This window comes from Oncorhynchus gorbuscha, linkage group LG09, assembly GCF_021184085.1.
Source record: "Oncorhynchus gorbuscha isolate QuinsamMale2020 ecotype Even-year linkage group LG09, OgorEven_v1.0, whole genome shotgun sequence".
Taxonomy (NCBI): Eukaryota; Metazoa; Chordata; class Actinopteri; order Salmoniformes; family Salmonidae; genus Oncorhynchus; species Oncorhynchus gorbuscha.
In genome coordinates this window covers 58575322-58692094 of record NC_060181.1, presented here as the reverse complement: position 1 = coordinate 58692094, position 116773 = coordinate 58575322, and the positions used below count along the sequence as shown (strand labels likewise).

Sequence of the window (116773 nt, the reverse complement as noted above, 5' to 3'; positions counted from 1 at the left end):
TTTCAACAGAACAATGACCCAACACACCTCCAGGCTGTGTACGGGCTATTTGACCAATAAGGAGAGTGATGGAGTGCTGCATCAGATGACCTGGCCTCCACAGTCACCTGACTTCAACACAATTGAGATGGTGTGGGATGAGTTGGACCGCAGAGTGAAGGAAAAGCACCCAACAAGTGCTCAGCTCATCTGGGAACTCATTCAAGACTGTTGGAAAAGCCTTCCAGTTGAAGCTGGTTGAGAGAATGCCAAGAGTGTGCAAAGCTGTCATCAGGTCAAAAGGTGGCTACTTTGAAGAATCTCAAATATAAAACATATTTTGATTTGTTTAACACTTTTTTGGTTACTACATGATTCCATATGTGTTATTTCATAGTGTTGATGTCTTCACTATTATTCTACAATGTAGAAAATAGTAAAAATAAAGAAAAACCATTGAATGAGTCGGTGTGTCCAAACTTTTGACTGGTACTGCACGTCCTGATGATTTAGATATATGAAGAATATTTAGCTATGCAAGGCATTCACAAATGCAGTATTACTTTCCACAATGTTGACTGGTAGTGAATGTTTGTATTGTCTACCTAAAAGACAATGAACAATAAAATACACAATGTAACATGTAATGCATCATGTTAGCCACAAGATGTCAGTGGTGCAGATACTGTATAGGCCTACAGGTCCTGGGTAACAGGGGGGGGGGCTCAGAACCCCCCAATGAGCACCCCTAAATGCAACAACGTCCATCTTTAGGGGGGTCTCTAATTTAATCATTCTCCAATTTGTTTAAAAGGCAATGTTGCACTGATACAGTGGTAAATATGAAAATTAAACCTTATTTCAAATTAAACGAACACCCCCAGCTCTATGTCATGGTTTAAACCAGTGACGGTTGGTTCAGGTTATTTCAATTGCATTCATCTCTCTGCCCCGCCTGTCTGCCTCTCTCTCTGTCTTGAGTTTTCTCTAGCAAACTTGCAACATTGTATCAATTGGGTGGGTGGGGGGAGTGGTTGGGGGGGGGGGTCTTGCCATAGATCCGGCATTAACAAAATTACACTGATTGGCCCAAGGTGGGAGCTATAGTAATTAAATGAAATGTGTTAGTCACATGCAATATGTAAATTGGCCCGTGGGGTGGGGCTCTGCATGGGGGTGACATGTTTACTGTTGTTGCCTTGTTTCAACTGGTCCCTCACAGTTTCCAGCTCAGGACAGACACAGCTACATTTTCGTCCCCTATTTCAGCCCCCTTTCAGGTGTCCCGAATTTTCTTTGTGCAAAAAAATGATCCATTTGTCAGCAAGAAGCATTCATTAATTCAGGCTACAAGACTGTAGTTCTAATGACAATCACTGAATGTCATTACAAGTTTCGGTGTTTTGTAACAGATGTCTCTTTCCATTCATCTAATGGCTGATGTACTGCTTGGATGCCGGAATTCTTTTGGAGTAGACAAATGTATGCAGGTAGCATACTTGTTGAAGTGATTTTGCTAGACAATCAGATGAAAACATCATGACTGGTTGTGTTCATACCACATTAAAAGGTAATACATGTTTACCATTCAAATACACGTCTTAACTATTAGGCCCATAAAATGATGTGATATGAACTCCCGTGGAAAAAAAAATGTGACCACTGAATGTCACAGTATAATTCGCACTTGGGCCCGTCCCTGAATGGGGCCTTTTGCCTAACTGTTTTAAGCCCGTGACTTCCAGGCCTACCTATATTAACTTGTAATTAGCCACAAAATCCAAGAATTTTGCCATTCTATGAAAAATTGGTAATTTATGTTGGAAATGTTTTGGGTACGTCACGTTTGGTCCATGCATAAGCTACTGTGGATTTAGAAGGATGAAAGCATCTTGGTCCAACGTTTCTATAATTTATTGCAATGAAGCACATTACAGCAGATACAGAAGCTTCCACATACACTAATACACAATCTGTAAAAAATAATGGAAGGTCCGAAAAAGACGTAAAAATTACAACATTGTTTTTCCCCCTTATTAATGTAGCCTAGTAAAAAGTACATTATATCAACATTTAAAACGTTTATTACCACACCTATAATGAATTTCCATCTTATTTTGCGTAAGATAAAATGGCTGCGTCCTCATAGTCTAACATCTGGATATTTTGTACTGACACTGTGATTGAACATGATGGGCAAAGAGTAGCCTACTACATACAATGAGTTCCGAAATAATTAGGCTACATATCCTCAGATCTCGCTCCTACCAGTAAAAGTATGCTACACAACGACATAGCCATCATAGACTCGCAATAGTTATTTTTTGTTATCTAACACAATGTATGAGATCACTTGTTTATAGTATAGACCTACGATATGCGTTTTCAAACACAACCAACGAGTATGTCTACACTTAGAAATATTACAAATGAATTCAATAGTTTACATTAATTTCACAGTATCACTAAAGGGTTAAATATTATGTACATTATTTTCATAATTACAATAGACAATTGCTGTTGGTGAAAAATCTTCAAATTAAATAAATAGCCTATTGTATTAAGGCCTATCAGATAGCAAACTAATACTGTTAAATGGAAGAATCTCGCCTAAATTTGCCTAGTATGCCTATGCACTACGACGCAACATCTTTAAATCGTTCGTCAATGTTGGCCCAAGACAGGGTGTGCATTGCAACGGATAGGCCTGTCCGTTGGATATTATCAGTTGGATATGGGCTGGAGATAGATGGATCTAAAAAATAACACATGGGTCATGCGTTTTTTTCCCCAGATGTATGGATGTTTAACTGTGTGGATAGAAACTATAGTAACCAATGTCCTTAGCGCAATTTTTCTCACACTCTCTTGGCGCCAACATCTCAGATTTCAACTGGGTTTCCGAAACCGGTGTGGCAGACGGTGAAATTCTTCTCCGTTTGGCTTGCTCAAAAATACCAGAATCACTTGAATCAATCGACTTGATTGAAGACGGCGTCTCTATCCAGCTGGATTCGGATAAGTCTTTTGGTTTTGCCTCATCAGACCCTCCGATGGGTGACCTTTCTGTTGGGATGGTGTCGGCGTCATCAACCAGGTAGTTAGAGGTGCCTGATCTGCCGCCAACAGAATTTGTGGGCCAGCAAGATAGAACAGGACTAGATTTACTGCAGTACTGGGGTGGTGTGCGTGTTCCCCAGCCGGATGGGTCGGCATAGTAACCGAGAGGTCTGCTTGAGCATCCTGCAGTGGGCAGGGGAAGGGCCTTTACTCCAGCGGCTGCATATGACAGCAGGGTGGCCGCGTTACCCGCAAAATCAGCAGCCGCGGCGGCATCGTATGCCGAGGCGGCAAAGTCCAGTCGGTTATTGGCAGGGGTGACAAACCATCGCTGCGGGGATGCAACTGTGGGTTCTTCGGTTTGTTGCGGGGATAGCAAGCTGTTACTAAGTGGGACGCTGCGGTCCGTGCCAGGACCAGTCCCTACGCCAGGGTGAAAGCGAGATTTGGCATAACTGCTGACAAATTGGTCCTGAAAGAACCAGCCATGGCATATCTCGCACCAGGCATGATCTGAGAGCGAGGCGAGTCACCCGGTGATGGCGTTAACCGGTCAATGTCGCAACCTGTGTAGACACTGAAAAGATGAGAGAGAAACATACAAACAAACTATGAATCATGAGAAATATCCATCACTGCCAATGTGCAAGAATGGAAGAAACTTTCACAAATGCTAATTTGATACAAATGCAGAAGGAACTAGGCCTAGGACTACCTACATTTTTTTAGGGACATCGTCAAATAATTATTATCATCTAACCAGTGGCCTGATAAAAAGTCACCATAATGTGGTTATTATAGTGGACTGAGGCCTACTGCAAATTATAATTAGGCATATGCTTATTAATGTGTCCCCATTAAAATTAAACGGAAACTTGAACCTTGATCGTAATCGATGGTGATCACATTTTAAGATTATTGATATTGAAGAGCCAACGTGGACACAACATAGACTATATACCGATCCTCGCCCCCAAATGAACGTAAGAACCAAGAATTTGATAGGCCTATATCTTATATGATACGGCTGTATATATGGCTTCTCATGAATAGCCTATTTTGTTCATTTGCAATAGCCTAACGAAAAGCCTAACAATCTCACAATATAACGAAAAACTTGCTGTATTAGAAATGTTGGTTAAAAGTTTTCCCGCGATTGAAATTTCTTTAGATTAAAATGTAGCATTGAGCAAAAAAATAATGAGGCATGATTAGGCCACACCTAATTTACATGAAAAGGATCTCTATCATTTGAATTGCCTCAAATGGGCTCTCCAATTAATGTACCTGTATCATTTAATTTGATTTCTAATCGGAGAGAGGCAGAACCAAGCAAAACAAACGGGATTAAAACACAAACAATAAAAGCACAAATAGTCATTGACAAATAGTCTTACGTGTCATAATTGTCCCGAAATCCTTTAGCAAATGGATTGTGGTCGATTTTTAGCTGCGTAATCTGCACAGAAAAATATTAGGCAGATTTGAACGAATAACAGGTGCTTGTTGTTTTCTACCGTTCCAAATCCTAATATACCGAAGGAAATGTGCTTCTGGATATAGGCAACAATACTATAATACTTAACGAATGGAATTATCGTCAATAACATTTTTCGAAATGATTTTCTTACGTCTGTATTCTGGTATGCTGTGACTGCGATGAACTGAGTTTCTGGGAAAGTGAACGTCTGTACTCTTCCAGGTTGGCTGGAGTCCTCGGTTCCGTCTTCGTTGACTTCCACTACATGGAGCCTGGGTTGGTACTTGTGAAGGGATTGTAGAACCACCATCTGGGGGTACAAGGAAGATATTCCATAAAAGACCTTCGTTTTGAGGAAAAATAACACCTTTTATAAAAATTGTTATTTAGACTTTAGATTATGATAAATTATTGAGGGGGAACATAAAAAGCGAACGATTATGTAACTGCAGGTGTGAGCACAACAAACTCTCCTTACTCAATAGTTGAGGGTCTTTGAACGTTTCTGGTCATACTATTTAACGTTTTGTTTTATAGCCTGTATCTAAAATTAAAATTTCGTAGCTGACCTGTCCGGTGTTGTTTGAACCTCCTTTATTGTTCGTTAACTTCAGCTTTCCAAATGAGATTTCTTGGCGCATCCAGTGCGCCCCGGTGTTTGGAGAGTCAGGGTGCATATACACCCTGTTTCCTGTGGAAAATAAAGGCATTAAATACATTGAAATGCACTGCTATTAGAAAACATCATACAAATATTGATTTTCAATGATATTAATTAGATCATATATTTGTGTGGGTTGTATTAGTTCAATGTTGCGTGTTAGCTTGCCATTGCAGAATCAAGGACTACGTTTATCTTAATTATCAACCATTATCTTCACTGTACACTTCACCGAGATGTAGGCTACAGGAACGTACCTGTCACATTTGTATCCGCTTTGCCACATGGTACCCACTTGCCACCTTGGAATCGCCAGTGATTTGGATCAGCAAGAATAACATCCACAAATATATTGTAGTGCGCCGTCGGGTCGAGACCGGAAATGTTGAAACTCAAAAAGGGGAACATCCGTCTGTAATAATACAAAGAATAATCATATAAATGTTGTGCGCTGATGTGATATCAGGCGAGGTGTCATGCGTAACAGACCAGCACTTTTGTTGATCTATCACATTGTGAAATCATTTGTGAAACAATCTAATAAAATATATAGTCAGTCAAACATGTTCAATTATATTGAGAATATAGACAATATTTTGAACGAATTACAATTGCAATTACCTTCCATACCCCCCCCCCACACACCATTTTTTTTTTTTTAATTTGTAAAAAATTATGCGATATTATCACAATATTTGCCTCCGGAGTTGTGGTGAAAAGGATGTAACTGGAGGGGATTACCTACCGTCCTTGTTTAGTGATTATCATCTCTGTTTGATGTCTGTGAAACTTCAGCCACAGGGCCCTGTTGCACAGATATACCTGCGCTTTCCCAGGCACCAGCCCAGTTTGCGCGGAGGAAAACTGGTAGAATGCCGCTCCTTGATAAGTGTGTCCATACTGTTGCGCGTATGGGTAACCCGCGGTTGGGTAGCCTTGCGGGGAGCTGCTGGTCAGAAGACTGTTGTACGCTCCATTAGTGATGACTGGATGGTGGGCCATATAACGACTCGGACTCCCAATAGAAAAAGCCGGGTGAGCTGGTCCATGTTGACTCGGATAGGGGAACATAGCACTTGGAGTTGCTGCGACTGACTGTGGTTGGTTAGATTGAGAAAGGATATACCTTTCTCCTGAAGATCCATCGAAATTATGACGAATTTCAGAGACTCCGTGGAGATCAGGAGAGAGTTTGCCTCTCTGGACGTCCCCTGATGCGTCCTTGGAGTCGGAAAAATTGTCTGCCTCTGACTGATTCGTCATCCCCATGGAATTTTTTTTCAGAGGTGAACTTCTCTCCAGGTTGTCACTAGCAGATATAATAGTATGGTCCTGCGAGCTCAGATCCATCGGAGTATGGGTAGCCACTGCCCACATTCAGACATTTCTTGGATAGTACACTAACTGGCAAGATGCGATTCTCGAGCTGCATAGCTCTCAATGACAAACCGCTATTAAGGCAAACTATATGTAAGCTTTTGTCCACGCCTAATAACTCTCATCTAGCAAACGAAACAACGCCTTCCTATGGTTTGAGGCACTTTGAGTAAGAGAGCAAATAAGCCAATTGACACCATCCTGCAATCTGGAAGGATTTGCTTTTCAGTACGCTTCCTTGCTAATGAAACAACTATTGCTATTGGTTAGCTCAAGACAGTCATTTAATAAAACAGCTCTTAATTGGGATAATCATCATGGCTTTTGTGCATAAACCCCATTTGCGTGTAGAAACAATCAATCAGCATCATGTCCTAATTTGATCTAATTAGAACTTTATGTGATGTGTATCACATATTTCATATCTTTGTGGTGCATTTCCACATGCTCATGTTGGTTGTAGAAACTAATATCAATACAAATAGTCCTGCCCGGAAACATACAATTATGTTTTCCCCCTGTAGATTTTGACATTATTAAGGAAAACGTGCGTTATTTACCTATTCATGTGGTAAGAGTGGTAAAGTATGTTTACCGGAGAAACAAAACTATATTATTAACACAGTAAAAATGACAGGCAATGACAGGCAGTGCACTTCATGCTTTCAAATGTTTGTGATATAGCGTGAAATCATGCCGTTCATCTGAAGATGTGTTTATGAGTCCCAAGGCAGGTAAATATTTTATTACCCCTGGTCTAAAGTTTTGAATCAGAGCACTCCACGCGAGTGCCCTGACAAATAAAACAACATAATCAAAATCAGCAAGAATGAAAAAACAAAATCACCAATTAAATAACATTCTAAAAATAATTTTAAAAATTCGATGGACTTGAGACAAAGGAAGTTATTTCACCCAATTTGTATTTCACAATTCTAACAAAAGTGTTTAAATCTTAAGAATTCGTGCGATTTTGTTTAATGATAGGATAAGAGATCACTGTAATTATTAAACGAATGGACTCTTTTGAGTTGTATTGTTTGATTAGCAGTTCTAGAACTAATTCATTATGCACAGGGGGGGGGACTGATATTCCTCTCAAGTATATAGACTAACTATAGAGGGAACTAATTCTGCAGAAAAAGGTCGATCTCATCTTGTCATCTTGACTATTTTTCAGTATTAGAGCTTCATTGATGTGTGGCAGTGTGACAGGGTCATTGGACAAAATCCAACATGAATGTTGTAGTCCAGAATGAGCCAAGTCGATGCGGTGTGTTGCTTTACAAGGTTGGCAAAACTCCACATTTGACTTAAGTCTACTTATCGATTGAAATACGTGAGTTGAATCCAAATATGCATACATGGACATTTTGTTTTGATAAATATCACAAGGCCAGGCCCAAATTCTATAAACATTTCGCAAAAATCAAATCAACTATTATTTATCACATACACGTATTTAGCAGATGTTATTGCGGGTGTAGCGAAATAATTGTGTTCCAATGTTTTCTTGAAGTGCATAAATTGCATTGTGTGTTTATGCTCCATATCAACACAATGTAGCTGTCGATGATATTACTTTTTTTTGTTCTTCCGAAAAATAGCATGTTCCTCAACATGTGGGCATTGCAAAGCTCATTGGTAGAGGTCATGATAAGACAACATATCGTTGTTCTAACATCAAAGCCCGCTGTTTGGCTGCCATTGTCCTCCTCCCCAACCCCCAACAGCTTGATATAGAGAACTCAACTCAGTAAACCATGTGCAGTGTTCACAGATGTGTGTGACTGAGGGATCGGCACAGCTGATTACATTATTGTATGCCCTTACCATACACTTCTGGTAGACCCTTGCAAGTTCTAGCAAGTTCAGAAAATGCATTTATCAAGAAAGGTGTGAAAACACAATGCGAACAATCAGAAGAAGTGCTGTGTAGCTGCATGGTTAAATACCATTTTTACAGGTCAAGACAATTGACTAGTGAACGTGTGGAGGATAAGCTGCTAATAACTGAAATAGCCAGCATAGCCTGTCGGCAGAAATCAGTCAGGTTTGAACAGGAGTAAAATATACGGAGTACTTTTGATGTATAAAAAGTTCCTGTGTTTTCTTGAGTCATCAACATTATATTTCACGAGGGAAAACAGCCAGGCATGAAATGATGTATCAAGTATCAGCACACTGAACATCACTTTGAATAAATGTTGCATTCTGTTTCAATACAGTTGCATGAAGTCTGTGTTAGAACCTTAAACAAGCCAAATTGAATGGTGCAACCCCCCCATCTATGGTAGTGGGGTATCCAGAGGGGTGAAAGGCTTTGCATTCTAATGAAGAGCCATGCGTCTGAGGCTAACAAGATAGGTCATTACAGCAGGGCAATAGGCTCCAGTCATCTATTCCTGTAAAACGTACAAGCATGGGCTTGCCTGTGCCTCCAACCAGGAGCTGGTGCAGGCCTTCCCATCCTCATTACAGCATTATGGTTCACTTCCATCACTGATCTTTAATAAGCAAACTGGGCTTGCTTTTCTTTTCTCTCGAACCAACCAATGGTTGAATCATCCATGCAGCAGCACCATAGTTTGTTTTCTCCCCACGCTCTATTCCCATTTGTTTGTTATTAGCCCCAGTACTTTGTTCTGATTAGCCCAGCTAGTGGCCATAACCACAGAGGGAGCAGGCTGATTATCCACGTCATGGCCAGTCAGTCCCTCAGGAGGTCATTGTGCAGGTTAAGGAGGGACCTCAGGCTTGGCACACACCCTCCTCTGACCAGACAATATGAAGACAATATGAAAGAATGAAAGTTGAATCTGTTATAGCCATAAGCATTATTTAAATGCATGGTAGATGTGGGAGATATAATGAACAATACTGCCTGCTAATTTCTTCAGTTCAACCCATTTGATATCTCTTTTCTAAAATATATTTTGTAAGAAACTTTACTGGATGTCTATGGACAGCTCGTTCAACTAAAGTTAATGTCCCCAAAACGTCCTGTTACACAGCAAATTGGCCAGTGTAACATTTCTAGAGTTGATACACAAGTTAAATTCATTCTGCAAGAGTGATGGTGTTAAATATCCAGAGTTCATGTCTTACACTGTGGTGAGTAAAACAATCCCATCAAAACCACACCCATCATTATCATATTTCACAGCATGCTCTGCATGTAGATTTTTTGGGATTGTTTTTAATATCTGTATTTTTGCACATACATTGATTGATTCCTCTTATGCTACACAAATATAAATAACGTAATTGTTTTCTAGGCCTCCCGAGTGGCGCAGTGGTGTGCCACTAGAGATCCTGGTTCGAGTCCAGGCTCTGTCCCATTGTGCTCTAGCGACTCCTGTGGCGGGCAGTGCACACTGACATGGTCACCAGGTGTACGGTGTTTCCTCCAACACATTGGTGCAGCTGGCTTCCGAGTAAAGTGGGCATTGTGTCAAGAAGCAGTGCAGTTCGGCTGGGTTGTTTCAGAGGACGCATGGCTCTCAAACTTCGCCTCCCCCGAGTCCGTATGGGACTGCGATGGGACAAGGCTGTAACTACCAGTTGGATACCACTAATTGGGGAGAAAGACGTGTGTGTGTGTGTGTATATATAATTATTTTCTAAACTAACCCAATCATTTAGTTAGATTTATAGCACCAGTTACTAAAATGGTTGTTCTGGTTTGAAAGGTTTATATGGTCTTTTTATCAAGTTTCCCAACCCTGACAGTCATTCTGAATGCAGGTTGCAGGGGAATAAAAATTTCAACTGTTGGATATCCTAACTCTGTTCTGGATTCCAATAGGAATTACACATCACTTTGTAAGCCAGAATATTGTGACTTGCAGGCTTGATGTGGCCTGCAAACCAGGAGTTTCCTAAAACCAATGTGTTAGGGTAAACTAGGCCATCAAAGTAACACCTTATGATATATGTAATGTGTTGTCATAAAGTAAAATGTTTATGATAACATTCGCCTTAGATACTAATTTGGTGAAAACCACATGCCTTTAATAGGAAAGAATTCAACAACCATATCTCCGTCAATAACAAATACAGTCATGGGTGGTAACTCTACAATTTACTTTAACAGAAAAGGCATCATGTGAAATTTAGCTTTACACCAAACAGTGTTAAAACAACACCCGAAATGACTTACAGTCACAGTATTTTTGTTTAACACTAATATGAGTTAACTCTAGGTCAGCCGTGGTGTTAAATATAAATAACACTGGCAAGTGTAATGCAGTTTTAATTTTGACACTATGGAGATGTGTATATATAACCATAATATATATATATATATATGCCATTTAGCAGACGCTTTTATCCAAAGCGACTTACAGTCATGTGTGCATACATTCTATATAATCAGAGTACTTTTTACAATCTGTAGAGGGGACCATATGTTATCTGAGAAAGTGTTAAAATTAAGTCTTTAAGTGTTGATTTAACACTGCAAAATGTACTGTGTACCATCAATGAAAGCATAAACGTGAGTTACAGTAAGGGGAGCTGTCCACCGCATCAACAAATCAGCCTATGGTTGCTAGCCAGGTCTCTTTATAAGGTATTAAGGTATCTCCTTTTAACAATTATTGTAAATATTAAAATACATAATAAGACATATGAATAATCTTTGAATATTTTAACTCTGAATTTTCAGTCATGAACAGTATCATCCTTTTCCTTGATGTCCCAAAGAACTATGTTTGCCACCTGGGTCTAATCTAATCAATGTGGATGACAAGGAGAGAAAAAGCCTGAAAGTGAGCACCAGCTCAGGGACTTTACCTAATGCCCGGCACTGTCACATCAATGATGTGATCACAGCACACAAAATGACAACAAAATTATAGCCAGCAAGGATATGGGGACAGAGTGTGCTGCCCCAGTCAGATGCAATTCCTTTTTGTGACTATGAAATGGCATCCTTCTTGTCGGATGGGTAAACATTTCCCCTGTCAGGCCAGTAATAAGGAATGAAGCACACTGAGCTGAACTAAGAGGATAGAGCCAAGGTTATTTGTGATTCATGACAGGTAGTGGCTTATATTACAGTGGCACTAAAAATTTCATGGGAATGCATTTAAGATGCCCTTTAAGTTATTTATATGTTGTTTGCCAGACATCACATTGGAATTTTCATCAATAAATCAAGTTAGTAAGTATTTCTCTTTTTCTCTGCCGTTTGAATAAAAAAGAGAGGAAACAAATAAATTCCCCCTAAACTTAATTAGTCCAACAAATTTCTCTTTAGCCTTTGTTTGTTTGACGCTAACATACATGTTGGCCCCTGTGGTATCCTGCAACCACAGATCTCCCACTGTCAGAAGGAATCAGGGTGCACTTTGGGTAAAAGACAGCTGGTGGTCTGCTAAGGGGCCAGGTGGACAGTTGTGGCTTTTAAAGCCTTATTAGCCATCCTCCCGGCCATGTCATCCCAAGAAGTGCACTCCTATAGCCCTCATTATTGATGTCCTTTTGGGTCCTCAAGTCAGAGATCCCGCCGATTCTTGACCACAACCCTTTACTTAGCTGTCAGTGAGTTACATAAAAGGGCAGATGACATAAGGTGTCTCTTCGAACCCTCTTGACTCCAAACTAAAATGAAACTCTGGTCGCCAAGCTGTAATAACAAGCCTACAAACCCTTGCACTTGGAATCTTGAAACTAATAAGAGACCTAACCTTTTCAGTGCATTGTCAACGATAAAGTTAGTATGAGATCATCATATTAAACTTTCTTATGCACACTGAGTGTACAAAAGATTAGGAACACCTTCATAATAACGGTGTGTGGGTAAAATCACTGGGGAACCAAGCCAGGGGAAAATGCTGTATTACAATTTGTTGTGATAATTGCATTGTTTGCTCTATAACCTGTTAGCTCGTATGCTTTGCCATGGTGATACAGTTGAAGTCGGAAGTTTACATACACTTAGGTTGGAGTCACGAAAACTCGTTTTTCAACCACTACACAAATTTCTTGTTAACAAACTATAGTTTTGGCAAGTCGGTTAGGACATCTACTTTGTGCATGACACAAGTCATTTTACAACAATTGTTTACAGACAGATTATTTCACTTATAATTCACTGTATCACAATACCAATGGGTCAGAAGTTGACATACACTAAGTTGACTGTGCCTTTAAACAGCTTGGAAAATTCCAGAAAATTATGTCATGGCTTTAGAAGCTTCTGATAGGCTAATTGACATCATTTGAGTCGTTTGGAGGTGTACCTGTGGATGTATTTCAAGGCCTACCTTCAAACTCAGTGCCTCTTTGCTTGACATCATGGGAAAATCAAAATAAATCAGCCAAGACCTCAGAAAAAGAATTGTAGACCTCCACAAGTCTGGTTTATCCTTGGGAGCAATTTCCAAATGCCTGAAGGTACCACGTTCATCTGTACAAACAATAGTATGCAAGTATAAACACCATGGGACCACACAGCCGAAATACCGCTCAGGAAGGAGACGCGTTCTGTCTCCTAGAGATGAACGTACTTTGGTGCGAAAAGTGCAAATCAATCCCAGAACAACAGCAAAGGACCTTGTGAAGATGCTGGAGGAAACAGGTACAAATGTATCTATATCCACAGTAAAACGAGTCCTATATCGACATAACCCAAAAGGCCACTCAGCAAGGTAGAAGCCACTGCTCCAAAACCGCCATAAAAAAGCCAGACTACGGTTTGCAACTGCACATGGGGACAAAGACCGTACTTTTTGGAGAAATGCCATCTGGTCTGATGAAACAAAAATGGAACTGTTTGACCATAATGACCATCATTATGTTTGGAGGAAAACGTGGGAGGTGTCACATCGGAGGACGCTGGAGAGACGAAGCAGGTACGGGGAGTAAAACATTAATATAGAACGGACATGGAACGAGACAGTAACAGCGTCAGCAAACAGGTAACACAGACAAAAAAACAATTAATGCATCAACAGGGAACAGAGCAGAGAACTGACAAACACAGAGGAGGAAATAAACAGATGAGTGAGTGAGTTCAGGTGAGGGAAGACAGGTGTGCGTAATTAATGACAGGAGTGCATGATGCAGGGCAAGCCTGGTGCCCTCAAGCGCCAGGGGGAGGGAAGAGCAGTAGCAGACGTGACAGTACCCCCCCCTCTTGGGGCGCCACTCGGCGTCCCACCTGGGCGAACCGGCCAAGACATGGGCGCTGGGCTATGTCACCATACCAACCTGAATGCCAGTACTCCTCGAGTGTGGACTGATGCATTCTGTCACATGGGATGACGCTGGAGAGACGAAACAGGTACAGGGAGTAAAACATTTAATATAGAACGGACATGGAACGAGACAGTAACAGTGTCAGTAAACGGGTAACACAAACAATTAATGCATCAGCAGGGAACAGAGCAGAGAACTGACAAATACAGGGGAGGAAATAAACAGATGAGTGAGTGAATCCAGGTGAGTCCAATATCGCTGATGAGCGTGATGAGGGAAGGCAGGTGTTCGTAATTGATGACAGGAGTGCGTGATGCAGGGCAGCCTGACACCCTCAAGCGCCAGGGGAGGGAAGAGCGGGAGCAGACGTGACATGAGGCTTGCAAGCCTTAGCATGGGGGTGGCAGCATCATGTTGTGGGGGTGCTTTGCTGCAGGAGGGACTGGTGCACTTCACAAAATAGATAGAATCACGCGGAAGGAAAAGTATGTGGATATATTTAAGCAACATCTCAAGACATCAGTCAGGAAGTTAAAGCTTGGTTGCAAATGGGTCTTCCAAATGAACAATGACTCCAAGCATACTTCCAAAGTTGTGGCAAAATGCCTTAAGGACAACAAAGTCAAGGTATTGGAGTGGCCATCACAAAGCCCTGACCTTAATCCCATAGACAATTTGTGGGCAGAACTGAAAAAGCGTGTGCGAGCAAGGAGGCCCACAAACCTCATCATTTAAATGCAATGCTACCAAATACTAATTGAGTGTATGTAAACTTCTGACCAACTGGAAATCTGATGAAAGAAATAAAAGCTGAAATAAAGCATTCTCTCTACTATTATTCTGACATTTCACATTCTTAAAATAAAGTGATGATCCTAACTGACCTAAGACAGGGAATGTTTACTATAATTAAACGTCAGGAATTGTGAAAAACTGAGTTTAAATGTATTTGGCTAATGTGTATGTAAACTTCCAACTTCAACTGTACTGTATATAAGCCTAAGGCCAAGACAATAAGAAGACACAGTAGCAGAATAACTTCAACCACACCTTTGTTTCATCACAAAACCGGAGAGCAACCTCTGTCCGCTGAAGTCCACAAAGCATATCGCAATGTAACGAACAGTTACATGACCTACAGCATAGTCAAGCAAGTTAATGTTTTAACATTTCAACTACTACTGTAGACAACTATTGATTTAGAACCACAGAGAGTAACCACATGTTGCAAAGAAAACAGGAGCTGCCTCCACAAAATCACCTAAGCTTGTTCTAATACAGTGACAACTAAAATATACCAAAAACAAGCTAAATAAATAAGGTAAATATGTGGCTGTCCATGGTTCTGATATCTGTGTGTGTGTGTGTGTGTGTGTGTGTGTGTGTGTGTGTGTGTGTGTGTGTGTGTGTGTGTGTGTGTGTGTGTGTGTGTGTGTGTGTGTGTGTGTGTGTGTGTGTGTGTGTGTGTGTGTGTGTGTGTGTGTGTGTGTGTGTGTGTGTGTGTGTGTGTGCTGATTTTGTTGTCCTAGTCTGCCTGGCTAAAATGCTTGCTAGCCTAACTTCCTTTCATGGGCAACGATGAGCCAGCTAGTTAACATTAGCCTTCTACATCTAGCTACATATTGAACTTCCATCCTCTCAGTCCAGGGGCACAATGTAGGAATTTACAGCTTGATCAGAATCGCCATTATAATCATAGGCCAGTACAGAGAATTAAGTAAAACCACAAGTACAAATCCCTATCTCTATTCATGGCTAATTTAGGAAAGGGACCATTTTAGCTAAATAGCTATCGTCTAGCTATCCACAACAACACAAAGAGATGCAACAATTCGATTTTTTTCTGTGAAGCCCTATCCAAACTGGCTTTCCTTGGCACTTTTTTTTGGTGCGCCAGCACCATTCACACTTGAGCTCACTCAGTTTAGCTCAATGCTGATTGGCTATTATTTTATACTACGCTGATTGCTTGCTGGCCTCCCTTGCGTTCAATGCTACGGGCAGCAACAATGTCATACTCTTTTTGACCAGACAGCATCAGATAGATGGGTTACGCATACAGACACAGAGGGGCGCTGTTGCACTCGCTCGGATGCTTTGTCCGGTAGGATACATTCAGCCTCTTGCGAATTGAAGGACAATTATGAAACAGAGAGACGAAATATCAATGACTTTATTTGTGGCTTCCCTTGTCATTGAATACACTGGTTGCGTCCCATTTTGCCCTCAAAACAGCCTCAATTTGTTGGGGCAAGGAGTCAAAAGCGTTCCAAAGGGACGCTGGCCCATGTTGACTCCAATGCTTCCCATAGTTGTGTCAAGTTGGCGGGATGTCCTTTAGGTAGTGGACCATTCTTGATACACAGGAAACTGTTGAGTGTGAAAAAACCCAGTAGCGTTTCAGTTTTTGACACACTCAAAACGGTGCGCCTAGCACCTACTACCATACCCCATACCATACCCCGTTCAAATACCCCATACCATACCCCGTTCATATACCCCATACCATACCCCGTTCAAATACCCCACACCATACCCCGTTCAAATACCCCATACCATACCCCGTTCAAATACCCCATTCATTTAAATATTTTGTCTTGCCCATTCACCCTCTGAATGGCACACATACACAATCCATGTCTTAATAGTCTCAAGGCTTAAAAATCCTTCTTTAACTTGTCTCCTCCCCTTCATCTACACTGATTGAAGTTAATTTAACATGTGGCATCAATAAGGGATCATAGCTTTCAACCAGATTGACCTGGTCAGTCTATGCCAATGAAAGAGTGGGTGTTCCTAATGTTTTTTACACTCAGTGTGTGTGGCACTGAGTGTCCGGATTTCACCATGTTTGAACTCAAGCTCTTGGACTTGAGCACCAATATACAGCTATGTGAATTCCTGACACATGTGAACTCACCAAAATCAGCAAGTTGTACAATTTCTTTTCTTTTTACTTTTTTTTTTACATATGACAATACCAAAGAGGATTATAGGATTCTCTACATCAGCTTGGCCAAGCTAAATCACTGATGTGTATTAGAAAGGGTTATTGGGTCTAGGAGGATATAGTGCCAGAAATCCCAAAGTGTAGAAAATGGCTAATGTTCCAACTAAAACTTATTTTATCACCTGCTACTGACCTGTTATCAACTGTTCAGTTTGTTGCTAGTCTCTTTAAAAATGTACCTGACTGTGTGACCCTGTGAGTGCAGCTGGGGTTTGTGACCATTTTGTTATTTCTGCTGCCATGCACTGTCAGACGTCTACAAGTGAAGAACATCGGCCACTGTCCCTAGTAAGCCCATGGCATAAAAAATTCAGGCCAACTCTAATTTAAAGCCCTTTCTGATGAAAAGCACACCGAAATGAAACTGACTTATGCCAAATGAATATCACTGAATCGCTGTGATTGTAGGGTTGATGTTTGTAACGTTGAAATTATTTATAAAACATCAATTCCATTTCAACAGTACCGATGCCATGAAGTGTGGACATTTTTCCTTCAGCTTCCTCAGAGAGTTTTTATACACTGGGCCTAAATCTAATGATGTAAAAAAAACTCCAGTATTCGCAGCATTGCCCTTTTAATAGATCATACCAAGCATGTCGGTAGAAGCTGCTACAATCCCAATATCTGCAAAGAGACACAAGTTAATGCACATTATAATAACATTTGCTTTGAGATAGTGAAACTATTCGAAGTATATTCATTTTTCTTATTTTTTATGGAATGTTAAGAAAATGTTCACCGGAAAACCACATATTTATATATTTTGCGACAAAAACAACAACCTGCAAATCATATTCATGGAAAATGTGTGGACATTGTGTAACACCAAGATATGAAATTGAGGGGCGGTTTCCTGGACAAAGGTTAAACCTAGTCCTAGACTAAAAAGCACTTTCAATGGAGATTCTCAAATGACCTTGCTATTTAGTACGGGCACAGAGTTTTAATCTGTGCCCGGGAATCTACTCCTAAATGTACAATAACAATTCCCCTCTGCACAGAAAACACAAATATTCTCAGGCAAGGTGCAGAAAATAGGAGCAAACAGCCGATTGTCGTGTTACAAGACTAATCTTAATTAAAGTAGCAAGCAACAACAGCAGGCCAACACGCGGCTCATTGGGAATGCAGTGTGAAAAGAGAGGCCCACAGATTATCGCTCTAACTCATGTTTCGTTTATCCTAGAGCAATACAGCCCGGCTCCCTCTCTGTCAAAGGAATAGTGACTGTTAAAACCTGGAACCCAACCCGAAAAGGCAAGGCCAGAAATAACAGAGCTACACAGTCACCGCACAAAATGGCTGAGTGAACGCTCGAGAGTGAAAGCATTGGAGACATCTTCAATATGTTTAGCACGGCTTCGCAGCAGCGTCATACCACCGGTTTGATGTCCATTCATATTTCAGGAAGAGCCCCATCTCGAAGTGGTAACTTCAATGAGGTGTTCATGCAACAGCTGGACATGATATGCTAAACCTTTGCATTCATTTCAAACTTCAGGAAGAATACCTACGCCAGCACTAGAGGCCCACACACAATATGTTTGATAATAGTAATAAAAAAATATATTAAAAAATTGAAGCAACAAAAGCAGACAAACCGTGTCCTTGCCATTCAACTATGAGAGGTGGCCCTCAACCAATTTCTGTGTGCTGTACGGTGTACCTGACTCTTTCCTCCTCCCCATGGCAAAGTGAAATGGAATTGCCTCTCACATTCAAAGACAGCTCTGTGAAGGTGATAATAGAACTACTCCCTGCTGTCTGCAGGCAGGAAATAGGAAAACGGCATATGGGGCCAGGAACCAAGTAGAAAGGAGAGGCGCCCAGGCAAGGGAGGAAACCATAAGAAAGGTTAATGATCATTTCTGAATTGTACAGGGAGAAACTACGCTCCAAGTTGAGAGGGGAAAGAAATGTGACATGACTGTCAGACTGACGTGCGTCTCTTCCATATGACAAACAAACACAGGTGAAAAACAGTAATATCTTCATGCCACTTTTTTTTTTTAAACAAGCGAAGGCAGTAACGTAGGCTGCTGCAGCAAGAGGTCGAATTGAATTGACATTGAATTAACTAGATGACCTGAAATGGAGTATTGGATTTCTCACAAGTAAAAATCAGTGTTTAAGTTATATGTTACAAATGAACCCGTATATATTGCATAGAGTAAATTACACAGAATTAGACTGTCACATTGCCTCTCATGTGGACATGAGATACACAAGGGTAAAAGGTGAGGAATAGAAGCATACCTGGTAGATATACACTCTGGCAGGGCTCCGTCATCACCATGGCACCACCTGCATGCTCCGACAAGAACCTCTGCTAGGTGTTAATATGGTCTCCAGACAGCCTGCAGTTACAACCAGGGTGGCTTTGATAGCCAGTCACCAGCACCATCTCAGGCCTGCAGCACAAGTAGGACTTACGAGTAGCTGTGCCAATCCGTAAATGACCGGACACCTGCACCAAAATGGGTATAAATTGGGCAGATTGGTCTGATGAGAAATTGAGGGTGTGAAAAAAATAAAACAAAGGACATTTAGAGATGTCGCTTACAACATGCCTGAGTGAAAACATGCAAGTGGATTGCGGAAGGTGTGCTTACATTAAACGGGGTGTACTTTAGCAGTGGAAGAACTTGCTTTCAATTTTTCACCCTGTTACCACACCTAGGCCGAGACAGTTTGTAGCCTTTCAGCACCCGAGACTGGATACCCACCCTTTAAGTATCAATTAAATCAGCAGTGGGACTAAGGATTCCATCATGAAGCAATTTGCACTTTGCTGCTCTGCTGCTGAGCCTTTGTTCACATTCATTTTAATGTTTTTTTTTCTCTTTCTAGATAAAAGGTATTCAAAGAAGTAGATGACAACTGTTGAAGGGAACAGAATGAACAATTATTGTAACTGAAATAGATTGTGCTAATCCTCATCACATGTGCTTTCCATCTTTCTATCAAACATGATAATTACGATGCAATAAAAACAAAGAGACACAAACACAAATGTACACAGCTATTATGCCTGTTCACAATTATACGCCGATGTATCATATTCTATAATTATGCACTGCAGTAACATAGTATAAACCAGCCTTTATCTTGAACTCTTTGGTTGATTACTACCCTACACTACTCACTCTGTTTAGCACATAGCCTCACATGTGAATCCTTAATGAGATGGGTGGGGCTAAGGCTTAAGACGGTGTGAACGATGCTTAACCGGTGTGGACAAAGAAGAGCTCTCCAGTAGGTTTACCAGATGATTCAAGGGCCATTTTCTCAAAAGTGAGGTTACAAGTTTATCAACTTCCAGAGCAGAATGACTTCCCCGTTGTTCTTCAACTGCAGTGTATGAAAGTCGATTTTCTAGCTCCGAGTCTCTACTTTTATCCAATGTAAAAATTGAAAAAACCATTTCAAATGTTGCTACATAAGACCGAATCGAGCCGGTCGGTCACATATGAGTTTCAGCTACGAGTATACTTCACAGGGACATCTCCCGAATCTGACATAGAGATCATTGTACCCTGACAAGATAACACTTAAACACAGAGGTGACATGACAGTGTCTTCAGAGCCAGAGGGATCGATACTTAGCTTAGCTCAGTGGGCATCTGAGCAGTTATACTTCCATGTTTATCCGCTTCAATATCAAGTACAACCAGATTCAGTAGCACTACATATTTTCGAATGAAGTCGTAATAATTTGCGAGGTTCCTTAACCTTCAAACTATAGAATGCCTGGAAGAGGTTCCAGTCAGACGTTCTAAAGGTCTGTTCAAATGGTGACCTTTCGGTTTACTGCAAGTGAGGTGATGTGACTTGCATGGCAGGAAGGATGACTTAAAAAATGAGTAAGACAGCCAGAGCTATAGAAAACAAAAAAAACATAATCTTCACAGCTGCACATTTGTGAGAAATTGAACGATGTCACTGAACAGCATTAGATATCCCAACGGATGAACAACTACCTCTCACTGTATTTTCTCTGTCGATACTGTCACTGTATTTTCTCTGTCGATACTGTCACTGTATTTTCTCTGTCGATACTGTCACTGTATTTTCTCTGTCGATACTGTCACTGTATTTTCTCTGTCGATACTGTCACTGTATTTTCTCTGTCGATACTGTCACTGTATTTTCTCTGTCGATACTGTCACTGTATTTTCTCTGTCGATACTGTCACTGTATTCTCTCTGTCGATACTGTCACTGTACTCTCTCTGTCGATACTGTCACTGTGCATCTATCATTTCCTCCCCATCTAAATCTATATCCTTAAATAAAAAATCTAATATCTCCTTCAAATATTCAACAGTCGCCCCCCCCCCCCCCCGAGAGGTAGGGAGTGTGGTTTAATAATGCAACTACACAGGGATCTCCCAGTGCAGGTCTCTACAGACATGACAGAGTAGCTCTGGTTTGTGTTGTGGAGCTGTAGTGTTCCTGAACAAGATCCTCACACACAGAGACATTGAGATAGTCCCATAGATGAAGGAGTAGTATCACACAACTTGAAGTTACTCCAAATCCCAAACAGTTCTATGCTACATATATTTAGATCAATCTATCGGCCATCTGTCGATCTAAATCGTGGTTCGACTGCCAATTCTAAATGTATTGTGCAAAACAGTAGCTAACACATTTGCTTGAAGAATACTGGCCTGTAAGACACCCACATATTGTTATGTCTTATGTAATTCTATGGGTTGTGTTCAATGCAAAAACCACAGGGACACGAAATGAAGGAAGAAGAAGAGGAAAAACATCTTACTTGTCTCGATGCAACGGCAGAACAGGGTCCCTAACTTGCAGATTAGGGCACTGGGAGCACTTTGCAGGTCTCGTCACAGGTATGACGGGGGAGATTTGCCTCGCTATCCCCAGATAGAGAAAGGTGTGAAGAAAATACGCAGCCAATTTGTCTTGTGCTGAATCAAAATGGAGAAAAACATAACCTGCATATATTCTGGACCGTCATATACTGTCAGACACAGATTCCAACTACTACCAAACATACAATTAAGCAGGAAAGAGATTTTTAAAAATTTATTATATATATATATATAAAATCCATGAAGTTCAATCTAATCACACAGACAAAGAGAGAGAGATAGAGTGATCCATGGGGAATTGGTGTGACTAACAGCAGGCAGGAGCATTACATATGGGGTGCCATTTTCACAGCTTCCACAAAGAGAACACAAAAAGTGCTACCTCTCACTATCCAACCCTGTTAAAACAATAAACAGGTTTTACCATGGTAACAAAGACTCCAGGTGAATTAACTAAGCCCATTTGCTTTTTACCACAAACAAATAGTGAAGAGAGAGATGGATATTCAACAGGGATACAATAATGTCTGTGTAGAAGAGCAAAGAGACTGGGCATTAATGAAGCCATCATCCTCCCACTAATGCAATGAGGTGTCAGTCAGGCAACTAGCCTGCCAGAATGGCTTTCAGTTTTACCCAAGCCAGATGGTTTGTTAACACTGAATAAATAACTGGATTTATGTGTGGACCTCTATAGCAGGGATCATGTACATATATACAGGAAAACATGATGGTCATCAGAAGGAGAATAAAGCTATGATCTACTAACCTGGATAGCGCGTGTTACTGAGGAAAGGTTCCTGCCGCTCATGAAGTTGACCAACATGTTCACAGTCTCTAAAGCTGTTATGTTGACAAAGTGTTAAGACGGGAACCTTTGTCAACATAACTGTACACAGCTCACACCTAAAAGTGTTATCCGCCAAGTCCTCCTCCACTTCAATTTGTTAACATCATTAGATAGATCACTCCACCTTTTCCTATGGTGTGAACTGGTATCAATTATTTAGCTGTCTTTCAATTAGGATGTATTGTTCAAATACCTGCTAATGAATCGTGAAACCCAGCCTTGTGGTGTGATTGTGGCGGTTCCACTAGAACGATTCACCACATTTACAACGGTATGCAAGCACCTTTTTCAATTACACTCCATCTTTAGTGGTTCTCATTCATTAGGCCAGTAGTTGGTGTGATGGTGTCCACCTTACACATAGACAAAGGTGTTTCTGGTTTTGTTATTTGCCACCTTCATTACAGGCCAAAAGCAGAGGCCACTCTACCTGCAGAGGGACTCAGAGGAAAACAAAGGAGTGCCCAGTGTGATTTTCACCAAGGGCTTAGAAATTCACACCTATACGAGGTGTTGTTTTTAAGGCTGATAAACATGTGTGAAATGTAAGGGGTGGAGTAGAATGGGTTCTTCGTCCAAAAATAGATTTTATGACACAGAAATCAAGAGAATATTGAGGTTTGAGATTAAGAAATGACAATCTCCATGTAAAACAAAAAGAGGAGAGAAAACATTTGCAGTAGAGCAGCAGTGTATCTTAGATACCAGAGTGGTTGTTCTAATTGAAGCTGAACATGGCCATATGGGCAAGTGTGAAAATAGAATGTCCGGCAAGTGTGAAAATAGAATGTCCGGCAAGTGTGAAAATAGAATGTCCGGCAAGTGTGAAAATAGAATGTCCAAGAAGTGCATAAGGATTCATGAGGTACATGAAAAAACACAGCATTTCCAGTATTACCATTGAGTCTGATACTCAATTGAGTCTGATACTCAATTCCCAAATATCTCAACAAACGACGGGTTTATTATGACAGTATTATTAATACAAAATGACAGGTTTATTAATTTAAAAAATGACTCGGCAGACAAATTCAACAACAACAAAAAAGGAGAAATGGCGTGGGCAAACGATTATTTGTATTGCATGCCGAATTTCTAGTCCCTAAAAATGACAAAATCAGTGGATGAATAGTAGGAGTTGCTCCTCTCCTGGCATTGGTGATGTGCAGAGGCAGCCTGTTATTGAAGGTGTTAATTGGCAAATTCAGTACAAGTCAAGAGTATGTTCCCTGTCGTCCTCGCCCAGCAAGGCTAGGTCATTAAACTGAGAATGGATTCTCTCATGCTGCCTTAACCCTTGAATTGCAAGTTATCATTTTATTCCACAAACCCCTCCACCCCACCCCCCAAGCTCCAACCCACCCCCATGTGTTATGGTGAAAAACAACTTACATCGATGCAACAGAGGGGCATCAAAGAAGAAGTCATTTAGTTTGGGCTATGGCTTTTAATGGCACAACCGTGATGCCAACTATCTACAAACTATTCTGCACTAAGTATCGACCAATTATTCTGACAACTATTCTCATGATAATCTTTCTACAACACAGCCATGAGATGCTATTTTCATATACTCTATGAGGCCATCTTAATAAGGACCAGAACCCTTGGAGCTGTTAACGTGATGTTGAAAAATGATTTTAACAATGGCATTATCAAAATCACACTGATCATTACTCATGCAAACATGTGTCCCATCCAGTCTCCAGGTCCCCTGAAATCGGAGGCTCCTTTGGGGTTCGGGGTGCGATCTCACCACTGCCTCTGTCATCTTTTGCTGTGACTGCCAAATCTGTTCTCCAGAAATCAGGGCTCTCAAACCAGCACTGCAACAAACACACCATGGAGAGAGGGGCCGTTCTGAGACTTTCCAAAAGGCAACAATGGCTTCAACACATTTAATCTGACACTGGTAAATCCCACCGCTTTGACACAAAGAGCAAGATGCAGCCCAGCGCATGGTATGGAAACTGTGAGGTGATTCGCTGGGCTCACTATGCCAGGAGATTTGACAGTCCCATTGTGAGCAGCCTGCAGATAACTGAATATGTTTCTCTCATGTGTTGTTAATTGTCTGCGTGACATTGATGTTGAGACGCTGTTCTGGACAGGTGGCCTTATTACACTGGCTGGGCATGTGTGGACAGACATCTAGACTGTAGGCTTTTTTTAATGTTAAGATGGAAAAGGTGAACACATGTCTGGAAGAGGAGAAAATTAGTGACAGATAATACAAACATTTAAACAAATCATTCCTCTACTAGTAGACAAGTCCTTCAAAGATGACAAAATATGATAACTGTAGAGTAATGTTCAGGAGCAAGATGGATTGCTTTTTACGTTACAGTAAGAACACATTTGTACCTGTGTGGGTCATCGCATTTACAACCTGGTGGGTCTGTCTACTGTACGTAAACAAGAACAGACAGAGAAAGAAGGCATTGTAAACAATGCAGCAATTAGAAGTCTAGGCCTACTAATCAAACTTCCCAAATGTTGGTGGTAATTAAAACGGCTGATCAAACTTCCTGTTAATTAACACTACATACTAATTCTAGAATCTGTCGTCCTTTTCTATCTAACAAACATTTCCTCTTTTTTTTTTTACAGACGTTCTCTGGTAAACAGAAGTGGCACGGCTCTATAGAGGATTTTCGTCAATCATTTCACAGTGACTCAATTAAATACGGTGTGGATACATTGGCCTTATGCAATGTTGATATGCAATGTATGTTTATTATTCATTGTTCAGTTTGGCCTGTTTGTGTCCGATGTAATTACACAGTGCTGTAGAATATTACAGCTGGATATTGGTTGGCTTTATGACTACAATGTAATGTAGGGGCAGCATTGTATGGATCTCTCCTGACTGATAAGGATCACACAATAAATTGGTCTTTGACATGAGATAATCAATAACAAGTGGTTTAAAAAATAAATACTGTAGATGTAAACAGTGCACCTTAGTGTAAAGTATTCAAACACACACGGATTTGGAGTGTATGTTTCAGTACTATATTTCACTGATTGTGACATGTTAGTCTGGAGTTAAATCTAATGAGCGATTGACAAGTGATCTCGCAAGGACAATTTTCTTCCTTGTTTCAAGCTTGGTGTTACATTCCACCTAAAGTAGGCGTGAAAGCCCTTGAGTAATGTCATGACAGTGTATTGCGTATACAGTACTTTACTCCAAACACTTTGTAAGTCTGCCACTACGGGAATTTGTTCAGTAATTATGAAAATCTCAATAAGCATAGAATTGTATTTTGAGTAAACACATATACATATATACAGTGCCTTGCGAAAGTATTCAGCCCCCTTGAACTTTGCGACCTTTTGCCACATTTCAGGCTTCAAACATAAAGATATAAAACTGTATTTTTTTGTGAAGAATCAACAACAAGTGGGACACAATCATGAAGTGGAACGACATTTATTGGATATTTCAAACTTTTTTAACAAATCAAAAACTGAAAAATTGGGCGTGCAAAATTATTCAGCCCCCTTAAGTTAATACTTTGTTGCGCCACCTTTTGCTGAGATTACAGCTGTAAGTCGCTTGGGGTATGTCTCTATCAGTTTTGCACATCGAGAGACTGAAATTTTTTCCCATTCCTCCTTGCAAAACAGCTCGAGCTCAGTGAGGTTGGATGGAGAGCATTTGTGAACAGCAGTTTTCAGTTCTTTCCACAGATTCTCGATTGGATTCAGGTCTGGACTTTGACTTGGCCATTCTAACACCTGGATATGTTTATTTTTGAACCATTCCATTGTAGATTTTGCTTTTTGTTTTGGATCATTGTCTTGTTGGAAGACAAATCTCCGTCCCAGTCTCAGGTCTTTTGCAGACTCCATCATGTTTTCTTCCAGAATGGTCCTGTATTTGGCTCCATCCATCTTCCCATCAATTTTATCAATCTTCCCTGTCCCTGCTGAAGAAAAGCAGGCCCAAACCATGATGCTGCCACCACCATGTTTGACAGTGGGGATGGTGTGTTCAGGGTGATGAGCTGTGTTGCTTTTACGCCAAACATAACGTTTTGCATTGTTGCCAAAAAGTTCAATTTTGGTTTCATCTGACCAGAGCACCTTCTTCCACATGTTTGGTGTGTCTCCCAGGTGGCTTGTGGCAAACTTTAAACGACCCTTTTTATGGATATCTTTAAGAAATGGCTTTCTTCTTGCCACTCTTCCATAAAGGCCAGATTTGTGCAATATACGACTGATTGTTGTCCTATGGACAGAGTCTCCCACCTCAGCTGTAGATCTCTGCAGTTAATCCAGAGTGATCATGGGCCTCTTGGCTGCATCTCTGATCAGTCTTCTCCTTGTATGAGCTGAAAGTTTAGAGGGACGGCCAGGTCTTGGTAGATTTGCAGTGGTCTGATACTCCTTCCATTTCAATATTATCGCTTGCACAGTGCTCCTTGGGATGTTTAAAGCTTGGGAAATATTTTTGTATCCAAATCCGGCTTTAAACTTCTTCACAACAGTATCTCGGACCTGCCTGGTGTGTTCCTTGTTCTTCATGATGCTCTCTGCGCTTTTAACGGACCTCTGAGACTATCACAGTGCAGGTGCATTTATACGGAGACTTGATTACACACATGTGGATTGTATTTATCATCATTAGTCATTTAGGTCAACATTGGATCATTCAGAGATCCTCACTGAACTTCTGGAGAGAGTTTGCTGTACTGAAAGTAAAGGGGCTGAATAATTTTGCACGCCCAATTTTTCAGTTTTTGATTTGTTAAAAAAGTTTGAAATATCCAATAAATCCCGTTCCACTTCATGATTGTGTCCCACTTGTTGTTGATTCTTCACAAAAAAAAATACAGTTTTATATCTTTATGTTTGAAGCATGAAATGTGGCAAAAGGTCGTAAAGTTCAAGGGGGCCGAATACTTTCGCAAGGCACTGTATATATATATATATATATATATATATATTTTATATATATATATATATTTATATATATATATTGATTAGTAGTTACGGTTCAATACCAGCTATTGTGAAAGGAATCTAATTGACAAAAAAGGTCAGATATTAAATTGATCACTGTGATCATAGCAGTCCCTCATTCAGGTTATGTTAGATGAATTTGATAGTTGAATGAAAATGGAAGAACTTCAGATGTGCAATCTGCAGATTAATTTCCGAACCGGTTAGAATACAGAGATGTGATGATACAGGCCACACAAATCAACTCCTGCCTACGATGACCTTTTGGCTCATTCATGCATTGGCAGAACTGGTGCCAGCACAAATATGTCAGTCCCCCCCCCCTCCTCCTCCTCCAGTTGGAATTGACTGCAAGTCCCCTGAAGCTGGTGACTTCCTATTTTTCCCTGAACTCTGTGTAGCTCAGAATGGCGGTGCAGCAGCACTCCTGATTAGCATGAGGTAATGATGGTGAGCTGGGCTCCATTGTTCTAACACCTCCCCTCTCCTCCGCACCAATCTGTCACCGTTCAGCGGGCTAGCGATGCCTCAAATGCTGCTCTCCACAAATGAGATGGATAATTAGTTGCCCCTCACGAATTCTGCACTCTTCTCACCCCTGATTGCTTTCACCTTTTTGCTCCTGGCAATTTTGACACCTCGTAATCAGCCTGCTGCTTCTCCCTCCCGATCCATATCGTTCTTCCTCCTATTCCTCAAATGTTCCCTCCAAAACACAGCCGACACAAACTCACATGGAACAACAAGAGGTTAGGTGCACCTCAAGGTGGGCCATACAATGGGACCCCCAGGAGCTGAAGTGACTTTTCTGATCTCGCTGTCCACATTACATTACTTAACAAGTGAGTCAACATACAAAGGAGACAGAAGAAAAAAAATCATAAGCCTAGCTCTCAGTGCCGCTTCCCTTCCAAATAACAAGCAGAGACAACATAATTATGTGCAAGCATCTGTCGATGATTCCAGAGAGAGAACCATACAGTCTGCACTGTGTTCAACTCTTCACAGATTTACAAGGCACAATCATTAGGGAGATTGGTTATTTGTATTTGCTACATTTTTCTGAATAAATTCTCTCTCTCCTTCACTGTCCATAATTTGATGTGAAAATTCTACAGTTTATGTTCATCCAAATTAGGCATAGCACATTATGCTTAGCACATTGTACATGACCAAAATGTAATATTCAGCTTTGTAAATACAGCACAAGGACATGTTGTTTCAGCTATTTTGCCCTCTCGGATAATGTATTGTTTTTGTATTTGTGTGGTGTCCACTGTATCAGCAACAAAGTGTTCTAATAACTCATTAGCATAGGTCAAAGAGGATGAATAGGCTCTCCTCTCCCTTCTGATATTAAATCCCGATTCCTTTCTCTTGGTCCAGAAGATTTGAGCATAACTATAAAGATTGTTGAAGTTCTGTATAAATCAGGCAATACTGTCAGTGATAAAGCAATGACAGTATTCTGTGATCATCACATCCATAAAACACATCTACATATGATTCAAAGTGATGTAACATCAATGAAATAGCTATAAAGTACAACAATTAAAATGTAAGCACTCACTACTGGATAAGAGCTTCTGCTAAATGTCTCAAATATCAAAATGCAGTATCAGTGTTGAGTAAAGTGGGATTAATAAAATATCCCATTTGCAGTCTTCACACCCGCTCATCTACACAGCACAAGTGTTACCAGCCCATATCCGCAGGGCTGCAAGGTCCTCAAAATGCACACAGATGTGTTTTAATACACGTATTTTCCCTATTTCCCTAAGACAACGTCACACAAGATAGTGACAATTACTACAATTATTTGCAAAGCTGTGAATAAATATTGCCCGAAGTCAAAAGCTATTTTGTAGGCAAGAGGCTAAGTCTCGCCCTGAAAACTCCCGTGTTTCTAACAGCTTGTGTGTTTTACTATACTGTTACTAGCTGGTTATTGATAGTCTTTAAATCTATAACATTTAAAATGTAGATCTAATAGTGTAAGCCTAATCACCAACCCATAAAAAGGGAGCAGGGGAATACAAAATAAACCACGCTCATTTGTCTAGTCATCTGTTAATAATGCACTACGTAAAAATCGAAATACGTATTAAACTAATCTTTGCCAAGGATAAAAAAAACATTACGCTACAAATGACAAGATAATTGTGCATGTAATTGAATAACTGAGCATGTACCTGATGTTATGTTGAGTAACACACGTTTTAATTAACATGTTTACCTGCACACATCTGCTTTCAATGACCATATGGTGTTAACTTATAAAATTGTTTTAATTAACTGGAATGACTTCACATCCTGTTCTAAGCATACCATACAGCTGCTACAAATTACAAAAGCAAATTTATCCTATTAGTATTTAGGCATTGACAAAGCCTACTTTTAATAACTTCTGTGACCCATATTTTACTAACCATCATGCAGACAGCCTAATCATTTAAAAGTTGCCAAAGATCCTCACTGTAAATTGATTAGTAACACATTATGCTGGACTATGTATTGTAGATGGAAAGGATTTATGTAATGCAGATACTATAATTATTCTCCTCAAATGTATGAATGGGTGCTATACTGAACAAAAATATAGTGGTTAGGGAAATCCTGGTTTACAGGCCACATCAGGCCTGCAAGTCACATTATGCTGCCTTGCAAAGTGATGTGCAATTCCTATTGGAATCCAGCCAGTGTTAGGATATCCAATAATTTGACATTTTAAATCACCCACAACCTGCATTCAGAATAACTGTCAGGATAGGGAATATTGAATACTGAGACTACCTCAATCATATAAACTGGAACAGTAATGGGGGAAATCAGTTGAACTACTAACAGATTGGATTAGTATAGAAAAATGTGTTATAAACACTGAACAAAAATATAAATGCAACATGTAAAGTGTTGGTCCCATGTTTCATGAGCTGAAATAAAAGATCCCAGAAATGTTCCATATGCACAAAAAGCTTATTTCTCTAAAATGTTGAGCACAAATTTGATTACATCCCACTTAGTGAGCATTTCTCCTTTGCCAAGATAATCCACCTGACAGGTGTGGCATATCAAGAAGCTCATTAAACAGCATTATTATTACACAGGTGTACCTTGTGCTGTGGACAATAAAATGCCACTAAAATGTGCAGTTTTTCCACCCAACACAATACCACAGATGTCTCAAGTTGAGGAAGCGTGCAATTGGCCTGCTGACTACAGGAATGTCCAACAAAGCTGTTGCCAGATAATTTAATTTTAGTTTCTCTACCATAAGCCGCCTTCAGCATCATTTTACAGAATTTGGCAGTACGTCCGACTGGCCTCACAACCGCAGACCATGTGTAATCACGCCAGCCCACGACCTCCACACCCAGCTTATTCACCTATGGGATCCTCTGAGGGGGTGCTGAGGGGTATTTCTGTCTGCAATAAAAAACCCTGTTGTTGGAAAAAACTAATTCTGATTGGCTGGGCCTGCCTCCCTAGTAGGTGGGCCTAGCTTCCAAGTGGGTGGGCCTACGCCCTCCTGAGCCTCTGCCCAGTCATGTGAAATCCAGATTAGGGGCCTAATGAATTTATTTCAATCGACTGATTTTCTTATATGAACTGTAACTCAGTAAAATCTTTGAAATTGTTACGTTTTGTTCAATATATATATATATATATATATATATAATGACTACAAAAAATATTGTTCAGTACTTCAATCATTTTCATGACACACATTTCCAGATCCACGTGGAGAATTAAAGTTGAATGTTTCCCTGAAAATACATACAGTATCAAATTCTTACTGCTTTGGGGGAGACGTGTACAGTAGGCCTACATGTAGATACTGTATGTCAACATACTTGCACCATGCCAAGTCCCTGTGTTTTATAAAGACAAACAAAATAATACAAGTGAAAAATCAAGATTAAATTATTGCTTTATTATACTTAAACCTACATACTGTACAATATCATTTCATAGGTCTAGAGATGTACAATTTCAAAGTAATATCTTAAGACGACAACTGTAAAATGTACCATTCAACTCTTACAAATTAAATATATGATCAAGAGTGGATTCTAGTCCCGTTGCCAACGCCAGTGTCATGTGACATCCAGCCCAGCGCGTGTAATTCATGGCGTAGCAACAAAGACATGAATAAACCATGAATTAAGCCTAGAGGTGTTTCATTGGGCAGCCACTGTCTGCTAGTGTCAATTGCTGACTTCACTCTCCCTCTGGCAATGAGTGAAAAGGTGGCTTTTCATATGGTCTTGGGGAACTTCCGCGTTGCAGTAGGCACAGATATCAGGGCTGTTGTTGATCTGTTGTTGTGGCTTCGCACTCACGGCCTGTGCTGCTGCTGCATCACAAAGCTCAGGGCTCCACAGAGGCTACACGGAGGGACAAACACACCACTTATACTCCATTATTCATACACTTTGCATTGCTTACACTCACCCACTTACAGTTGGCCATGTGCTTGGGTCTCCACTGAGGAAAGATCTGTTGCTCCGGGGAATACAAGCAAAGCAGTGTCCCACTTGAACCCGCTTTCTCAACATCTATAGTTCCTGCCCCACTACACGTACTATTGTAATGCTGTGCATTTGCTACAGTAGGGTTGAGTAGTTACTTGTTCCTGGCATTGTTAATGCCCGAGGCAACGTTTGTTAAGTTAGAAACAGAGAAATCCAAACAATTAAATGTTCAACCATCGGTGTAGGTGTTAATCACAACCCAGATATGCGTCCGAACAAAGGTGCATTTCTTCCATGTGATTTTTAACCAAAAGCAATACCCAACAAAGAATGCATGACAGCTAAAGATCAATTTGAGGTACACATCCAGCAATATGGGACTCAGATGAGCAAAGAAATCTGCATACACAACCTCACAGGGGTGCAGTTGCACTGATAATGGTAGTCATAAAATATATGTTACCTTGGTTCTGACATCAACATGGACTTATATAACCAACTACACTATTGCATGGGGGGGGGGGGCATTATCATCCAAAACAATTGGTAAGTTTTATGATCATTTATTACTTCTCGAATTGCTTATTTTATGTCAATGACAAATAGTAAGGTAGACACATTGTAATAAATATGCAACAAACAATGTCGTACACATAGGCCTATCACATCTCAACTCACCTCTGTTTTAGCAGGTATACATCTACAGAATCTAACCAATGAAATGGCATTTCCATGTTAGTTTTAACCTCTTGAGTGTAGGGGGCAGTATTTTGATGTTTGGATGAAAAACATACCCAAATGAAACTGCCTATTTCTCAGGCCTAGAATCTAGAATATGCATATAATTGTCAGATTATGATAGAAAACACTCTAAAGTTTCCAAAACTGTCAAAATATTGTCTGTGAGTATAACAGACAGAAAACCTGAGGAAAATCCAACCCGGAAGTGCTGTTTTTCCTGAAAGCTCTCTGTTCCATTGCCTGCCTTCGCTCCATTTAAAGGGATACCATCCAGATTCATTTTCCTATTGTTTCCCCATGGTGTGAACAGTCTTTAGACATAGTTTCAGGCTTTTATTTTGAAAAATGAGCAAGAACGATCACATCGCATCATTGTTTGGCTGGGTGCCAGCAGTGTTTTGCATGCGCAACAGCTTGGAGCAGACATTTCTCTCTCTCCTATTGAAGAAGCTACAGTCCCGGTTGAAATATTTGATTCTAAAAAACTTGACATGTTTCTACGAACTTTACGGATACTATTTTGAATTTTCGTCTGCGATGTCGTAACCGCTCGAGCCTGCGGATTTCTGAACATGATGCGCCAACCAAATAGAGGTATTTTGGATATAACAATAATCTTTATGGAACAAAAGGAACATTTATTGTGTTATCATCAAATGTAAGCGATTCATTTTATTGCTTTTCGGGACCAATCTACTTGGCTGCTAGCTGTTTGTAATGTTTTGTCTACTGAGAGAGATGTCCTTACATAAACGCTTGGTATGCTTTCGCGGAAAAGCTTTTTTGAAATCTGACACGCCAGGTGAATTAACAACAAGCTAAACTGTGTTTTGCTATATTGCACTTGTGATTTCATGAAAATTCAATATTTTTAGTAATTTAATTTGAATTTGGCGCTCTGCAATTCAGCGGATGTTGACGATAATGATCCCGCTAACAGGATGGGTGCATCAAGAAGTTTGGCGCTCTCAACTCTGTAATCAGAGAAAAATTGTCCTTTTATTGTGATCAACAACTTTCATCGATGTGTTAGGTTGTCTTTCACTACTTATATGCTCTCTCTGTCTCCCATTCATTTTCCAGAACAAATCAGGTGTTGTGAATTTCCTACATTTACCTGCTGCAAATAAAGGAAAGCGCATTTCCCACGAATCTCACCTGCAGGGGTCCACGCACACTCTCGTGTGAGAGTGAGGTGGAGGGGGAGGTGGGGTGAGAGGGAGACGTAGGATACAGGAATGGGATTGCCAGCTCCATAGACGATTCCTCTATGACGGCAGGGATACTGCTGACTGCTGCCCGTTGCTTTGGCATAGACAGGTCAAAGTGTTTCTCTGGAGCGCTGTTCAGGAACTCATATTCACTGTCTGTGGAGGGGGGGAACTTGACGCTGAGTCTGGTGAGGGAGTCCACTAGGTCTCTGTCCTCTTGGCTGGCACCACGGGATGCCAGGGACGTGGGCGGGTGCTGGAGGATGACCACTGGCCTTAAGGCTGAGGGGAAGGGCCTCTCCGCCTGCTCCGCAGTCACGTCTGTACACTGAATGGGCATGGAGAACTGCTGCTCTGTCGAATGGCAAACACAAGGCTTTTATCATACTGTTTATGTAACATAATCGACAGTCACTAGCAACATTGAGATATTAACTTACGCTATTGAGTAGCGATTAGTTCAAGTAATGATGAATAATCAGTTAATAATGAATAACGTCGAGAACCTTTTCCCTGTTTAATTTAATCTTCTAATTTCACACAATAAGTATAATAGGAGCCTACTTTTTATTTCATTCCAACTTGTTTTTCATTCAACTAACCAGTGCTACATCACAGCATGTGTCTGTGGAATAATGAAACATGTTTATCTGCTTATTCTATTTCTACACAGGTAGGTGGGTGGGCGGGCCATGGGTCAATAGGCATTAATGTACGGTTCAGCTTAATGTGTTGCTATCTAATTGTGTACAGGAATCAAGCTAAAGCTACAATATATAATTACTAATACAGTGTTATGACATATCTAAAGCAATTGTAAGTCAACATATTTTCTCTATTGTAATTAAATTAGAGTCAAGCTGGGCAGGAGTTCAGGCAATGGGTGCCTTTCAACAGTGCTGGAATAATAAGCTATTTCTACAATCTAAAATGACTAGTGTGCGGACTAATATTACCATTTGCCATGTAATTTCCTTTGGAGATTTTTTTCAGGTGATCTTTTTGTCTCCGGGTTAATGTCTGTATCTGCTGGAATTTCCCCTGAAGAGCTTGAAACGCCTCAAAAACATCTTTTCTGAGAGACAAATAAATACGTAAGTAAGAAAACTGCTTTTCAAACAAAAATGAAGTAAAGATACTGGTGACTAAGGCACATACTTCTCAAAACTGTTGTTTACAGGTGCTGTGTGTGGTGAAGGTGACACGATCATTGCAGTTTCCATGTTCCCTTTCTGAAAAACAGACACACATGGCATTGAGGACTTACATGGCAAGAGAATATCCACCATTCAAACTGAAAATGATCTATTCATTATTGTTAATGAATCTACTAAAATGGTTGCTGCCTTGTGAATCGATTAGGGAATTATTTCTCAACAATAAAGCTGGTGGCTTATAACGCCTCAGACCCTGAGGTTTGGTGATGTTATCCTCTAGCGCCACCTGTTGATGAAAGACTATGTGTGTATCTATTATTTTAAAATTATACATGATAATGAGTTTTGATTATGTTGGAAAATTACAAATTCGTATTTTCTCCAAAACACATGTTTGTTTGTTTTTTGATTAAGGGGGGAAAATAATGCTTGTGCATTAGTCAAACAGGTTCAGTGAATTTGTTATCCGGCTAAAAATGTGAACTTGCAATCTTTACTAGAGTGAAGCAACAAGATGAAAGATGACCTATGTCACAGGAAGTGGAGCTGTTGTATTGTGCATTGGCATGAGCTCTGCTACTGCTCTCAGGCCCTGCAGAAACAGAATATCTACAAGCAATATACAATTTGTGAACAACATATGTTTGTGTGTGTGGATGTATGTGTGCTCTCTTTTAAAAAAAAGATAGGATATTGAGCTCATTTGAGAGAAAACAAAAATAAAATAATTATGAGGCAGCAACCGGGGATGTCATGTTCGCACCCTATCCAGAGCGTGAATCCCTGGATGTGACATGCAGCCCCCTAAACGCAACAAAGTCAAAAACAAATTTGGGGGGGGGGGGGTCTCTAAATAATGCTCATTTAACCATTATCCTATTTATTTAAAATGCTATTTTTACTGCTACAGTGGCAAAAATTTAAATAAAAGCTTATTTCAAATTAAACCCCCCCCCACCATGTGCAAGTAGCCTACTTTTTGAAGTGATTTGTTTGACAATGAGATGAAAATATCATGACTGGTTGTGTTCATGACAATTAAAAGGAAATACATTATTTTTTACCGTTAAATGACATGTCTTTTCTATATTTACTTATTCTTTCACACATAGTAGGTCCCGTGAAAAAAATGGTGACACCCCAAATGTCACAATATAAATCGCACTCTGACCCTATCACATCCTTGCATTTTGCCTGTCTGCATCATAATTGTAAACATAAATAAACAATATCTAATTATCCTCTAATGTGGATTCTATTACTAATTGTGTTAAACATGGTTACCAAGTAATGAATCTTCCGGAAGGAGCTGCTTGGGTTGTCAAAGAGATGGTTGGAAGGAGACAGGGTTTCCTCTTCCTGTTTTCTAGGAACAGCCTCACCTTCCACCTCTCCTAACAATCAAATAAGATACAAAAAATATATAATGTAGCAGCCCAACCACAGTCAACACGGGAAGTCTCATTTGAGATGGGAAGTGTACAATGTCCTGAAACAGCAATAATATTTCTTACAGCACAATTTATCTCCAGGGGAACCGAAAATGTAACAGAATACATGCACATGCCCAATATAGACTACAGTTGAACTGTTTCTTTCACTATAGTTCAACGGTATGGTATAGAATATGTCAGAATATGCAATCATGCAAACAATAGTTTTAAGAAAACAATTATGATTGTCATTTACCTGAAGGTTGCTTAGTTGCTGCTATCAACTGAACTTTGAGTTTTGAAATCAACTGCTGCTGGTCTTCTATCTGTTTCTGAAGTGTCTGAGTGTGCCGTTGATAATATTCATTCTGCAAAAGTTAACCTTCCATTACATATCAAATATCATCACTTACTAGGTAGGTAGCCTTTTGTAGCCTCTATTGTAAATTACTGTAATTACCATGCTACAGCACTTAATTATATCAAAGCTACGCCACATCGCACTGGATGGGTTTGAAGTCTCATAGGTAAATTAGAAGAGTTTGTTTTCTATCGCAATGATTTAGGTATAATACCGTCTTCTGTAGTTCCCTTTTGGCGCCGTCTCGCTCGATAGAGGCCTGGCGGTAAGCTTCAAATGCCTTGTTGAGCTGGTCTCCAATATTCCTCTCCATGCCGTGCGCTCCACGATCATTACTGACACGGCAGTCATGGGCCCTGTGGCAACATATCACACAACCAATGTTTAGGGGCACAATGCAGCATTAAAGCACATTATCACATGATTTGCTGTAAAAACAAAGTCCTCCTCGCTAATCATGAAACTGGGGCCAGTGCTTACTTCTCTTTTACGCCTGGACTTGCTAATTTTAGAAACGTACGGTAAACATTTCAGGATGATCATAAGTGCCCCGTGTAGAAATAGCCTCTTGATGAGAAAGCAAAAACAAACATCCAAAATATCTACTAAAGAAATACATGTTTTAGTACTCATGATAATAAGAACATCACTTAAATAAATTGATGACAACTATTGACACTAATGTAATATTGAATATTATATATTTTTTTTAAACCAATACATTTGTTGACATTATTGAATGGCATCATTCATTACTAATCAATGATTATTTGGTTCATACATGACCAATGGCTGCAACAAATGTACTAAATAATTGGTTTCATAAATTATAATGAAATGTACATTATTTGGGGTAAATGTACCTCAGTGTTGTTATTATAATAGCTAATGACTAATACCAAATAACCTACTGTATCTCTATCAATACAATTGCATTATGACATGATCAATACATTAAGATACTAATACAATAAAGTCAATTGCCAATGACCTAAACCAGGGGTCTTTAACCTTTTCTTGCCCAGTGAGCCCCTCCCAGGCAAACCGGCGACCCAGGGTCCCCCAACATACGATTGGGGTAAAAAAATAAATGTAAAAAAAGGTCTTAGCATCAGGTGAATGATAATGGCAAGGAGAAGTAATCAACATTTTAAAATAAATAGATTTGGAATATAGTTTTTCATTATTTTGACTTCCACACATTATAATTGGAAGAGTTAAACAAAGATTAGCCATGTGCTGACAAAAATCTATGTCCAAGTCAAGAAAGCTTACCAGCAGCCAGTGGCACTTGCCAAACCAGTAGCCTATTTGAGGGTAGTTTTTCAAGGCCTATGAAGGTGAACCTTCACACCAGTCTGAGGTCCCGAGCATTCTGGAGCAGGTTTTCATCAAGGACCTCCGTACTTTGCTCTGTTCATTTTTCCCCTCGATGCTGACTACTCTCCCAGTCCCTGCCACTGAAAAACATCCCCACAGCATGATGCTGCAACCATCATGCTTCACCGTAGTGATGGTGCCAGGTTTCCTCTAGACGTGACGCTTGGCATTCAGGCCAAAGAGTTCAATCTTGCTTATATCACACCAGAGAATCTTGTTGGTCATAGTCTGAGAGTTCTTAGGTGGAGACTGTCATGTGCATTTTGCTGAGGAGTGGCTTCCGTCTGGACACTCCACCATAAAGGCCTGTTTGGCGGAGTGCTGCAGAGATGGTTGTCCTTCTGGAAGGTTCTCCAATCACCCCAGAGGAACTCTGGAGCTCTGCAAAGTGACCACATCCCTAACCAAGGCCCTTCACCCCCGATTGCACAATTTGGCCATGGGAACAGCTCTAGGAAGAGTCTTGGTGGTTCCAAACTTCTTTCATTCAATAATAATAATAATAATAATAATAATAATAATAATAATAGAGGCCACTGTCTTCTTGGGAACCTTCAATGCAGAAGTCATTTTTTATTACCCTTCCCCAGATCTGTGCCTCAACAAACCTGTCTGAGCGCTAAGGACAATTCCTTCGACGTCATGCACTGTCAACTGTGGGAACTTATATAGGAAGGTGTGTCCCTTTCCAAATCATGCCCAATAAACTGAATTTACCACAGGTGGACTCCAATGAAGTTGTAGAAACATCTCAAGGATGATCAATGGAAACAGGATGCACCTGAGCTCAATTTCGATCCTAAAAGCAAATGGTCTAAAATCTTATTTAGGTAAGTTATCGTTTTTTTATTTGTAATAAATTAGCAAAAATATTGTGTGTAGATTGATGGGAGAAAAACAAAACAATTTAATCCATTGTAGAATAAGGCTGTAATGTAACAAAATGTGGAAAAAGTCAAGAGGTCTGAATACTTTCCAAATGTATCATATACACTACCGTTCAAAAGTTTGGAGTCACTCTAGAAATGTCCTTGTTTTTGAAATATTAAATGTCCTTGTTTTTGAACATTAACATAAAATTGATCAGAAATACAGTGTAGACATTGTTAATGTTGTAAATTACTATTGTAGCTGGAAATGGCAGAATTTTAATGGAATATCTACATAGGCATACAGAGGCCCATTATCAGCAACCATCATTCCTCTGCTCCAATGGCACGTTGTGTTAGCTAATCCAAGTTTATCATTTTAAAAGGCTAATTGATCATTAGAAAACCCTTTTGCAATTATGTTAGCACAGCTGAAAACTGTTGGTCTGATTAAAGAACCAATAAGACTGGCCTTCTTTAGTCTAGTTGAGTGTCTGGAGCATCAGCATTTCTGGATTTGATTACAGGCTCAAAATGGCCAGAATCAAACACTTACTTCTGAAACGTGTCACTTTATTCTTGTTTGGAGAAATGATGGCTATTCCAATGCGAGAAATTTCCAAGAAACCGAAGATCTCGTACAATGCTGTGTACTACTCCCTTCACAGAACAGCGCAATCTGGCTCGAACCAGAATAGAAAGAGGAGTGGGAGGCCCCGGTGCACAACTGAGCAAGAGGAAAAGTACATTAGAGTGTCTAGTTTGAGAAACAGACGCCTCACAAGTCCTCAACTGGCAGCTTCATTAAATTGTACCCACAAAACACCAGTCTCATCGTCAACAGTGAAGAGGCGATTCTGGGATGCCGGCCTTCTAGGCAGTTGCAAAGAAAAAAAACATCTCAGACTGGCCAGTAAAAATAAAAGATTAAGAAGGGAAAAAACAGACACTGAATAGAGGAACTCTGCCTAGAAGGTCAGCATCCCAGAGTCGCCTCTTCCCTGTTGACGTTGAGACTAGTTTTTCAGGATTGGAGGGTCCCCTGTGGGATGGTTGAGCTAACATATGCTAAATCGCATTAGCCGGAGGTTGTAAGTAACAAGAACATTTCCCAAGACATAGACATATTTGAAATGGGCAGAAAGCTTAAATTCTTGTTAATCTAACTGCACTGTCCAATTTACAGTAACTATTACAGTGAAAGTACACCATGCTATTGAGAGTGCACTGTTTTGAACATGAAAAGTTATTAATAAACAAATTAGGTACATTTGGGCAGTCTTGATACAACATTTTGAACAGAAATGCAATGATTCATAGGATCAGAAAAAACTTTGCACGTACACTGCTGCCATCTAGTGGTAAATATCTAATATGCTTTTGGGCTGGAATAAAACATTATGGCGTTTCACTTGAATTTCAAAGATGGTAATAAAAAAGTACAAAAAAAATGTTTTTTTCTTTGTATTATCTTTTACCAGATCTAATGCGTTATATTCTCCTACACTCCTTTCACATTTCCAAACTTCAAAAAGTGTTCCCTTTCAAATGGTAGCAAGAAAATGCATATTCTTGCTTCAGGGGCTGAGCTACAGGCAGTTAGATTTGGGTATTTCATTTTAGACGAAAATTGAAAAAAAGAGACCGATCCTTAAAGAGTTTAGTCAGAACAACAGTTTTCAGCTGTGCTAACAATTGCAAAGGGGTTTTCTAATGATCAATTAGCCTTTTAAAATGATCAACTTGGATTAGCTAACACAACATGTCATTGCAACACAGGAGTGATGGTAGCTGATAATGGGCCTCTGAACATCTATGTACAGTTGAAGTCGGAAGTTTACATACACCTTAGCCAAATACATTTAAACTCAGTTTTTCACAATTCCTGACATTTAATCCTAGTAAAAATTCACTGTCTAAGGTCAGTTAGGATCACCACTTTATTTTAAGAATGTGAAATGTCAGAATAATAGTAGAGAGAATGATTTATTTCAGCTTTTATTTATTTCATCACATTCCCAGTGGGTCAGAAGTTTACATACACTCAATTAGTATTTGGTAGCATTGCGTTTACATTGTTTAACTTGGGTCAAACGTTTCAGGTATGCTTCCACAAGCTTCCCACAATAATTCCTCCTGACGGAGCTGGTGTAACTGAGTCAGGTTTGTAGACCTCCTTGATCACACACACTTTTTCAGTTCTGCCCACAAATGTTCTATAGGATTAAGGTCAGGGCTTTGTGATGGCCACTCCATTACCTTGACTTGGTTGTCCTTAAGCCATTTTGCCACAACTTTGGAAGCATGCTTGGGGTCATTGTCCATTTGGAAGACCCATCTGCGACCAAGCTTTATCTTCCTGACAGATATCTTGAGATGTTGTTTCAATATATCCACATAATTTTCCACCCTCATGATGCCATCTATTTTGTGAAGTGCACCAGTCCCTCCTGCAGCAAAGCACCACCACAACATGATGCTGCCACCCCGTGCTTCACGGTTGGGATGGTGTTCTTCGGATTGCAAGCCTCCCCCTTTTTCCTCCAAACATAACGATGGTCATTATGGCCAAACAGTTCCATTTTTGTTTCATCAGACCAGAGGACATTTCTCCAAAAAGTATGATCTTTGTCCCCATGTCCAGCTCCAAACCGTAGTCTGGTTTTGGAGCAGTGGCTTCTTCCTTGCTGAGCGGCCTTTCAGGTTATGTCAATATAGGAGTCGTTTTACTGTGGCTATAGATACATTTGTACCTGTTTCCTCCAGCATCTTCACAAGGTCCTTTGCTGTTGTTCTGGGATTGATTTGCACTTTTCGTACCAAAGTACGAAGGACGATGAACCTCTAGAAGACTAAATGAGTCTCCTTCCTGAGCGGTATGACGGCTGTGTGGTCCCATGGTTTTTATACTTGCGTACTATTGTTTGTACAGATGAACATGGTACCGTCAGGCATTTGGAAATTGCTCCCAAGGATGAACCAGACTTGGGAGGTCTACAATTTTTTTCTGAGGTCTTGGCTGATTTATTTTGATTTTCCCATGATGTCAAGCCAAAAGGCACTGAGTTTGAAGGTAGACCTTGAAATACATCCACAGGTACACCTCCAATTGACTCAAACGATGTCAATTAGCCTATCAGAAGCTTACAAAGCCATGACATCATTTTCTGGAATATTCAAAGCTGTTTAAAGGCACAGTCAACTTAGTGTATGTAAACTTCTGACCCAATGGAATTGTGATACAGTGAATTATAAGTGAAATAATCTGTCTGTAAACAATTGTTGGAAAAATTACTTAGCGACTTGCCAAAACTTTAGTTTGTTAATAACCTCTTTGGGCTGAGATCCCGCTAATGGGATCGATATGACAACAGCCAGTGAAAGTGCAGGGCACCAAATGCAAAACAACAGAAATCCCATAATTAAAACTCCTCAAACATACAAGTATTTTACACCATTTTAAATATACACTTCTTGTTAATCCCACCACAATGTCCGATTTCAAAAAGGCTTTACAGCAAAAGTAAACCAAACGATTATGTTAGGTCAGAGCCAAGTCACAGAAAAACACAGCCATTTTTCCAGCCAAAGAGAGGAGTCACAAAAAGCAGAAAGAGATAAATGAATCATTAACTTTGATGATCTTCATCAGATGACACTCATAGGACTTCATGTTACACAATACATGTATGTTTTGTTCGATAAAGTTCATATTTATATAAGTTTTTGTTTACATTGGCGCGTTATGTTCAGTAGTTCCAAAACATCCGGTGATTTTGCAGAGAGCCACATCAATTTACAGAAATACTCATAATAAAAATGTATAAAAGATACAACTATTATGCACGAAATTATCGATACACTTCTCCTTAATGCGACCGCTGTGTCAGATTTTTTTTTTAAACTTTACGGAAAAAGCACACCATGCTATAATCTGAGTACGGCGCTCAGAGACCAAAACAACACAAACAGATATCCGCCATGTTATGTAGTAAACAGAAGTCAGAAATAGCATTATAAATATTCACTTACCTTTGATGATCTTCATCAGAATGCACTCCCAGGAATCCCACTTCCACAATAAACATTTGTTTTGTTCGATAATGTCCATTATTTATGTCCAAATACCTCCTTTTTGTTTGCGCGTTTAGCCCAGTATTCCAAATTCTTGACGCGCGATCACTAGGAGCAGACGAAGTCAAAAAGTTCTGTTACAGTCCATAGAAACATGTCAAACGATGTATAGAATCAATCTTTAGGATGTTTTTAACATAAATCTTCAATAATGTTCCAACCAGAGAATTCCTTGGTCTTCAGAAATGCAATGGAACTCAAGCTAACTCTCACGTGAACGCGAGTCACCAGCTTCTGGCTCTCTGGCAGACCTCTGAATCCTTCCCCTCTCAATCGCACCCACTTCACAGTTCTACTCACAGACATCATTCAAACGGTTTAACAAACTTCAGAGTGTTTTCTATCTAAATATACTAAATATACTAATATTATGCATATATTACCAACTGGGCCTGAGTAGCAGACAGTTTACTCTGGGCACCTTATTCATCCAAGCTACCCAATACTGCCCCCAGCCCAAAGAAGTTAACAAGAAATGTGTGGAGAGGTTGAAAAACTAGTTTAAATGACTCCAACCTAAGTATGTAAACGTCCAAATTCAACTGTACATTTTCCATTATTATTATTTTATTTTTTTAAATCAGCGGTTTCCAGCTACAATAGTAATTTACAATTTACCAATGTCTACACTGTACTTCTGATCAAATTGATGTTATTTTAAATGGAGAAAATAATTTGATTTTCTTTCAAAACAAGGAAATGTCTAAGTGTCCCCAAAATTTTGAACGGTAGTGTGTATATATATGGAGGTTGACTGATTAATCAGAATGGCCGATTAATTGGGGCCGATTTTAAGTTTTCATAACAATCGGAAATCGGTATTTTTGGACACCGATTTGGCCAATTAATTGTATTTTTATTGTTTTAACACCCTTATTTGATCTTTATTTAAATGGGCAAGTGAGTTAAGAACATATTCTTATTTTCAATAAACATCAATGCACAGAAGTATATATTTTTAAACCTGCATATTTAGCTAAAAGAAATCCAGGTTAGCAGGCAATATTAACCAGGTGAAATTGTGTCACTTCTCTTGTGTTCATTGCACGCAGTCAGTGTATATGCAACAGTGTGGGCCGCCTAATTTGCCTGAATTTTACGTAATTATGACATAACATTGAAGGTTGTGCAATGTAACAGGAATATTAAGCTTATGGATGGGATGCCACCCGTTAGATAAAATACAGAACGGTTCCGCATTTCACTGAAAGAATAAACGTCTTGTTTTCAAAATGATAGTTTCCGGATTCGACCATATTAATGACCTAAGGCTCGTATTTGTGTGTGTTATTGTGTTATAACTAAGTCTATGATTTGATAGAGCAGTCTGACTGAGCGATGGTAGGCAGCAGCAGGCTCGTAAGCATTCATTCAAACAGAACTTTTGTGCGTTTTGCCAGCAGCTAGTCGCTGTGCTTCAAGCGTTGCGCTGTTAATGACTTCAAGCCTATCAACTCTTGAGATTAGGCTTGTGTAACCGATGTGAAATGGCTAGCTAGTTAGCGGGGTGCGCACTAATAGCGTTTCAAACGTCACTCGCTATGAGACCTGGAGTCTGCAAGGGCCGTGGAGCGATGGGAGCGATGTGGAGCGATGGGTAACGCCGCTCCGAGGGTGGCTGTTGTCATGTTCCTGGTTCGAGCCCAGGTAGGAGCGAGGAGAGGGACGGAAGCTATACTGTTACACTGGCAATACTAAAGTGCCTATAAGAACATCCAATAGTCAAAGGTTAATGAAATGCAAATGGTATAGAGAGAAATAGTCCTGTAATTCCTATAATAACCACAACCTAAAACTTCTTACCTGGAAATATTTTGATGACTCATGTTAAAAGGAACCAGCAGCTTTCATATGTTCTCATGTTCTGAGCAAGGAACTTAAACGTTAGCTTTCTTACATGGCACATATTGCACTTTTACCTTATTCTCCAACACTTTGTTTTTGCATTATTTAAACCAAATTGAACATGTTTCAATATTTATTTGAGGCTAAATTGATTTTAGTGATGTATTATATTAAGTTAAAATAAGTGTTCATTCAGTATTGTTGTAATTGTCATTATTACAAAAACTAAACTAAAATAAAATCGGTATCAACATACACATATATATATATATATATATATATATATATATATACATATACACATACACACACACACACACACACAACCAAAATATAAAATGCAATTTCTAAGATTTTACTGAGTTACAGTTTAAGGAAAATCAGTCAATTTAAATGATTGCATTAGGCCCTAATCTATGGATTTCACATGACTGGGAATACAGATATGCTGTATTCCCAGTTGGTCTGTTGGTCACAGATATCTTTTTTTTTAAAGGGCCTCACTATGGGCCCCAGGATCTCATCACAGCATTTTTGTGCATTCAAATTGCCATCGATAAAATGCAATTGTGTTAGTAGCTTATGCCAGCCCATACCATAACGCCACCACCACCACAGCAAACAGCTCGCCCACACGATGTCATACATGTGGTCTGTGGTTGTGAGGCCAGTTGGACGTACTGTCAAATTCTCTAAAACAATAGTGGAGGCAACTTAAGGTAGAAAAATTAACATTAAATTATCTGGCAACAGCTCTGGTGGACATTCCTGCAGTTAGCATGTCAATTGCATGCTCCCTCAAAACTTGCAACATTTTAGTGGCCTTTTATTGTCCACAGCACTTAAGGTGCACCTGTGTAATAATCATGCTTTTTAAACAGATTGTTGATATGCCACACCTGTCAGGTAGATGGATTATTTTGGCAAAGGAGAAATGTCACTAACAAGGGTGTAAACAAATGTGTGCACAAAATGTGAGAGTAATACCCTTTTTGTGCATATGGAACATTTCTGGGATATTTTATTTCAGCTCATGAACCATGGGACCAACACTTTACATGTTGTATTTATCTATATACACACACACAGTACCAGTCAAAAGTTTGGACACACCTACTAATTCAAGCATTTTTCTTTATTTTACTATTTTCTACATTGTAGAATAATAGTGAAGACATCAAAACAATGATATAACACATATGGAATCATGTAGTAACCAGAAAAAGTGTTAAACAAATCAAAATATATTTGAGATTCTTCAAAGTAGCCACCCTTTGCCTTGATGACAGCTTTGCACACACTTGGCATTCTCTCAACCAGCTTCACCTTGAATGCTTTTCCAACAGCCTTGAAGGAGTTCCCACATATGCTGAGCACTTTTTGGCCACTTTTCCTTCACTCTGCGGTCCAACTCTTCCCAAACCATCTCAATTTGGTTGAGGTCGGGTGATTGTGGAGGCCAGGTCATCTGATGCAGCACTCCATCACTCTCCTTTTGGTCAAATAACCCTTACACAGCCTGGAGGTGTGTTGGGTCATTGTCCTGTTGAAAAACAAATGATTGTCCCACTAAACGCAAACAAGATGGGAAGGCATATCGATGCAGAATGCTGTGGTAGCCATACTGGTTAAGTGTGCCTTGAATTCTAAATAAACCACAGACAGTGTCACCAGCAAAGCACCCCCATACCATCACACCTCCTCCATGCTTCACGGTGGGAACCACACATTTTTATTTTTTTAACCTTTATTTAACCATGCAAGTCAGTTAAGAACATATTCTTAGAGATCATCCATTCACCTACTCTACGTCTCACAAAGACAAGGTGGTTAGAACCAAAAATCTAAAATTTGGACACATCGGACCAAAGGACAGATTTCCACTGGTCTAATGTCAATTGCTCGTGTTTCTTGGCCCAATCAAGTCTATTATTCTTATTGGTAGTGGTTTCTTTGCAGCAATTCAACCACGAAGGCCTGATCCACGCAGTCTCCTCTCGACAGTTGATGTTGACATGTGTCTGTTACTTAAAGTCAGTGAAGCATTTATTTGGGCTGCAATTTCTAAGGCTGGTAACTCTAATGAGCTTATTCTCTGCAGCAGAGGTCACTCTGGGTCTTCTTTTCCTGTGGCGGTCCTGAGGAGAGCCAGTTTCATCATAGCACTTGATGGTTTATGCGACTGCACTTGAAGAAACTTTCAAAGTTCTTGACATTTTCCGGATTGACTGCCCTTCATATCTTAAAGTAATAATGGACTGTTGTTTCTCTTTGCTTATATGAGCTGTTGCCATAATATGGATTTACCAAATAGGGCTCTCTTCTGTATACCACCCCTACCTTGTCACAACACAACTGATTAGCTCAAACGCATTAAAAGGAAAATCCACAAATTAACTTTTAACAAGCCACACCTGTTAATTGAAATGCATTCCAGGTGACTACCACATGAAGCTGGTTGAGAGAATGCCAAAAGTGTGCAAAGCTGTCATCCAGGCAAAGGGTGGCTACTTTGAAGAATCTCAAATCTAAAATACATTTTGATATGTTTAACACTTTTTTGGTTACTACATGATTCCATGTGTTATTTCATAGTTTTGATGTCTTCACTATTATTAGACAATTGTAAAAATAAATAAAAAATACTGGTGTGAGTAGGTGTGTCCAAACATGACTGGTACTGTATGTATGTAGTGGCTTTGGAAAGTATTCAGACCCCTTGACTTTTTGCACATTTTGTTGTTACACCTTCATTCTAAAATGGATTTAAAACATTTTTTAAATCCTCAGCAGTCTACTACACATAATAATAACTAAGCAAAAACTGGTTTAGGAATTTTTGCAAATGTATTACAAATAAAACAGAAATACCTGATTTACATAAGTATTCAGACCCTTTGCGATGAGACTCGAAATTGAGCTCAGGTGCATCCTGTTTCCGTTGATCATCCTTGAGATGTTTCTACAACTTGATTGGAGTCTACCTGTGGTAAATTTGATTGGACATTATTTGGAACCGCACACACCTGTCTATATAAGGTCCCACAGTTGAGAGTGCATGTCAGAGCATAACAAGCCATGAGGTTCAAGGAATTGTCTGTAGAGAAACTACCCAAATACAGGTGTGCAACGCTTGTAGCGTCATACCCAAGAAGACTCGAGGCTGTAATCGCTGCCAAAGGTGCTTCAACAAAGTACGGAGTAAAGGGTCTGAATACCGATCTAAATGTGATATGTTTCTTTTATTAAAAAAAAATACATCTGTTTTTGCTTTGTCATTATAGTATGTATGATTGAGGGGTATAGTATGTATGATTGAGGGAGGATTTTTTTTTTATTCCATTTTAGAATACGGCTGTAACAAAATGTGGGAAATAGTCAAGAGATCTGAATATTTCCAAATGCACTGTATATTTGTTTATGGCAGACCACCGGTTAAAAACCCCTCACCTAAAATGTGAATCTTGGACACCTAATGCTCTTCGGTCAGGTATTGTTTTTCATGAGTCTCTTTTTACTTGAATTTACAATTAATAATGAGCATGGTAATATATTTGGTTACTTCATTTGATTAAACAGCTAATCCCATTCTCTATCTAGTAATTTATTTAACACACTTAAATCTAAAACAGTCATTGTATGTCACTGGTTGCAGGCCAAGTAGCACGATATGCAGCCAGTAGCTCTGACCCAGAAAGTCTTCCTGTGTAGCTTAAAACACCAAAGTGTGAGATATGGCTTGGAAAATGTACCTCAATCCAGGGATGAGAAATGCGTTGTACCCCAAATTATCCCACCTGTTCCATTTAAAAGATTGAACGACTGCTAGACAATTCGGAGTACAACGCATTTCTCATCCCTGGATTGAAGTATATTTTCTGAGCCATATCTCGCGGCAGCTCCGCTGTGTTTTAATCGAAACAGGAAACCTGTCCGACCCTAGTGCAGCTGTAAACAAGCGGGCCAAATCTGCTGGCTTCATGATATGACGATTACGCGGTAGCCTGAAGCAGCCAACTAGTTCTACATTCTAGCAACATTCTATCAAGCACGAACTGGCTACATAGAACGTTGATATTCATAAGTAAGAGTACAAAATTGGTACAGCTCTGTTTTGTATTGAATGTCAATAGTTAGCAAGACGAGTTAGTTAGATATAATCAGCTATAGCCTAGTTCAGTCCGCTCTCAACTTTGGTATCTGATTGTAGCCTATAATGGCAGTATCTTACCTTCATTCGAAAATTGCCAAACTATTGTTTTGATACTGCGACAGCTTCTTATTCTTCGAGTGGCCTATATGTACGACGTGTGGGAGAGGATATGGTGTATTTCGAACAAATGTACATTTTACATGTTTTATAACGCGTTGGGAACTTCCCTCGGGGAATCCCCCGCGCCGTGAGACTTCCGCCTTGCTGGACTCTGACCAATCAACTTTGAGGTACTAAATTCGTGCTAGGTGGTTTAGCAAATTGAGGGTTATTCTTGCTGCCTACACGTCTGCAATGTTGTGCATATAAAAAGTAATCCGATAAAACAAAGTTAAGTGGCAGAAAAATGTGTTGATTTTACTGTGACCTTCGCTGATAAGTGTTTTCTCACACTGTTAGGCATAGCTAGCTAAATTAATCAGAACCCAACATTTCAGCCCTCAGTGTTGCTGTGAAATGTGTTTTGCCCAAATTGTGGTGAACACTTACTGGTCTCTGACAGTTTATAGCAAAATATTAAAATGTGTCAACACATGCTCTTTGCAAAAAAAATATCACGAGCTGAGCTATTCTTATGACTATGCACTAGGCCTTATTACTTTAGTAAACTTTATAGTGTTATTTGAATGATTCTAATATATTTACAGTAGGGTATTGCCACTGTGTACTGTAGCCTACAGAAAAGATCTGCTTTCATTGCACATACATAGCACACAGAAACTTAACATCTTTCTGTGCTGTATCTGGAAGATATAAACCTACTCTTATTTTCCCACAATATGCAATCACACATTTTTTACCATGTAATAATGAAAATGCAATCATAATGTTTGTTTGCTGTTTCACACTTATCATTGAAAGAGTTTATTGGTGCAGAATGAAGTGCAACATGAAAATGGGATGACAGGTAGCCTAGTGGTTAGAGCGTTGGACCAATAACCAAAAGATTACACATCTGTCAATGTGCCCTTGAGCAAGGCAATTAACCCTATCTCCAGGGCCACCGTATTACTATGTGTGACTCTGTAAAACAACACATTTCACTGTAACTATCCGGTGTACAGTATGTGAGAATACATCTATTTTTTTTAAGTGCCAAGTCCAATAGTGACCAACAGAGGGCAGCTACACTCTTTTGAACCTTTTTGATCTGGAAATCCCTTTTTGGAAGACAAGGGTTCTTTGTAAGGCAAAGGGTTCTACCGAGAACCTTTAATATCCTAATAACCAGGAAAGGGTTCTTTGATAATACTTTGGAAGGCAAGAAGGATTCTACATAGAACAATGTATCACATTTCCTAGAGTGCTTTACTGCCAGGTGATTTTCAGAATTGTTTGTTTTAATATCTATGTTGTTGCATGTACATCAATTGGTTGGTTAATTGTATGACACACAAAGTTATACCTCCTTAAAATATAAACGCAACATGCAACAATTTCAAAGATTGTACTGAGTTACAATTCATATGAGGAAATCAGTCAATTGAAATACATTAATTAGGTCCTAATCTATGGATTTCACATGACTGGGAATGTGGTCAAAGATACCTTAAAAAATGGGCCTCACAATGGGCCAAAGGATATCGTCACGGTATTTCTGTGCCATCAAATTGCCATTGATAAAATGCAATCGTGTTAGTTGTCCGTAGCTTATGACAGCCCATACCATATCCCCACCGTCAATCATTTCACAACATTGACATCAGCAAACCGCTTGCCAACATGACGTACTGGCAAATGATCTAAAACAACATTTTAGATAATTCAGGCATGCCAATTGCACGCTCCCTCAAAACCTTTATTGGTGCACCTGTGCATTGATCATGCTGTTTAAAAAAAAAACTTTATTTAACAAGGCAAGTCAGTTAAGAACAAATTCTTATTTACAATGATGGCCTAGGAACAGTGGGTTAACTGCCTTGTTCAGGGGCAGAACAACAGATGTTTTACCTTGTCAGCTCGGGGATTCGATCCAGAAACCTTTCAGTTACTGGCCCAATGCTCTAACCTCCTTGATATGTCACACCTGTCAGGTGGATGGATTATCTTGGAGAAATACTCACTAACAGGGATGTAAACAAAATTGCCAAAATTTGAGAGAAATAAGCTTTTGGTGCGTATGGAACATTTCTGGGATCTTTTTTTTCAGCTCATGAAACATGGGACCAACACTTTACATGTTGCGTTTATATTTTTTAATAGTATATATAACATACATTTTTCTATACTGATCCAATCTGTTAGTAGTTGGACTGATTGCACCCATTACTGAGATGGTTCAATTCTACTTGCTAACATGCAATAATTGAAAATAAAATGGATGACCTATGATTACGATTATCCTACCAGCGGGACATTAGGAACTGTAATATCCTATGTTTCACCGAGTCGTGGCTGAATGACGACACAGACCATATAGCGCTTGAGGGATTTCAATGCACCGGCAGAACAGAGATGCTACCTCTGGTAAGACGAGGGGTGGTGGTGTGTCTTTTTGTCAATAACAGCTGGTGCGCGATGTCTAATATTAAAGAAGTCGCCATCACGGTTGACAACTCCATCGTGTCCTCCTCCCAGAGCGCCAAGAACCTTGGCGTGATCCTGGACAACACCCTGTCGTTCTCAACCAACATCAAGGCGGTGGCCCGTTCCTGTAGGTTCATGCTCTACAACATCCGCAGAGTACGACCCTGCCTCACACAGGAAGTGGCGCAGGTCCTAATCCAGGCACTTGTCATCTCCCGTCTGGATTACTGCAACTCGCTGTTGGCTGGGCTCCCTGCCTGTGCCATTAAACCCCTTCAACTCATCCAGAACGCCGCAGCCCGTCTGGTGTTCAACCTTCCCAAGTTCTCTCACGTCACCCCGCTCCTCCGTTCTCTCCACTGGCTTCCAGTTGAAGCTCGCATCCGCTACAAGACCATGGTGCTTGCCTACGGAGCTGTGAGGGGAACGGCACCTCAGTACCTCCAGGCTCTGATCAGGCCCTACACCCAAACAAGGGCACTGCGTTCATCCACCTCTGGCCTGCTCGCCTCCCTACCACTGAGGAAGTACAGCTCCCGCTCAGCCCAGTCAAAACTGTTCGCTGCGCTGGCCCCCCAATGGTGGAACAAACTCCCTCACGACGCCAGGACAGCGGAGTCAATCACCACCTTCTGGAGACACCTGAAACCCCACCTCTTTAAGGAATACCTAGGATAGGATAAGTAATCCCTCTCACCCCCCTTTAAGATTTAGATGCACTATTGTAAAGTGACTGTTCCACTGGATGTCATAAGGTGAATGCACCAATTTGTAAGTCGCTCTGGATAAGAGCGTCTGCTAAATTACTTAAATGTAATGTATGTAAATGTAAGTCTCGAGGTATTGCTCGTCTGAGGTAGAGTACCTTATAAGCTGTAGACCACACTATCTACCAAGAGAGTTCTCATGTATATTATTTGTAGCCGTCTATTTACCAACACAGACCGATGCTGGCACTAAGAGCGCACTCAACCAACTCTATCAGGACATAAGCAAACAAGAAAATGCTCACCCAGAAGTGGCACTCCTAATGGCCGGGGACTTTAATACAGGCAAACTTAAATCAGTTTTACCAAATTTTTTACCAGCATGTCACATGTGCAACCAGAGAAAAAAACTATAGACCACCAATACTCCACACAGAGAAATGCATACAAAGCTCTCCCTCGCCCTCCCTTTGGCAAATCTGACCATAATTCTACCCTCCTGATTCCTGCTTCCAAGCAAAAACTAAAGAAGGAAGTACCAGTGACTCGCTCAATATTGAAGTGGTCAGATGGCGCGGATGCTACGCTACAGGATTGTTTTGCTAACACAGACTGGATTATGTTCTGGGATTCATCCAATGGCATTGAGGAGTATGTTACCTCAGTCATCGGCTTCATCAATAAGTGCATTGACGACGTCGTCCCCACAGTGACCGTGTGTACATATCCCAACCAGAAGCCATGGATCCGCACAGGCAACATCCGCATCGAGCTAAAGGCTAGAGCTGCCGCTTTCAAGGAGCAGGACACCTTAAATAAAACAAGCATTTACAAATGAAACATTTTACTCTATGTTCCAATTTATTTCAGGAATCACAAGTGCATATTCCACATTACAAATTAATTAGTTCCACACATTTGCTCCATCTTCATCGAGTTCCATCGATGCAAAACACATTCAATCAGAACAACATATTGGCCACTATGAACAAACAGTATGTCTTACAAGTGAATACACACTACTGTAAACCATTCATATTTCTGCTGTGTGGATTCATTGTATTCCAGCCAATGATTGGTAAGGAAGGGTTCTGCTGTGTGGATTTGATTGTATTCTAGTCAATGATTGGTAATGAAGGTTTCTGCTGTGTGGATTTGATTGTATTCTAGTCAATGATTGGTAATGAAGGTTTCTGCTGTGTGGATTCATTGTATTCCAGCCAATGATTGGTAAGGAAGGGTTCTGCTGTGTGGATTTGATTGTATTCTAGTCAATGATTGGTAATGAAGGTTTCTGCTGTGTGGATTTGATTGTATTCCAGCCAATGATTGGTAATGGAGGTTTATGTGTGATGTGCATGCTACTGTTTCACTGTGTCATGAGCCCATAACTGCCTGCTCTAGATACACACCAGATTGACAAAGAATCCAAGTCCTATTATTTGTTGTTGCTGTCTTTATTTCCCCCCTCAAGAAAAAGAGATATGCAGATTCTTGCACTAGTGAAAGAATGCTTATAATGAATGTTGTCAATTTTCATACTTAAAAGTTTCAACTTGCTTAGCTGGTCCCTTAACAGGGCATCAGATTGAGAGTTTATCCCCATCGATTGGTAGAGTGAGTTGTCTAGTTCACACACACACACACACACACACACACACACACACACACACACACACACACACACACACACACACACACACACACACACACACACACACACACACACACACACACACACACACACACACACACACACACACACACACACGCTGCTGCTACTCTGTTTAATATCTATCACGATTACCTAGTCATTTTACCCTTACCTACATGTACATATTAACTCAATCACCTCAACTACCTCATACCTCTGCACATTGACTCGATACCGGTACTCCTTGTATATAGCCTCATTATTGTTATATGGCAATTTTCAGTTTTAATTAGATAATTTTCTTACTTTTTAACTATGCATTGTTGGGAAAGGGCTCGTAAGTAAGCATTTAACGGTAAAGTCTACACCCTATGTATTTGGCATATGTGAAAATGTTTCATTTGATTTGATTTGTTTTTGTCTCCCAGTGTGTCCCTCTGAGTCGAAGCAGTGTTGTCTCAGATCAAACTGTCTCAGACAGATTTGCATAGAAATAAGATGCATTTGCAAAGTACTTCAAGAAACTGGAAAACAAATATCAAGCAAGTATTTTTATATTCCACAAGTATTATCAGAGGAACTGTTTTGTACAGATAATTATCAGACTTAAGTTACAAATACAGGTAAACAGTCAAATACATTTGGTTGACATTTTCTCACAAAATTAGTGCAGTGGGCAAGTCCTTTACAAGTCCTGTATTAGTGGACCAATAATATCCTGTATTCTTCCGTGGCTAAACCAACTGGGCTCGTAAAGGTTGTTATCAAGGCACATGAAAGGTCACATGTTCCAGAAGGCATTTCTATATTGTAATTAAAAATGTTCAAATGCCTCTCCTGTGAAGCACCCCCACCCCTAAACTACTTCTATGGTCTCAGACAGAGGGAAGGAATGTGCTCTTCAGAAGAAGAAAAAATATCCACCTCTTGAAAAATGTTCATTTAGGAGCATAATGCACATTGCCACCAGAGGTCAGTAACCACACCACTGCTTGCTCTACATGCTTCAACCTCAGCCACATGGACTTTTGGAGAGGTATCTGAATTCTTGGCATTCTTGTCAGACTTGTCAGCCTTGCCACTTCTATCTGTTGCCCTGGTATTCACGGCCAGAGGGGGGAGATGCTGTGACTCTGATTGACACATTCCCCCTGTGAAATGACGAATGCATTTTGTTTGCAAGTTCTAACAATTAAGACGTGTTTAGCCATACAATAGGGGACTTGTACAGAGAGTAAACCACAACTGATAGCCATGGCTGATTTTTTTTGTATTTATAAGACCTAGGGAGACTGGAATAAAGTGGATTGGAAGGTCCTGTCTGTTCCTGTCCTCAGTCTGTGGTGAAGCTCGGCATGTATCTGCTGCTGGTCTTTCAGCCTGGCACAGAGGGGGGCTTCCCAGACATGGCTCCTGCTTCTCAGACCCTAGCCAGGGATCACCTTCATGGGAGCCCTGCTTTGTAGTTGTCATCCATGACCCTCCAACCTGACACCTCTCCACCTGGTGTGGATCCAAGACATTCCAACCCCCCTGTATGTAAAAACCTTCTGGTCTACCAAAGAACCCTTCTTGCCTTCTAAAGAACCCTTCTTGCCTTCTAAAGAATCATTATTGCCTTCCAAAGAATCATCAAAGAACCCTTTCTTCTAAAAATGTTTCTTAGGGTGTTAAAGGTTCTAGGTAGAACATTTTGCCTTACAAAGAACCCTTTTGGAACCCTTTTTTCTAAGATTGCAGATGGGCAATAACAACCCCAATTTCGATCAGACCAGCATCCCTGTCTTGAGGGGAATATACAGCAATAGGGTTGCCACTCTGCTCCACATCTCACAACATGGGTCTCAGTGGATGGTTTCACCATAAGATTTATGACAACAGATCAGTAACGACTGCTGGACTTCCTGAAAGAAGTAAAGGATCATCAATATTCCTCCTGCTTTCTGTAATCACGCAGACAGAAATACTTTATATTCACAAATTAACGAGATGCAAATTAATTATGACAGCTGCCATGCGCTGCCCCTCCCTCTAGCATTTTTGTGTCAATTTGACAACTCCAAAACACAAATTGTCCATTTAAATGTCTAAGCTATACTTAAATCAAGTGTGTTTTGTAACTCAAACCTCGTCTCCTATTTCCAGATAAATCCAACCCACTTCAATAGGTCTGAACACAGTCTGTGGGCGAGCAGGTGAGCAGGTGAGCAGGTCTGTGGAAAGATCCAGAGACTGATAAGCAGAATGCAAGATTCTAGGAGGAACACCCTGTTCCCTTTCATGTGCAAATCTGTCCTGTTTGATCTACCACCTGTCTCTCTCTCTCTCTCTCTCTCGGTCTCTCTCTCTCGGTCTCTCTCTCTCGGTCTCTCTCTCTCTCTCTCTCTCTCTCTCTCTCTCTCTCTCTCTCTCTCTCTCTCTCTCTCTCTCTCAGAATGTCTAGCTGACGGCCCTCCACGCAGGAGTGTGATGATTTGTAACTATGCAGCACAAATATGGCCATTGGAGTCTGATGTTTCTGCTTGGCTCTGCCTGGGGACTTGTCCTTCACCAGCCTCATCCAACCTCAACACAACATAGCAATTCTTAATTACTATTATAACACTTGTTTAAGGGGGGGGGGTTATTTTAATTCAGCCAGAACAACCAATGTGGTGAGCTGAAATAGGGTTCATTATTGCCCTTGTTTTCCTGGCAAGCAGATCAGGTGATAACATGTGGCAAGATTATAAGTGAGAGATGCCTCTTAATGTGGTACGTTCAATGTCTGCAATCCCCTTTGACTTTAATTAAAAGGTACTGAGTGTAGGCAACACCGAAGTACATTCCTCAACTGTCTTCTTAGCTAAAGTACTCATCTGGAACGTTTAAATGGCCGGGCCCCATTTGAATTAGAACACTGACGGCACAATCCGTAAATTATATTTCTGCTACACCTGCTACGGCACAGCTTTGATTAACAGGTTGTAGCATAGAGGCTATTACTTCAGCATGATACATTACACCTCCACCACTAGTCCGTCAATGAATGCATGCATCGCATGGATGTCTTCTTCTGATTTTGCAGATCTCGGACAAGGAACTCCAGATGCTTTTACTGCGCCATGTTCTTTACGTGTGTGTGTGTCATGAATGACATCCACAAAAAGGACACTCCACTTCCTGTTGAGAGGTGGTCTGTCCTGTTGGATTCATAGCCCTCTGGATCTGGACATAAGCATGCAAGTAAATCTTGGCCAATCTGATGCCTCCGAAGCAAGTCAAATAAACAAACTGCTGTAGGTCTGCAGAAACGGGAGATCAGGCGGAGGGCAGAGCCGAGCGTCAGAAAGCTCAGGCATGCCAGGGGAAATGAAGAGGAATGCACAGAGAAAACTCAAAGATCATATTTCAGGAACCTGGAGAACAAACAATTTGACAGTGTGTGAAAACCTTGTGAATACTTACAGAAAACATTTGGGCTCTGTCATTGCCAACAAAGGGTATACAACAAAGTATTGAGATAAACTTTTGTTATTGACCAAATACTTATTTTCCACCATAATTTGCAAATAAACTCATTAAATATCCTACAATGTAATTTTCTGGATTTCTTTCCCCTAAAAGTGTAGCTATGATGAAAATTACAGGCCTCTCTCATCTTTTTAAGTGGGAGAACTTTCACAATTGGTGGCTGACTAAATACTTTTTTGCCCCACTGTATGTATTTGGGGAAACAAAATGGCCACCCACAGGAAATCAGACAACCTCCCCCCACAAAAGGCTGTGAAGCCAGAGGTTCCCATCAGAAACACAGGGGAGAGCTGGATGTAATATTGTTGTTTTAGTGGAGACTCTGGCATCAGGGGATTCCGGCTATTAGAGAGGGGATTATTACAGAGAATAACATAGTAACCAATGGAACCAATTTAATCTATACTACATATAAATCAAATTGTGCAATGTGTAGCATGGCCAATTCTGTTGATGCATGTAATTCCATTATTTTCCAAAACTGAGAAATTGTACATTTTGAATTCTAAAATAGTATGATGACATGAGTTTGTGCTAGGAGTAATGTTAAATAATACAACATTAGACACATGTAAATGTGGCAGTATTCAGCCAATATACAGTGCCTTGCGAAAGTATTCGGCCCCCTTGAACTTTGCGATCTTTTGCCACATTTCAGGCTTCAAATATAAAGATATAAAACTGTATTTTCTTGTGAAGAATCAACAACAAGTGGGACACAATCATGAAGTGGAATGACATTTATTGGATATTTCAAACTTTTTAACAAATCAAAAACTGAAAAATTGGGCGTGCAAAATTATTCAGCCCCTTTACTTTCAGTGCAGCAAACTCTCCAGAAGTTCAGTGAGGATCTCTGAATGATCCAATGTTGACCTAAATGACAAATGATGATAAATACAATCCACCTGTGTGTAATCAAGTCTCCGTATAAATGCACCTGCACTGTGATAGTCTCAGAGGTCCGTTAAAAGCGCAGAGAGCATCATGAAGAACAAGGAACACGCCAGGCAGGTCCGAGATACTGTTGTGAAGAAGTTTAAAGCCGGATTTGGATACAAAAACATTTCCCAAGCTTTAAACATCCCAAGGAGCACTGTGCAAGCGATAATATTGAAATGGAAGGAGTATCAGACCACTGCAAATCTACCAAGACCTGGCCGTCCCTCTAAACTTTCAGCTCATACAAGGAGAAGACTGATCAGAGATGCAGCCAAGAGGCCCATGATCACTCTGGATGAACTGCAGAGATCTACAGCTGAGGTGGGAGACTCTGTCCATAGGACAACAATCAGTCATATATTGCACAAATCTGGCCTTTATGGAAGAGTGGCAAGAAGAAAGCCATTTCTTAAAGATATCCATAAAACGCGTTGTTTAAAGTTTGCCACAAGCCACCTGGGAGACACACCAAACATGTAGAAGAAGGTGCTCTGGTCAGATGAAACCAAAATTGAACTTTTTGGCAACAATGCAAAACGTTATGTTTGGCGTAAAAGCAACACAGCTCATCACCCTGAACACACCATCCCCACTGTCAAACATGGTGGTGGCAGCATCATGGTTTGGTTCCTGCTTTTCTTCAGCAGGGACAGGGAAGATGGTTAAAATTGATGGGAAGATGGATGGAGCCAAATACAGGACCATTCTGGAAGAAAACCTGATGGAGTCTGCAAAAGACCTGAGACTGGGACGGAGATTTGTCTTCTAACAAGACAATGATCCAAAACATAAAGCAAAATCTACAATGGAATGGTTCAAAAATAAACATATCCAGGTGTTAGAATGGCCAAGTCAAAGTCCAGACCTGAATCCAATAGAGAATCTGTGGAAAGAACTGAAAACTGCTGTTCACAAATGCTCTCCATCCAACCTCACTGAGCTCGAGCTGTTTTGCAAGGAGGAATGGGAAAAAATTTCAGTCTCTCGATGTGCAAAACTGATAGAGACATACCCCAAGCGACTTACAGCTGTAATCGCAGCAAAAGGTGGCGCTACAAAATATTAACTTAAGGGGGCTGAATAATTTTGCACGCCCAATTTTTCAGTTTTTGATTTGTTAAAAAAGTTTGAAATATCCAATAAATGTCGTTCTACTTCATGATTGTGTCCCACTTTGTTGTTGAAGCCTGAAATGTGGCAAAAGTTCGCAAAGTTCAAGGGGGCCGAATACTTTCGCAAGGCACTGTAAGATGATGTTTTCAGCACATACCATGTCACCAAGATGAGTTCATCATAAGGCGAGGACAACCTGACGGTTGTATGAGACAATCCCTCTGTAGGCTATAACCCCTATGACAACACAGAGCTTTTGCCAACATGGCAGAAAGCCTCAAACTCAACTGGCTCCTGAGACTCAGCACTCATAAAACCAATTAAATAAAAATGTGCTATTTATTTCAATAATTTGAGAACAATTCCAAAACCAATCTTCACGACAAATATATACTGAACAAAAATATAAACGCAACATGCAACAATTTCAAGGATTTTACTGAGTTTCAGCCAATTCCAATAAATTCATTATGCCATAATCTATTGGCGGGAACTGCAACACGATGTCTTACACGTCAGTCCAGAGCATCCCACACATGCTCAATGGGTGACATGTCTGGTTAGTATGCAGGCCGTGGAAGAACTGGGACAATTCCAACTTCCAGGAATTGTGTATAGATCCTTGTGACATTGGGGCTGTGCATTATAATGCTGAAACATGAGATGATGGCAGCAGATGAATGGCACGACAATGGGCCTCAGAATCTCATCACGGTAGCTCTGCATTCAAATTGCCATTGTTAAAATGCAATTGTGTTCGTTGTCTGTAGCTTATGTTTTCCCATACCATAACTCCACCACTACAATGGGGTACTCTGTTCCCAATTTTGACATCAGCAAACCGCTCGCCCACACAACGCCATACACGTGGTCTGCGGATGTGAGGCCGCCTGGACATAATGCAAAATTCTCTACAACAACGTTGGAGATCGCTTATGGTATTGAATTGAAAGTTAAATTCTCTGCCAAAAGTTCTGGTGGACATTCCTGCATTCAGCAGTTGCACTCTCCCTCATAACTGGAGACATCTGTAGCATTGTGTTGTGTGACAAACCTTCAGATTTTAGAGTGGCCTTTTATTGTCCCTAGCACAAAATGCCATTTAATCAGCTTCTTGATATGCCACACTTGTCAGGTGGATGGATTATCTTGGCAAACAAGAGAACATTTCTGGGATCTTAAATTTCAGCTCAAGAAACATGGCACCAACACCTTGCATGTTGTGTTTATATTTGTGCTCAGAGTATTATAAAGCGTTTGTACCTTTTTGTCACAATTATTCGGTGTAAAAACATCCAATTATGAAAAATATTCCCCTTACTCAACTATATTTGGTATTTTGTTGATCCAACAGTAGAGTGATGAAGTTGTTAGTCGGTATCCAGTGTGTGGGAAATAACGCGAGTGGGGTATGGGCTCATTTTTGCACCTGTGCACATTTTGCCCTGGCCTCTATAGTGGACTATTCAGTTTGATAAATGAGCATGTCATCCATATACATCTGAGTAGCAGGACACATAGACAGCAGATAATAAATTGACAATGAGGGGAGCACCGAGACCACCAGTGACACGTAACAGACCCCCTGAGCCTTTAAAACGTAACAGGAACAACCAAGTCCATGGTCATGCCATTACCTATAAGCACTCCGGTTAGATGGCAATGGTGAAGGAGAATGAAAATGGATCATTTTGATGTTCAGGAGGACTACTTTGTACTCGACAGAAAAGAGCCATAACCTCTACTACAATATAGTATGTAGTAGTACTATGCACTGTAGTAGTAGCCTAAACAGTCACTGTTGCAAACCTGTGGAAGGTTAGTTTGGCTCCATGTGTCTCTAGCTTGCTCTAATTACTGCAGCATCAAAGGATAGAAGAAGCTCTTCATCCTCATTAATGGATTCAAACAACATTTGCAACAGACAGCAATATGACCATCCCCAGACATCTTCACACCATCAGCTGGTGGCCTGCGCTTTAATGAAGATGAACATTACTACTCGAATGCGTTTGGATATTTTGGGGAGGAATTTCATGAAAAGCTCGAAACAATCAAGAACCAAAAGGTAAGGGCTTCATATTCCCGAGAAGGAAACCGCGGTCATTTTCATATATTATTTCTCTCCCTTTATATGAACTGTGGTATGAACTGTGGGAAAGCAGACGACATAATGTTGCCTGTAAGTAACCTCTCTGAGCTTCGTTCATGAAACCGTGGCTTTGTATCCTAAACTCCGCCCTACAAGAACACAACATAGTTCCTCATTCTGTATTCTCATCCACAGTGCTTCTTAGTCGGTTCTACCTGATAAGAAATGTACAGTGTGGCTATGTGTCCTTACTATTTCAACAATTTGTTGATGACAAATGCATGCAATAGTTCTTCAGTAGTACTTTCATACTATACAGTGGGGTTGTAGGGTAGCCTAGTGGTTAGAGCGTTGGACTAGTAACTGGAAGGTTGCAAGTTCAAATCCCCGAGCTGACAAGGTACAAACCTGACGTTCTGCCCCTGAACAGGCAGTTAACCCACTGTTCCTAGGCTGTCATTGAGAATAAGAATTGGTTCTTAACAGACATGCCTAGTTAAATAAATAAAAATACTCAGAGAGCAGCCTTGGGGGCATATTGGGTCGACCACTACATTTCATGTTGTGACCTTGTGAACACATAAATGAGTTTCACTGACAAATACTATTTCAACAATTTGTTGATGACAAATGCATATTATATGATATGCTCCCTTGCAGTTGCCATAAATAATGTGTGAAGATATGATTGTAATTTAAGTCCTTATAAGCTACCCGAGGAGAATCATGGAACTTGTCGACTTGGCACAGTTGGCAGATGTTTGTTGGTATGCAACTGTGGTTTAAGTAAATGTGCATAATGTGATCATGTCAGGCTTTGTTTTTTTTGTTAAGGAAGTTACATTGCCTTGTCTGGATGCCATGAAAGGTATCCTTATATAATGTACCATCACTCCTTGAACCAATATGAGTGTGTCATTACAGTGAAGCACTTATTGATGTCACATGGCAATGTTTGTATTGCTGGTGCAAAGGTGAGAAAGAGTGCCTGTCCAGCATTGGAGACTGATGTCTGGAGAGTAGGCCTATGGACTTTCAGTGCATCAGTGACTAAAACGTCCTTATTGTTTCTTCAAATACAAAATGTATTATCAAAATGAATCAAACTGTTGTCATGACACTATTCTGAATGGGATTGCATGAATAGCCAACTGGTCAGCATTTGCAGTGACCACTTTGGCTCCAGTCAGAATGTACCAAGAGCAGAGAGAACCCATCACCCGAAGCAAGTCCAACGCCCACGCAGAAACGCAGTTCATTTGCGCAGAGGCTGGTTGATATTCCACTGTTTCGCTGTTTGGTTCCAGGGTGAGGTCTCCCAACAACGAGAGAATTGACTGACAGAAAAACCGAATTGAAGGAAATACTGAAGTAACCTTCAGTTCCGGCGCGACTAGTTCATCTTTCTATATTCATGGGAAAAGTGTGGCAACAACAGATGTACCCCCAGTACTCCTATTACTACCCCCGATACCTGCAAGCGAAGGTACAGTAAAACAGTGCTCTATGTACTTGAAAATGGGCGATTGACTCTACATCGTAAAATGATCAATGCGCGGTTAGATTCGACAGTTGATAAGAACATGTTCTTCATCTGCCTCGGTAGATTATTGTACTCTATTTTGTCTGTCAGATTTCTTGTTCGCTGGGGTTCTGTTTATTAAGTCATTTGAAACGCATAGGCCTATATTTTCAGGAAAAAAAATTATTTGAGATCACTTTATGACTTAAGCACCCTGGACAGTTGTAGGCAATTTAGTGCATCTCAACACCTGTAAAACTCTTCTGACAGATTTTTCTTTACGCTATTGACTTGGATCATTTGGATTTACATTGGAGTGACTGTGGCTCTCCAGGGTTAGCAAATAGAAACGATGCACAATTTATCGGATTACTGTTATTCCTAAATCCCTTAAACACTGCCATGTATAATTAAGTGTTAGATCAAGATAGCATCTCCCAACCCAATTTATTTTATTGTGAATTGTTTAGGTAGTTTTTGATATGCTGTTTCATATTGATGAATGATCATAAGAGCGCAAGTCATGTTTCATCGAATTCTTTACAGCATCATTAATTAATTATGTGTTGAAAATCAGAGGGCATATGGGGGTCAAATTACAGTCCTCAATTGACCTACAGACATCACCACTGAATATCAAGAGGCTCCTACAGAATACTTTGCCTCACTTAAGCTCCATACATGTTTAATCAGCTTGGCTGCCTATTAAATGACAAGGTCCCAGAGCGGAAGCCCTATAGGCTGCTTAGTATGCAACAGTAAAATGAGGATATGTTTTCAAACAGAGATAGACATCTGAGTGTGTCGATCCAATGAAAAAGACCTTAAACGGGATTTGGGAATTCCATTGTGTTAGCTACACAGCCTATTATAGCTGAGTTATGAATGCATGGGCGATTTATTTTCCATTTTGATATCATTTGAAGAGCTTCCATACAACTAAGTGATACCGGCAAGAGCAGGTTTCTCTTTTATTTGACCATATAATTTGAAGAGAAAGTATTAGCCTATTCGCCAAAGTTACCTGCATTCGTTAGACATTTAGTCATAAAATGCTGACTTTATAAATGACACGCAACTCCATCTTCCTACTGATGAGCAAAATGCCATGTGTTTTTTTTCTCCTTCAAATCCCACTATTCCATTGGCTGAAGAGGAATTCTTTGTATTGCGATTTAAAAATAGTGTCATTCATGTGATTTCCACATGGAAAGGGACGTGGCCCCTTTCAGTTTGTTTTATGACACACCATATATGTGTGTGGTGGCCTTAGTACAGAAGTGGCTTGTCCACTTCAAACAGGGCCTTGCTCATGGATTTGTGGATAACTGACATGGTGGTTTACATTTCACTGTCCTGCTCTGTCCTGCTGGCCTCTGCTTGGATGGATCCAAATGCAATGACCCTGTTATAATCTTATTGAGGGGGCCTGGCACAGATTTCTCGTCTATTTTGGTGTGTATGTGATGTTGAGAGTCTTTAAAGGTTTAGTGATATTGTAGGTTATTTGTTGTGATATTGATTTTGTATAGAAGAGCTGTATCATGTTCAGTCAGCTGCAAAATATTGCATTATTCATGATATGTGCTTTTGTTGTCGTCCATTTGTTGTTACGTTTTGAGATACTCTCACAGGAATCGCATTGACAAAGCACAGAAATTCATAGCGTGTTTTAGCATGTTTGTCAAGCAACTGGATTTCTGTTTCGGCAGGAGACTAGCTACAGTACTTTGATAGAGTAATTCAAGTGGAGCAGAACAGACTGCTTCTAGTTTCAGAACAAAGTGCTCGGTACAAACTGGTGTCGAATATCTATGTGAGCGATCCAGTATTTCAGGGATCCACTAGACTAGGGGTTCACAGATTTACAATAGTTTGAAGAACAGATGGTCCTTACTGGTGAAGAAGTGTTTACATTGAAGGAAATAAGCTTTTCCAAGCTTAATAATGATTCAAATCCAATTAAATCACTATTTTGTATTCTTGTTTGATGTCAACACAATCCTATAATAATCCATTGAAGGTAAGGACATTAACTGCCATCGGACATTACAATGTTAGACTGTGAACAATGGCATTACGCCGAGGCTGAAAAAGCCTTATACAATGTTTACAATAAAGTTTGGAGAGTTGCCTAGCAGCTGAATGTACACAGTTGAACAGCACAATGTTGCTGCTCTTTATGTTGGTGCAGGGCTGAAAGAGCATCCATTGTGCTCCTATGATTCTCATTCTTGGGGACTTTTGACATTAACAAAATGTGGGTTTACACGGTGCACAATAATATACCCACCCTGCTGTTGAGGCTCTCTCTGCCAAGAGGCTCTTTCATAAAATATAGAGAAAACATTGAAAAGCCTCATCAGAGTTAGAAAGATGTCAATGGTGACACACGGACCATCAAGGTAATCATTTCTTATTCATTGCTTCTTGCGTTCAAACAATTGAAATGAGCATGCAATGAAATAAAGCAACAGGAGCTGTTATATCAATTGTAATATAGCAGGAATATTTCAATCTATTTTTTATTTTTTTTCACTTTGCAAAGTCAATTATTATAGAGGCAGAGTATAGTCAGGGTTTTAGAATTTGGGATTTTCACGTCTCATCAAAGCCCTTGTCTTTTTTTCATGAGAACATATCTTATTTATGAGAAAAACATAAACATCTTGTATCAGGCTATTGCATTGATAATCAATTTCCCCTTTCTTGAATTATTTATGAAACACCTCACTGGATCTGAGGCGGAGAATAGGAAAGGTAATTGAAAATGGGTGCATTCATGTCAATCATGTATTTATTTTCAAGCAATATGGATATGAATGATTTTCAAATGAATATTAAAGAATGGATGTGGGTTATTCAATGTTTCCTATTTGCTTTCACAGCAAAACAATAATAATAATAATACAACATCTAATTTGTTGCCATATAGAGTAGTATGAAATGAAAATATTTGTTTCCTACTTGGAATACATTGCATGCTCTACATTTAGTCAGTACACAAGATGAAACATTCTTCAAATTTTTAGAAGCACTCTTATATGAATGTGGCATTCAGTATGACATAAAGAAAATGTGAAAAGTTCATTTGCAATGTTCTATTACAACCCCTCTCAACATACCAACAATAAAGCCAAAGCTCTCTCATTGAGCAATGTGCTCTTGACAGCAAAACATCAGTTTTTGATATTCTATCCCTCAGCGCTGGTGCCGTAAGTCAAACTTAGATCACCTGCCACATGATCCCATCCCTGGTGCTGACATCACATGACCAGTGAGTGCTTCAGACAGATGGGCAGTACAGCATGTTTACCCTGTACTTTACTGTCCTGTCCAAGCTACTCTCTGTTTATCATTGCAAAACTGTCTGCTGACTTCTGTCAACTAAGGTTGACACACATTTTCAGGATCAGGCATTTGGGAAGTTTTGTTTGTCTAAAGCAAAAGTTTGTAAGACCGTCATTGTCACGAGTGTAGCATCCACTCTACAAGCTTTTCTTGAATTGCCTGTGCAATTTGACACTGCTAATACCTTGCAGAGTCTCCTTTATAACTAATCTAATGTAATACTTCGATAATGTTTTGTGTGAGATTTTCCTAACTGACTTTTCATCGTATTATTTTAATTTGATAAATTTGGAAGTATGGAAATACTTTCCAGTAATCTACTCCTGGATGATGACAAATTCAGGTTGAGCTGTTCTTACCCCACCACCATGCCACACACACACACACACACGCACACGCACACACACACACACACACACACACACACACACACACACACACACACACACACACACACACACACACACACACACACACACACACACACACACACACACACACACACACACACACACACACACACACACACACACACACACACACACACACACACACGTCTGTCTTTGTGGCTTACTTGCTTCCACCCTAACGTGCTGGGTGTCGTCGAAAATGATTCTGTTGCTGCCTCAGAGGAGCTTTGTCCCCTGAACTCACCCCTTCCATCCAGGCAGGAAGGTAAATATACAGAGCTGTTTGTAAAGCCTTCCTGGTACTGGTGGGACTCTCTTTCCTCCACTTGAATTTCAGGGTGCTGTGGTATTGCTGGATTTCACTCTGAGCGAGCTAACGGAGAGGAAGGAAATGGATGGGAGATGTCAGTGTTTCAAAGAGGACAAACTGTTGTGTTAAAACCGTATAGCTGCTGTTAGTTTCTAGACAAACTGATTATTATAATTATTATGGGCTGTGAGTGCCTGATTCCTTGAATGATGAAGTCTTAAACCTACTGTTCTCATAAAGGGCTACAATTGGCATGTATAGTGGCATGGTGTGTATAGTTGTCATATATTAGGCAAGCTGCTAGATTCTTTGTAAGAGCCCTGATGTCTGTAGGGTTTGGTCTGACATAGAGCCAGAATTAAATTGATAATTTGTTAGCTTGCCGATTCGGCAGAGATTGTATCATGTCAAAACAGCCTGCTTAGGAACTGATTTGTGGCCGTGGGAAATTGGATATCACTGCAGGCCTTTCCGTGACTGTAGGTTCAGACATAGGTGAGATATTTGTCATACGTCATGTATAACAGCAATTCTCAAGCACCAGAAGTGTTGCTTTAAGTCTGTAGAGGACAACATCTTTAGTTTTATTTCACATACACTACCGTTTGGGGTCACTTAGAAATATTATTGTTTTTGAAAGAAAAGCACATTTTTGGTCCATTAAAATAACATCAAATTGATCAGAAATACAGTGTAGACATTGTTAATGTTGTAAATGACTATTGTAGCTGGAAACGGCTGATATTTAATGGAATATCTACATAGGCGTACAGAGGCCCATCATCAGCAACCATCACTCCTGTGTTCCAATGGCACGTTGTGTTAGCTAATCCAAGTTGATTGTTGTAAGGCAGAGTTGCAAGGAAAAATCCATATCTCAGACTGGCCAACAAAAAAAGAACAGATTAAGATCGGCAAAAGACCACAGACACTGGATGAGGAACTCTGCCTACAGGGCCAGCATCCTGGCCTCTTCACTGTTGACGTTGAGACTGGTGTTTTGTGGGTACTATTGAATGAAGCTGAGGACTTGTGAGGCGTCTGTTTCTCAAACTAGACAATCCAATGTACTTGTCCGCTTGCTCAGTTGTGCACCGGGGCCTTCCACTCCTCTTTCTATTCTGGTTAAAGCCAGTTTGCTCTGTTCTGTGAAGGGAGTAGTACACAGCGTTGTACCAGATCTTCAGTTTATTAGAAATTTCTCGCATGGAATAGCCTTAATTTCTCAGAACAAGAATAGACTGACGAGTTTCAGAAGAAAGGTCTTTGTTTCTGGCCTTTTTGAGCCTGTAATCGAACCCAGAAATGCTGATGCTCCAGATACTCAACTAGTCTAAAGAAGGCCAGTTTTATTGCTTCTTTAATCAGGACAACAGTTTTCAGCTGTGCTAACATAATTGCAAAAGGGTTTTCTAATGATCAATTAGCCTTTTAAAATGATCGACTTGGATTAACAATGTCTACACTGTATTTCTGATCAATTTTATGTTATTTTAATGGACAACAAAAATGCTTTTCTTTCAAAAACAAGGACATTTCTAAGTGACCCCAATCCTTTGAACGGTAGTGTACGTAAAATGTATGCACAAATGACTGAATTGTTTTAGATAAAAATATCTGCTAAATGAAATGTATTATTAGATTACATTATTGCCAGCATCAATTCCTATAGAAAAGAATGAATGAAGCTTCAGGTCAATAAATGCATTCACAAGAAAGAACAATTACAGTTGGCTATGTGTTTTATGTAAGAACTTTAAGGCAATAGACATATGTACCTTTGACTCCTATATAAAAGGGATAGTTGCACTGTCTGTCGCTCTCCCCGCCCTTGTCCCCATTTCTCAGTGACCTCCATGGAGTGCTAATCCAGGTCTCTCTTTTCCCTCTAAGGGTGACATATATTGACACCTCATGGTGGCCCACAGGACCTCCCTACATACTCTATCTCTATGACTCTGCATTGTCTTTTAGGAAACCGTATGTTAAAACGTCTGTGTGTTTCAAAATGAACACAATATATCACTTCAACAACCTCCAAAAAAATCACCAAGGAAAAAAAGAGGAAGGAAAGATTCTAATGGGAGTTTTTGGTAGATCGTGGTAAAGTGAGCACCTGCTGAAACCAAAAGGAATCCTTTTATTATGATTGGGTTTTAGTTTTTTGGGCTGATTTGGTTTTAGACCAATGTTGACATTGCTCTGTTTGCAGTGGTCAAAAGACCAGATGTTGCATAATCTCATTAGCGGTTGGTTCAAAGCCCCTGACACAAAAGGGCGAACAAAACTAATAGACTTAGTAAAAGACAGGAAATGCAGTTGGGGAAAGGATGTAAAGGATGACAACAAGCCAGGTGAACGAGAGAGCCTGGTAGAACAAGAAAGAGGTCAGAAAGATGACCACAAAGGCAACGGCCACCTTAAGGTCAGCATGCATTCACATTCTGACGACATCACCACAGTTGGTTTTCCAATCAGAGACTGAGAATGGCAGGTGAATTGGTTTTGATTTATAGCCTCTAAGTGTATGTTTTGCTATCATAAAAAAGCTGGGTCACCCTATCACTCACAATTGGGATCTCTGCGGAAGAGTGGCTTGAATCCTTACTGATACTTGCAGTTTCTTTTGCACAGTAACTTCTCATCGATAGCGTCCATAGACTTTGTAACTATTACTGGATTAGAACAGTTAGACATTTTTAATTGGTTGTATATCTTTTCAATTACATTTTTCCATGTGTATTTTCATCTCACTGTTTGCTCATTTTTTGTCTGTTTTCATCAGTCTGATTAATGCTTATTTCAACGAGTATCCTATGGCAACAACCCTCAATGTATTTTTTTCTTTCAGTGTTGATTATCTTCATAACAATTCAATCATTTGTGTTTAATGGACTAAGTTGTGGCCTGCGTTCATTCAATTTCTTAAATATTCTTCAAATTGTAATAATTTACGAGTCTTGGATTGATCAAAAATATCGTACTGCTCCTTTAACTATCTGATGGCCGCACTATGGAATGTATGGTATGCATTTCAGACTAGACGAAGTGTAGCAAAACAGGGAAACATTGTTTGTAACAATCTATCGTTTATAGACCTATTATTTTATCATACCAGCTATTAACCAGCATGGCCTCTACATCTTATATATGCTGTTTTGTTGTAGATTATCTCCTTGGAATTTGCAGAAAAAGTTCTTAATTAGTGTTGTTTTCATGTTATCCAGTGAAGTCATAATCCCTATACCAGATAGAGTAATGGTTTTTCCCACCGTATCAGAGTCGGTTCTGCGGAAGATTCAATGCAAATCAATGAACTCAGTCAAAAGATCGGGGTTGGGCAAACGAAGTTCAGACTGTTTCGCGGATACATTGCCATCGCTGTATAGTACAGTAGTATATGTCGAATACAGTATACTATTTAGGCCTACAGTAGCCTATAATCTATGCTTTAGTGTAGCAAAGATACGATTTGTTTAAAAAAAATCTGGTTAAATGTACAACTTCTCCTAAAACAGCCACTGGATACAAATAGTTCGAAATAAATCTGTTTTGGGATTTTGGAAACCGACGATGATTTTTGCGAATTCTGCGAATCCATTGAGGACTCCGTATCGTAAGCAGGTAAATAGCCTATTTGATTATACAAGAGGTATGCAATAGTAATCCTCCTCACCACCAAGCGGACTTTATCCACATCGCCAACCAGGAACGTTTTGTTGATCAGCCTATGGTGACGAATAGCTTAATCCCAGAGATAATTTAAGAACAGAAAGTTTCGTTTTCATTTGTTAACAGACTTTTTTGCTGGGCATTTAAAAACGTACTTCTACTCATATAGTATTAGTGGGTTACTCTGAAACTCTGCTCTATTCTCGTTGTATTCTTTCAGTAAACTGGTAGGCTATTGCTACTGTAGTTTGTTGCTCCTTATGTCATTGTATTTAGACCTTTAAAAGTGAATCTAGCCACTCATCAACCTTTTCTGTGACCTGGATTTTAACCAACAATTAATTTCGTTTATGGTTTCTATTATATAGTTTGTTATCAAATGAAATTCATTGGATATGTCGTGGTAGAGAAGTGAAGGCATCCTCAAGAGAGGCTCTCTGAAAATCCACTTTACCTTTAAAGTTTGGAGATTCAGTAGCTTGTCCTGGCTACTGTAATGGGAAATTCCATGATAACAGAGTGTAACAGAGTGTTAATGAGACTAAGATTTGTTTTGACATTGTGTGCCAAACAAAAACTAATGATTGCAAAGTTAAACAAAGCATACACCTCTATTTACAATGACTATTTTTTAACAATTTCCACTGAATATTTTACAAAAACACACAGAATGACGGTTTGTGCTGTTTGTGCCGTCATTCTGTTACCAAACTTTGCATCTGCACTGTTCTTCAACTAAGTATGTTTTTGTAAAATGTTCAAGTGGAAATTGTTAAAAGTAGTCCTTGTAAATAGAGTTATCTGGTTTGTTTAACTTTGCAATCAATGAAAATCGGAGTCTCATCGCCGCTCTGTTACTGTGGAATTGCCCTCGTGTTCCAATGTAGAACTGGTTCAGTAGCAGTGCCTAGACAATGTTGATATTTGAGCTATTTATATGACTGGAAGGATTCTATGTAAACCATCATATATCACTTTTTCATATTTTTCAAACCTACAACAATGTAATAATCCACACAGATAACATTGAGGTCATGAGGAAATGTATTGGAATGACCTTGATATAATTGAATGATAGTTTGGAAAAATATGATGTGCCTCTGTAGCTTGCTGTTTCGCATGTTAAATGAATGCATAGTGGAATGCAATTCAATCATGCATCCGATTTTCCCAGTTTAGAATGGATTAACATTCTTGACATAATGAAACTATTGATGGAGTTGAAGACTTCAGGATTATTCATATTCAGTATAATTCATATTCAGTATAATTCAAGTCTGCTGTCATAACAAGAGGCCAGTTTTAGTTCAGTGCTGGGATAGTGCTGTGAGGGCGCGGTCTGTGTTACTGGAAGCCCAGTGTATTTCCAGCTCGGATATGACGGCTCTGCTGGTCTGGAGCATGCTGATAAGAGGCTGGGTTCTCCCCATCACACTCCCTTAGACTTTGGAGCTCAATAGGCATGCAGATGTATGAAAACAAGCAGGCTTTCAGTCCTGTAGAAAAGGGAGTTTCTATCCTTTAGTATGTGGGTTTAGAGGGAACTGCGGGCATTTTCCTCAAAGATTGTCTTTGTTCATATATATCTTGAGCTGATGGCACACTTCCTAGTTGGGGGCCTGATGATGGGATCAGATGATTATGTCGAGCTATAACATTATCTAAATGTTCTCTTTCTCTTCGCTATTACATAGAGCAGACTGATAGTTATGTATAGAAAGTTTAAACAAGCCATTTGAATACATTGGATTGCTGTGAAGGACGACATGATCATGAAGTGCTTGTTGTTCAAATGTTTATAAAGCACAAATACCCAACAACACCGTCTTTAACATTATGAGAACAATCAACGTGGCTCTCAGCCTATACCCAATGCTTTCTGTACCATGTACACTTCATACCAGACGTGTCTGTTATGTGTTCAAAAGGTGACTGTGATTGAAGGACCTTTACAGTTGACAGAAAACACGTGAAAGAATTGACTGTTTTGTAAAGTGACCTATCAGGACGTGACACTCTTTCAGAGACAGCCTGGAGATTACATGTGATCCTTCTTCTTGCATGTTACCTGAATTCATGAAATTTGGGACATGTTTTTAAAGAATCCATGCAATGATTCTCAATCAGGTTCTACTGTCAGTGTCACCTTGGAGGACACATGTCAGCGTTGGCCTTTTATCTCCTTTTTCTCATGTCTTTTAGGCTAGGGCTATGTATTGAGTTATAAGGCCAACTCAGTAGGAGAGTATTCAATGCCACCTTTGGGTCCAGACTTTCAATGTAATCTTTATTTAATGCACTTGCATGGTAACATTGTTGTTAACAGAATGAGACATGATGCTGAATGATGGCTCATACAACAGTAAGTGTGGGAATTTGGGATATCTGACCAAGGATCGTGAAATGGAAAGTGAAATGCTGCGAAAGGTGGTTTAAAATGGAAATTCCTGTTCCCTATAGATCCCACCATGAGATTTATCCCCGAAACAGAAACATCCAGGGAGTGCAAGATAAACATGGTAATAGTGGGGTGTTGGGTTTCTTCAACTGTATTTCATGGAATTGGACTTCTCTGTTCAGAAAGCACAGTGACAAAGACCAGGGTTATTTTTGGCAGCTTGTCATAAGAAAGTTGCATTCATGTCAGTTTATGGCAGTACTTTGTCTAGAGGTTAATAATAGCCCGTGTGTCAGATATGATGCTTGATAGATAAATTGTATCTTGCCTCGTATCTCAAAACCTCTAGCCGATATGTTACGACCTCAAGCATGCACGCCATGGTGATTTAATGTCTTAACCTGTCCTCCCACCATATAGAGGGAAAATACATGGGATCCTTCAACCGCCAAGAGTCCCCGTCAGAGTTAATTGAGGACAGCCCTCTGAGATCATTTTAGAGTCATAGCAGCACTCTTTGTGAAAAGGTAGTCATTTCATTTGAGTAGTTTCACACCATACAAAGAGCAGTTTGTGTCAGAAAGGAAAACAATGAAGGAAATTAAATACTCATCATCGTCGTCTTGAAAACAGTAGGTCAAGTCGGTTTCCGTGGTGAAGGTATGTGAACCGGAAAGGAAGAAGATCTCTTGCTTGGAACCAGTCCATCTTGAGGATTGCGCAATTCTGCTTGGAACCAGTCCATCTTGAGGATTGCGCAATTCTGCCACCACTCCATGCTTGGGATTCCATCAAATTAAATTGTATTTGTCACATGCACCGAGTACAACAGAGTACAACAGAGATTTCTTATAAGCGTCCAGGTTAGAGTCCCGTTCCTTGAAAGCGACAGCTCTACCCTTTACCTCAGTGCGGATGTTGCCTGTAATCCATAGCTTCTGGTTGCGGTATGTACGTACGGTCACTGTGGAGACAACGTCATCAATACGCTTATTGATGAAGCCAGTGACTGATGTGATGTACTCCTCAATGCCATCGGAAGAATCGCGGAAAACATATTTCAGTCTGTACTAGCAAAACAGTCCTTTAGGTTAGTATCTGCGTCATCTGACTACTTTCGTATCGAGTGAGTCACGGGTACTTCTTGCTTTAGTTTTTGCTTGTAAGCAGGAATCAGGAGGATAGAATTATGGTCAGATTTGCCAAATGGAGGGCGAGGGCGAGCTATGTACGGGACCTTATGTGGAGTAAAGGTGGTCTATAGTTGGTCTATAGTTGGTCTATAGTTTTTTTTCTCTCTGGTTGCACATGTAACATGCTGGTAGAAATGAGGAAAAACAGATTTAAGTTTCCCTGCATTAAGGTCCCGTGCCACTAGGTCATTGAGTGTGGTTTTAGAGCCAGCATCAGTTTGTGGTGGTTAATAGAAAGCTATGAAGAATATAGATAAACTCTATTGGTAAATAGTGGTCTACAGCTTATCATGAGATACTCTACCTCAGGCGAGCAAAACCTCAAGACTTCCTTAATATTAGATTTCGTGCATCAACAAATAGACACAGATCTTGCCGATGCACGGAAAACCCAGCCAGCTGTATGTTATCCATGTTGTCGTTCAGCCACGACTTGGTGAAACATAAGATATCTGTCATTCTGCCCCTGAACAAGGCAGTTAACCCACCGTTCATAGGCCGTCATTGAAAATAACTGACTTGACTAGTTAATTAAAGGTATAAAAAATCAAAATCGGCAAATAGGCGCCCAAAAATACCTTAGAAAATCTGCCAAAAAATTGACAATTGAGAGGAATATCTTGGTTAATGTAGAGATAAACGTTTGTGCATATTTTTTTGTCATAAAGTTAATTTTACTAGCCAAAAATAGCCAGCTAGCTAGTGTTAGGAGAATGAATTTGTAATTAGTGTTGTTTAATGTTTTAGGAACTCCTGAGAAATCCAGCAAACCAGGCTGTCGTCTTGTGAAACAGTGGATGTAAAGAATCTAGCTAGCTAAAGCACTTACTGCAAATTGAATGTACAATTGTATAAGCTTGTCTTGCAATGTAGCTGAAGTAACATAACTAACTATTTACTTGTGTATTGTGTAGTGCAGGATAAAAATAACTGTATGCCTATGGATGTGTAGCGAGCTACAGTATGTAGCAGATCTGTGTATGGACTCTAAAAACGTTAGGTTCTGAACTAATATTCTTTCCAATCTATGAACCTCAGCTATCTTAGTTGCATAAACTTCAAGTCTAAATGGCATTAATGAAGCCTATGGATAGAGTAGAATACAATAACTTTATTGTGCCAAGGATGTAAGTCCTATATACACATGTACTGTAGCTATTACCACGCATGAGATTCCCACATTGTAGCCTGTACATTGAATATATTCACTGATGTACACTTCCTTGGCGGTTCAGGAATGAGTCTCTGAGACTTCTTTTTCAGCCATATCATACTCCATTATTTAAATGATGCTGTGTCTGCATGTATGTATTACAATTATACACTTCAACAGTGTTTACTACCCCAGCTCCTGGGACATCAATAATTACACATTGTAACTATGCAATAGACTAGAAACATGATTGATTTGTAATTCATATATACAGGAAAAACTATGCATATCTAACTCCCTTCATCTGCATTAATCTGAGGACACAGGATAGTATTTCAATGAGATACTTAATTTCCACCAGTGGAGAATGTGAAAAGCTTTATTGAAAGACGTTCATTATCCAGGTTTTATAAATACACAAATGCATTATAACTATGATAATTGTAATATTATAAATACAATATAATGTGTGCATTATAAAACGAGGAAGAAAGACGAGGTGGGGAGAGAGGTGTAGAAGACAGAAAGGGAAAGAGGTAAGAACAGCGGCAGACAACATATGACACATGAATTACAGTGCTACCCTAATATTCTCTCAGTTCATCACAATTGCGGTGTCTCCTAACCAGCCTTGGGCCCCCAGTTGGTCCGAAGGTTATCTTAAGAGCGGGTGAACTGGCGATGACGGGACTGGCTTCCACTCTCACATCAAAACATACCTGCAGATGAGAGAGCATGATTAAGCCTTGTTTAAAAGTTTTGAAAAATCTAACACGGTCAGTCATCTTAAATCAGGAGGTGAAATGCAAAACTGACCTTGGATCATTAACTCTGAGACTACTACCGCTCTGTCTGTATTTCAATGTAAAGCATCTCTTTAATAATACTTCCTGTTGACCCGACCAAGTGACATCTCACCTATGATCATGCTGTGCCCTCTGTGTCAGCCTGTTCCAGATGCGGGAGGGGTTCACCAAAACAACTGATATAACCTAGAGGATTTAGGGAGAAGGGGTAGAGGGATGGAGTGAAGAAGAGACTGTTTTTTTGTGTGTGTGTGTGTGTGTGTGTGTGTGGTCTTACCTGGTGTCCACACTAAGTGGCTACAGAGTATTTTATGCTGAAAAACAGACACACAAGGACAAACAATAGAAGATAATATCAATATAAGATACTGTATGTGACGCAGACACCTATCAGAGGGTATCTGAAGCGTTTAAATATAGAGGGCTATGTGTCTCACCACTTGCTTATTGCAAGGCTAACCCCCAGGGAAATCAGGACTTGGCAGCAACAGATAGACCAGTGAAAATGGCTGTGTCTATGTGGTGTAACTCTGAAAATTAGCAGCTGACATCTTAAGGGTTTTTTAATTAATGTGAGACAGGTTCCATGTACAACAAGACAGGTAGAGATTGAGAAAAAGAACACAGAACAGTTTAATTAGCTCTGGTTATAGACACTTTTGCCAGCGTGTTCCTCGGACAGTGAACATCTGGCAATATCTACATTTTCGACCCCTAGGTCAGCTCGCTCTCTGAAAGTAAAGAAAACAGCTTATTTTTTATAGACATGAAAACAATAACTGAGATATGACCGTTCAATCTAAAGCAGCAGATGCCGTCTTTAGGATACGTCAATACAGCCCAGTGCTGCTTACCTGAGATGCCATTTTTAGGATACGTCAATACAGCCCAGTGCTGCTTACCTGAGATGCCATCTTTAGGATACGTCAATACAGCCCAGTGCTGCTTACCTGAGATGCCATCTTTAGGATACGTCAATACAGCCCAGTGCTGCTTACCTGAGATGCCATCTTTAGGATACGTCAATACAGCCCAGTGCTTTTTACCTGAGATGCCATCTTTAGGATACGTCAATACAGCCCAGTGCTGCTTACCTGAGATGCCATCTTTAGGATACGTCAATACAGCCCAGTGCTTTTTACCTGAGATGCCATCTTTAGGATACGTCAATACAGCCCAGTGCTGCTTACTTGAGATGCCATCTTTAGGATACATCAATACAGCTCAGTGCTGCTTACCTGAGATGCCATCTTTAGGATACATCAATACAGCCCAGTGCTGCTTACCTGAGATGCCGTCTTTAGGATACATCAATACAGCCCAGTGCTGCTTACCTGAGATGCCATCTTTAGGATACATCAATACAGCCCAGTGCTGCTTACCTGAGATGCCGTCTTTAGGATACATCAATACAGCCCAGTGCTGCTTACCTGAGATGCCATCTTTAGGATACATCAATACAGCCCAGTGCTGCTTACCTGAGATGCCATCTTTAGGATATGTCAATACAGCCCAGTGCTGCTTACCTGAGATGCCATCTTTAGGATACGTCAATACAGCCCAGTGCTGCTTACCTGAGATGCCGTCTTCATAGGTGTCCGCTTTGACTTCCTTTGTGTCGGAAAAAAAGTTGCTTTCAGAACAATTATTTTTGATTGAAAATAAATCAAATGTACCTCCATAGCATATAACAATTTGCCTGTGAATAACCACACATTTATACAAACGTGCTGCTGTATGCAGAATTCTTGACGCACAACCAAAGATGCTGCCATACCCTGCCAGCACGTCCACGAGCGAGCCACTCAGAAGCAGAATTATGATCTGTGGAAGAGGGAAAGGAATGAGATTTGTTGCAAGTTGGGGAGGAGGGCTAAAAGCTGAACAATAGACCATTCAACCTTTACTAAAGAATAGTCTAATAGCCGAGCTAGGTGTGAAAAAAGCCCTACTATCAAAGACCAAGGGGTAGCTTGCCACTCAATGTAATAAAGTAATGACTTTTCAAATAAATTACGTTACAAGTTATGTTGGCTGACAATTTGTTTGCTACGCTGTCCTTACGAACCACATAGCATATCATTACAGCAGTATGTACCGGGATGTTAGCTACCTACCTAACGTTAGTAGTTATACATCAAACTTGCCAGTATATTAACTATAGGCTATCTAACTACCCAACGTTTATTGACTTGAGTGTTCTCATCATTCTTAGCTTAGCTAAATCTTTCCACTCCTCTCCTCTTTTGACCTCACCCTCTCACCTTCCCCCCCTACTCACAAGGCAGGCAATACGCTCGACCTCGTCTTTACTAGATGCTGTTTTTCCACTAACCTCATTGCAACTCCCCTCCAAGTCTCCGACCACTACCTTGTATCCTTTTCCCTCTCGCTCTCATCCAACACTTCCCACACTGCCCCTACTCGGATGGTATCGCGCCGTCCCAACCTTCGCTCTCTCTCCCCCGCTACTCTCTCCTCTTCCATCCTATCATCTCTTCCCTCTGCTCAAACCTTCTCCAACCTATCTCCTGATTCTGCCTCCTCAACCCTCCTCTCCTCCCTTTCTGCATCTTTTGACTCTCTATGTCCCCTATCTTCCAGGCCGGCTCGGTCCTCCCCTCCCGCTCCGTGGCTTGACGACTCATTGCGAGCTCACAGAACAGGGCTCCGGGCAGCCGAGCGGAAATGGAGGAAAACTCGCCTCCCTGCAGACCTGGCATCCTTTCACTCCCTCCTCTCTACATTTTCCTCCTCTGTCTCTGCTGCTAAAGCCACTTTCTACCACTCTAAATTCCAAGCATCTGCCTCTAACCCTAGGAAGCTCTTTGCCACCTTCTCCTCCCTCCTGAATCCTCCTCCCCCTCCCCCCCTTCCTCCCTCTCTGCAGATGACTTCGTCAACCATTTTGAAAAGAAGGTCGACGACATCCGATCCTCGTTTGCTAAGTCAAACGACACCGCTGGTTCTGTTCACAGTGCCCTACCCTGTGCTCTGACCTCTTTCTCCCTTCTCTCTCCAGATGAAATCTCGCGTCTTGTGACGGCCGGCCGTCCCAACAACCTGCCCGCTTGACCCTATCCCCTCCTCTCTTCTCCAGACCATTTCCGGAGACCTTCTCCCTTACCTCACCTCGCTCATCAACTTATCCCTGACCGCTGGCTAAGTCCCTTCCGTCTTCAAGAGAGCGAGAGTTGCACCCCTTCTGAAAAAACCTACACTCGATCCCTCCGATGTCAACAACTACAGACCAGTATCCCTTCTTTCTTTTCTCTCCAAAACTCTTGAACGTGCCGTGCCGTCCTTGGTCAGCTCTCCCGCTATCTCTCTCAGAATGACCTTCTTGATCCAAATCAGTCAGGTTTCAAGACTAGTCATTCAACTGAGACTGCTCTTCTCTGTATCACGGAGGCGCTCCGCACCGCTAAAGCTAACTCTCTCTCCTCTGCTCTCATCCTTCTAGACCTATCGGCTGCCTTCGATACTGTGAACCATCAGATCCTCCTCTCCACCCTCTCCGAGTTGGGCATCTCCGGTGTGGCCCACGCTTGGATTGCGTCCTACCTGACAGGTCGCTCCTACCAGGTGGCGTGGCGAGAATCTGTCTCCTCACCATGCGCTCTCACCACTGGTGTCCCCCAGGGCTCTGTTCTAGGCCCTCTCCTATTCTCGCTATACACCAAGTCACTTGGCTCTGTCATAACCTCACATGGTCTCTCCTATCATTGCTATGCAGACGACACACAATTAATCTTCTCCTTTCCCCCTTCTGATGACCAGGTGGCGAATCGCATCTCTGCATGTCTGGCAGACATATCAGTGTGGATGACGGATCACCACCTCAAGCTGAACTTCGGCAAGACGGAGCTGCTCTTCCTCCCGGGGAAGGACTGCCCGTTCCATGATCTCGCCATCACGGTTGACAACTCCATTGTGTCCTCCTCCCAGAGCGCTAAGAACCTTGGCGTGATCCTGGACAACACCCTGTCGTTCTCAACTAACATCAAGGCGGTGGCCCGTTCCTGTAGGTTCATGCTCTACAACATCCGCAGAGTACGACCCTGCCTCACACAGGAAGCGGCGCAGGTCCTAATCCAGGCACTTGTCATCTCCCATCTGGATTACTGCAACTCGCTGTTGGCTGGGCTCCCTGCCTGTGCCATTAAACCCCTACAACTCATCCAGAACGCCGCAGCCCGTCTAGTGTTCAACCTTCCCAAGTTCTCTCACGTCACCCCGCTCCTCCGCTCTCTCCACTGGCTTCCAGTTGAAGCTCGCATCCGCTACAAGACCATGGTGCTTGCCTACGGAGCTGTGAGGGGAACGGCACCTCAGTACCTCCAGGCTCTGATCAGGCCCTACACCCAAATAAGGGCACTGCGTTCATCCACCTCTGGCCTGCTCGCCTCCCTACCACTGAGGAAGTACAGTTCCCGCTCAGCCCAGTCAAAACTGTTCGCTGCTCTGGCTCCCCAATGGTGGAACAAACTCCCTCACGACGCCAGGACAGCGGAGTCAATCACCACCTTCCGGAGACACCTGAAACCCCACCTCTTTAAGGAATACCTAGGATAGGATAAAGTAATCCTTCTCACCCCCCTTAAAATATGTAGATGCACTATTGTAAAGTGGCTGTTCCACTGGATGTCATAAGGTGAATGCACCAATTTGTAAGTCGCTCTGGATAAGAGCGTCTGCTAAATGACTTAAATGTAATGTAATGTAAATGGTATAGTCATTGTGCGTACTCAATGGACATTCAGGTGCTTTTGTAAATTTGCTCTGGCTATGTATAGGCTGGACAATAGAACGAGTCAAAATTCACCCAAGACTGAAAAACGGCTTAAGAACGTTGGCTAAACTGGAACACTAGTGCGAACCCATAGCAAATGAATGGAATCGAACGTTCGCGGAGCCTGTTTTGACTGGTGTGATGCTTAAAATTCCATAAAAAATGTATCTCTTTTCATTTTACCACTACAATCTGTTCGTCGGACGAAACTGGAAAAAACGACTTGTGTAGAAAGTAAACATCTGCACCTCGATGGTGTAGGGCCAGTATGTCTGCGTAATGAAAAAGTAGGGGAAAAATAAACATTTCGGACTATTTCAGGTCTAGCGATCGATGCCTAACGAGCTCGCTGCCCAGACTTACATAATTACAAAGAGGAGATTCTCCTGATTTAAAATAGTGTCCGTGTAACAGTTTTCCTTCCGTCCCTCTCCTCGCCCCTACCTGGGCTCGAACCAGGTAACCTCTGCACACATAGACAACAGCCACCCTCGAAGCATCGTAACCCATAACTCCACAAAAGCCGCGGCCCTTGCAGAGCAAGGGGAACCACTTCAAGGTCTCAGAGCGACTTATGTCACCGATTGAAACGCTATTAGCGAGCACCCCGCTAACTAGCTAGCCATTTCACATTGGTTACACCCGACTTGAAAAAAGTCCAAATATACACATTGCAAGATATTTGGCGAAATAGACAGACATGCCTATATTTCCCCCATAGGAAACAATGGGAAGACCGCAGAGTTCCAATATTCTTTTTGTTGTTTACATTTTGTTGTTTACATTTGAACTATAAAACAATGTGAACAGGTCTCACTACCAACAATAGCGAAGCAGGCATTGTGACGTTGAACAACAAGCTGGGAATAGAACGTTTGGAAGGCGAGTTGGTGCCACCGTGCTCAATAGAACTAAGGAGGAGCTGGCAGGGTGAAAAATGCACTAAAATAAGTCCTGTTTTTTCGCGATTACTTCAAAACGACTGCAAGCAGCTGGGAAATATTATGAAACTGGGCTCCACGGCGGATGCAACAAACTAGTTTTTATCAGAAAAAAACATTGTTAAAATTTTTATGTGTCCAGCCTACTATCTACACGGATTTCAGAGCACTCTCATCTGAGTGTACCAGAGCGCAGAATAATTACTTTACGAGCGCTCAACACCCGTTGAATATGGCCGGTGTCAGTAAATGTTGGGAAGAAAACGTCATTAAATTGTTTCCAGCAGCACATATAAAGTCACCAACGCTCTGGTTAATACAAAAACTGCCTTACCAGCTCTGCTAGGGTGAGTAAAATGGTCAGAGTGGTGTCATTTGTGTCTGGAAGTAGCTAGCCAACGTTAGCTTGGGTACTTAACTGCCGTTGTAAGGCCAGAACTCTCAAATCAACCCTACTCCTCGACCCGAACGTCCAGTGTGCGCTCCGAGCGCGAAACGGTCTGAATTTACAAACTGACAAATTTTCTCTGAATAGAAACACCATAATATTAATCAAATTAATGAAGCCAAATTTCTTAAAATCAATCCCATATACTACGTTATTACAAATGCTTCTATCAAATGCTTCTCAAAGATGCCCTCTGGTGGTCAAATTAGCAATAACTTGCAGTAACAGAAGAAATGGCTGAGAATTAAATGACGTGCCACAGAATGCTGCAGCAGCACGCAGGGTGTGCCGCAGTATGACGCAGATTTTAAAGGGGGAACCACTGTAGGTTTGATGTTAGAGGCGGATTACCCACACGCCGTCGGATCTTTACAAGACACCCCGACCTACGTCCTCGATATCTCTCTCTCTTCTTCATCCGAATGAAGTAAATCCTTTGCGTCCGACTCGTATATATATATTTTTTTTTTAAAGATCTTCGTAAAGTACGAGGTGAGTCATCTCTGCCCTGATATCCAGAAGCTCTTTTCGGTCATAAGAGATGGTGGCAGAAACATTACGTATAAAATAAGTTACAAATAACGCGGGGAAAAAACACACACAATAGCACAATTGGTTAGGAGCCCGTAAAAGAAAGGCAGCCATCTCCACCGGCGCTATTGTATCATCTCAACTTCCTCTCTTGTGATTCCTCAGAGGGGGAAGGGTGATAATCAGCGTCAGACACAGAACAGACACACAGATCAGTTTTCGAAGAGGGCCAGCGTTTAATATCATAACATATGTTGCCCTACAAACAGGAAGCATGCTACAGATGTAGGATGTTCATTTCATCATCCCGTCGCAGGAGAATGTTCCTGCAATGCTTCTGATGTTTAAAAAGTCTTCGGAAGTTTGTAATTTCCACTTTGAAATATCAGACTTGGTTTTCCCTTACGAAAAATGTATCGACCCCTACAAAAATGTCCATAATTATAATCCACATAACAATTTTTTTGTTAATCCACACAGCAAACTGGCTCAAATTAAGATCTTACATCTGTGTAATAGCCTATTGCTCAATCACACAAGGGATCTTTTCTGAGATGTGGAAAACAAGCTTTTCTTGACAGGGCCCATCTGATTTATAGATGCTGATTGAATTAGAGCAAGCATCTTGGAAATACATCTGAAATTCAATGCTGGAAATGCTGGTCGACACATTGTCTTTCCATTTGATTCGAGAGGGTACATCGTTAGCATCTGGCAAGTTTCAGAAAATGGATGGCATGTCATTGTTTCAATCACGCTGATCCTCAGAGTTCAGAAATAGCAGTACTGGTCTTGAGGTTGAGTTACATTCTGCACCATGCCTTAAGTCTGCATGTTAGTGTAGGGGAGCAGTGGAATGGGAAGAAAGCCATGCTGGGGGTGTGTAGTTGTTAAAGATGTCTATTTTGGAGTCAGTCAGCCACCAGGGGGCGATGGCCTCAGAAGGGCTCACTCTTTCACGCACAACCATCCAGTCTCACACTAGTGTCAGAGCAGATCTGCAGGCCTCTCTGGACCCAGTTTGTGCTGACTATGTATCACTGCACTGTGAAATATTAATCTTCACACCAGGCACCCACTCAATAGTCTCAAATGATGGAGTATCGGGACAGTTCATTTTTTAGTATGCACCAATATGGAAGATTTAGCTGGGCCACACAACGATATGCTTGTGGTGAAGACAGATGGTTTTCTGGTCCAGCGCACTAAAATACTGTTATTGGTTACAGTGTGAGTGAGTAATAAGAATGTCTCTGTGCAGCTCATGGTGGAGACAAGATTCATAGACAAAGCTGAGGGTTTTAATCAAATCCACGCACACTTTGTTAACCCACTAATGAAATGCAGACTTTCATTGTTTCATGATTACTCTCTGGCTGGCAATCATTAGCTCTGCAAGACATCAATACAAAATGTAACAGATATATTTATTTGAGCAATTAAATGGCTCTGCATCCATGTGGCGAGGCAATGTAGTCTGCTTCGTTTTGAGAAGTCTATTTCTCTCTCTGACTTTCTCCCTCTTGTTTAGCAAAAGGGAACGCCAGTATTGCACTTCTCACCGACATGTTGTTTTCTCTTGGACTGACACCATTCTGTGTATTTCCCTTTGGCAGCCACCTGTTGCCTCCTCCTCCCAGCCCATGGCTCCGCCCAGCCCCAGCACCAACAGCAGCACCAACAACAGCAGTTGCTCCAGCACTGCAGGTTGGGAGCAACTCAGTAAAACCAACCTGTACATCCGAGGCCTTGCCCCAGCCACCACCGACCACGATCTGGTCAAGCTTTGCCAGCCGTGAGTACACTTCCTTCGTCTTATGGTTACATCTATTGACTGGTTATTGACTTGTTGACTGCTGTCACCAACACCATGACTGTGGTAGAGAGATTCAAAGCAGCAGTTACTTATTTGACCTGAGTTGGAGATAATAACAGCCTGTTCAAACCAAATCAAATCAAATGTTATTCGTCACATGCGCCAAATACCACAAGTGAAATGCTTACTTACAAGTGAAATGCTTACTTACAAGCCCATAACCAACAATAGGGGGTACCGGTACAGAGTCAATGCACAGGGTCACCAGTCAGTCAAGGCAAATGAGGTAATATGTACGTACATAGGTAGACCCAAAGTGACTATGCACAGACAATAAACAGAGAATATCAGCAGTGCAAAAGAGAGAGGGGGGGGGGCAATGCAAATAGTCCAGGTAGCCATTTGATTAGCTATTCAGGAGTCTTATGGCTTGGGGGTAGAAGCTGTTGAGAAGTCTTTTGGTCCGAGACTTGGCACTCCAGTACTGCTTGCTGTGCAGTAGCAGAGAGAGCAGTCTATGACTAGGGTGGCTGGAGTATTTGACCATTTTTTAGGGTCTCCCTCTGACACCACTTGGTATAGAGGGGAACAGGGGATACCTAGTCAGTTGTAGAACTGAATACCTTCAAATGAAATGTGTCTTTTGCATTTAACCTCTCTGAATCAGAGAGGTGCGCGGGGCTGCCTTAGTCAACATCCACGGCACCCGGGCATCAGTGGGTTAACTGCCTTACTCTCTTACCCTCTTCACGACGGTCTTGGTGTGCTTGGACCATGATAGTTTGTTGGTGATGTGGATGCCAAGGAACTTGAAGCTCTCAAACTGCTCCACTACAGCCCCGTCGATGATCTCCTTTGTCTTGATCACGTTGAGGGAGAGGTTGTTGTCCTGGCACCACACTGCCAGGTCTCTGACCTCCTCCCTATAGGCTGTCTCATCGTTGTTGGTGATCAGGCCTACCACAGTTGTGTCATCAGCAAACTTAATGATGGTGTTGGAGTCATGCCTGGCCATGCAGTCATGAGTAAACAGGGAGTACAGGAAGGGACTAAGCACGCACCCCTGAGGGGCCCCCGTTTTGAGGATCTGCGTGGCGGATGTGTTGTTACCCTTACCACCTGGGGGGCGGCACGTCAGGAAGTCCAGGATCCAGTTGCAGAGGGAGGTGTTTAGTCCCAGGGTCCTTAGCTTAGTGATTCGCTTTGAGGTCACTATGGTGTTCAATGCAGAGTGAGGGTCAATGAATAGCATTCTCACATAGGTGATCCTTTTATCCAGGTGGGAAAGGGCAGTATGGAGTGCAATAGAGATTGCATCATCTGTGGATCTGTTGGGGCGGTATGCAAATTGGAGTGGGTCTAAGGTATCTGGGATAATGGTGTTGATGTTGGCCATGACCAGCCTTTCAACGCACTTCATGGCTACAGACGTGAGTGCTACGGGTCAGTAGTCATTTAGGCAGGTTACCTCAATGTTCTTTGGCACAGGGACTATGGTGGTCTGCTGTTGCTATTACAGAAGGTTTGTTTGAGGGCATAGCAGGATTTCATATACGTTTCCGGGTTAGAGACCCACTCCTTAAATCGGCAGTTCAGTGCGGATCTCACCTGTAATCCATGGCTTCTGGTTGGGGTATGTACGTACAGTCATTGTGGGGGGGGGGGATGTCATCGATGCACTTTTTGATTAAGCCAGTGACTGATGTGGTGTACTCCCCAATGTAATTCCGAAGTCATCATGATATGTCATTGTTTGTCAGACCTCTCCAAGCATAATTTCTTTGAATCTAATTCATACAAAGAAACAAACACTGAGTGTACAGTGACCAGGTGAATCCAGGTGAAAGCGATGATCCCTTATAGATGTCATTTGTTAAATCCACTCTAATCAGTGTAGATGGAGGAGAGAAGACAGGTTAAATAAGTATTTTAAGCTTTGAGACAGTTGAGAAATGGATTGTGAATATGTGCCTTTCAGAGAGTGAATGGGCAAGAGAAAAGATTGAAGTGCCTTTGAACGGAGTATGGTAGTAGGTGCCTGGTGCACCGGTATGAGTGTGTCAAGAACTGCAACGCTTCTGGGTTTTTCACACTCAACAGTTTCCCATGGGTATCAAGAATGGTCCCCCACCCAAAGGGCATCCAGCCAACTTGACACAACTGTTGGAAGCATTGAAGTCAACATGGGCCAGCATCCCCGTGCAACGCTTTCGACACCTTGTAGAGTCCATGTCCCGATGAGGCTGTTCTGCAGGCAAAGGAGGGGTGCAACTCAATATTAGGAAGCTGTTCCAAATGTTTTGTGCACTTTAACATTATGTCTGGTGTTGCATGGTCTCCCTGTGATGTCACAATGCTATATGAAGAACAAGACCTCAGTTACCAGTGGACCGTCTCAATGTGCATTTAATAGATACTAATAAGGTTAGATGACTCACTGTAGCTCAGTTGGTAGAGCATTGCACTTGCAACGCCAGGATAGTGAGTTTCGATTCCTGGAACCATCAGAATGTAAAATGTATACACGCATGACTGTAAGTGGCTTTGCTAAATGTTATATATTATTATTATTGTTATATTACTGCCGTGTTTTAAGTAGAACCTAGCTGGGACAGATCACTGGACCAGATAGAGAGAGGGAGAGAGATAGCAGTGAGCGAAGGAGGGGGGGATGGAGATATTTGAGTAGATGATGTCCAACACTGCAAGGGGAGATCTGACAGGGGCATTACATCTGAATTTAAAATGAAAGATGATATTGGAAGACTACAAGGGCAAACCCAGAGAGCCTTAGCAGCTGACAGTATCTGAAGCGAGACAGTGGGGAGTTCATGTATGCAGAGGATAAAGGAGCCATCCCAGCCCGCTCTCATCCACAGCCCCATTGTGTTATTGTGTACCTATCTATGGAAAAGACCACCGAGGTGACTTTGAAATCTCATTTTCATCAGACCCCCTGCTTTACCCCCCCCCCCCCCCCCACCTCCACAATGTGATGTTGACTTTGCAGCACATTCAACCCCTCGATCTCCCAATCGGCTTGCATAGATCCTCTATCCTGCGTTTAGAAAGAGAGATACAGAGTGATAGCTGCTGTTTAGCAACCTACACCACACACAAGATTGTCTGGAACACTAGTAAACTATGTTTACTTTTCCTAAAAAAATGACTTAGAGGGGAATTGAATAATAGAAAGAAAGCAAACAGGTATTGAATGTTTGAGTCCTGCACGGGTTCGTTTTTTGGAGCTGTACCCGGCCACATTAATTCCAAGCCCCACCCGATACCCGATATCATGACAGATTCTTTGCAACCGGACCCTCCCGCATATAATTATCGTGAGAGCCGACCTGTGACCCGCCAAAATAACATACATATATTTAATTGTTTGTATGACGCCAAAGTAGTTTATTTGGCTATTCCCTTTCCCTGCATTAATTAATTTGTCTGCGTGTTTTTTCAACATTTCGATAAAAGGAAAACGTACCATTAATTAAGAACAATATGTTCTTATTTTCACAATGCTAAGCGGCACATTGACAATTTAAATGGCTTAAAAAAGGAGCCTTCTAATTAGCCTTCTTACCTAATGAAGGACTATAGCTGACATAACAAAACCTTTATGCATAGATCATCAAATAGTTTAATAAAAACTCCAATAAACAATTCCCAGATTCAAATAGACTACAGGCAGCAAAAATAGCCTACATTTATTTAGTAGGCTATAGGCTACTCAAACTTTTACCAGTTTCACAGGTTTAAACTTTATACGGCCTGCATATGGTCTTAATGTAATGTAATGTAATTAATGTAATACTGAACTCTGGTTAGGCTACGTTAGCCATTTTCGCTTAAGCTAGGCTAGCCAGGGAAAGTAAACTTGAGAACACAGTTGTGCGTGTGGGGGAGGGAACATAATCTCTGAATTTGATCAAATTAGGAATGTTTTAGCACCACACAACATGCTCCTGGGTAAAAAAAAATATATATATATATATGTAACATCTTGATTTAAAACGTTTCCGACCCGCAATATATTTGTTCTGAACCGCGAGCCGACCCGCGGGTTGAAAGAATGTTTTAAATTCCACCCGCCAGCTGACTTATTTTGTGGGTTACCCGCGGGGAACCGTGGGTATCTGACCCGATGCAGGCCTCTATTGTATGTACAGTGAAAGGCAGTTAGATTCATACTGATAATGTCATGTACATAAGGGAGTGAAATCCAGACCATCTCTAGCACTGTTGATGGTTTGTCATAGCGCAGCCACTTTCTGTTGCCATTTTAAGATTTGGGATTAGAGCTCACTTTAGAGATTCTGGGTCAACGGCTCTTGCTCTTTTACCCTGTGTTGTAACTAGCTTAATCTTTCCCCCGACTGAAATGTTGTTAGCGTATAAACTCACCATAATCAATGTTATATCAATGCTGATTTTCAGTGACGAGTAGCCTAAATACTGGCAACAGTTCAGCCACGCTCTCCCAAAATAAACTCTTAAAACATTAGATGAAGAACGTTGTGTTCAACAACCAATCAGTGACCCCGCTTGAAATTGGAGTGCATATTAACATTGAGATTGTAGAGGCCATTCTGGTTGGTATGACCATGAATGGACACAAACAGGAGTTGGCTAATGCACAAACAGACTGGACCACCAGTCTACTCAGTCAGTAGGTCAGGGGTAATGCACCGTAGCTAGTTGTTTAGACAATCTAAAGAGGTTGGAATAGATCCCTGTGTTTTTCCAACTGATCCCATCTGAGCTGATCCACCACTCGACCCCAAAATATCCCCAAATAAAATCCTGAAATGTCTACTTAAAACCTTGAGGCATTAGTTGAGGATTCAAAAAGCACAAGGTATAATCAGTTCTTGTTGATAGCAAAGTGATTCTTCATATCGCATTTTTTTTTTAAATCACTTGCTACTCAGGAACACTTTACAGCCCTCAGTCAATACGAGGCCATAACTCAATCCTGCTATTTTCAGAGCAGACAGAACAGTATCCCTCAGTGCTATCCGCAGGAATCAATAAGCATGCAGTGAATAGTAATCAGAGCCCTTTTAGCCACTGTAATGGGATAAAGGCAGGGGGGGCAGGTGGAATGGGAGAACATTGTTCTCCAAGCCGCTACTGCCACCACTTTCTCAGAAAAGACATTCTACCTGATTCAAGCAACTCACCCTCATCTGTCTGACAGCACCAAGCAGCTCACCCTCATTTGTCTAACAGCACCAAGCAGCTCCAACACACTGTGATAGATGGTTAGTGAAAGCTAATGGAAAAGGGGGGAGTCTAATGGCTAAGGTTGTCTTAAGAAGCTTATTTTCCTGGAAGATGTGTTGTAGCACACACACACACACACACACACACACACACACACACACACACACACACACACACACACACACACACACACACACACACACACACACACACACACACACACACACACACACACACACACACACACACACAGGCACACACACAGGCACAGGCACACACACACACACACACAGGCACAGGCACACACACACACACACACACACACACACACACACACACACACACACACACACACACACACACACACACACACACACACACACACACACACACACACACACACACACACACACACACACACACACACACACACACACACACACAGGCACACACACACACACACACAGGCACACACACACACACACAGGCACACACACACACAAACACACACACAGAGACAACTTTGGCCGTTGTCTAAAGCCTTCCACATGTTTCTGTTCGGCTGGAGCAAAAAAATTGAACTAACACGTCACAAAATGTTGCCATAATAGTATTCAGATCCCTTGACATTTTCCAAATTTTGTTACATTACAGCCCAATTTTAAAATGGATTAAATTGTTTTCTCCCCCTCATCAACCTACACACAACACCCCAAAAACATTTTTGTTTGTTTGTTGCAAATGTACATTTTTGCAAATGTATAAAAAATAACCCCGGAAATATCACATTTACATAAGTATTCAGACCTTTTACTCAGTACTTTGTTGAAGCACCTTTGGCAGAGATTACAGCCTCAGGTTTTCTTGGGTATGACGCTACAAGCTTGGCACACCTGTATTTGGGGAGTTTCTCCCATTCTTCTCTGCTTGAGAGGATCTTGAGATCCTCTCAAGATCTGTCAGGTTGGATGTGGAGCGTCACTGCCCAGCTATTTTCAGGTCTCTCCAGAGATATTCAATTGGATTCAAGTCTGGGCTCTGGCTGGGCCACTGAAGGACATTCAGAGACTTGTCCCGAAGCCATTCCTGCGTTGTCTTGGCTGTGTACTTAGAGTCATTGTCTCGTTGGAAGGTGAACCTTCACCCCAGTCTGAGTTCCTGAGCGCTCTGGAGCAGGTTTTCATCTCTCTGATTCTCTCCAGTCTCCCAGTCCCTGCCACTGAAAAACATCCCCACAGCATGATGCTGCCACCACCATGCTTCATCGTAGGGATGGTGCCAGGTTTCCTCCAGACGCAATTCTTGACATTCAGGCCAAAGAGTTCAATCTTGGTTTCATCAGACCAGTGAATCTTGTTTCTCATGGTCTGAGAGTCCTTAGGTGCCTTTTTGGCATACTCCAAGCAGGCTGTCATGTGCCATTTACTGAGGAGTGGCTTCTGTCTGGCCACTCTACCATAAAGGACTGATTGGTGGAGTGCTGCAGAGATGGTTGTCCTTCTGGAAGGTTCTCCTGTCTCCACAGAGGAACTCTGCAGCTCTGTCAGAGTGACCATCGGGTTCTTGGTCACCTCCCAGACCATGACCCTTCTCCCCGATTGCTCAGTTTGGCCGGGCGGCCAGCTTTGGGAAGAATCTTGGTGGTTCCAAACTTCTTCCATTTAAGAATGATGGAGGCCATTGTGTTCTTTAGGACCTTCAATGCTGCATACATGTTTTGGTACACTTCCCCATATCTGTGCCTCGACACAATCCTGTCTCTGAGCTCTACGGACAATTCCTTCAACCTCATGGCTTGATTTTTTTGCTCTGACATGCACTTTCAACTGTGGGACCTTTATATCGACAGATGTGTGCCTTTCCAAATCAATTGAATTCACCACAGTTGGGCTCCAATCAAGTTGTAGAAATATCTCAAGGATGATCAATGGAATCAGGATGCACCTGAGGTCCATGTCTAGTCTCATAGGGTCTGAATACTTATGGAAATAAGGTATTTCTGTTTTTTTTTAGGTGTAATAGATTTGCAAAAAAATTCTAAAACCCTGTTTTTGCTTTGTCATTATGGGGTATTGTGTGTAGGTTGATGAGGACTTTAAAAAAATTAATTAATTTTAGAATAAAGCTGTAACATAACAACATGTGGAAAAAGGGAAGGGGTCTGAATACTTTCCGAATGCACTGTATCTTCACAAACTGTTTTAGATGGGAAGCATCCCGGACACCTTTACCCTGAACTTCTGTACCAATGTCATACACATTCGATGCTGAGAGTTAGAGAGTTAAACTGTGTCCTCTCAGTCATCCAACGGTGGCCCAGATTGGGAAGCGGGTGTCGTAATCCTGTGCCTTTTTTAACCTCTTGCATTCAAGGTTTAGATTTTCGCGTCCCTTGATTGGTGAGCTGCTCTAGGGGGGGGGGGGGTTGCCGTTGACACTGTGGTGATTCCTGTAATTGATTTATTTGGAGTCAATTAGTGGAAACCCCTTCATCCTCGAGGCTCTTTACCCAGTGGAGCACAGAGTAAGGTCACGCCGGCCCGCGGAGACGAGCACAACACACACAGACATGTGCTGCTGCTCGCAAAGTCAGGCTCTGTAATTGGATTTCAAATATCATGGAGATTTATTTGGTTATATTAAGCCACTGCTGATCTGCGATCATTAATGGCAAAGGCAATATAGGTGACCTTTTCCTCTGCGACAATCATAACACCATGACACACAACCAGATCTGTCACAATCGGTTATATCTATGACTCACGGTCGGGACGGAGGCCTCATTTTCATAAAGCCACCACCTGCCCGCCTCCCAGCTCAGGTCAAAGCTCACACTTCCTCCTCCGTCTAGAGAGCCAATCCCCTCATCGACCATTTGTCTGCCGCGCTGATTACTACAAGGGAGGTTCATTTACTACTACGGCCTGGCGTCTGTGCGTTGTTATTGGTTGCATTCATCATTGTACAGAGAGAAAGTTGCGATATATGTCGCAGTTGCGTTCTTTGTACTGATTTGCTATTCATTTTGAATAGAGTGCGCTAGCTTAGCGCTGAAAGGAACTGCAGTGCAGCCAGTGTTTAGGGGTCACCGCTGAGTTCATTTGTCAGAGCTGGCAGCAGCAGCAACACAGTGCACAAAATAACTGTTATAAAGCACAGGATGTGTCTATGGAATGCTACTCAGTCCCCCTGTGCCTGCATTGTCAAGAAATCGTAAATATACAGTGTGTATAATGCATATTTCATTCAAGTTTATTCCTAAATGTTTTCTGATTCTCGGTACGTCTTTTTCACGAGTCAGACATCCTTATGCCTATGTAGGATAGGTAACCCTCCATGATTCTGTCGTTTGGTAAAAATCACGGCAACCTTTGCTCCAGCGCCGCAGAGATTCTCAAATCCACATGGAAACAAACGGCTTCCTGTTTCTCATGCTTTTTTTTGGTGATGTCATACATTCTTGTGCAAGCCTCACTCTTTTTGTCTTTTATAACAGGCTGCCTCTGTCGGGGACATAACGCAACACAACTAAAAATACTTCTCTCTTCCTCTCTTAGGTATGGCAAAATTGTATCAACAAAGGCCATCCTGGACAAGACGACAAACAAATGTAAAGGTGTGTATGGCTTCCTCTGTTTTTACGAAGACTTTCAGTAAGTCGGGACGTGGTTGATTCTGCTAACAGATTTTTTATTATTATTATTTTTGCACACAACTCAAGAAGTCATGCTCATAACAACCCCTAGGCTTAAAGCAATAAAAACTCATCACATGCGTCTTCATTGAGAGGATACTGTACGTAGGTATCGCAATGACTCATTGTAAAGCAGGAGATCAGTGTTAAGGCTTTGGAGCTTTGACTTAGACTTCCAGTTTGTGATATGATGACACAAAGGATTTTCACCATAATCCTTCTAATGCTATTGTACTAAAGCCAAAGGCCATGCTAAGGAATGAATGAAGATTCTTGCTTAAGGCCTTCTTGACTCACGCAGTGGGTTTGGCACCCCAATAGTGTCACAGTGTACTGGCTCTGCCTTGTTGAAGTCATTCAGTCATCCAACAGCTATGTGGCTCAGAGGGGCTGGTCTAATCAGGAAACAGACAGACAGGCTGGCAAAAGGCTGCCACTACTTCATGTTATTTTAGTCCCTTTACTGATTGGCTGTCTGTCACTGTGCAGCGCGCTATGGGGGGGATCACAAGAGGAAGTGACAGCTCATGCCCCTCCCTCTGGAGAGTGACAAACAGTCTTGGCCCTGGCTGCAGCCCTGGGCCCAACACCCTGTTCTGACTAGTGAGAAGCGCAATGACACTGAAGCCCAGCCCAGCCAGCACGCACCACAGATGGTCTAGGAAATAAGCTTGGTCACTGTCCTGCTGGGGATTATTATACCCTTATTAATCACAGGTGGCGACTGAGAAACATCCTTTCATCTTGCATGACGATTTTTTCTTGAACTCACGGCTTGCTTGAAGAAAGGTACCAGAGAAACTCCCCAAAATCCCAACTTAGAAAGCCAAATGAACATTTGCCATTCATAAAAACAAACATCAGAATGTTCCAATTCAGCATATACTTGGTTTGTGCTGTTTATCACCAAGATCAAACTAGAATCTGTAATTAGATTCTACATTGAGCAGAGAGTTTGCTGTGGACCTGTGAGCTTGTTTTATGGTCAAATATAGCAGAGCAGAGGGCAGGGAGGGACTGCAGGTCTGACTCTGGCCTGCATGTAGCCCCAGGGGGACAGTGAACTGACCTGAGCCCTGGGCGTCATCACTGCAATCTGCAGCTTCAGCACCGTTCTCTGCTCCCCTTGGCCGACTACACTACCTCACCACCAGTCACTGACTGACCACCATGGGCCACAGAGATGTGGGGGTCAACCACAGAACATGGTGGCCTCTGGCTTGGCCTCACTGTGGTGGCTGTCAATCACATCCTGTCACTTTCTGCTTGCTGTAGACGTCAATGTTGACCTGAGATTTAGAGTGCCAACCAAATGGCACACTATTCTCTGTATTTTACGAAGCATGGAGGAGGAGGTGTGATGCTCTGGGGGTGCTTTGCTGGTGACACTGTCAGGGATTTATTTAGAATTCAAGCATACTTAACCAGCTTGGCTACAGTAGCATTCTGCAGCGATAACCATCTGGTTTGCGCTTAGTGGGACTATCATTTGTTTGGGCTCCCATGTGGCGCAGTGGTCTAAGGCACTGCATCTCAGTGCTAGAGGCTTCACTACAGACCCTGGTTCGATCTCTGGTTTGATCCCGGGCTGTATCACAACCGGCCGTGATTGGGAGTCCCATAGGGCGACGCACAGTTGGCCCAGCTTCGTCCGGGTTAGGGGAGGGTTTGGACAGGGTAGGCCGTCATTGTAAATAAGATTTTTTTCTTAACTGGCTTGCCTAGTTAAATAAGGGTTAAATAAAATACAAACAAATACAGAAGATAGCCCTATCTGGTAAAAGATCAAATCCATATTATGGCAAGAACAGCGCAAATAAGCAAAGAGAAACGACAGTCCATCATTACTTTAAGGCATGAAGGTCAATCAATTCGGAAAGTTTCTTCAATTGCAGTCGCAAAAACCATCAAGCGCTATGATGAAACTGGCTCTCATGAAGAGACCCAGAGTTACCTCTGCTGCAGAGGATAAGTTCGTTAGAGTTACCAGCCTCAGAAATTGCAGCTCTAATAAATGCTTCACAGAGTTCACATAACAGACATCTCAAAATCAACTGTTCAGAGTAGACTGTGTGAATCAGGCCTTCCTGGTTGAATTGCTGCAAAGAAACTACTGAAGGACACCAATAAGAAGAAGAGACATGCTTGCCCCAAGAAACATGAGCAATGGACATTAGACAGGTGGAAATCTGTACTTTTGTCTGATGAGTCCAAATTTGAGATTTTTGGTTCCAACCGGTGTGTCTTTGTGAGATGCAGAGTAGGTGTACGGATGATCTCCGCATGTGTGGTTCCCACCGTGAAGCATGGAGGAGGAGGTGTGATGCTGTGGGGGTGCTTTGCTGGTGACACTGTCTGTGATTAATTTAGAATTCAAGGCACACTTAACCAACATGGATACCACAGCATTCTGCAGCGATAGGCAATTCCATCTGGTTTGCCCTTAGTGGGCCTATAATTTATTTTTCAACAGGACAATGACCCAACACACCTCCAGGCTGTGTAAGAGCTATTTGACCAAGAAGGAGAGTGATGGAGTGCTGCATCAGATGACCTGGCCTCCACAATCACCTAACCTCAACCCAATTGAGATGGTTGGACTGGTTGGACTGCAGAATGAATGAAAAGCAGCAAAAAAGTGCTCAGCATATGTGGGAACTCCTTCAACACTATTGGAAAAGCATTCCAAGTGAAGCTGGTTGAGAGAATGCCAAAAGTGTGCAAAGCTGTCATCAAGACAAAGGGTGGCTACTTTGAAGAATGTAAAAATATTTTTCTTTGTTTAACACTTTTTTGGTTACTACATGATCCCATATGTATTATTTAATAGTTTTGACGTCTTCACTATTATTTGACAATGTAGAAAATAGGAAAATGAAGAAAAACCCTTGAATGAGTAGGTGTGTCTAAACCTTTGACTGGTACTGTATATATAAATTGGAAAAATGTAGTGAAGTACTTTTGACCAGGGTCCGTAATTGTTATATGTTTAATTGCATTGCCAACAGAAGATAGTAATGATAAAGCTGAATGATGCATTACGTAGCATGGTTGTGCCATGCTGTCTTTCCAGGTAGGCTGTGTAACGCATATAGTGAGAAGTGTCTTGAGTGGTATGGTGTTCTGTCCCTCAGGTTACGGCTTTGTGGACTTTGATAGCCCTGCTGCAGCTCAGAAAGCTGTCACTGCCCTGAAGACCAGCGGGGTCCAAGCCCAGATGGCTAAGGTGAGGGTATGCTTGCAGTCTATTCCTATTCTCACACATTAACACCTGACAATACACAGTCTTCAATGGATTTTGGTAGTCCATTTACAGGCAGCAAAAACCTGACCCACCCAGCATTACATAGATGAATATGTATCTCCCTGCCCGGGTTGCATGTGTACCTCTCAAGTTTGTCTGCAGCCCCCCTGTGACTCTGTGGTCATTGTGCAGTAACATGAGCCCATAGGTGTGTGTGTGTGTGTGTGTGTGTGTGTGTGTGTGTGTGTGTGTGTGTGTGTGTGTGTGTGTGTGTGTGTGTGTGTGTGTGTGTGTGTGTGTGTGTGTGTGTGTGTGTGTGTGTGTGTGTGTGTGTGTGTGTGTGTGTGTGTGCGTGTGCTAGCTTGCTTGTGTTTGTGTTAGTGCTCTTGCGTTCATGTGTGTGTTCCTGCCTTTGTGTGTGTGTGCTCTTCCATTTGTGTGTGCTCTTGTGTTCGCGTGTGTGTGAGTGGTGGTGGTGTGTGTGACAGTTCCTAAAGGCATCCTGTCACACACTTTGGAGGGGCACCAGGGGTGAGTGGCGCCGACAGGCAGACTGTTGGGTGGAGAGAACAGGCTGGTGATACTCTGCGATGACAACAGGGTGACGTGCCGGAGAAGGAATTCCCCCTGGGGACGTGTGTCTAAGCCTCAGCAGGAGCAGAGAGGACTCAGTGTGTCCTTTCTAAAGGAGGCATATAGGGCAGACCGTATCCTAAATGAGAGCCTATTCCCTATTTAGTGCACTAGGGCCCTGGTCAAAAGTTGTGCCCTATATAGGGAATAGGGTGCCATTTAGGACACATCCAGTGTGTCCTTTCTAAAGGAGGTTCATCTGGTCTGTTCAAAGGGCTCATTTACACTAGCCTACACTAGCCTTTTTCACTAGCCTTGGGGTGGCAGGTAGCCTAGTGGTTAGAGCATTGGGACCGTAACTGAAAGGTTGCTGGATCGAATTCCCGAACTGACAAGGTCCAAAAAAACTATAGTTCTGCCCCTGAACAAGGTATTTAACCCACTGTTCCCCGGTAGGCATTTCCAAACCCGGCTCCAGCCAATTGGGCTTTACGAGCACAACCAACCAAGGCACAAATTTAGGGAAATACAGTATATTTTCCTGTTTCCCCGCTCCACATCCAAAGAAGATGTGACAGTCAATGAACGGTGTTCCAGGTCTGGAAAGTCTTAATGGGTTCAGTGCCGACTGGCACTGAGACAAGTTTGATCCCCTTGTTTTTAGGCAGGACAGGTGAAGGCTGCTTATTGACACAATGCCGAATATTCTTGTCTCACAGAAGCGTAGCTCTAAAATGACTGGAAAATGATTCACATGTGCTTGTATAAACATACAGTATATGTGTACAGTGTAATAAAGTAAAGTGTATAAATTAGATGAGCCATTAGGTTTTTTTTCTCAAGCTTCCTGGAAGCATTACTGTGGAAATTTGGAGGCAAAAGAGGATGAACGTAATGTGAAACTTTGACTAAGACTAAAGTGGTGAAGAGGGATATTAGTTTGAGAAGCATGAGTCATGAGCCTTGCATTCTGCGTGTAACCGATCTAGCTTGCTGCAGCATTACTCACTGAAGTCACACCAGCCTGTGTGCACTTTAAAAAGGCCTGACTTACTAGACAGACTGTAATGAAAGGGTTATGAACAGCCTACGTGTAGCAAGTTTGTCCTGTTAATAGAATGTCCTTTGAAAGTCCTATGTGTCAGGCAGACTGAGCTGGGTAAAGCATTACTGGAGCAGTTTTGAGGCCAGTTTCTGGTGGGAGTCAATTGGACAGAGAATTCACATGGTTGGTCTTCAAAGGGCCAGCAGGGGCTGTAATAACTTTGAACAAGGTAGTTTACAATCTTGGACAGAAGAAAGGGATGTAAATCGTTTGGAGATTGCCATGGCAACCGAGCCAGTTATAGTTGTGGAAATCAGGCCCGCAAAGCCTAAACAGGAATCCTCAAAATCCTCTGCTTTTTGACATGCCTCTGTGCACCTATTTAACTTTTAATTAAAATAAAGCCGTTTTGTGAGGAATGCCTCAATTTAATCTAGGCATTGTTCAAGGTAAAGGCCATTTAAAAGTCGGAGCCTTTTCAGTTAACTTTTTCTCATTATTACCAGGGCTTGCTTGGGCTTAATGAACTCCCCAAACAAAGGTATTTTCTTTCTGCCCGGGAAACATTTAATAGGCATTCACTCATTATTATTTCAAAGGCAGGTAGGAAGTCAGCAGATGGGGGTTTCCTGTTGAAAATGTTCTCCTAATGGTATTTCCACCTAGATATGTTCCTTTTCCTCGATGGATTTCATACTTATATTCTCCATTTCTAACATGTTACAGAAGGAGTACAATATAACATAATAATGATACAATGTGTCTGTATCATAATATTGTAAGTGGATAAACTTGTTTAGGATGACGTGAACATCCCCTACTAATGACAGATGAGTGAGGTCTACTTTCCCACTTATTTTGGACATGAACAGATGATCGTAATAATAAACCTGTGGCCTAAGCACAGCATTTGGAGGGACTCCCTCTACGGCTAGACAAGCAATTGCCAGGCCACCTCTCCTCCTCCCCTCAGCCGCCACTGGCCCTCCTAACCTGCTCCGTAAATTCTCCTAAACCTGATCCAAAAAGTACATTTTGACAAAATCTGTATCCCTTCTAGACATAACCCTCAATGAGCACGCCTTAGTCACATTACTTGTTTTGCTGGTGACCCCATTCACTGCTGCCCAAAACAGATGTCTAATTTTGCCGCCAAATTTCGGTCCCTACGTTTTAAGAGCCGCTTCACACGCACAGAAAGGCTTTTTCTCTCTCTGATTTCTGTCAGATGGTGGCGGAGTTAGCAGTTGAGTCGGGGCTTATACTAAGAGAACTCCTATTTGGGATGACTCACGGGTAAACCATGTGGTAATTATTCTACACTCATTCCTCCCTCTGAGCCACTGAAAACATTACTAGTGAAATTCTCTGTGGAATACAGGTCGTGTGTGTTGACTAAGTTAGTTTGATCTTCCATCTATCGTCTATTCCATACTTCCTGTGTAGGCAGCCTGTTATCCTGAATGGATATCTGTGGCCTATTCAATATAAATGTTTTAAAGGCCATTTAACTGGATGAATGCTTTACCATTACCCTTTAGGTAAGCCATAAAGGATAAAATGGTAAGGCAGTCTTTTTGCCCTTGAATAGATTTTGTGTGTGTGCGCGCGTGGTGAGTAGGGAGGATGGTTGCTGACGGCCACCCCCCTCTTTTCATTCTAGAGCACTTTTTAGAATTATTAGAGCAGAACACACACACACACACACACACCCTTTTGCTGCTGAGTGCTGAAACACACTCCTCCCTTCCTCCATCCATCCCTCCCTCAACTCCTCACCAATCCCTCTGATTGAACACCTCCACTGGGTGCTTTGCTCTGCTGTTCTGTGTGGTGCCAATTCATTGTTCCTAATAGTTGGATGTAGATTTCTCTGTCAGCGCATTAACTTAGTAATCCAATCGAGTGTGTTAGGCTGGGCTCTGAATGCGGCAGGACGCTGGTGAATATTAATGGTGAGCGGCTGCTCCCCGGGGACCCGGAGCCGTGTCTTATGTTTCTGCTGATGCTATTGAAATACAGGAAGAAATCAGCTGATGTGGGTCTCAACCAGCCGTGGGCTGCATGCAAATCCCTATTCATGGTGACCCTTTATTAGCTAAAAACCCAGGCAGACAAAGACAGCGGAGGTCGAGAGAGGCATCACGGTAGTCAAAGAGGTCTCAGCGTGTCCCAAATGGCACTCTCTTCCCTATACAGTGCACTACTGGGCCCTGGTCAAGGGCTCTGGACAAATGTAGTGCACTATATAGGGAATAGAGTGCATTTTGGGACACAGACAGAGAGTAGGAATTATTCAAGGGATATGACTGCCGTGCCTGAAACTGAAATTGATGCCAATAAAGAGACGGAGTTTAAGTGTTTGATTTTTTTTTCTTCCCAGGTGTGTCAAGGTTGTTCTTAAGTGCCGTTAACACGTCAATGCTTCCTGTCTTTTATCACCATGCAGCAACAAGAACAAGACCCAACCAACCTGTATATCTCCAACCTGCCGCTGTCGATGGACGAGCAGGAGCTTGAGACCATGCTCAAGCCTTTTGGCCAGGTCATCTCTACCCGAATACTGAGGGACTCCAATGGAACCAGTAGAGGAGTGGGCTTTGCAAGGTCAGCCACTAGTAGTAGAATGAACTGGAGCCACAACCCAACATTCCTGAATGGCGTTTTTATTCACGTGACTGAAATTGATAGCCTATGTGCCGGTCCATTTGTGCTATCACGCCAACCAATGTTTGGCTTGGCAAGGATAGCGACAGAGTTTACAAGAGCACATACAGATCAGATTAAAAATGTATTCTCACGTAATCAAAATTCACAACTACATTGCTTGATTAGAGATAGTTATAGCCATTATAGCCATTGTAGCCCAGGAGTTATTGTATTTCCACTTTTCCCCAGAGAGGATGAGTGAACACACTGTGGTGAGCCGTGGATTTTAATGGACAACGAAGAGTTAAAGTTTTGAAGTGCCAGTTGAAGATCAGTTTCATTATGACTGGGATGGTGTAATTATAGTGTTAACGTGGGCCTCCTCCTTTCACGCTCACATAACAGGGCACTTGACTGACTAACCTGAATGGGAGGCCAGGCCCTTGATTCACAAAGCAGAAACACTATCTTTGCTTCATAGGAATGTCTGTCTGTCGATGAGAGGGTGTGTGGTCAAGTCCCTGCCTGCATGCATGTTACCAATGATCCAGAGCAGAGATATATTTACTACATTACATTTAGGTCTAGGACCTGCAACCAAGATTAAAGCCCAGGATATTGACCCATTAAAAAAGCATTTATTGGCAAGGTCTGCATTTATATTCCGTTTTAAAAACATAAAGCAGTGTAGGATGCCACCATGAGATTCTGCAGTGTAACTTCTCGTCTCCTGCATATTTCAGGATGGAGTCGACAGAGAAATGTGACTCCGTTATCTCTCACTTCAACGGGAAGTTTATTAAGACACCACCTGGAGTTACTGGTAAGTGACTGATTTCTTAAGAACCAATAATTGTTCACCCTTTCAGCAGCTGCACTGGCTCTCAAGGGTTAGCTCTTTTATTAAACAGCTTCAAATTATAGTCAAAGGTGGATTGCCTATTGGTTCATTGGGATGTGAACCAATGCAGTGAGTGGTCAAGCAGCGGATCTGTGGTCCCTTCAGGAGGCTGGGTCTGTGTCCAAAAATGGCATCCTTTTCCTTATATAGTGCACTACTGTTGACCAGGGCCCTAGTGAATCAGGTGCCATGGACCCTCTACTAAGAGGCAGAGTGAAGAGCAGCCTTCTGTGGCTGGAGAGCTGCCTTATTTGCCAGTTTAAGCTATTTAATTGGATTAATCGACTGAAATAGTGTCCACTGGCCCTGCCGCCTTTTGGAAAGGACAGGGATTACAGGGCCCCAGCTGACAAATGAGATGTCTGTGTTTCTCAGCCGGGCTAAAAAACCACTCCCAGGCTCAGTCAGCTTCCATGAATGACTGTATAGTAACATTTACATTTGAGTCATTTAGCAGATGCTCTTATCCAGAGCGACTTACGGGAGCAATTGGGGTTAAGTGCCTTGCTTAAGGGCACATCAACAGTTTTTCCACCTAGTTTACTCAGGGATTCGAACCAGTGAATTTATTGGTACTGGGCTAACGCTATTAACCGCTGGGCTACCTGCCTCCCCAGTAAGCGATTCAGACAGCACCATGCATACTGTAGTAGTGTTTGTGTGATTGTGAAGCCCCTCTCTCTCCCTTTGTCTCTCTCTCTCTCCCTTTCTTTCTTTCTCTCCAGTGCCACCGGAGCCCTTACTGTGTAAGTTTGCTGACGGCGGGCAGAAAAAGAGGCAAAGCCAGTATACATTTTTGCAGAACAGCCGTGCGTGGGCTAGAGACGGCGATGCTAGACTGGTGAGTGCTGCTGCCCTTTCCTTTCAGCATGCATGCTAGATGGAGTGGGATTGCTGCACACGGCAGAGCACATCTATAGGAATGGCGTTTAGATGTGTAAAAATGAGTCCAGTTCCAGTTTTAATAAACCAACGTAAAGGTTAAATCCTATACCTAGAACTCTTTGACAGAGTTATGAGGTGTAAGTGCAGTAATCAGTCTCCATAGGTGTCAAGGGGAGATTTGTTTAAGGCTAATGTGACTGTGTGTGTGGGTTGCCTCAGGGTATGAGTTATCTGGTCTCATTTTAGCTCTCTTGTTCTTTTCTATGTCCCCAGGCTGGAATGACCCTCACGTACGACACCACCACAGCGGCTATGCAAAACGGGTAAGAGCCACCGCAACAAATCCACTGTGTTCATATTGCCATTTTTTAAAAATGTATGTCAATTCAGCATTTTGTTGTTGTTGCCGTACACTGTGAGTAAGGAATCAATCCAATCAAAGTCTTATTTTGTGGCGTGTAGGACTCTAGAAACATTTGAATTTCCCTCTACAGATTTTATGCGTCTCCATACAGCATCGGAAACAGGATGATTGCTCAAACGTCCATGTCTCCATATCTCTCACCTATCTCCACGTACCAGGTTGGCATCTACCTCGTTCAATTGATATGGATGGATGGGTTTGCATGGCTTTGAGTAGCATCACTATTCTACACAGCCATAATGCACACTTTCTGTAATTGACCAGGTCTATATGTATGTATTAACCTTTTATGACATTTACCTCAGAGGGCTCTCCTTAGAGGGCTGGGGCTGTGAGATGGCCTTACTCCCTGGACTGTGTCCCACATGGCACCTTATCCCCTAGTGCACTAATTTTGACCAGGGCCTATAGAGATCTGGTCAAAAGTACTACACAAGTAGTGCACTTTATAGGGAATAGAGTGCCATTTGGGGCGTATTCTGTAGTGCTGAGCCAAACAGAGAGGCATGTGAGCTCCTGAAATAGCTCTCTCCCTGTGCCTGCCCTGTGCCCTGTGCTGTGCCAGTGTGTTTACAGAGTGTATGTGTGATGTTCCAGGTACAGAATCCCTCCTGGGTTACTCACCAGCCCTACATCATGCAGCACCCAGTAAGCCCAAATAAACAACCTTTCTTGACCCTCTCTTTCACGCCCCCTGCTTATTTTCTCATCAACTCCTGTCCTTGTTTTCTTCCCTCACCTTGGAATGTAAATGTTTCTCCTTTCTCTTTTCTTCTATTCTCTTGTTGGAATGTCTTGCTTTTCCTCTCCTTCTCTTCTCTCATTCATTCTCTCCTCACTCTTCTGTTCTTTCTTACTCTGGGCAGGTGTAGATCAGCTGTTTGCAGGTGTTCCCTTTGCTCTATGTTTAGAAAAGAGGAGAACTAGGGAGGTGAAAAGCAGTGTTGTAAAGTACTTAAGTAAAAGTACTACTTAAGTCGTTTTATCTGTACTTTACTTTACTATTTATATTTTTGACAACTTTTACTTTTACCTCACTACATTCCCAAAGAAAATAATCTACTTTTAACTCCATACATTTTCCCTGACACCCAAAAGTACACGTTACATTTGGAATACTTAGCAGGACAGGAAAATTGTCTAATTGACAGACTTATCAAGAGAACATCCCAGGTCATCTCTAATGTCTCTGATCTGGCGGACTCACTAAGCACATGCTTCTTTTGTAAATGATGTCTGAGTGTTAGAGTGTGCCACAGGCTATCTGTAAAAAAAATGGTGCTATCTGGTTTACTTAATATTAAAAATTTGAAACGATTTATACTTTTACTTATGATACTTACTATTTTAGAAATTACATTTACTTTTGATACTTAAGTATATTTGAACCCAAATACTTTTAGACTTCTACTGAAGTAGAATTTTACTGGGTGACTTTCACTTTTACTTGAGTCATTTTCTGTTACGGTATCTTTACTTTTACTCAATGACAATCGGGTACTTTTCACCACTGGTGAAAAATGAAGATGGATGGTAGTGAGGACACACATACAGGATGTGACTGGGCACTCTGGGATTTACTGGCACTACGGTGTTGAGAGAAATACTAGAACCAGGATGCCTGACTCTCTTGGTGATGCTCAACACTCACCACAGGACAAGTTGGAAGCGCTTCAAACATCTTGTGTTTGATGACTGATTCCATTTAGTAGGGAGATGAGTAATTGTTGTTCTGTGCCATATAGTCGTACCTGCTTTTAGAAGGAAATAGTGGTTCCCAGTGGGTGTTTTTCTTACAAGTACTTCCATGTGCCCAAGATTGTCAGTGGCTGCTTCCCAAATGCACCCTCTTCCCTATGTAATGCCTATGCCTCTGGTCAAAAGTTGTGCACTATATACAGAATGGAGTGCCATTTGGGATGCATCCAGTGACTTCTATAGTCAGTGTGGCCATAGGATATGAAGTCTGACACACTGAGCTCAGTTGATCTCTCTCTCTCTCGGTCTGAAACCTAAAAGAGGGCATGCCCTTGTGGAATGATACATGATTCAGGAAGGGAAGGGTTTAATCTAGGTATTATTCCAACGTTCTCCAGCTCCACCTATCTGCCCTGACTAGTTCCAGAGACTTAACAGGATGGCTGCGTCTCAAATGGCACCCTATTCCCTTTTCAGTGGACTACTTTTGACCAGGTTCCATAGGGCTCTGGTCAAAAGGAGTGCACTACATAGGAATTAGCGTGCCGGTCTGTCCTTCTTTCTCTCTTACACTGTCTCTCACTCCTCTGTTTCTGACATTTTGATCTTGCATGGTATTCGTGGATGTATGTAGCGTTTATTTGTTATATGTACAAAGAAATATAGGATCCATGAATGTCTGTGTGCCTCTGCTACCATGCTCTCATCCTCTCACACTCTCTGTCCCAGGGAGCGGTGATATCGCCCTCTATGGACCATACTATGTCACTACAGCCTACATCCATGATGAGCCCTCTCACTCAGCAGATGAGTCATCTCTCCATGGGTAGCACAGGAACGGTGAGAGATCTGGGGTCACAGGGTCAAATACGTCTAAACTGTGTTCATGTGTTGTATAATTAGAGCGAAGGCCGTATGTATCAAGCATCTCAGAGTAGGAGTGCTGATTTAGGATCAGTTTAGCCTTTTAGATCCTAATAAATAAGATAACATGGACCTGATTCTAGACCAGTGCTCCTACTCTGAGATGCTTACATACGGCCCCAGAAGTACATTTGATGTCGGAATCTGTATTGTATATAGTGCATTTTAGATGGATGTATGCTAACACAGTTCTGTCCTTCCTTGTGCAGTACATGGCTGCAAACTCTATGCAAGGAGCCTATATTCCCCAGTACACACACATGCAGGCCACAAATGTTCCAGTGGAGGTTTGTGATTAACTTACTATTGATGAATCATATTTTATGCTGTCCTGTACCTTAGCTGTACCTATAGAGCCAGTTCCCCAGACACAGATTAGGTCTAGTTCTGGACTCAAAAGTTATTTCAGTGGAGAATCTCCATTAAGAATGATTTTTAGTCCAGGACTAGGTCTGTGATACTGGCCCATAAGATTTTAGCTATACTTACTACTTGGTTGTTTATAGATGCTAGATTAAAGAGGTAATTCACGTAGATAACACTTAATGTATTTATAGATGGTAAACTGCTTAATTTTCCTTCCAGGACAACAGTCAGCAACAACAGGTGGAGTCATCAAGTGATCATTCCCCTTACACCTACCAACAAACCAAGTAATACGAAGGTACAGTCAGTGTGGGATCTTTTCCTTATGTCATACATGCTGTGCATCTCAAATGGCACACTATTCCCTATATAGTACACGAGTACAGATAGGGCTCTGGTCAGACTTAGTGCACTACATATGGAATATGGTGCCATTTGGGACCAGGGTCTTCAGCCTAGCCTATATGGTTGTGGGTAAATGTTTTATATTATGAAGTGGCTTGTTTGGATCCTGGATGCTGATTGGTTGATAGCAGGGAGTTATTCACCACAATCCCCAGGTATTGCCTGTTAACAGTTCCATGTCAATTGTCAATGCGCGTCCACTGTGCCACAGCCCAGCCAGGCCGTTCATAAACGTAATATCCCCTGGCAAAAGGCATTAAGACCTTATGGTCCCATGTGACTCAGTTGGTAGAGTGTAGCGCTTGCAACGCCAGCGTTGTGGGTTTGATTCCCACGGGGAACCAAATACAAAAAATCTATGCACCCCTTACTGTAAATTGCTCTGGAAAAGAGTGTCTGCTAAATGACTAAAATGTACATTTCCCCATGCGTGTAAGCCTAGCATTAGGTTTGTCTAAACTTTGCTGCCTGCCTCTCTGACATGTGCAACAATGATGCAATCTCCCCTGTGCCATATGAACATGTCCAAAAGAGACTGACGGCTTCTCTGAGCCAGGCAAATTCATTTATCAGGATCATTAGAGTGGATATATCCATAGAAATGGCAATAGAAACAAAGGTAAAACAAACAAATGCACAGAGTCTACTGTCATTTCAGCTGCCGGGTGTGATTGTGAGTTAGTATTAGTTGGCTAGCTAGCGGGGCGGCAGCGTAGCCTAGTGGTTAGAGCGTTGGACTAGTAACCGGAAGGTTGCGAGTTCAAACCCCCGAGCTGACAAGGTACAAAATCTTTCGTTCTGCCCCTGAACAGGCAGTTACCCCACTGTTCCCAGGCCGTCATTGAAAATAAGAATATGTTCTTAACTGACTTGCCTGTTTAAATAAAGGTAAAATAAAAAATAAATAAATAAAGCAGAAGTAGCTAGCCTATGTAGCTACATGCCAATGATTTGTTTGGCATAGCAGCCATTGCAAATAGAATGAATAAAATGAATGGCCTGCCTGTTTGGCTAGCAACTTCACAATCTCAGAACTAACAACGGGCTTTTCCTCAGACTATATCGTCTGGTGGAAGGATGAAAGAAAATGAATTTACTCATTAAAATAACATTTTTAATGAAAACATATTGTTAATCTCTTTTTAATGTTGGAAATCGTCATAGCCTATAAACTCCCCCCTAACAGCTGTTTCCCCAGGCCTTTCTCTCCACATTGGGCCTAAGAACAACTCTTATTCAGGAGTTATTCGCAACGATAATCCCCAGGTTCTCATGCCTTATTGCTTAATGATCGGTTTTGAAATTCTGATTGACCAAACAGCAAGTTACAAGTGACCAAATCGGGGTTTGTGTGTGTTCAGACAGCTGTAAATTGCTGACATGGCTAGTTGTCATAGTAATGACGGTTGTGTGCGCAGTGGTGCAGGCTAATTAGAGGTGCTCGTGCTTCCTATCACTCAAGAGGTTAGCAAGCTAACGTAACAACAATGCCTGCCATGGACGTTTCCCAGTTTCTTTGAATGTTCAAAATCATAGTGTAAGAACACTTTTAAAGCCTCATAGGATAAGATGATACAACTTTCAAAACGAGTACTTTTTGGCTAACCACACCAGTCAACTAGCTAGCCAGCCACACCAGTCAACTAGCTAGCCAGCCACACCAGTCAACTAGCTAGCCAGCCACACCAGTCAACTAGCTAGCAGCCACACCAGTCAACTAGCTAGCCAGCCACACCAGTCAACTAGCTAGCCAGCCACACCAGTCAACTAGCTAGCCAGCCACACCAGTCAACTAGCTAGCTAGCCACACCACTCAACTAGCTAGCTAGCCACACCACTCAACTAGCTAGCTAGGTAGCTGTTTAGCTCTCTAGCATGTTCATAAATTTGTTTGTAAACAATTAACAAGCTAGTTCTCTACCACATGTTCTTGTCATACTGTCAACAGAGTAGCTAGTGAGCAACACAATATGCCAATTAACAGTCTAAAAACCACTTGAGGGCAAGTACATCACATTTGACCGTTCAGACAAAAGTCGCAAGGCCAGGAATCAGATTTGTTTCTGATTTCAAATGACCTACCAAGGTTTGAAATGTGGCTTGAAATATGGGATTCCCATGTGCTTTTTGGCTGTTCAGACTGCAGGAAAAAGAACAGACTTGAATCGGATATGCAAACAAATAGGATTTAAGTCACTTCAAACTGCAAATGGGCTTTAGTACCAGAGTGTACAATCATTTGACTGTCTTGGTTGTGTCCTCAGGTGTGGTAGGAGCCCAGAAGACAGAGTGGGATGACAGTTGAAACAATCATGGCTGCTTCTGGTGATGGATTGTGCGTTAAGGATTTATCCCCATTTTGTACAGAATTCTGCAATGATTTACTTTTGTTTGTGATAAGAAAAACAAGTGAGACAATTTTGGTATGTCCCATGAGGTGCAAATAAGTGATTAATTTCATCAAAGGATTCAAATTCTCTAAAAAAATAAGAAAATGTAGTTGTATTTTACTAAAGAAAGAATGTTTATTTTTTACCAAGAATTGTCACATAGATGCAAGAACCTATAGAGGATCATGTGACTTGTTGTTTATGGTGCATGATAGTAAAGATGTCTTTTGTTAATATTTTTTTATAATTTTAATTGAGTTTTTCCTCTTATTTTGTACTGAAATAGAATTTTCTGAAGTTGTATTATTTATCTTGAAAATGATGTTTTGTGCTTGCTGTGTGAGTGTTGCTATGGTGACGTGTTAAATGTTTCTTATTGTAAAGTGATTTATCTTAGTGGTCTAGATTGATCTTTCCATCTAGACTACAGTAGCTGTATAGGCAACCTCCTAGGCTAGAAATTAGGAAGTCATGGTGAGAGCTATTGCCTTGTAAATCAGTGAAATAGGGCTTTTCTTTTGGATATAGCAAAAATAAATCTGCTGTGTTTAAATGTTCTTGCTTTTCCCCTCTGAAAATGAATCTAAAGTAGAAGTTTTTGAGAAAAAATGTTTAGAGTGAAATGACCCTCTAAATCTGATGATGTTTTAATATAATGTAATGTTTGTATAATCACAGGGCCTTAAATGTCTCTGGTTGTTTGAATGTGCTAGAAATTCTGTTGAATTATCACATTTTGAATCTTGCCTTTTTTTGATTACTTGGTGTTGTAGATTAGCCTCAAATTAGCTTCTAGGGGTGGGGATGGAATAAGGGAGGGTGTGGTTGTGTCTTTTAGGGGATTTTGTTGTTCTTTTTCACGTTCAGTTGAAATGCAAAGAGGCAAACTTCGATTTATCAAAGCCTTCCAGTGCAACTTACGGTAAACTTTTAATGGAGTTTTAGTTGGGGAAAAACTGAGATGAATATGTAGATATTATTGCACCCAGCTCTTTGATAGGAAACAAACAAGCTCGGCACTTTCAATTATAATTTACTTCACCAAAGAACTGTGAGCTAGTAAATTGAGGAAATAGTTTAACTTCTCTTTCTAACCAGGATGTAATTGACTTTTTGCCAGACTAGATTGCAGTTTGGAGAATGTGCCTTTTTTGTACATTTACATTCAGTTGTCATACGTTTTATGGGAAAATATGGACACAAACAAGCATGAAGGATGATTTGGATCCAACAAGTGCCACACACTGATTTCGTCACTACAGAAAAATGGAAAATGCAACGTTATAAAATGAATTGAACCAGGAAAGAAGACAGTTTGAAATTATGAAATTTAAAAAAAATACAATAATAATTTGTTTTAACATTGTGCAACAGAATGTTATTGCTAAAGTTTGATATTTTTTTTATCATAGTAGATTTGAACAGGCTTTATGATTAAGTTGTCTTCCAGAAGTCTGTGTTCTGGCCAATAGATGGTATGTTCTGGCCTGATGGTTGCACAGACCGACCAGTTATCTACCTCAGAGTTTACTTTCTCCTCTGTATTGAGCCGGGTTAGCAGGTCCAGCCCGCCCTTCCAGACCAAACGCCATGCTCAGGAGCTGGCAATATACACTTGTTTTCTTTCAGGTTGTTTTTAATACTTTTTGAGTTTCTTCACAATAATTGTTTTATTTTTTATGACGTATTATTATAATCATTCGGAGGAAAATTGTGCGTTGAGCGTGTTTTAGTTGTGTTCAGAAATTCAGTTTCATAGTTTCAAAAGTAGAACTGCTGCTTTCATCACAATTCCAGATTCCAGAGGCTAATAAAAGTGGTTGAAGATAAATAAAAGCTGAAAGTTGTGGTATTTCCTGGATCTGTGCTCCTGAGAACATCATTGTTGCTTTGTCAGAGTCCAGACAGACTTGCAGCAGCATTTCCTCTGAAGTCAGCTTAAGTTGAGTTACCAATTAAAGGGCCATTGTGACTATACTTGAGATTTCTGTGAAACGCCTGAGACTGATAACTAATACTGTTGAATTCTTGTGAGGGTTATGCTGCTAGTAATGTCTGAACCAAGTGCCAAACTGCGTCTGGGTCAAGAGTTGGAAGGGTGCATAAAGAAGGAAAAGCTCATTTAATTAACCATCATGTTCAACAGTCATTCAGTTATATTGAAAAGTAGTAATTTATGAAGAGAGAAGTTTTTGTACAGATCGTTTGAAGAAACAAAAAAGATTTTCATAGAGATATCTATATGAGAGTAAATACTATAATATTTTTTTTTTTACATGTGCCACACATTTGCCAGTGGTAACTTGTATGTCCAGCTTATGAAAACTTTCCTCTATATTTTTGTTTTGTAGAGTTTGTTAAAGCCAAAAATATTTTTTTCAGTACATTGTTACTTAAGCGTTATTTCTGTTCATTTCTTCGAATTTAAAAAAAATAAAAACTTCCATTGGAATTGTTCTGTGTTTTGACTTTTTGGTTGGTGTAAGAGAGGAGAGGTGGTATTATATTGATCTCTGACTGTTGTATTTCCCTGGATTCTTCCCCATAGTAAACATACACACACAGAGCTGAGACAATTGCTTATGAAGAGCTTGTTCATTTCCTAGCAACATGACAAAAAATATATAATTATAAATTACCATCCTTTATGTTATAGGATCTCTATGCCTAAAACAGTCCAGGTTGAATTCTCCGAAGTAATTGTCTTTGTATGTAAAATATTGTTTCACTGTCTTTGCCTCCCTCTTTCTTGCTGATCAACACCCCACCCCATCAGTCCAATGTGGAGTCTGTATTGAAGGTACTTCATTTGACCAATGGGAGCTGCTCCTGCTCTATACAAACATACATTTTGAGAGTTACATTTATCAGTAACAATTGGAAGACAAATTAAAGGATATATTGAAAACATATGACTTTGAAGATTTAAACAAACAGTTTTATTAGCTTATTTTATTTTATTTCCTTACAGTGAAATGTGTCAAGACCAGAAAAATTTGAAGCATATCAGAAAGCTAGCATATCTTTGAAAAGTGAATTATATATTAACCTTTTATTTTTGTCTCTTTTTGTAAATGATACCCTTGACCTCTGTTTCCACAGATGAGGTGCTGAAGGAAAACAATTTCAGCAGTTCCCGCTGACACAGCCTTTGCAGTGTTTTTCTTGTGGATCTTCCTCACAAAGCCAAAAGCTTTCAGGAAATGATTGGAGCGACAGTACAACATGGCCTGTCTCCTTAACAGCGACTGGCTCACCAAGGCCAGGGAGTGAGATTAATCCTACAGTAGCAATTTCCTCAGAGCACATGAGAATTCTAGTCATTGCTCTCAACACACTGACACTCTGACCTTCCCTCACATAGAGTTGAGATTGACACTGCTCTCTCTTACAATGAAGATATGTGACACAGTTCCTCTCGCGACAGAGGGGAAACTTATCTATGAGGTCCACTACTTTTGCAAATGACAGGCTCAAGAAAAGGAAATTGGATAAATGGGGTAGAATCATACCGTGTCAATCCAACCCGATTCATATAACTCTGGCAATGCAATTTATCATGAAACTTTTGTCTGTTTTATTTCTCATCTTGTGCCTGTTTTGTAAACCGCTATGGAGTCAATCTAATCAATATACCAGGACTCAATGCTCTAGTCTGTCATTTGAATGCCTGAACAGACCTTACTGTTGAAGAGACCTTCTGTTGAGTTGGACATACAGTGTGTTTGGCACTAGCACATTCACAGCCCTGAGGGTGAGGGCAGTGTAGAGATTATCATCAACACCATCTCCCGGTCATGGTGTTAACATGCACGTCCCTGTCTCCACCAGGGTGAGTGGTGACAGGAGGGAGGCTAGAGGGACTGGGCCTTGGAGGGGGCTGTGGCCAGGCCTGGGTGGGAGGTGGATGGGAGGGAGGATAGAAGGACGGGAGCTTGGAGAGGACCATAGTGGCCAGGCCCTGGACTGGCAGATGGGTCTTCCTGCAGGGTGTGGTGCCACCCGACGGGAAGCCATGAGCAGCAGACCGACAAGGGGCCAGATCCATGCTGCAACTGTCTGTGGCTTGCAGCCAGCTGCATCTACTGTACAAGCCGGGCACGCCTTCTGCCTCCACCATAACTATATCATACTACCCGTTCTGCCCTTTCGTCTGGCTGCAGGTAATATCAGCACAGCAGCTCTCCAAGAGGGGCCATCTCAACAAAGGTATAATGATTTTGCCGTCTAAGAAAAATCATGTTCTCTGTTCCACCAAAGTATGTGGCGTTTACACAGGGTGAGGACAAAGAGCTCTTGAAACATCAACCTCCGGCATCTCAGTAGAGAGTGAACTAACAGTTGTATCTTTCTATCTGACCATTATGTTTGATCTGTTACATTTAACATTCCGATGACGTTGAATGGCTGGGTGTATTGCTCTTCTGCTCTGTCTTCACTCACAGAGGTTCAATCTAAAATATTTGCTCGGTATCAGGTCCTGGAGGGCTCCTGAAGATAATAACTGTATATCCGTATTTACTGTAGGGGAGAGTGTGGTAAGTTGAACCGCCCTTGTTTCTAGGAAACCATACACAAAAATGTATGAATTAATAATTTGACCAATTATTTAGGAAGAGGCCATCATTTAATGGAATGTGTGAAGGAAGAAACCACATGGAAAAAGGGGTAAGCAGGGCCTCCAGGGTGGCGCAGTGGTTAAGGGTGCTGTACTGCAGCGCCAGCTGTGCCATCAGAGTCCTTGGGTTCGCGCCCAGGCTCTGTCGTAACTGGCCGTGACCGGGAGGTCCGTGGGGCGATGCACAATTGGCCTCGCGTCGCCCGGGTTAGGTCGGTAGGGGTGTCCTTGTCTCATCGCGCACCAGCGACTCCTGTGGCGGGCCTTGGCTAGCGCAGTGCGGCATGTTTGCGGCATGTTTGCGGCATGTTTGCGGCATGTTTGCGGCATGGTTGGGTTGTGTATCGGAGACTTTCAACCTTTGTCTCTCCTGTATGGGAGTTGTAGCGATGAGACAAGATAGTAGCTACTACAAAAATTGGATACCACGAAAAGGGGTATTTGATATTCTTCAAAGTAGCCACCCTTTGCCTTGATGACAGCTTTGGCATTCTCTCAACCAGCTTCATGAGGTAGTCCTGGAATGCATTTCCAGGACTAAAGGTTAATTTGTGGAATGTCTTTCCTTCTTAATGCGTTTCAGCCAATCAATTGTGTTGTGACAAGGTCGTGGAAGAAGATAGCCCTACTTGGTAAAAGATCAAGTCCATATTTTGGCAAGAAATATGCCGCTCGGTCATTGCTCATCCATATATTTATATGTACATATTCTTATTCCATCGCTTTACTTAGATGTGTGTGTATTAGGAAGTTGTTAGTTGTGGAATTTTTAGATTACTTGTTAGATATTGCTGCACTCTCAGAACTAGAAGCACAAGAATTTCGCTACACTCGCAATAACATCTACTAACCATGTGTATGGGACCAATACAATTTGATATGACAGCTCAAATAAGCAAAAAGAAATGAAAGTCCATCATTACTTTAAGACATGAAGGTCAGTCAATACAGAACATTCAAGAACTTTAGAAGTTTCTTCAAGGGCAGTCGCAAAAACCATCAAGCGTTATGATGAAACCGGCTCTCATGAGGGCTGAACAGGAAAGGAAGACCCAGAGTTACCTCTGCCGCAGAGGATAAGTTCATTAAAGTTAACTGGACCAGATTGCAGCCCAAATAAATGCTTCACAGAGTTCAACTAACATACACATCTCAACATCAACTGTTCAGAGGAGACTGAGTGAATCAGGCCTTCATGGTCGAATTGCTGAAAAGAAACCACTACTGAAGGACGCCAATAATAATAAGAGACTTGCTTGAGCCAAGAAACATGAGCAATGGACATTAGACAGGTGGAAGTCTGTCCTTTGGTCTGATGAGTCCAAATTTGAGATTTTTGGTTCCAACCGCCTTGTCTTTGTGAGACGCAGAGTAGGTGAACGGATGATCTCAGCATGTGTGATTCCCACAGTGAAGCATGGAGGAGGAGGTGTGATGGTGTGGGGGTGCTTTGCTGGTGACACTGTCAGTGATTTATTTATAATTCAAGGCAGACTTAACCAGCATGGCTACCACCTGGTTTGTGCTTAGTGGGACTATCATTTGTTTTTCAACAGGACAATGACCCAACAAACCTCCAAGGGCTATTTAACCAAGAAGGAGAGTGATGGAGTGCTGCATCAGATGAACTTGCAGAGTGGACCGCAGAGTGAATAAAAAGCTGCCAAAAAGTGCTCAGCATATGTGGGAACTCCTCGTGAATCTGGTTCAGAGAATGCCAAGAGTTTGCAAAGCTGTCATCAAGCCAAATTATTTTTAAATGTTTTTTAAAAATATAACCTTTATTTAAACAGGCGAATCAGTTAAGAACAAATTCTTATTTACAATGATGGCCCACCCAAAGTGTTGCTACTTTGAAGAATCTCAAACTTAAAACATATTTTGATTTGTTTAACACTTTTTTGGTTACTGCATGATTCCATATTTGTTATGTCATAGATTTGATGTCTTCACTATTATTCTACAATGTAGAAAATTGCAAAACTAAAGAAAAATCCCTCTTACTGAACCAACACTCTGTTACCCTCTTACAGAACCAATACCCTGTTCCCCTCTTACTGAACCAACACCCTGTTCCCCTCTTACAGAACCAACACCCTGTTCCCCTCTTACAGAACCAATACCCTGTTACTATTTTACAGAACCAGTGGTCCTTCTGTAGCTCAGTTGGTAGAGCATGGCGCTTGTAACGCCAGGGTAGTGGGTTTGATCCCCGGGACCACCCATACGTAGAATGTATGCACTCATGACTGTAAGTCGCTTTGGATAAAAGCGTCTGCTAAATGGCATATATATATATATATAAAAACCCTTGATTGTGTATGTGTGTGTGTTCTTTTGTAAATATATAATGTTAATAGTTCAATAGTTCACTGCCCTCATCTCACCAGAATATTGTCTATCAATTCATTCATATGGTTACAGTATATGAAGGCTGAAGACTAAAAACAGCCTATACTATATCTAGAGCTATAAATAATGTATTTTCTTCGCAAATAGACGCAGGCAAGACGCAAGCAAACTTGGTCCTAGATATATGTTGTTGTTAAAACCAATATATCTCTCCTCACTGATGTCAA

General features: G+C 41.3%; 3 protein-coding genes and 2 long non-coding RNA genes across 12 annotated transcripts; 2 read left to right on the top strand and 3 right to left on the bottom strand.

Moving 5' to 3' along the window:
* Positions 1-1877: 1877 nt before the first annotated feature.
* LOC124043834 (T-box brain protein 1-like) lies at positions 1878-6612 on the bottom strand. Its single transcript, XM_046362860.1, is given in 8 exon segments — positions 1878-3513; positions 3516-3616; positions 4437-4498; positions 4671-4829; positions 5089-5210; positions 5438-5592; positions 5926-6516; positions 6518-6612. Coding segments are annotated over 8 exon segments (2013 nt in total). The 3' UTR covers positions 1878-2785.
* Positions 6613-31353: 24741 nt separating this feature from the next.
* Positions 31354-49454, bottom strand: LOC124043831 (TRAF family member-associated NF-kappa-B activator-like). 3 transcript variants are annotated; one of them, XM_046362854.1, is made up of 8 exons: positions 49278-49454; positions 37033-37174; positions 36714-36825; positions 36309-36418; positions 35026-35099; positions 34824-34942; positions 33815-34221; positions 31354-31828 (listed from the first exon to the last, which is right to left on the bottom strand). In XM_046362854.1, exons 2-8 carry the CDS (start codon positions 37129-37131, stop codon positions 31649-31651), a joined length of 1101 nt encoding a protein of 366 aa, XP_046218810.1. In that variant the 5' UTR covers positions 37132-37174; positions 49278-49454; the 3' UTR covers positions 31354-31648. The 3 variants fall into 3 exon arrangements, with proteins under 3 accessions (XP_046218810.1, XP_046218811.1, XP_046218812.1); XM_046362855.1 differs by lacking the exon at positions 49278-49454 and adding an exon at positions 47918-47979; XM_046362856.1 differs by lacking the exon at positions 49278-49454 and adding an exon at positions 38094-38267.
* LOC124043832 lies at positions 49003-57686 on the top strand. 2 transcript variants are annotated; one of them, XR_006840388.1, is made up of 3 exons: positions 49003-49130; positions 56292-56349; positions 56581-57686. It is a non-coding gene; the product is annotated as an uncharacterized LOC124043832 (long non-coding RNA). The 2 variants fall into 2 exon arrangements; XR_006840389.1 differs by lacking the exon at positions 49003-49130 and adding an exon at positions 49137-49489.
* Positions 57687-63092: 5406 nt separating this feature from the next.
* On the top strand, positions 63093-112034 carry LOC124043828 (RNA-binding motif, single-stranded-interacting protein 1-like). 5 transcript variants are annotated; one of them, XM_046362849.1, is made up of 14 exons: positions 63093-63292; positions 84950-85128; positions 93936-93994; positions 97207-97304; positions 101384-101541; positions 102327-102406; positions 103210-103325; positions 103643-103692; positions 103864-103951; positions 104391-104441; positions 106221-106331; positions 106625-106702; positions 107001-107079; positions 109451-112034. In XM_046362849.1, exons 1-13 carry the CDS (start codon positions 63221-63223, stop codon positions 107070-107072), a joined length of 1212 nt encoding a protein of 403 aa, XP_046218805.1. In that variant the 5' UTR covers positions 63093-63220; the 3' UTR covers positions 107073-107079; positions 109451-112034. The 5 variants fall into 5 exon arrangements, with proteins under 5 accessions (XP_046218805.1, XP_046218808.1, XP_046218809.1 ...); XM_046362852.1 differs by having other exon boundaries at positions 63094-63292; positions 106266-106331; XM_046362853.1 differs by having other exon boundaries at positions 63095-63292; positions 97207-97298; positions 106266-106331.
* LOC124043830 lies at positions 78160-90369 on the bottom strand. Its single transcript, XR_006840387.1, has 3 exons — positions 90336-90369; positions 78399-78445; positions 78160-78232 (listed from the first exon to the last, which is right to left on the bottom strand). It is a non-coding gene; the product is annotated as an uncharacterized LOC124043830 (long non-coding RNA).
* Positions 112035-116773: the final 4739 nt, after the last annotated feature.

Excerpts from the sequence above, each read along its gene's own strand:
- LOC124043831 (XM_046362854.1), bottom strand. The coding sequence starts at position 37,131 with ATGGAGAGGAATATTGGAGACCAGCTCAACAAGGCATTTGAAGCTTAC. Across the intron at positions 35,100-36,308 it reads TCCGGAAGATTCATTACTTG|AAAGGGAACATGGAAACTGC; the intron begins GTAACCATGTTT and ends TCTGTTTTTCAG. Across the intron at positions 34,943-35,025 it reads GTAAACAACAGTTTTGAGAA|AAAAGATGTTTTTGAGGCGT; the intron begins GTATGTGCCTTA and ends TTTGTCTCTCAG.
- LOC124043828 (XM_046362849.1), top strand. The coding sequence starts at position 63,221 with ATGGGAAAAGTGTGGCAACAACAGATGTACCCCCAGTACTCCTATTAC. Across the intron at positions 101,542-102,326 it reads AGAGGAGTGGGCTTTGCAAG|GATGGAGTCGACAGAGAAAT; the intron begins GTCAGCCACTAG and ends TGCATATTTCAG. Across the intron at positions 104,442-106,220 it reads CCTACATCATGCAGCACCCA|GGAGCGGTGATATCGCCCTC; the intron begins GTAAGCCCAAAT and ends TCTCTGTCCCAG.